This window comes from Canis lupus, chromosome 8, assembly GCF_048164855.1.
Source record: "Canis lupus baileyi chromosome 8, mCanLup2.hap1, whole genome shotgun sequence".
NCBI classification, from domain to species: Eukaryota; Metazoa; Chordata; class Mammalia; order Carnivora; family Canidae; genus Canis; species Canis lupus.
Window position 1 is genome coordinate 39,371,897 of NC_132845.1, and position 125,497 is coordinate 39,497,393.

The 125,497-nt window shown below is 57.6% G+C and overlaps 13 protein-coding genes, 2 long non-coding RNA genes and 1 pseudogene across 54 annotated transcripts; 9 read left to right on the forward strand and 7 right to left on the reverse strand.

Moving 5' to 3' along the window:
- The first annotated feature begins 2,051 nt into the window (after window positions 1–2,051).
- KREMEN2 (kringle containing transmembrane protein 2) lies at window positions 2,052–5,861 on the forward strand. 3 transcript variants are annotated; one of them, XM_072833973.1, is made up of 9 exons: window positions 2,052–2,515; window positions 2,716–2,890; window positions 3,633–3,724; window positions 3,824–3,948; window positions 4,154–4,307; window positions 4,386–4,718; window positions 4,798–4,938; window positions 5,003–5,084; window positions 5,290–5,861. In XM_072833973.1, exons 1-9 carry the CDS (start codon window positions 2,422–2,424, stop codon window positions 5,498–5,500), a joined length of 1,407 nt encoding a protein of 468 aa, XP_072690074.1. In that variant the 5' UTR covers window positions 2,052–2,421; the 3' UTR covers window positions 5,501–5,861. The 3 variants fall into 3 exon arrangements, with proteins under 3 accessions (XP_072690074.1, XP_072690075.1, XP_072690073.1); XM_072833974.1 differs by lacking the exon at window positions 5,003–5,084 and having other exon boundaries at window positions 4,798–4,920; XM_072833972.1 differs by lacking the exon at window positions 5,003–5,084 and having other exon boundaries at window positions 4,271–4,307; window positions 4,798–4,920.
- A 1,197-nt stretch (window positions 5,862–7,058) lies between these two features.
- Window positions 7,059–14,828, forward strand: PAQR4 (progestin and adipoQ receptor family member 4). Of its 2 annotated transcripts, none has more exons than XM_072835447.1 (3): window positions 7,059–7,304; window positions 8,610–8,831; window positions 8,972–14,828. In XM_072835447.1, the coding sequence occupies exons 1-3, from the start codon at window positions 7,139–7,141 to the stop codon at window positions 9,403–9,405; spliced, it is 822 nt and encodes a 273-aa protein (XP_072691548.1). In that variant the 5' UTR covers window positions 7,059–7,138; the 3' UTR covers window positions 9,406–14,828. The 2 variants fall into 2 exon arrangements, with proteins under 2 accessions (XP_072691548.1, XP_072691547.1); XM_072835446.1 differs by having other exon boundaries at window positions 9,343–14,828.
- Window positions 10,263–20,264, reverse strand: PKMYT1 (protein kinase, membrane associated tyrosine/threonine 1). 11 transcript variants are annotated; one of them, XM_072835441.1, is made up of 11 exons: window positions 20,109–20,264; window positions 19,689–19,795; window positions 18,002–18,043; window positions 15,170–15,234; window positions 13,999–14,503; window positions 12,694–13,187; window positions 11,979–12,085; window positions 11,681–11,853; window positions 11,438–11,595; window positions 10,590–10,787; window positions 10,263–10,505 (listed from the first exon to the last, which is right to left on the reverse strand). In XM_072835441.1, exons 5-11 carry the CDS (start codon window positions 14,347–14,349, stop codon window positions 10,394–10,396), a joined length of 1,593 nt encoding a protein of 530 aa, XP_072691542.1. In that variant the 5' UTR covers window positions 14,350–14,503; window positions 15,170–15,234; window positions 18,002–18,043; window positions 19,689–19,795; window positions 20,109–20,264; the 3' UTR covers window positions 10,263–10,393. The 11 variants fall into 11 exon arrangements, with proteins under 11 accessions (XP_072691542.1, XP_072691539.1, XP_072691545.1 ...); XM_072835438.1 differs by lacking the exon at window positions 15,170–15,234; XM_072835444.1 differs by lacking the exon at window positions 15,170–15,234 and having other exon boundaries at window positions 10,602–10,688; window positions 13,999–14,506.
- A 1,290-nt stretch (window positions 20,265–21,554) lies between these two features.
- LOC140638328 (uncharacterized) lies at window positions 21,555–33,888 on the reverse strand. 3 transcript variants are annotated; one of them, XR_012035424.1, is made up of 5 exons: window positions 33,602–33,888; window positions 32,875–33,042; window positions 26,340–26,709; window positions 25,434–25,507; window positions 21,555–25,107 (listed from the first exon to the last, which is right to left on the reverse strand). It is a non-coding gene; the product is annotated as an uncharacterized lncRNA (long non-coding RNA). The 3 variants fall into 3 exon arrangements; XR_012035423.1 differs by lacking the exon at window positions 25,434–25,507 and having other exon boundaries at window positions 32,861–33,042; window positions 33,602–33,886; XR_012035422.1 differs by lacking the exon at window positions 25,434–25,507 and having other exon boundaries at window positions 33,602–33,884.
- GREP1 (glycine rich extracellular protein 1) lies at window positions 25,912–37,572 on the forward strand. 18 transcript variants are annotated; one of them, XM_072835448.1, is made up of 32 exons: window positions 25,912–26,004; window positions 26,209–26,241; window positions 26,801–26,830; window positions 26,948–26,977; window positions 27,550–27,585; window positions 27,900–27,932; window positions 28,030–28,089; window positions 28,361–28,393; window positions 28,497–28,550; window positions 29,171–29,203; window positions 29,289–29,330; window positions 30,204–30,236; window positions 30,327–30,386; window positions 31,207–31,353; window positions 31,564–31,593; window positions 31,675–31,707; window positions 32,295–32,330; window positions 32,766–32,795; window positions 33,838–33,891; window positions 34,027–34,059; window positions 34,150–34,185; window positions 34,418–34,453; window positions 35,129–35,173; window positions 35,472–35,501; window positions 35,596–35,628; window positions 36,015–36,062; window positions 36,135–36,164; window positions 36,251–36,310; window positions 36,433–36,516; window positions 36,814–36,858; window positions 36,957–37,007; window positions 37,228–37,572. In XM_072835448.1, exons 1-32 carry the CDS (start codon window positions 25,938–25,940, stop codon window positions 37,233–37,235), a joined length of 1,413 nt encoding a protein of 470 aa, XP_072691549.1. In that variant the 5' UTR covers window positions 25,912–25,937; the 3' UTR covers window positions 37,236–37,572. The 18 variants fall into 18 exon arrangements, with proteins under 18 accessions (XP_072691549.1, XP_072691561.1, XP_072691550.1 ...); XM_072835460.1 differs by having other exon boundaries at window positions 31,207–31,239; XM_072835449.1 differs by lacking the exon at window positions 35,472–35,501.
- An 8,949-nt stretch (window positions 37,573–46,521) lies between these two features.
- Window positions 46,522–48,649, forward strand: CLDN9 (claudin 9). Its single transcript, XM_072835472.1, has one exon. The coding sequence runs from the start codon at window positions 47,481–47,483 to the stop codon at window positions 48,132–48,134; it is 654 nt and encodes a 217-aa protein (XP_072691573.1). The 5' UTR covers window positions 46,522–47,480; the 3' UTR covers window positions 48,135–48,649.
- Window positions 48,650–48,855: 206 nt separating this feature from the next.
- On the reverse strand, window positions 48,856–52,391 carry CLDN6 (claudin 6). Of its 4 annotated transcripts, none has more exons than XM_072835470.1 (2): window positions 52,075–52,391; window positions 48,856–50,099 (listed from the first exon to the last, which is right to left on the reverse strand). In XM_072835470.1, the coding sequence occupies exon 2, from the start codon at window positions 50,074–50,076 to the stop codon at window positions 49,411–49,413; it is 666 nt and encodes a 221-aa protein (XP_072691571.1). In that variant the 5' UTR covers window positions 50,077–50,099; window positions 52,075–52,391; the 3' UTR covers window positions 48,856–49,410. The 4 variants fall into 4 exon arrangements, with proteins under 4 accessions (XP_072691571.1, XP_072691570.1, XP_072691572.1 ...); XM_072835469.1 differs by having other exon boundaries at window positions 51,746–52,275; XM_072835471.1 differs by lacking the exon at window positions 52,075–52,391 and adding an exon at window positions 51,276–51,458.
- A 98-nt stretch (window positions 52,392–52,489) lies between these two features.
- On the forward strand, window positions 52,490–54,531 carry TNFRSF12A (TNF receptor superfamily member 12A). The gene is made up of 4 exons (XM_072835481.1): window positions 52,490–52,646; window positions 53,371–53,475; window positions 53,702–53,836; window positions 53,918–54,531. Exons 1-4 carry the CDS (start codon window positions 52,553–52,555, stop codon window positions 53,971–53,973), a joined length of 390 nt encoding a protein of 129 aa, XP_072691582.1. The 5' UTR covers window positions 52,490–52,552; the 3' UTR covers window positions 53,974–54,531.
- A 240-nt stretch (window positions 54,532–54,771) lies between these two features.
- HCFC1R1 (host cell factor C1 regulator 1) lies at window positions 54,772–56,505 on the reverse strand. Of its 2 annotated transcripts, XM_072835479.1 has the most exons (5): window positions 56,346–56,505; window positions 55,998–56,106; window positions 55,642–55,698; window positions 55,396–55,524; window positions 54,772–55,158 (listed from the first exon to the last, which is right to left on the reverse strand). In XM_072835479.1, exons 2-5 carry the CDS (start codon window positions 56,090–56,092, stop codon window positions 55,023–55,025), a joined length of 417 nt encoding a protein of 138 aa, XP_072691580.1. In that variant the 5' UTR covers window positions 56,093–56,106; window positions 56,346–56,505; the 3' UTR covers window positions 54,772–55,022. The 2 variants fall into 2 exon arrangements, with proteins under 2 accessions (XP_072691580.1, XP_072691581.1); XM_072835480.1 differs by lacking the exon at window positions 55,642–55,698.
- Window positions 56,206–59,189, forward strand: THOC6 (THO complex subunit 6). The gene is made up of 13 exons (XM_072835478.1): window positions 56,206–56,546; window positions 57,107–57,222; window positions 57,331–57,395; window positions 57,486–57,589; window positions 57,674–57,711; window positions 57,802–57,850; window positions 57,960–58,031; window positions 58,122–58,224; window positions 58,312–58,361; window positions 58,455–58,517; window positions 58,615–58,725; window positions 58,809–58,943; window positions 59,033–59,189. Exons 1-13 carry the CDS (start codon window positions 56,508–56,510, stop codon window positions 59,111–59,113), a joined length of 1,026 nt encoding a protein of 341 aa, XP_072691579.1. The 5' UTR covers window positions 56,206–56,507; the 3' UTR covers window positions 59,114–59,189.
- Window positions 59,153–66,467, reverse strand: BICDL2 (BICD family like cargo adaptor 2). The gene is made up of 10 exons (XM_072835477.1): window positions 66,351–66,467; window positions 64,932–65,227; window positions 62,306–62,521; window positions 62,057–62,173; window positions 61,834–61,980; window positions 60,823–61,014; window positions 60,573–60,722; window positions 60,060–60,190; window positions 59,796–59,916; window positions 59,153–59,698 (listed from the first exon to the last, which is right to left on the reverse strand). Exons 2-10 carry the CDS (start codon window positions 65,211–65,213, stop codon window positions 59,537–59,539), a joined length of 1,518 nt encoding a protein of 505 aa, XP_072691578.1. The 5' UTR covers window positions 65,214–65,227; window positions 66,351–66,467; the 3' UTR covers window positions 59,153–59,536.
- A 633-nt stretch (window positions 66,468–67,100) lies between these two features.
- On the reverse strand, window positions 67,101–68,615 carry LOC140637615 (uncharacterized). 2 transcript variants are annotated; one of them, XR_012034685.1, is made up of 4 exons: window positions 68,123–68,615; window positions 67,777–68,006; window positions 67,557–67,683; window positions 67,101–67,402 (listed from the first exon to the last, which is right to left on the reverse strand). It is a non-coding gene; the product is annotated as an uncharacterized lncRNA (long non-coding RNA). The 2 variants fall into 2 exon arrangements; XR_012034684.1 differs by having other exon boundaries at window positions 67,777–68,615.
- Window positions 68,616–80,860: 12,245 nt separating this feature from the next.
- Window positions 80,861–91,850, forward strand: MMP25 (matrix metallopeptidase 25). The gene is made up of 10 exons (XM_072835473.1): window positions 80,861–81,025; window positions 81,382–81,514; window positions 82,920–83,061; window positions 83,140–83,432; window positions 87,733–87,909; window positions 87,991–88,075; window positions 88,239–88,321; window positions 88,551–88,703; window positions 88,783–89,040; window positions 89,145–91,850. The coding sequence occupies exons 1-10, from the start codon at window positions 80,936–80,938 to the stop codon at window positions 89,414–89,416; spliced, it is 1,686 nt and encodes a 561-aa protein (XP_072691574.1). The 5' UTR covers window positions 80,861–80,935; the 3' UTR covers window positions 89,417–91,850.
- LOC140639181 (large ribosomal subunit protein eL21-like) lies at window positions 91,274–91,850 on the forward strand (annotated as a pseudogene).
- A 4,680-nt stretch (window positions 91,851–96,530) lies between these two features.
- On the forward strand, window positions 96,531–100,395 carry IL32 (interleukin 32). 2 transcript variants are annotated; one of them, XM_072835474.1, is made up of 7 exons: window positions 96,531–96,599; window positions 96,708–96,755; window positions 98,546–98,584; window positions 98,708–98,767; window positions 99,153–99,179; window positions 99,361–99,420; window positions 99,798–100,395. In XM_072835474.1, the coding sequence occupies exons 2-7, from the start codon at window positions 96,741–96,743 to the stop codon at window positions 100,116–100,118; spliced, it is 522 nt and encodes a 173-aa protein (XP_072691575.1). In that variant the 5' UTR covers window positions 96,531–96,599; window positions 96,708–96,740; the 3' UTR covers window positions 100,119–100,395. The 2 variants fall into 2 exon arrangements, with proteins under 2 accessions (XP_072691575.1, XP_072691576.1); XM_072835475.1 differs by lacking the exon at window positions 98,546–98,584 and having other exon boundaries at window positions 96,539–96,599.
- Window positions 100,396–103,297: 2,902 nt separating this feature from the next.
- ZSCAN10 (zinc finger and SCAN domain containing 10) lies at window positions 103,298–108,175 on the reverse strand. 2 transcript variants are annotated; one of them, XM_072833975.1, is made up of 5 exons: window positions 107,603–108,175; window positions 107,129–107,396; window positions 106,863–106,927; window positions 106,628–106,685; window positions 103,298–105,700 (listed from the first exon to the last, which is right to left on the reverse strand). In XM_072833975.1, the coding sequence occupies exons 1-5, from the start codon at window positions 107,996–107,998 to the stop codon at window positions 104,139–104,141; spliced, it is 2,349 nt and encodes a 782-aa protein (XP_072690076.1). In that variant the 5' UTR covers window positions 107,999–108,175; the 3' UTR covers window positions 103,298–104,138. The 2 variants fall into 2 exon arrangements, with proteins under 2 accessions (XP_072690076.1, XP_072690077.1); XM_072833976.1 differs by lacking the exon at window positions 107,129–107,396 and having other exon boundaries at window positions 107,603–107,980.
- Between the last annotated feature and the right edge of the window lie 17,322 nt (window positions 108,176–125,497).

The following is a 125,497-nucleotide window of genomic DNA, read 5'->3' on the forward strand; positions in this document are numbered from 1 at the left end:
GAACCTGCATTTCTAACAAGCTCCTCAGGGATGCCGCTGCTGGTGGGCGGCCCCCCTACTTCGAGTACCGAGGCATCACTCCTGCACACGCCCGGTTGGCCCGAACTCACCCCCATAGTCAGATGCAAGGGAGGCAGGAAAATGAAGTTCAGCTGTTTGCACAGGAGCAGGAGGAACCGGGGTCAGTAAACACAGGTAGAGGGCCGGAGCAGGTAGGAGGGACCCAGCCCTCCCCCCACGGCAGTCTGGGGGGACCAAGCGGAAGTCCTGGCTGAGACTGTGAGGCCCTTCAACTTTCCTGAACTCCCTGTAAGTGGCAGGGTGAGGGCCAAGGGCCTCTTTAGTTTGAGGTTCCGGGAGTCATCTGGCACTGGAGCCTGCAAGGAGCACACTACACTGCCCCTCACGTGGGTGCCCCAGTTCTGGAATGGAGCACCCTCCCCCAGTCCTCCAGCCTCCCCTTTGCAGGAGACGGAGGCCTCAGGAAGTACATTAGACTGCGCGACAGCCTGGCCCGCCAGGCGGGGGCAGTCCCTACTCTACTCTCCCTACTGACCCTTGTCCCTATCCCCCACCCAGCCCTTTCCTGGGTATTCGGTGACCCTGGTGGTGAGGCTCTGCACACAACTCGGTCACAGAGCCGCGGCCCGCAGACCCCAGCTCCCTGCTGGCCAGAAACTTGGGAGGGCACCTACGAGCCCTGGCAGCAACTGCCTCTTTCCCACCCGCAGCTAAGGCTGGCCTCCAGCTGTCCCCTGGCCCAGGGGGGCATTAGACAGGTGCTCTGCGCTGGGCTGGCCTGCGCAGGTGAGCCTCCCAGTCCAGTGCTCAGCAAGGCCAGGAGTCCGGGAGCTGAGCCCTGGGCATCCTGGCGGCCGAGGGGTACTCCCCAGGAGGCCACCCGCCTGGGCACCTACTTTCGGAAAGCCAAGCCCGGCTCCTCCGAAGGCTCACCCGGGCACCAACTGCGAGGTGTCCGACCCGCCGGCGCCGCCCACATCTTGGCCCTTCTAGAATCCTTCCTGCTCCCCCTCCCATCCTAATGGCCCCGACAGCTCTGTCAGGGCTGAACAGCTTGGCGAGGGCCTGGGCAGGGGGCGAGGCTGGACTGAGCGGCCAGAGCTGCGCGCGGAGCGGGGCCGCAGGGGAGGCGCTGCCGCGCGTCCCCGCCCCGGCGCCCGCCCCCGCCCTCCCACGCACCTGCGCTGGCCTCCCCCCAAGCCCTGGGGGCAGCCGGCGGGCGGCGCTGGGAGATCAGAGGATTCGGAGGAGTCGGCCCGGGGGGAGGGGGCGGGGAATTTCCCCCCACGCCTGCCCGGGCCTGCTCCCCTCCCCCTCCCCCGCCAGGGTGGGGGTGGGGGGGCTCCGCTGGGGGAATTCCACGGCGCTGCGAGGGCCCCGGCGAGCCTGGGCCGGGGGTCCTACGGAAAGAAGGGGGAAGAGAGGAGGGGGCGGGCCGGGACCAGGGGCGCAGCTGCCTCCGTCCCCAGACACCAGCTGGCCCTGCCTGTCCGGGACTGAGCGTCCACCGGTCCCGCTTGTCTCGGGGGCGCGGGGCGGGGGGGGGGGGGGGGGCGGGCAGGGAGTGGCACTTCCTTCGTCAAACCAGAGGCATTCGGTACTTGGGGAGAGGGGCGCGGGGATCCGAAGAGGGTGTGCTTTGGAGCTTGTGGCGCTGGGTGGGTGACCGGGAGTGCGAGCGAGGGCCGGATTCACGGGCGCCTCTGCGGTGTCCCGGCGGCGGGCGGCCTCGGGACAGGGTCTTGTATCAGCCCCATTAGGGCCCTTCTGTCCACCGACTGGCCTGGCCTGCTCCACGCAGCCCTAGAGCCCGCGGGGACCCTGGGAGCGAGCGGGGGGCGGGGGGAGGGGAGCCGCGGGCCGGGACACCGGGGTCCCCGGGCAGGGTGTTGGGGAGGGGGGTGTTGGCGTGGGAGGCGTCTGGACCTGCTGCCTCCGCTCCAGTCTCGGGCGGGGCTTCCCGGCCTCAGGGGGGGGATGGGGTGGGGAGGGAGGGATTCCAGGGGGAGGGACCCACAGAGGGACGCGAGGGGGGCAGGAGCCAGTGCGTTAGAGACCTGAGCGAGGGCGACTCAGAGAGCAAGGCGCCTCCCGAGGGGGTGGGCGTGGAAGCGGAGGCGAGACCTGGAGCCCCCAGAGGCAGTGACAGAGGGCGCTGCTGGCCAGAGGACCCCAGGGATACAGCCAGGGGGAACCAGGGGCAGAGAGGCGCCTTCAGGGGCGGGAACCGGGGAGGCAGATCCCCGTGGGAGGTAGTTCACCGGTCCAGACTGAGAGCGCGCCTGGAGAGCAGACTGTCAGAGGACAACGGCCCCCAGGTGGCCTGGAAGACCCCGGAGCGACCCTGGGGGCGGCCTGGACCCTGCTCCAGCCCAGGCAACCTCTCTCTGGTTGGGGACGATGGAGACGGGGACCCCACAGGTCCTCCTCCTCCTCCTCTTCCTCCCGCTGCTGCCGCCCCTCAGGGCCTCGGCGGGGAGCCTGCACAGCCCAGGTGAGTCTCGGCCCAACTCCTGTCCCTTGCCTCACCCAGGCGGAGGCAGAGGAGGGGGCGGAGCCGGTGGCTGGAGCAGCTGAGCAGCTCCAGGGCCCCATAGGCGCGGAGGTGCTGGCTGGCAAGCAGGGTGGCAGTTGGGGTCGCAGTGGTGGAGATGCGGGAAGGTCTGACCTCCGGCCCCTGCGGTTGTCCTGCAGTCCTGTCCGAGTGCTTCCAGGTGAATGGCGCCGACTACCGCGGCCACCAGAACCGCACAGGGCCCCGCGGGGCTGGCCGCCCGTGCCTCTTCTGGGACCAGACGCAGCAGCACAGCTACAGCAGCGCCAGCGACCCCCAGGGCCGCTGGGGACTGGGCCCGCACAACTTCTGCCGGTGAGGGGAGGGCCGGGGGCCCGACTGGGCTGTGCGGAGGTCTTGGCCCGTGGGACACAAAGTCCACCTGGAGGGGCTGGGCGCGCAGCTGCACGAGGGACCTGGCCTAGCCCCTCCTAGGGGCCAGGCGGGACGCGCTGAACATTTTCCAGTGGGGGACTGGCCTTCGGTGCCCAAACTCTGCAGTGTCAGGTCAGGCCTGGGCATCCCAGAAGCCCGTGCCAGCGGAACCCAGGCAGGGGTGAGCCCTGGAGCAAGGGGCTGGGCCCTTGCCATACAACTTACTTGAGAGGCTCTACTCGTGATGGAGGGATTGGGGGCTCAGAGCCCCCTCTGCTGTCTGGAGTGGAGTGGGAGGACACACAAAGCTCAGAGATCCCCACTTTTGCCTTAAAGTAGGGTTCCAAGGCAAGAGAATGGCTGAGGCCCAAGACAGGGTTGGGGAAACCCCTGGTGGCCTCAAAGTCCTTGTGTATAAGGTCATGTCCTAGCAACAGCTGCAGCTCAAAATATGTCCTCAGGGCCCCTTTAAGGACATCTCCCCCTTACCCCCCACCCAGTCGGAAGTTGACATCCAGAAGCACGTGGGACAAACCTGAACTTGTGGGACAACAGAGAGGAACGAACAAATAAGTTCTAACACACGTGGTGGTGGCCGTTTTGAGAACAGGTTGTGGGATGGGGCCTGGGATTTGCAGCCCTTGCGGTGGGGGGATCTGGACCACTTCTCCCCCAATGGCAGGAACCCAGACGGCGACGTGCAGCCATGGTGCTATGTAGCTGAGACAGAGGAAGGCATATACTGGCGCTATTGCGACATCCCCACGTGTCACAGTGAGTGGGCCTGGCTGGGCAAGGCTGGGAACGGCCGGCTGCCTGGGTAGAGTTGGCTCTTGGAGGGAAGGGACCAAGCCTGACTCTGCTGCTCCTCAGTGCCGGGGTACCTGGGCTGCTTCGTGGATTCGGGGGCCCCCCCGGCTCTCAGCGGCCCCAGCGGCACCTCGACAAAGCTCACGGTGCAGGTGTGCCTCCGCTTCTGCCGCATGAAGGGCTACCAGGTACTGACCCCCACCTCCGGCCCAGAACGGTGACCCCCTGAACTTGATCTCAGGACCCAAATCAACTCCCACCTCTGACGTCAAACCCTGACGTTGATTTTGGAAGCTCCAGGCCGGCTCCCACCTACGGCCCAGGCCCCAGCCTCCCTCTCCCCTGCCCCTGCCCCCGCCCCTGCCTCGGGGGTCACCCAGTCTGTGCTCCCAGCTGGCGGGCGTGGAGGCCGGCTACGCCTGCTTCTGTGGCTCCGAAAGCGACCTGGACCGGGGACGCCCGGCCCCAGCTACCGACTGCGACCAGATTTGCTTCGGCCACCCAGGCCAGCTGTGTGGCGGCGATGGGCGCCTGGGCATCTACGAAGGTGAGGAGTGAGCGGGCAGGGGGGCCTGGGGCGGGCGGGGAGCCCGGCCCGGGGTTCTGACGCCGGCTCCGCCCACAGTGTCCGTGGGCTCCTGCCAGGGCAACTGGACCGCGCCTCAGGGCGTCGTGTACTCCCCGGACTTCCCCGACGAGTACGGTCCGGACCGCAACTGCAGCTGGCTGCTGCGCCCGCCGGGCGCCGCACTGGAGCTCACCTTCCGCCTCTTCGAGCTGGCCGACCCGCGCGACCGGCTGGAGCTGCGCGACGCCGCCTCGGGCAGCCTGCTCCGCGCCTTCGACGGCTCCCGCCGGCCGCCGCCCGGGCCGCTGCGCCTGCGGGTCTCCGCGCTGCTGCTCACCTTCCGCAGCGACGCGCGCGGCCACGCGCAGGGCTTCGCGCTCACATTCCACGGTGAGAGCCCGGCCCGCGCCCCCGCCCCGCCCCCGGCCCCCGGCCCGACCCCCGGCCCGCCTCACCCCTCTCCCCGCAGGGCTGCAGGACGCCGCTGACAACCCGGCGCCCGAGGGCTGGGCCCAGACCCCCGCAGCGCCCCTCGACGGGGCCAACGCGAGCTGCAGCCCCCGGCCCGGGGCTCCGGAGGCCGCGATGGGGGGTGAGGCGGGCGTGCCAGGCGGGAGGGAGTTTGGGGAGCCGCCCCGCCCAGACCAGCTCCTCACAGCACCGTGTGCCCGCAGCCCGGGTCTTCCCGACGGTCGCGGCCGTCTCCGTGCTGCTGCTGCTGCTGCTGCTGTCGCTGCTGCGCCTGCTGCGCCGACGGTGCGCCCCCCGGGGCAGGGCCTGAGGGCGGACGCCTCGCTGCGCGGGAGGGGTGCTGGGAAGCTGGGAGCTCCAGGGGGGCCGGGCTGGGTTCTCGGGGGCGAGGCCTTGCGTCCACACAGGGAGTCGCGCGGGCGACCGCAGGCGAAGCAGGACGCTGGAGGCAAGATTGGTTGGGTTCGGCTGACGTCTGCTCCTTCTCTAGGAGCTGTCTGCTGGCTCCGGGAAAAGGGCCCCCGGCGTTGGGGCCTTCGCGGGGCCCCGGGAGAAGCTGGGCTGTGTGGTACCGCCGGCCTCGAGGGGTGGCCCTGCCCTGCCCCCCCGGGGACCCTCAGGCTGAGGGTCTAGCGGCGAGTTACCGGCCCCTGAGCGCCTCCAGCCAGAGTTCCCTGCGCTCGCTCATCTCTGCTCTCTGACTCCGGACCCTCTGCAAGCGGGATGGACACCCGAGACTCCATGCCGCACTCAGCGCTGACCTTCTGCCCCGTTAAGGGCAGCTGGGTCTCTGGTCATCCCGTGGAGGCCAGACGTTGGACCGGAAGCATCTGGTGCTGTTGAGAACTTGGTCTGACCCTCAGGGGCCAGATGGCAGAGGCCAAAGGGCAAGAGGATCCCAGCTCCCCTTCCTCATGAACTTTGATAGAGGGGTCTCTGATTTCAGTTGGCTTCCAGAGCCTCTTGGGGTGGTCCTGGACTGCTGCCCTAAGTGAAATGTGAGAGGTCAAGGAAAGCAGTCAAAAGACCAACCATAGACTTTGAATAAAGGACCTATTTTGATACAGGGCTCTGCAAGTTCCTGCGTGATGAAAGGGGTTATGTTAATGAGGGTATTGGAGCAGGGTTGGGTGTGTCCATGCAAATTAAGGTTGGTCGGAGCGTGGAGTGATTCGGGGCCGCCAGGAAGGCGGAGGACTGAGAAAGGCAGAGGCAGAAGAGTGGGTGGGGTCCGGGAGAAGGGGAGGAGGGGGAAGCCGGGGGTGAGCGGGGTTAAACCGGAGGAGGATGCATTCCTGGACCCGCTTTAGGATGAACCCGGGCAGGGACCGACTTTTTTCCCTTGGCCTCCTGCCTACTCTCTTCCCCTCCGATTCCTGTCTTTTCCGGGTGGAACTGAAGGTGCCCTCCATGGGCGATAACAGGGAGCGAGTCTGACCGCGCCCAAGTTCTCAGAAGACTGGTCCGAAGGGCAGGGCATCGCCCGAGGGTGCGGGGCGCGTCAGACACACCTGTAGAGGCCTGAGCATCTGAGCGTGGCCCTCTGCGCTCGGGCTGAGTCGACTGGAGAGATCACCCCTGGAGTGGGGGCGCGCCGGGTCTAGACCTTCCTGGGCCGAAGGGCCGGGGCCGGCAGCACCTTGGACAGAGCCCGGGTGAGGGGTGGGGATGGGCGGCGGGGAGGCTGAGTGCCCCAGGGTGCGTCGACCTGGGGGGTCGCGCGGAAAGCCGGGGCGCGCGAGGCAGACAAGGCTCCGGGGTCACTCCAGCAGAGCCACCGGGACCCAGAACCTCGGAGCCCTCGCCCACAGCTGCCCCATGCAAATGAGGCTGGGACCGCGTATATTATGCTAATTGAGCCAAAGTCTGGGCGTGGGCGGGGCCTCCCCGCCAGCCGCGCCCATTGGCCCTCGCAGGGTCGACGTCACTGGCACCGCGCGCGAAACGCTGGCGGGATGGCGGGGGCGAGCCGCTGGGGCGGAGTCTGGCGTCCCCACCAGTGTCCGGCCGCACCCGTCCTCCCGGCCGCGGAGAGACAGCCGGCCGTCGCCGCTGCCGCCGCCGCCGCCACCAGGCGCTGTCCCCGCGGCGCGCCCGCCCCTGCCAGGCCGGCCGCACTGCGCTCCGGCGCCCCGCGCGGCCCCAGCCTCCGCCCCGGCGTGGGGGCGCCCGGCCGCGCGTGCGCAGCGCGGGAGGGGGCGCGGGCCAGGACCCCCGGCGGCGCGTGCGCGGACGGAGCGCCGGGCGGCGGGCGGGCGCCGGGATGAGCCTCCGCGCGCCGCGGCAGCTGTGAGCAGCAGGCCGGGCCAGAGGAGCGCGGCGCCCGCCCGGCGCGGGCCATGGCGTTCCTGGCCGGGCCGCGCCTGCTGGACTGGGCCAGCTCCCCGCCGCACCTGCAGTTCAACAAGTTCGTGCTCACGGGCTACCGGCCGGCCAGCAGCGGCTCGGGCTGTCTGCGCAGCCTCTTCTACCTGCACAACGAGCTGGGCAACATCTACACGCACGGTGAGCCGCGCCCCGCATCCGCACCCGCGGCAGCCTTGCCCGAGCCGGCCCGGGGGCCCGGGGGCCGGCGAGGGCCCAGGGTTCAGGTCCCGGGCTGCCTGGGCCCTGGCACGGCCGGGCGCCCTGGTGACAAAGCTGCCATTGTCCCGGACGGAACTGTCCTTCCGCTCCCGGGCGGGGCCCCCGGGGCAGACGGGGGACGCAGAGTGGGGGACCGAGTCCGCTTAATCCCTCTGAGCCCCGGGGAGGAGCCTGGTGCCCGCCCCTTCATAATCCCAGCGTCCGGGGCACCCTCCCCCGCCTGCGCTCGTCCAGGACATGGGTGTTAACTTCGGCCTCGGGGCCCAGGAAAGAAGCCAGGCCCCAGCCCCTCCCGGGGTGGCGGTCTTGCCACCCTCCTCCGCCCGGCCGCGGGGCTCCGCCTGGCGGCGGCCCCTCCTCCCCACCTCCGCGGCCCTTATCTGCTGACACAGCCCTGCCACTCCTTGGGCTGTCCGGGCCAGGAGAGGGGCCTGAGCCCGCTGGGCCTAACCTTGGTACCTGGCTCGCCGGCCGACTGGGGCCTGGCCAGACCTTGCCCATGTGCAGCCAGCAGCCTAGTAGGCTGTGCCTGTCTTTGACCCCTGGGAGGGCAGTGCCGGAGTGCCCAGGGGAAAGGGTGGGAAGGGCCTGGCTGGGGCTGAGAGGAATGGAGGGCAGGAAAAGCTCCCTGGGGAAGTAGGAAACGAGCTCCTGCAGCCGGTCTCCCCTGCCTGAGTCTGCCCTTTCTGGAAGACAGAAAGACCCAAAGCCTCCCTGCGTCTGGTCACTTATAGAGAGGACACAGGGGTTGAGAGAAGCAAGCTAAGTGACCCGCAGATCTAGTATCATTGCCCACATATCCTATATAAAATTCAGCATGAGATCATGCGTCCTTCTGGCTTCTGCTGACACACCAAGTTTGGGGGATCGGGGCCACCTGTGTTCTGGGGAGGTAATATGCTGCAGGGAGGAGATAAGACTGCTGGGTTCTACTCTGCTTTCATTGCTGGGGTCACCTGGGGCACTGGCTTGGGTTCTTCAACTGAATGTGTGGACAACGGTCTCTACCTCCAGAAACTCTTGGGAGCTCTGCTAAGTCACTGAAGTTACTGAAGGCACAGGGCCTGCCCCTGCCGGGGGCCCAGCCACGAGCATGCTAAGAGCATCATCAAGACCCATCTTGCCTCCTCCCTCCTGTATCATTTCTAGACTGTGGGCTCCCTGAGGACATGGCTTGTCCTCGGCGCTCAAGCCGCGTGATGGATAATTGTCTCCCTCCTCCAGGGCTGGCCTTGCTAGGCTTCCTGGTGCTGCTGCCCATGACCATGCCGTGGGGCCAGCTGGGCCAGGACGGCTGGCTGGGCGGGACACACTGTGTGGCCTGCCTGGCCCCTCCCGCGGGCTCTGTGCTCTACCATCTCTTCATGTGCCACCAAGGGGGCAGCGCCGTGTACACCCGCCTCCTCGCCCTGGACATGTGTGGCGTCTGCCTTGTCAACACCCTTGGTGAGCCACGCGACGGGGTGGCCTGAAGGACGGGAGGTGGGTGGCCGCCAGGGAGGTGGAGGGAGGGTCACTCACACGAGCCCCCGAAGTAGAGGGCAGGCAGTTCCCCGGTGACGTGCCTCCCACCTCTCTCCATACAGGGGCGCTGCCCATCATCCACTGCACCCTGGCCTGTAGGCCCTGGCTGCGTCCAGCTGCCCTGGTGGGCTACACCGTGCTGTCCGGTGTGGCTGGCTGGCGGGCCCTCACTGCCCCCTCCACCAGTGCCCGGCTCCGTGCCTTTGGTTGGCAGGCTGCTGCCCGCCTCCTGGTGTTCGGGGCCCGGGGAGTAGGGCTGGGCTCCGGCGCCCCTGGCTCCCTGCACTGCTACCTGCGCATGGATGCGCTGGCACTGCTTGGGGGACTGGTGAACGTGGCCCGCCTGCCAGAGCGCTGGGGACCTGGCCGCTTCGACTACTGGGGCAACTCCCACCAGATCATGCACCTGCTCAGTGTGGGCTCCATCCTCCAGCTGCACGCCGGCGTCGTGCCAGATCTGCTCTGGGCCGCCCACCACACCTGCCCCCCAGACTGAGCCACCTCCTGCCTGCCACGTCACCCTCTCTGCAGTCACCTGGGACCGACGATCGCCCTTCGCTCCTGCTGGTCTGCGAGGGGCTGACTCCCTGGATGCTTCCAGCAAACTGGACTTCCCAGCTGGAAGCCGTCACCCGTTCGTCTGATCTTCCCTGTGGACTAGCCTCTTCTACGCACGTCTCAGAGCTCTGGCTTCCCTCCCTGCCTTCTTTCCGGGTACTGTCTGTGTGGGCTAGACGGAAACCTTCCTTCCTAGGCCTCCGTTTATCCTCCTCTGTGACCTGTGAGGGTGTGGCCAGAGGGACTCTGGGGTCACGTCTGGCTCTGACAGTTGGGATGCTATCAGCCCAGAGCCGTGAGCCCACCACCCTGCCCCACATGTAAGGTACCTCGTGGCTGCCTTGCCCAGCCTTCAGCCCATATTTCCTGACCTTTCTGCTCTGCATGCCAGCCCTCCCTGCAGCCTGAGGCTCACCCACCCCTTCTCCCTTCATCCAGAGACTGTGGAGTGAGGGGTTTGGGCAACAGGACTAGTCTCTTATCCCAGGACCAAGGGGTAGGAGGGCGGCTGCAGCTGCTTTTTCCAGGCAGCTAGCACAGAGACATGAAGCACTGAGTGGCCACTGGGCTGAGGGCCCTCCCTCCACCTCGAGTGCCATGCTCTGATGGCTCGACCTACACAGTGGGGACGTGCCTGCTCAGGAAATCTCTGCTCCACACAGCGCCTGGATCCTACCTCCAGTCAGCTGGCCTGGGGCCCTGTATCAGGGCTCAGCCTTGGGGTCACAAACCCCTGGCAACATCAATAAAGGGTAGGAAGCGCTGCGTTGCCACACAAGCAAGCTTGGGCGCTCCCAAGATTCAAATACATTTTATTAGACATGGGTAGGCAGGAGGCACCAGTGGAGTTCCCAGAGGGAACCCCACCTCCAGGAGGATTGGGGGGGTGGCTAAAAGGTTAAAAGCGCCAAGGCTGGCTTGTGGACTCAGCCTGGGCCCAGTGAGTCCTCAAACAGGCTGAGAAGGTTCCGAGGTTCGAAGGAGGGGAAGGAGCCCCGAGCGGGCTCGGAGTCAATGTCACTCAGGTCCAGGGCATCCCTGGGTGGGAGGGAAGAGAGACAGATGACACTCAGAGACTGAGAGCCACCACCTCCCACCCCCCTGGACTCAGGGCCTGCTCACCTCAGTGTGTACCTGTTCCGGGGGGCGGGGGAGCCACTGCGGGGGGTGGAGGTGTTCCCAGTAGCCCTGGCCAGGACAGCCTCTGCAGAGAGTGAGAGCCTGCACCGGGTAGCCAGACAAGTAAGGTGTCGAGGGGTGGGGAGTGCACCCGGAGGCCACCACAGCTGGGCGGGGCAGGGAGCCAGCCCCAGGCTCCTCCTGCCATGGACAGGAGCAGGACCACTGTCAGGACCAGCGGAAACGAGGTGCCCCTTGAGAAAAGCACTTTCACAACTTTGAAAGGCCACCTCTGTTCCGTTTTGGAACACATGGGTTTGGAGAGCTGGCTTTGAAGTGACCTTGTGGCAAATGAAGCTTAGCTGGTACTTCATGTCGATATAAAGTGTCCCCATGGCAAAGGGGTGACATTTCCTTAAAGAAGGGGTTAATGGTATGGTTCCTCCTGAGGGTGGTGCCCAAGCCTGTGGTTTTCTTTTGTAACAGTTCCTTAATGACAGCCTCTCCTCTGGCCACCAGGTACCTAGAACCGAGGAGTTTCCCAGGGCGCAGCTCCCCAGGCTGTGAGAGGACAGTACCTCATCTGTGAGCACCGGCAGCCCCTGCTGTCATGGGAGCTGTGGCCCCCACCCTGCTCCCTGCTCTGGGCTTGGAAGGGACAGCTGCATTCAAACAGGGCAGGCTGTACCCCCACTGGCCTCGATTCCCTTCCCAGGGCATGATGGGGGCCAGGTTTGTGGGAGGGGTCTCTCCCTGCTAATCCTCCTGGGTCTGGGACCTGGCGCTGTTGACCACCCCTATCCCCCGCCCCCAGCACCCTCAGCTCTCACCCACCCTCAGCTCTCACCCACCCTATGCTGTCATCATCCCAGCTGCTGGAGAGGCTGCTATCCAGGAGGAGGCTGCAGGGTGGGGAGCCAGGCGGGGTGGCTGGTGGGCTCGGCGGCTGCAGCCAGCTGGCGGGGTGAGCCAATCCGTGCCAGAGCCAGCACAGCAAGGAAAGCAGGGCCTGTGGGGACAGGGATGGTGGAGGCAGGTCAGACCCTGGCACTGGGGAGCAGGGTGGGGCATCCTGCCACCATCGCCTGACTTACCTGCCACAGGGCCCACCCTCGGCTGAGGGCATCGGCAGCCACGTACCACAGAATGCTCCATGGCCGAGGCCGCCTGAGCATGGGCAGAGCCAGCAGGGCCTCAGCGGTGGCCCGCAGCTTGGGGTCAGGTTCCAGCATCATGGTGAGGACAGAACGCAGCTCGGAAGATAGGCCTGTCCACAGGGCAGGGCCGTGTCAGGGGCGACTGGGCCTGGAGGCCAGTGGTCCCCACCGCCAGCCATGCCATCCCCCAGGACCCCCCTGGTGGGAGGTAGCACCATCCCCGACCTCCACTTACCAGCAGTGAACTCAGGGGGCAGGTAGCCCTGGCGAAGCTGCTGCCAGCCCTCCCCACCGTGGGGCAGCTCCATATTGCATGCCACTTCCAGGACGGTGAGACCCAGACTGGGAAGGACGGGGACAGGAACAGAAGAGGCAAGGTTGGCCTTGGGACCCGGATTCCAGAAGGGCTGCTGTCTTCCACCCCGATCCAGGGAAGTGGGGAGGGAGCAGTGAGGGGTCCTGAGAAGGCCCCAGGAGGTCCAATGGTGGGACCATGGTGTGGGGCATGGAGCCCACACACAGCACAGGCTGCCCACCAGCCGGTGAGCCATCCTGCACCGCTCACTGGACAGGCACTGGGTCTGCTCATGTTCCTGTCCCCACTCTGTTGATAAAGCTGGATATGGCTGCTAGAGGCCAAACAGCATTACTGGCAGGGACAAGGGAGCCCAGTGCCAGGTCCAGTCCCTGTAAATGCAGTAATCATCCCTCCTGTGGAGGTGCAGTGAGGAAGTGGATAGATTCATGTAAAGTGGCTCCAGAGGGTTTGCTGCTTAGACAGCCTGACTGCAGAACCCCCTCAGCCTCAGGGCAGGCCTCCACCCCTTTGGGGCAGGATGTTCAGCCCGAGGCCGGGGTTCCTGACTTTGGGCTAGGGTGGGGCTTCCCTCCCTCGGGCAACTGCAGCCCCCACCCCCGGCACCGCCCCCCGCCCCCCTCCCAGCCCTCACCTGAACACGTCGGCTGCTGTCCCGTAGGAGCCCTGCAGCAGCTCCGGGGCCATGTAACGGGGGTCTCCCTCCTGGGCCTCACCAGCTCCAGACGTACCCAGCTCAACCAGCAGCCCAAAGTCACCCAGCTTGCAACGGCCCCGGGGCCCCAGGAAGATGTTGGCAGGCTTGACGTCAAGGTGGACCAGACCTTGGCCGTGGAGGTGAGCCAGGGCCAGCAGGGTATCTCGCAGGTAGCCCCAGACCTGGGCCTCTGGCAGGCCGGTGCCCCAGGCCTCACAGTGCTGCTGCAGGCTGGGCCCGCACAGCTCGGTCTGCAAGTACAGGATGCCGCCCTCCTCCCAGGCTTGCTCCAGCCGCACACAGCGCGGGTGCTGCCCCACCTTCTCGTGGCCGCCAACCTCAGCCAGCTTGCGGGCCCGGTCCTTGGGGCCCCGGAACGGTGACATCGAGCGCTTTATTGCATAGAGCCGGCCATCTTCCTTGGAGCGCACCTGGAAGGGAGGCGGTGCCCACAGGTGGGACGGGAGGTGGCATGACCACTTAGAATGACTATCTGGCAGGTTCTATTAAGAATTTACAAGTGTGGAAGTTGCAGCATGGCATCTACCTTAGAGAGACCCGCGCGCACACAATTGCATAAATGGATAAACCACTATGAGCTCTAAGCATTGGGCTAAAAGCGTGTCCGTGGCACGCAGTTATGTGAAGAAAGCTGGCTACAGAACCATGTGGGCAGTATGATCCGCTGTGTTGAAGATGAGTTTGTCTCTATATGGTCAACTCTGGAGATGTACAGAGAAGGGTCTGGAAGGAGGGACACCCACCTGAGAAGCACAGTAGTTTCCTCTGGGAAGAACTGGTCTACAGACCTATGTTGTTTGTACTTTTTAACCACAAAATTATCTCCATGTAGTACTTGTGTAAGCAGAATCACCATTTTAAAGAAAATATAAATGACTAGAAATATATTTTAAGAAAAAAAAAAAGTGGCATGGAGGGGGTAGCCTGAGTGCCTGCCGGCCAAAGGGGTGGGGAAGCGTGTGCCCTACAGACAGGGCTGGCTCCAGGGCAGGAGAGAAAGCAGCCAGGAGCCTGTAAGGCGTGCCAGACTGTGGACAAGGGTGAGTGTGTATTGAGAGGCCTGTGGGAGGGGAAGGCGAAAGCAGTCGAATCAAGCACTGAGGAACGGAGCATGTCAACCTGTGAGAAGCAGGCTGCCCAGGACAGTCCCATCCAGGCAGGGGTGAGAGGTGGGGCAGGGGGCATCCCCCAGCAAGCCCAAGGAGTCGTCTCCCCACTCACCTTGAAAACCTCTCCATAAGAGCCATGGCCCAGGCGGCCAAGCCTCTGGAAGCTCTGTTGGAAAAAGGACTCTGGCCGGCTTGGGTCATATGAGGGGCTCTGTAGGGTCTCAGAGGCTTTGCCTCGAAATGACACCCTCCGGGGCTGGGGCTGGTGCCAGCCTGGCGTCCGGGGAGGAAAGAGACGGCTGATGGGGATGCTGCCTTTGGCAGGGGGCCGGGGCGGGAGGCTCCGACTGAGCCCCCCAGGCCTCTTGAGGGAGAAGCCAGGTTCTGCGTGACGGAAGTAGGCTGGCACTGGGACAGGGGTACCACTCAGGGGTGGAGGGGTGCCCTCTGTGGGCACAGGCATGACCAGCGCAGGAGGTCCTGAGGTGCACAGCACGGAGCAGTGTGTCCACTCAAACAGTGCCTGGTTCTGTGGCCCCAAAGAGGCCTTGGAAGACAGCCACGTCCACTCTGCTCACACGTTCTGCTTTACACATGGAGGCCACAGGGACGAGCACCTGCTGGGAGAAGGCAGGGGACAGATATACATAGGCCTGGACAGAGTTGTCTGTACCCTGGAGGTCGTAGAAGCATGAACTGAAAAACCCACGGCCATGTCCTAGAGACTTCCACAGTCCAGCAGAGGTTAAGCTGAGGCACGTTCTGGAGCTGGACCGCCTGAATGTGTATCCCTGCCACATCCAGGGCCACATAAGGGCAAACAAACCAGCTGTTTGGCTTTAAAATATGCACCTTCTTCCAAAAATGGAAAGTGGAAATATTAACACAGGCCCACCAGCCCTTATCTCTAATTCAAAAGTAAAAACAAAGGTCTGAAACCAAGTTTCTTTTCTGACTTTTTTCTCCCTGCTGCAGGGCTAAAACTCCTTTAGTGGGGCTCCACTTCCAGCTCCGTGTTACAGATGCTAAGGTCCAGGCAGGTGCAGCAGAGAGGCTGGGGGCTCCCTCTTCCATCAGTCCCCGTCACAGGGCAAAAGCTCTAGCTCAGAGCCAGAGGGCAGGGAACACTGAGGCCTGATCGCTCCAGCCCAGGCTCATTCACAGAAAGGAAGTTCCCCCATGGGAAGGGCGAGCAGAGAAGGCCAGAAGCTACCGTCCCCACCCTAATGCAGCAGTGTCACCCAGAGAGATGGGCACCACTGTCCCTGCCCTCAGCTCCAGACCTGTGGCCCAAAGATTCCGCCTACAGAGAAACAGGCAATGGAGAAAGAAAGTTCTGAAGCGCTCCCTGAAAACAAAAAACAAAAAACTTGATTTCAAACAATGTGTAGGAAGTTCAAGCCTAAAGGCACTCTCAAAGTCAGTGCAGGTTTCGGTGGTAAGCAAATAGCAGGAAGCTGGTATCTCATTAGTGCAACAAGGCACCCTATAGGCCAGCTGGTTTAGCAGAGAGAACTGGGGAAAGAAATAGCTAACAAGAGCTTTGTTGGGGTCAGAACAAACCTCAGACACTGAATTCAAAAGCTACCTTGTCTAAGGAGCCCCAAATTACTTAGCTCAGTCTACGGAGCAACTGATGCCCTAGGCATTGTCAAAAGCAATAGAACAATCAGTCCACAATTGGTGGAGCCTAACAGTTAAGTGTGGAAAAGGATAAAGAAAGCCCCTGTAAAACCACTGGCATTCCAAGGTGACCTCACACATGCCCAAGCCTGGGCCCTCTGAGGAGTAGCAGCAGAGGCTTCACACTGCAGGTAAAAGAGACATCACTCCAAAGGCCCAGCCTGTCCATCCAAAGCACATAAACAAGCAAACAACAGTCACAATCCCCAGAGGGGGGTGAGAAACCAGGAGCCACAGTTGCTATAACATTGTCTGAAATGCCCAGTTTTCGACAACAAAAAATTACTAGATATAGAGACATAGGAAAGTGTGACCCACACACAGGAACAAAGCAGATGACAAAAAACTACCTGTAAGAGGGACCAAATGCCAGGTTTCACAGATAAAGGCGTCAAAGTAGCTGCTATAAATATTTTCAAAGAACTAAAGGAAACCATGCTTACCAAAGAGAATCAGGATGATAACATCTCACCAAATAAAGAATATTAATAATGAGATAGAAATTATAAAAAGAACCAAGTGGATGGGATGCCTTTGTGGCTCAGCAGTTGAGCACCTGCCTTTGGCTTAAGGTGTGATCACCGGGTCCTGGGATCGAGTCCCACATTGGGCCCCCTACAGGGAGCTGCTTCTCCCCCTGCCTATGCCTCTGCCTCTCATGAATAAATAAATAAAATATTAAAAAAAAATAAAGAACCAAATGGAAATTATGAAAATGAAAGGTATAATGCTGAAATAAAAATACTCACTGGAGGGGCTCAACAGTAGATTTGAACTGCCAGGATGATTGGCAAACTTGAAGATAGATCAACAGAGATTATGCAGTCTGAAGAACAGAGGGAACAAAGAATGAAGAGAGGGAACAGATGCTTGGAGGATTGTAGGATACCAGTACATACACCAGCATGTACAGAATGGCACACTGAAGGAAAGAAGAGAAGCAGCAGGGAAAATATGCTAAGAAATAATAGAGGAAAGCTTCCCAAGTGTGATTCCCAGAAAAACCTCCCTGCCCCAAGAAAAATGAATTAACTTAGCCAATAAGCTCAGTAAACTTCAGGTAGGATAAGTGAAGAGATCCACACGCAGACACATCATATTAAAAATGCTCAAAAGAGGGGCCCCTCGGGGGCTCAGTCAGTTAAGCATCTGCGTTCAGCTCAGGTCATGATGCCAGGGTCCTGGGATCTAGCCCTGTGTTGGGCTCCCTGCTCAGCGGGGAGCCTGCTTCTCCCTCTCCCTCTGCAGTTCCCCCTGCTTGTGCTGTCTCTCTGTCAAATAAATATTTTTTTAAAATGCTGAAAACCAAAAAGAAGGACATAATCTTGAGAGTGTTAAGAGGAAAAGCACTGGGAGTCCCGGGTGGCTCAGCAGTTTAGGACCTGCCTTCGGCCCAGGGCGTGATCCTGGAGTCCTGGGATCAAGTCCTGCATTGGGCTCCCTGCATGGACCCTGCTTCTCCCTCTGCCTCCCTCTATCTCTCATGAATAAATAAATAGAAATCTTAAAAAAAAAAAAAAAAAAAAAAAAAGGAAAAGCACTAATCACTCACAAGCCTCCCCCACCCCAGGAGATTAACTGCTGACTTCTCACCAGAAACAGTGAAGGCCAGAAGGCAGTCGGGTTGCATATTCAAAGTGTTGGAGGGTGACCTTTGTCAACCAAGAATCCTATATCCAACAAAACTATCTTTCAAAAACCATAGGTAAAATAAAGACGTTCCCGGGTAAAAACAAAAACTTCATTGGTAATAGGCTCTAGTTTTTTACAAGAAAAAGTAAAAGGTAATTCTCCAGGCAAAAAGCAAGTGATCCCAAACAGTAATTGGTAAAAATACTTATGTGATACAAAAGACAATGTAAATACATATTTCTTCCCTTAGCTGATTTATTTTTTTAAAAAGATTTTTATTTATTTATTCATGACAGACATAGAGAGGGAGAGAGAGAGAGGCAGAGACACAGGCAGAGGGAGAAGCAGGCTCCATGCCGGGAGTCTAACGTGGGACTTGATCCCAGGACTCCAGGATCACGCCCTGGGCCAAAGGCAGGTGCTGAACCACTGAGCCACACAGGGATATCCCCCCTCACCCAGCTGATTTAAAAAGCAATTGGACTGGGCAGCCCGGGTGGCTCATGAATAAATAAATAAAATCTTAAAAAAAAAAAGGCAATTGGACAAAACAATACAATGTAATTATACACTGGCCATATAAGGTATAGAAATGTAACATACTTACAAATACCAGTCCAAAAGAGGTGGGGGGGGGGGAACAGAACTATACTGGACTAGAAGATGACACCAGAAGGTAACTTGAATCCACAGAAACAAATGAAGAGAACCAGAGCAATAAATAAGAAAAGTCAATATGAGAAACATTATACATATATACATATATACTTATACATATATACATATACATATATACTTACTTTCCATTCTTCCCTCAGCTTCTCAATGAAATTAAAGACGACCTAAATAAATGGAAAGATGTGACATGTTCATAGACCCAAAGACTTAATATTGATCAAATGGCAATACTCTCCAAGTTGATCTACAGATTCAGTAAAATCCAAATCAGAATCCCAGCTGGTTTCTTTGCAGAAACTGAGAAACTGATCCTAAAATTCATATGGAAATTCACAGGACCCAGAATAGTCAAAATAAAGTTGGAAGACTTGTACTTCCTGATTTCAAAGCTACAGGAATCAGGGTCGCTTGGGTGGCTCAGTGGCTGAGCATCTGCCTTTGGCTCAGGTTGTGATCCAGGGGTCCTAGGATGGAGTCCCACATTAGGCTCCCCTCGGGGAGTCTACCTCTGCCTGTGTCTCTGCCTCTGTCTGTACCTCTCATGAATAAATAAATAAAATCTTAAAAACAAAGCTACAGGAATCAGAACAGTGTGGTATTCACATAAGGACAGTCATATAGATCAACAGAATACAGCTGAGAGTTTAGAAATAAACCCTCACATTTATAGACAATTGACTTTGACAAGAGTGCCAAAACAATTCAGTTGGAAAGTCTCTATAAATAGTGCTGGAACAACTGGATTTCTACATCCAAAAATCAATTAGCAGAAAAATCTGACTTATTTTTCCATCTAAGTGTCAATATTCATATATTTCTTGACAGAAATATTAATGTGGGGGCACCTGGGTGGCTCAGTCAGTGAAGCGCCCGTCTTGTGCTCAGGTCATGATCCCAGGGTCCTGGGATCCAGCTCCAGCATCAGGCTCTCTGCTCAGTGGGGAGCCTCTTTCTCCCTCTCTCGGCCCTCTGCTCTATCTCTCTCTCAAACTGATAAATAAAATCTTAAAAAAAAAAAAAAAGAAAAAATATTTATGTGCCTGATTATGGGATGATGTCCTAGGCCCACAGGTGATGTTACATAGAAATGATATGTGTACTCTATTAACTTTCTAAAATCAGAGACATTTTGAATTGGGACAGGCATACACATCCTCCAATAAATGCTGTTACATAATAAGTAACATATAATAAACACTGTTCTGAGCAGTAATGAAAGAACAAAGTGCAGTGGTCCCAAGGGTGTTTGCTGGGAGAGAAAGGGCTGGTGTGTTGCTATAATGTTATAAGAGAAACAAAAACAAGAAAACCAAAGAGGAGGAGGGAGGGGTCCTCCAATTTTGAGAGGCAGCCACAGTGTATCAAAAGATGCCATACCCAGCCGGGAGTGAACCAGTAACAGAAGCCTAGGGAGCAGTCTGAAGTGTGCCCTCCCGTCGCTGGGACAGGGAGGGGCTGCGGGAGGGACCTCCATGGGGGCCGGCCTGTAAGACATCCTACATCCCGTGGGGACCCTTCCCCTGCCGGTATTCATGTCAGGATTCCCATCTCAGGGCGTCTTAAAGTGCACAGCCAGGGTGTGGGAACCCCCTAGGTCGCGGCAGAAGCACAGCCTGCAGGCCCAGTCCTAGCATATTTGGCACACCGGGCACCTGCATCTTGAACCAGCTCTGGGACCAGCCCAGTGTCACCTGCATTCGAATACCGCTGGCCCGGCCAACCAGCTCCTGCAGGGGACAGAGGAGGGCGGAGGAACAGGGGGTGCCCCGAGCAGGCCTGCGGGAGCTCTGGAGCTCTCAGGGGCCTCACCCTCTCGCTGCGCCGGACACATTGCTGACCACGGTCTACCGCGCTAGACTGTGAGCTCCTCCCGGGCAGGGCCACAGCTGGTTCAGCTCCGTGGACGCGGGGAAACCCTGGCGAACCATTGGAGAGGCCGGCTGTCACGGGGAGGGGCGGGGGGAGAGGGCGCAAGGGGAGAGGCGGGCGGGGCTCCGGGCGGGAGGGGCTGCGGGGGGCCGCCGCCGGGGAGGGGCGCTCCCGGCGGGCACTGGAAGCCCGGGAAGGACGGAGGCCCGGGTCGGCCCCGGAGCGGCGGAGGGGCGGTGGGCGGGGACCCCGCGGGACCCGGAGGGCTTGAGGCTGACCCCGGACCGGGCTGTCAGGGGGCAGAGGGCGGCCGGGAGGGACGTCCCGGCCCAAGACCCTCAGGCCCCGGCCTGGGCTCACCTGGACGGGTGGGCGGGGCGCGGCTCGGCCGGGGCCCCGACTCCGGGCGGGCAGAGGCCGCGGAAGCCGCTGGGGCGGTCAGGCGGGCGGGGGTCTGCGGCCGACGGCTCCTGACGCCGGGCGGGAGGACTCTCGGAGGGGGAACGGCCCGTGAACGCGCGCAGAACCGGCTCGCGCCAAAAATTCCAAACCGGCCTCGAGGCCCCGCCCAGGAACGCCTCTGGCCCCGCCCTCTCTCCAAAGCAGCCTATCAGAGGCGCCCAGAGCACCGCGGCCCCGCCCCCGCGGCCCTGCGTGCGCGTCGCCGCCGGCTCCTCAGGCCGTACCCTGTCACTGCGCAGGCGCGACGTCCCCTCTGCGCCCGCGCGGGCAGGGGCGGCTACGCTGTGCGGAGTCCCCGCGAAGGCGTGGCGCGGGCGGGGCTGGCGGCTGCGCCTCTCCCGCTCGGTTCCCGGGATACGGACAGACCTGTATCCAGACCCAGACCCCGCGCCCCGGCCCTCGCCCCGCAGCCGTAGTCCCCGAGACTATAAAGGGGCGTTCCGTGCGGGGGCCCCGAGGTGCCTGGGGGACGTGCCCGGGACCGGACGGGAAGTCCCCGCGGGGTGCAGGGTGGAGCGCCCCGGGCCCGCGGGCTCGGTCCTGCCGGCCGCGCACCGCCCCGGGACGCCACCTCTCCCCGCCCCCGCGAGGTCCTCCGGAGAAACCGCTGCCACCTTCGAGGCAGCCCCGGCCATTCTTTGCATTTGAGATTTGAGCTCATCTCAGCCCTGCCTCGGCCCCTTCCTGGGGCACGACCTTGGGAACGCTCTGGGCCTTGCTGAGCTTCGGATTAGTCGCTTCTGCAAAAACCGAGCTGCTGCAGCTTCCCATACGGAGCTGGAAGTTCAAACTGGATGATCCCCTTCGAGTTCTTAGCGGGGAGCCGGGGCGGAGCGAGCGCCGCTTCCTAACAATTGCGCGGCTGCAGCTTTTATCCGTTTGACCGGGTGGATGGGAGTCCGTCTTCCAGGCCACCGTCGCTAGAACACCGCCCATCTCACTGCATCTCGTTTCCTCCGCCTTATCTTCATATTACTTTTATCTCCATCTGAAACTCTGTTCTCTTTCTACGGGTCTATGTGTTGACCACCAGTCCCCCAAGTTACTGACAGGTTAGGGCTCCCAGCCCCCTGTGGTGCCTGCGCCTTGTGCGAACATTCCAGTACATGGGCCAGCACAGGAGGGCCTGGCACACCAGGTTAGGCCCACAGCCTAGACTAGAGCTTCTCTGGGGGCTGCATTCCCCCCCTCCCACCTCCGTGCACCCTTTCTTTGCATTTGCATCTCTGGCAGCCACAGCCCCTATGACTCAGGCTGGATCCTGTGAAAGCCCCCAAGCTCGTCCCCAGGAGGCCTGGGGAAGCAGGCGGGCTCCTCTCCAGCTGCCAGCCCCATCTCTCTCTCTTTTTTTTTTTTTTTAATAAATTAATTTTTTATTGGTATTCAATTTACCAACATACAGAATAACACCCAGTGCTCATCCGGTCAAGTGTCCCCCTCAGTGCCTGTCACCCACTCACCCCCACCCCCCGCCCTCCTCCCCTTCCACCACCCCTAGTTCGTTTCCCAGAGTTAGGAGTCTTTATGTTCTGTCTCCCTTTCTGATATTTCCCACACATTTCTTCTCCCTTCCCTTATATTCCCTTTCACTATTATTTATATTCCACAAATGAATGAGAACATACACTGTTTGTCTTTCTCAGATTGACTGACTTCACTCAGCATAATACCCTCCAGTTCCATCCACATTGAAGCAAATGGTGGGTATTTGTCGTTTCTAATGGCTGAGTAATATTCCATTGTATACATAGACCACATCTTCTTTATCCATTCATCTTTCGATGGACACCGAGGTTCCTTCCACAGTTTGGCTATTGTGGACATTCCTGCTATAAACATCGGGGTGCAGGTGTCCCGTGCCAGCCCCATCTCCAGGAGTCCTGGACCCAGGGCCTCTTCCAGCTGCCCAGTCTTGAAGGCCTAATTTGCAATGACTTAAATATGTTTTACGTTTGAAAATATACTTCCAATGGATGTTTCACTGTGTGGAAGGACTGTAATGTGAAGTTAAGTACAGATAGTAGGTAAGAGCATGGGCCGTAGAGTTAGGAAAATTAGGGCTCTTTGCTGCTTTGCCGCACACAGAAACTGTGCTAATCACGAGCAAGTTGTTTTATCTCTCTGGACCCATTTCCATGTTTGTAAAGTAGAAAGAATAGTTCCGGGATGCCTGGGTGGCTCAGTGGTTGGGTGTCTGCCTTCTGCTCCGGGCGTGATCCTGGGATCTGGGATAGAGTCCCATATTGGGCTCCTCGCAAGGAGCCTGCTTCTCCCTTTGCTTTCTCTCTGTGTCTCCCATGAATAAATAAATAAAATCTTTAAAAAAAAAAAAAGAATAGTTCCTACCTCCTTGTAGGGTAGAACTAAATAAGAAAAATGAATGGGAAGTGCTTAGCTCAAGGCTGAGCAGGCGCACAGTAAGAGTTTACTCACTGTTAAATAATAACAGTAACATTACCGCGTTTACATAGTGTTTTGCAGTTTTCAAAGCAGGTGCCTGGACCAAAAGGAAGTTCCTGGAGGAGAGGAACCGAGACCCCACACCGCCCCGGGACCACGGGGGCAGAGGCACTGGTCTGCACGTCCCGAGACCAAAGAACTGGCCTGGAGCTCTGTCCGGGAGGAAGGCCCCCCAACGCCCCGCCCAGACGTTGGGGTTCCGGGTCCTGCCTGCACTCAGGTGAGAGCCGGCCTGAGCCCCGGGCGCCCCCATGTGTCCCGCGGCCACAGCAGCACGGTGGCAGCACCCAGACTCTCCCAAGGAAGACAGTCACCGCTCACCTGGGAAGCCCTTGGGTTGCGGCCACAGAACAGGACTGATGTGACTTAAGAAAAGAAGGAAATGAGGGCCCCAAGCACACACATGGCCACCCTAACAGAGGAGGAGATTGTGATGGGTGCTTCTGGGGAGCTGGATATGTTCTATGTCCTGTTCCTCGATCTTGGTGCCAGCTACTGTAGGTGTTCATTTTGTGGGTATTTGTTCAATTGTACACTTCTGTCTTGTGCACGCTTCTGTACGTGCTCTACTTCACGTTGGGGTAGGTTTTAACCAACTGGTAGGTGAGTGGAGAGAGGGAGTTAATAGAGGTCAGCTTTGCACCGTGCAAGTGCCTGGGGGGTGCTGACAAAGGTGTCCCAGTGCAGGAATGGGGCAAAAGAGCTGTCAGATAGAGGGCCAGGAGGGTGACCTGAGGGGACTTCAGTGCACTTGCAGGTCCCAAAGGCTCCTGCCCTCCCCTTCAGCTGTCCTCCCTCAATTCCCACCCTGGCAGGTGCTGCTCTGAGCAGCTGGGTGGGGGTCTATTGATGGCTCTGGGCTCTGCCCTTGAGGCGACATACTTCCTGGGCCGCTGCCTTGCACTTTCAACACCCAGCTGTCGCCTTGCCCTGGGCTCTGTCCTCTCAAAGTTGCTCCTCTACTTGGAAGCTGGGCCACCATGTCCCCTCACCCCTAGGGGGAAGGGTACCCCAGGCCAGGGCTCCACCAGGGACTCTCCCAGCCCCCAAATGGTTCATATGCTCTTAGGCCAGCTTGGCCTGGGTACAGCTAGGGATGACCTGAAGGGATTGGATGTGCTGGGGTGGGGGTGGTGCCATTGCGTGGGCCTGGGGTGCCCAACTGGGCTTGGCCGAGCCCCTGAGCAGCATCAAGCTGGCCCAAGTCCCCAGGCTGGCAGGCATTTCCACAGGCCCTGCCAGCACCCAGGCAGCCTGGCAGTGGCAGTGGGCATCAGCATTCATTTTGGCAGTAGCCTAGCAGCAGTGTACCTCCTGCACGGCCCCTTGTAGTCTGTGCCCACATCCTGGGCCAAGCTTCCTGGCACCCTGTGGGGCAAGCCTTGTGTCTGGGTCTGTATAGGGGGCCATGGGCTCTCCAAAGTCTGAAGCAGACATCTCGGGCCCAGACTGACATAGGGCAGGCAGAGAGCAATGCAGTGTCTGGGGTGACTGGGCCTGCAGACCGCCTGGCTTCAAGTGCCAGGCCCACTGCTTAGGAGTTGTATCCTCTGAAGCATGTTCCTTCTCTCTGCCTGTTGCCCATCTGTTAAGTGGTGTGAGCAGCAGCTCCCCCAATAGTCCTGACACAGTAAAACTGTTAGTGTCATCATTTTACAGGAAAGAGAACAGGTTCAGGGAGATTGGGTTCCTGCTCCAGCATCCCAGGCAGATAGAGCGGGTGTTTGAACCCAATCTGAATCTGAATCCGGCACCCAGCCTTGTAACCGCACGACCACTCTGAAGACCTCAATGAGGCCAGGGAGTGGGTGCTTGCAGTCATACGGTGGAGCAGGTGGCCCGGCAGGAAAGCCCTTCCCAGGGAATCTGAATAGATTATTCCAGATGTTCTGGGCTCTCGTGGAGTGGCCCCTGGCCCCTCCCAGCAGCCAGTCAAAGGTCCAGTCCTCAGCACTCTGGGTCACGGCTCTATGCCAGGCAGGGAAAGTGGTGGGCTTATGGGGGGCTGCACTGGAGCGTTGGGCCAAGGGGACCCAGTGGGAACAGGGAACAGGGGACCTTGTGTGTGTGTGCTGGGGGGAGGGAGAGGACGATGGTGGACACCATGGGGATGGCCGGGTGTGTGCACATGAGTGTGGTTCTTGTGTGTGCAAACAGACTCCTGTGTTGCCCACTCCCCACTGTAGCGCCACCCTGTCAGCCAGCCTGACCTGGCAGGCTGCCCACCTTCGCCAGAGGTGCCAGGAGTGGCCCGCTGGGCAGGGGCCAGACCATCAGCAGACAGGGTGTGGAGCCTTCTGGACTAGCGCCTGGGGGGCCTGAGTCACTGCTGTCCCCAGCCAGCTCAGTGGGGTTCGCTCCTGGCACTTCTAGGCCTGCCTCTTCTGTCTTCCCGTACTTGGCTCCTGGCCCGGGCTGCAGGCTCATCTGCCACCACCTAGAAACAAAGTGCTCACTGTCCTCATCACACCTAAGCAGTGCCCCCGCCATTTCCCCCAGAGTTAGAGTCACTGCGGCTGCAGCGGAGCAGAAGCTGGAGGTGACACACGAGGGCCCTGCAGCAGGAGGGCCCCAGTGAGCCTTCAAGCAATGGCAGGGCTCCCTGGAGAGGCTCCCTGTGAATCACCACCTCTCAGGGGAGGGAGGCTGGGGCCCACGCTTCTACTCAGAGTCTCAGCTGGAAGCCCAGGGCACCTCCTGGTGTGGTCCTGGAGTCTCCAGGGTTAGATAAGCCAATAGCCTGGCTCTTCTTGGACAACTGACCTGTCAGACCTCATCTCCTTCGCTCTTGCTTCTCTACATGCCTCTGGAACTCGGTGACCTCTGCCCCCGGCTCTCTGTGTAACACAGTAAGTCATTCTGAGCCTCCCCTGTCAGCCACCCCCACATTTCTGGGCCTGGCTTTCCCTCCTGTCTCCAGTTGTATGTGGGCTGGGCCTGGGGTGCCTGCCTCCCCCTTGCCAGCTGCTGGGAGGGAATCTGAGCCCCCAAGGCCTGGCGCCAGGGCCCCAATCCTGACAGGGGTGGAGGAGTCTCAGGGGCCAGGTGGGGGCCTGTCCCGGCTGTCAGCACTCATGATAGATGAGGGGTGGGGCAGGAGAAGGCCAGGGTCTGGAGTCCTGCCACAGAGGGAGGTGGGGGGCCAGCCCCCTGGGTCTGCCAACAGAGCCTCTCCACTCACAGCTGGGGGGCCTGGGTGAGAGCCCCCACCCAGCAGGGGTGTTTAAAGGTCCAAAGGGTGTGTGCCCTCCCACTGCACTCGGCATCATGGGCACCTGGGCCTTCCCCACGGCCTTTTTCCTGCTCTGCTTGACTTCTGAGAGCCTTCAAGGCGGTGAGGGCGGGAGGTGGGCAGCTGAGGTGGGGGCTGGGAGGTCGAGGTATAGCATTGGGCCAGTGTCAGGGCTCTGGAGAGGGGGTTGGGCATGTGAGGTCTGGCCTGGGCAGGGTGTTGGGAGCTTAGGGATAGATGCCTAGGTCCTTCTCCCTCTCCATCTCTGGGGTCCCCACCCTGAGTCTGCACCTCCTTGCTCCCCAGGGCTACCTCCGTTGTCTCCAGGCCTAGGGAAAGGTAAGTGGTCCCTCCTGGCACTGAGGTCAAGGAAGAGGCCCTCGTCTGTCCCCTAGGGTCTGGGAGATCTCTGAGGGAGGGCCCCAGATGTTCGCTACCTGGTTCTGGGATCCAGATGTAGGGCCCAGGAGGGGTCAGGGTCCCTCGCTGACTTCATGGCAGACAGTCTTGTCCGTAGTCAGCTCAGGTGTGGGGAGTCTTTGGAACCGGGGTGAGATGTGCAGAACCCCAACTCCGGGCGGGAGAACACTGCAGAGGAGAGGCTTGGAAGTGGGTCTTCAAGGGGGCCAAGCTGTGACAGGGAGGGTAAGGACCCCCTGGCAGTGAGAAGGGGCAAAGGCCTGGAGGTGCGGCAGGAGGGAAGAAGACGGGCCAAGGGCTGGGGCTGGTGGGCGCAGAGTGGCACAGAAGGGTCTTCACGCTGGGATCTGTGGGGTCCAAGGGGCTCTCTCCCGAGACTTGATGCACCTGAGCAGCAGGAAAGAAAGATCAGGGGGTGAGGCACTGGGAGGGTGAGATTTCCGGGAAGGAAGTTAACCCCCTTCTCCACAACCCACAGGCTTAGGGAGCCCCAATGGCTACAGATCAGGTAAAGCTGGGGGAGGGTGGGCAGGCGGGAGCAGCTGTGTCCTCCGAACAGGGGGAGGCACCCCAGCTCTTGGTCCTTAGGGCTCAACTTCTTATCTCTTCCCCCCATCCCCGCCAGGCTATGGCCCCCTCGGTGGCCTGGGAGCAGGTGAGAGACGGGCAAATGGGATCTTGGGGTTAGGAGAAGCAGCCACCTCAACAATATGTGGGGACGCTGCTGACTCCACCCCACCCCCCTCAGAGCAGCGAACTGGTGCCCCCTTCCGCGTCTCCTTTCCCTCGTGCGCACACTGCCCTCCACCTAGGACACCAAGACTGTTCTGGCGCCATCTCACCCGTGTGCCACAACCCGGGCACCCCCAACCCCTCCCTGTCCCTGCTTGTTCTCCGTGCCACCCCGTGGGGCCCCGTGCGGAGGGGGGGGGCGCAAATCTGCTCGCTGCGCGCCCTCTGGGCCGGCTAGAAGTGGGCTCCAGGGCCCCTGCCCGGCACCAGCGGGGCCCTCCACCCCCTGGGGTGGACCTACCGGAGCCAGAATGGCTGTGGGGGATGTGTCCCGGGAGACCCCGCAGGAGGGAATCCTGGGACCCTCACCTACTCCCTGGGTACCCCCTGGCTGCAGAGGGGCTATTAAACCTCGGAAGCCAGGTGGGCACACCCCAGCTCTGCTCTGGCTCCCCACCTTTCTCTCACACCCCTTATCTCCATCTGTCCCCCCAGGATTTGGGAACGGGAATGGACTGGGAACACAGCCAGGTGAGATCGGTAGACTCTGGGGGTTGGTTCTCTCTGCCTTCCTCCCCGGCCTGAGGGGGGAGGATCAGGATTTTTTAATGATTGAGGGGCAGGTAGGGAGTTTTTCAGTTTGCTGTTTCTGGCTGGGTCCAAGGGTCCTGTACCCCCACTCCAGCTAGGACTCCAAATCACCCCATTCATCCCTCCCTCTCCCCGTGGGTCCTCCACCCACAGGAAGAGGTGGGCTCGGGGTGATTGGGAGCTGGGGTCAGGATGCCAGAGGTATTTGTGAAATGGGAGCTGAGACCCCCACTCGATCCCCATGTCCCTCTCAGGCATCAGAGCGGGTGTGAGAGCCCAGAAGCCAGGTGAGCCTCCCGCCCTGTCACCCCCCATCTCTGCTCTGCCGCCCTCCCGCATTATTCCCTTATTCCAGCCTGACAGCTTCCCGCTCTGTCTCCCCAGGGTTTGGGAACGGAAATGGGCTGGCAGCAGGGGCCTTCCCGGGTGCTGTCACCCAGCCAGGTGAGACGGGGGAAGGGGGGGTTGCTGAGGAGGCTGGGTCAGCATTGGGAGGTCTCCCAGGCTCCCCTAGGGCAGACCTGGGGACTCTTTGGAAATGGAAAAGAAAGGCCATAAAAGTTTTGGGGAGGGGGGGAAGGGCACCCCTGTTTCACCCCCACTTCAGCTGGGACCCCAGAAGCCCTCTGCCCTCCTCCTCAGCCCAGCATGGCTACGGAGCCGGAAAGAGGCTGGGTCCCTGGGACCCCCTCACCTACCACATCTCTGTCCCCAGGTTTTGGAGGTGGTGTGCAACCCCAGAAGCCAGGTGAGATGACCGCTGCATGCCGCCCCCCCCAGCCTGCCTTCTGTCAGGCTCCCTCTGACGCCCATCTCCCTCTTCTTTATTCCCTCTGGCTTTGTCTCCCCAGAATACGGAAATGGACTGGGAATGGGTGCCTTCCCAGGGCTGGGAGCCCAGCCAGGTGAGGACACCTGGAGCCTGAGCCCGGGGGTGGGGTTGGAAGGAGGGAAGGAGGGCTGCCTGGGTGGCTCAGCGGTTGAGTGTCTGCTTTTGGCTCAGGGCATGACCCTGGGATCCAGGATCCAGTCCTACTGGGGCTCCCCGCAGGGAGCCTGCTTCTCCCTCTGCCTGTGTCTCTGTCTCCCTCGTGAATAAATAAATAAACTCTTTAAAAAAAAAAAAAAGGAAGGAGGGAATGAATGGGGGAGAAAGTTGGGGGGCAGGGCAGGGGGTGGGGAAGCCTCTGCCTCTCCCCAGGCCTCCTCAAGCCAGGTGAGGGGAGAGGGGGCCCCGGCTTGGGGCAGGGACGCCCCTGTCACTCCTGCGGGGGAGCCATCTGGGGGAGGGACTTCCGAGCAGCTAAGGGACACGGGGTCCTATGAGGGCAGCACAGGAGAGGATGAGGGCTCCCCAGAGCAGCCACGTTTGTGCTGTTCCAGCCCTGCTCCCCTGGTTTCCCCAGGCCCCATGACTCAGAATGGCGGCCAGGGACCAGGTAGGGCGGGGGCCGGGGCATGTGCACGGGTGTGGGGGTTCAGGGGAGCTCCAGGCCCCCTCAGCTGGTCCCTGACCCTTTCTCAGGAGTTGGAGGGGGCGGGAAGCCTCAAAAGCCAGGTGAGCCGCGCGCCCCTCTGTCCCAACCTGCCGTCTTCCTCCCAGCCTCCGGCCTCCCCCTCACTCCCTCTTGCTGTCTTCCCAGCATTCGGCAATGGGAACAGAATGGGAGTCGGAGCCCAGCCAGGTGAGGACACCTGGGCCAAGCTGGGGTCTGGGGAGGAGCTAGGGAGGGCAGGGACTGGAGGGCAGAAGATTGATTTCTGGGGGGAGGGGAGATGTCTGGGGCATAGGATGGGATGACGCCCACATGTGGCTTGTCCCTCCGACTCTGTCCTCCATCCAAGCCTCTCCTCTCCAGGCCATGGAGCTGGCCATGCAGGGGGCCCATCGCTGGGGCAGCTGGGGCAGGCGGGGGGGGGGGGGGGACGGTGTCACGTGGATGGAGAGGTCAGGATCCCCGGCCTTGATTCCCAGCAGAGGGGCTCTTAGGGGCCCAGTCATTCCCCTAGCACCCCAGTAGCTGCCCTGGGCCACGCCCCGTCCTGGGGAATCCAACCCGGGACTTGGTAAGGGAGGATGGAGCCTGCCGCCTGAGGCTGGGGGGCTCTGACCTTGCAGTGGGCACACCCTTGGGGTTTTAAGCCGGGGTGAACCACCCTGGGCTCCAGGAAGCTGGACTTGGCTTCACAGTGGCAGGGAGACCAGGGGTTAGGCAGGGGCCAGGCGGATGGAGGGCAGCTGTGGGGACAGGTCTGGGGGGTGGGTCCCTCGCTGCCTCACCTCCTCAGCCCCTCTCCTGTCACAGGCCCCACGACCCCCTGCCCGACTCTGGTCGCCAGGCTGAGAGGACGGATGTGTGAGGGGAGGGCTGGGATCCAGACGGCAGAGTGGAGGAGGGTGGGGGCCTGTTTCAGCGGCACCCAGCTCTTCTGTGTCACCCCCTGGTCCCCTGGCCACTAAATCATGCAGCTTTGGGAGTGGGGGGTAGTGAGGGGGCGGGTTGAAGCTGGAAGCCAGGGCTGAGCTTCTGGGTCCCTCACCGGCTCCTCTCCCCCAGGCCTGGGAGCAGGTGTAAGTCCACAGAAGCCAGGTGAGCCCCCTAGTTGTCTCCCTGTCAGCTGTCTTCATCTGTGCTCCTGAGCCCCACACCCCCTTACTCCCTCTCGCTCTGTCTCCCCAGGATTCAGGAATGGGAATGGGCTAGGAGGCGGTGCCTTCCCAGAAGCAGGAGCCCAACCAGGTGAGGCTCTGGGGTTCCAGGTGCGTGGGGGGTCACTGAGGCGGCCCAGGCCTAGTTATGATTCGGGGCCTGCCCCCAGTTCCGAGGGAGGAAGAGGGGCCAGGTGGACACACAGCTGGCCTCCTGGCCCTCCCCATGCCTGGGAGAACTAAAGCCACAGAAGCCACGTGACACCCCCTTGCCACTGCCTCCTCTCCCACCTGCTGTGAGCTGCCCTAGCATAGCCGGGTGGGAGACCTGCAGGACCTGGGGTGCGCTGAGATGGGGGATGGGAAAGGAGCTTGAGGAAGGGGGCCGCGGTGCCCCCTGGGGGGAGCCAGGAGCATTTGGGGAGAGGAGGCTGGGGAAGACTGCTGGCTGGGGCCCACTGAAAAATCTGGGGGTCCTTGAGCTGGGGCCTCCGACAGAGGACAGAGGGCGCAGGCACTGGAACAGCTCAGAGGCCAGGTGGCAGGAGCTTGCACTAACCCTGTGCTCCGTGAGGCGAAGCCGTGGCACAGAGCCCGTCTCCCTGGCTGGCTGATGCCCGTGGTGGCCGTGACACCCCACCAGATGGGACCCAGGCGGCGGGGGTGGCATTCAGGCTCCCCAGGGAGCTGGGCTCCAGGTCAGGGATTCAACTGGGTGGGGGTGGCAGTGGATTTAGAGCCACAGGGTCCAGGTTCCAGGGGGAGCCTCAGAGACACTGGCCCAGAGCCCCTCTTACCTCCCATAAGGTCCTGTGACTCAAAATGGCTACGGACCAGGTAGGGGTTTCCCAGGGCTCTGGGGACACCCAGAGATGGGGACTGGGCCCTCATCTGCTCCCTGTCTCCACCAGGCTTTGGAGGGGGTATGAAGCCCCAGAAGCCAGGTGAGCCTCGCCCCTGCCTATCTCCACTCCCAAACCTAAGCTCCACCCCATTCATACAGCCCCCCAACTGCCCCCCAGGATTTGGGAATGGCAACGGGCTGGGAGCCCAGCCAGGTGAGAGACTGGGGGGCCTGGGGAGCCGCCTCTGGGCTCCTCTCCTGCCTCCCTCCAGGCCTTGTTGGGGTAGGATTGGTAAATAATTGAGGGAGTGCTGAGAGGAGGCCTCTGGGATTCCAGCTTTCTGGCTTGGCTCTGAAGGGGGCCCCTTCACATCTACCTCAGCTGGACCCCAAATACCCCAACCCACCCTTCCTCTTCCCACAGGCCTAGCAACCCAGAATGGATATGGAGCAGGTAGGAGCAAAGTGGGGAGGCCCTGGGGAGGCCTTGGGACAGGACTCCCAGGTGCCTCACCTGCTCCTGTGTCTTCTCCAGGCTTTGGGGTGGGCACGAAGCCTCAGAAGCCAGGTGGGTCCTGCCCCGGACTCATTTATATCCATGAACCCCCTGAAGCCAGAGCACCCCCTCCTCAGCCTCCCTGTCACTCCCTAGGGTCTGGGAACCGCTGCGGGGCATGGCCTTCCCAGGGCTGGGGCCCAGGCTTCTCCCGGGGCCAGAGGAAGGCAGAGGGCTGGCCTCCATGTGGTGCGGGGGGCAGAGCCTGGCCTGTGGCCGGGAGGGGCGGGAAGCCCCTGAAACCCGGGGAGGGAGGAGGCAGCCTTTCACCCACTGCCTCCTCCTGAACCCCTCAAACACTGTCTGTTCCTCCTCCCTGGATGTGGTAACGAAAATGGACCAGGAGCCCAGCCATGTGAGGATAGCTGGGTTTGGGTCCCAGGAGTTGGGAGAAAAGCAGGAACAGAGTGTGGGGGGTGCATAGGGGACCCTGAGGAGAGGTCAGGGCAGGGGCAACATCAGCCTCCACCTCCCCCGGCCAAGGCCAAGGTGGGGCAGTAAACCCCAAAGCCAGGTCAGCCTCACCCCTGCCTTTCTGCACCTCCCCCAAACCTGAGCTCCCCTGCCCCCACTACATCCCCTGTCCATCTGCCCCCCAGGATTCGGGAACGGCAACGGGCTGGGAGCCCAGCCAGGTGAGAGACTGGAGGGGCCTGGGGGGTACAAGTCTGGGCATCCTCACCCCCCTCCCTCCAGGCCTTGCAGGGGCAGGGCTGGTGAAGGCTTAGGAGCAGCTGACAGGGCCTCCAGGACCCCTGATTCTGCTAAACTCTGAGGGGGGACCACAGGCGGTTCCCCCACCCTAGCCCCCTGCTCATCCCCCACCCTACCCCCCATTCATCCAGCCTCCCCCCACCCCCCATCCATCCCTCCTCCCCCAGGGCCCCCCTGCTCCCCACAGCCCCAGGGCAGGTGCTGAGGGGAGAGGAGCGCTGCCATCAGGCGTCCTGCCCGACCAGGAAAGGGCAAGGGCGGGGCTGGTGACTGAGCAGAGGTGGCAGGAGGCTCAGGAGGCCCGGGTTCCTTGTCTGAGCCCTGGCCTTCCTACTGGGCCTCTCCTGTCCCCACAGGCCCTGTGGTTCCCATGGGCTACAGACCAGGTAGGGAGGCGGCAGACAGACGCCAGGGGTTCTGGGGAGGGGCCAAAATGGGGGCAGGCGCTCACCTTCGGGGGCTCACCTGCTGCATCTCTCCAGGCATCAGTGAGGGCGGGAAGCTGAAGCCAGGTGGAGTCTCTCCCTGTGATACCGTGACTTCTAGTAGGAAGTAACTGTGGGGTCTCTAGTTCCCGCAGAGCTCCTCAGTCTTGGACTCTCCTCAGTGAGGGGGTGCAGGTGTCTTTTGTGGCTAGTGAAGTGATTTGCAGAGCAACTAAGTCACCTAAGGGGGGAGCTAGTTGCCAGGGGAACCCACCTTGTGATCCGGGTTCACCCTTTGACTTCTAGGGAGGGGGCGGGCTGGAGATTGAAAGAGTCACCAGCGGGCCAGTGCAAGGAAGCCTCCCCAAACCCTGAGAAGGGCTGGGTTGGGAGAGCCACTGGGACGGTTGCCCCCTGGAGGTGCCCCCCGTGGAGGTGCCCCCTGGAGGTGCCCCCATGGAGCTGTCCTCCTATGGAGGTGCCCACCCCCGTGGAGCTGCCCCTGGAGGTGCCCCCCCCGGAGCTGCCCCTGGAGGTGCCCCCTGGAGGTGCCCCCTGGAGCCCTGGAGGTGCGGAGAGGCGGGGGGGGGGGGGGGGGGAGGGGGGGACCCAAGGGCAGGGCTGAGGCCCCTCAGGCCTTCCCCCAAGTCTGCCCTCTGCATGCCTCTCATCTGCCGGTCCTGAGCTCTTGGCCCTGTAAGAGGCCTATGTTCTAGTAGGTAACCTGTTTCCCTGAGTTCTGTGAGCTGCTGTAGCAAATCACTCACCCCCAGGGAGTGCGGTTCATAGCCAGCGGGTCAGAAGTGCCGGTGTCTGCAGGTGGCTGGTGCCAGGACTGAGTGACATAGTCAGACATCCAGCTGATGTCGGGAGAATTACTTGGTGCTGTGGGAAAACTTGGGAATTGGGGTCGGTGTCAGGATGGGGCCCTACTCTTCTCTACCCCAGGAAACTCTCCACCCACCCCTCCTTTCCCCCTCACAACCCACACCCTGTCTCCCAGTCTACAGGAACGGGCTGGGAGCAGGAACCTTCCCAGGAGAGGGGGCCCAGCCAGGTGAGAGAGGCAGGGGGGGCCCTGGGGTGCTGGGGAGAGGGGGCGGGGGGAGGAGGGGGCACAGGGCCTCCTGGGGCAGAGTGGGGTCCTGGGGAAGGCCCACTTGTCACTCAGCCTGTTTCTGTCTCTCCGCAGGCCTGGGAAGGGGCCTGAGCCCTCCAAAGCCAGGTGAGCCCCCCCCACCCCATGCCCCTCCTCTGCCCTGCCCTGCAGCTGCTGCCGCCCAGCCTCTGCCCTCATGCCTGCTCTTCCCCCCAGGATACTTGCCAGGGCCCCGGCTGCAGCTCCCAGCAGGTGAGTGCAGTGGGGGCTGGGGAGGACGGGGGACTGGGGGGGGGCTCTGCCGGGGCTTGAGGTCTGAAGTCCGAAGCCGCCTGTCTCCTGCAGCTCTGGGAGGGGGTGTGAAACTTCAAAAGCCAGGCAAGTGAGAACCCTCCCATTGTGGTCCTGCACCTCCTCCTGCCTCCCTCCAGGACCCACCCCTCCCCGTATAGCTCCCCCTCACGTCCCTGCTTTTTCTCTGCAGGATATGGCAACGGAAATGGGTTGAGGGCCCAGTCAGGTGAGGCTCCCAGGTGGGGCTGGGGGTGAAGGGAGGCACATCAGGAGAGGCCGGAGGGTGTTGTTGGAAGGCAGAGGAGCCGTGCTAGATGGCGGGGTCACCTTGTCCCCAAGCACCACGGGGCTGGGGCTTTGTGTGGCCTAGCCAGTGGCCCCCCTGGAAGCTGTCTGCCCTGGAGGTCGCTGCAGGCTGCTGGCTTGGCCAGGCTCAGGCCAGGAGAGCACCCGGGGAAGGTGCCGCCTGGGTTCACTGCCCTCCCGCTTCCTCCCCGATCTAGGTCCCTGCAATGGGAGGGTCCCTCCACTGCTTCTCCCCAAGTCTCCCACTTCGGGGGCCCCTTCTGATAAAGGGGGCAACTGGGGTCCCAAATCTCAGCCCTCTCCCCCAGTGCAGAATGGCAAGTTCCCAGGTCAGTGTGGGGGGTTGGGGGGCACCAGGAGTGGCACCAGGGATGCCTGGTCACAGGAGGGGCTGGGTCTAGCTGGGCTGCTCGGAAGCCCCCACAGCCACTCTAGCGGGACTGAGGTCACAGCGAGCTGAGGGGAAGCCTGACTCTGGCCCTGAGACCCTGGGTGACCCCCGTTGGCAGCGCCCCCGCCCCGGCCCCCAGGGCAGGCTGCAGCACAGCCTCCTCCTGGCCCTTGGCTCACTCCTGTCCCTTGGCCTTCCTCCTAGCACCGACTCCGGGCATCTCCTGGGGACTGAAGCCTCAGAAAGCAGGTGTGACTGCTCTCTGTCCCCACGTCCTAGGACACTGGGGCACTCCTGGGGTCACTCCTCCACTGTCCTTGGGCCCCTGTAGGCTTAGCTGCTCAGGCTCCTCAAGGCCAGGAAGTCCCTCCCCCAGTCTACCCGCAGGCTCTCTCGCTGAATGCGAAGTCTGTTTTTTCCTGTTCTATTCCCTGTCGGTAGGGGGTGTCCCTCTGTCCCCCACCCCCAACCCCTCAGGTTCCTACTTGCTCCCTGGTGAGTTAGGGAAAGTCTGGGTACTCTCAGCTGATCCCCATTCCCCTCACAGGGTCCCAGCTCCCGAATGGCTATGGAGTAGGTACAGAACTGGGTGAGGAGGCCTTTCCCCTGCCCCCTTCCCGCGCCCTTGCTCAGCTCTCTCCGACCCCGTCTCTGCCATTCCTCCCTCTCAGGCTTTGGTGGTGGCCTCAAGCCTCAGAAAGTCGGTGAGTCCCCTGGGCCCCTGGGCGCAAGCTGCTGTCTTCCCCATGGCCAGCCCTCCTGTGCTTGGCTCTCCTTACTGAGCCGGCACACGCCACTGGGCCAGCAGGTCAGCCAGGGACAGGTGTGGCATCTGGGGAGGGCACAGGGGCAGACTGACATACAGCCCTGGGCGAGAGGGAGGCTGCCCCCAGGGAGCCCAGGAGAGGCTTCCAGAAGGTAGGCCTTGCACAGGGTCAGCTGGTTGAGCGGTACAGTGTGTGAGGCCCTCTCCGGGTTGCCTCTGAGCCAGTCTGTCTGTCTGCCTGCCGCCTCCTGTCTTTCCAGTAACTGGTCACCTGAGCCCCCACCCCCGCCGCCCACCCAGCCCTCCTCTCCTTCTGTCTTGCAGGTTTTGTTTATGGGAATGGTCTGGGAGCCGGGGTCTTCCTGCAGCCAGGTGCCTGGGGGTGCTGGGGTGGGGTGGGGGCCCAGGGGCTACTCCTGTCTGACTTCCTCCTCCCTCCTCCAGAGTTCCCTGGGGCCAATGGCCTTAGGAACGGTGAGTGGGGGGCAGAGGGCAGAGGGCAGGGGATGAGGGAGAGGGATGTCCAGGGGCCAGGCCGGAATCTCTTGGATCTTTTACAGGCTACGGGGAGGAAGCACCTGCCTACCCCAAAGCAGCAGTTCCAGGCCCCGAAGGAAATGGTAGGAACGAGTGTTTAGGGGATGAACTGCGGCCTGGGACCTCTGAGGTCCCGGGAAGGTTGCGGCATCCTGGTTGTCCAGCTCCGGAGGGCCGGGGTGCTCATAGCAGCCCTCCTCTGCAGGTCAGGCCGGGGCCCTCCGCAGCTCTTCCTGGCCCTCTGTCCAGCCCTGGGGCCTCGCCCCAAAGCCTGGATATGGGGCTGGAGGTGCGTATCCAGGGGTCGGGAGCCAGCCAGGTAATGGGGTGCATGGAGGAGCATCATGGGCTTGTAGGGGTGCCTGTCGGGAGCAGGGGCTTGGGCTAGGCCCACCCAGTGCCCCGGAGAGCAGGAGTAGAACAGGGACAGGAGGGATTAGGTGGGAAGGGATGGGGTTTGAGGAGAGACAGGTAGAGCAGGGGACCCTGAGCAGGAGCCTGGACACGAGATCAGGATGGGGCGGTGAAGACCCTGGGTGAGGGCCACCGGGGACTCAGTGCTCCCACCTTTTGTCCCTCCCCCCAGCGACCTATGGACAGCTGAGGCCAGAGCTGGGCCCCGGACCCTTCGGTGAGTGGTGGTCTCCCAGGGCCTGGGGTGAAGCCGGGCAGGGCAGAAGGACTCTGACGTCCCTTATGACCCGGCGCCCCGGCTTGTCTGTGCCTTAGGCAGCCCTGATGCGAAGAGAGGCAGCAGCGGCCTGGGAAACGGCTATGGAGGTGAGACAGTCATGGTGGCCCTGCCCGCCCCCCCTCGCCCTCTGCTACCACTGTTGCCCCTCCAGGCTGGCTCCCCAGCCCTTGGAGGGACAGCGGGCTCTCAGGTCGCCTGTGGGTATCTGTTGAGTGACTTAGAGACCAGAGGAGGAAGAGGGACAGTTTGGGGGCCCTGGGAGACGAGGAGGGGTCCAGACCTCACCAGCGCCCTGCCTCTCCCCAGGCCCCTGACCTCTTGGGAGGCGCTGAGCCCTGAGGCCCTGCTGCTGACCCCTCCTGAGCACCCTGGACGCAGCCTGGGGTGTTGGGCAAGGGCGCCCAGACCCGGGTGCGTGCTTCTGGCCTGGGGTCTCCTGCAGGCTGAAAGTATTAATGAAGGCGACGTGCTTCCCTGTTTGGCTGCGTGCTGTGTGCTGCTGCGGGCCGTCACCTCATTCACCTGTTCCCTAACGGGGCAGCGCTTTGTCACCATCCAGAGGGGGAGCCACATCCCAGTTAGGGGACCTGTGCATTATTGATGTCCATGTTTATAATCAACCTATTAAAGCAAAAAATCTTTTTCTCTTAAGCCTTCCACGTGCTTCCCAGTGTTATTGTACTGATTAATTTTATAATTAGGATATAAAACTCACTTTCACATTCTCTGATTAATGCTCAGATTATGAGTTTGAAAAAAAAAAAAGATTATGAGTTTAACAGTTCTGACTTCCCCCTGAACATTCAGCGCACCTTACAAACCTGATTAACCCAATTTCCTTATACGCTTCAATTACACACGGAATCTCCTTGATCTACAAATCCAACCAGTTACTTCTTCCTAAGCACTTAAGGGGCTCTTGGAAATTAATAAATCAGTCATTTAATAGCTCAGATTGGGGGATCCCTGGGTGGTGCAGCAGTTTAGCGCCTGCCTTTGCCCCAGGGCGCGATCCTGGAGACCCGGGATCAAATCCCATGTCAGGCTCCCAGTGCATAGAGCCTGCTTCTCCCTCTGCCTGTGTCTCTGCCTCTCTCTCTCTCTGTGTGTGACTATCATAAAAAAAAAAAAAATAATAATAATAATAATAATAATAGCTCAGATTACTGAACGCTTTCAAACGTCTCAAAAAGCCAGTGACTAATCCAGTATCCATATTAGTGCTACTAGATGGCTGCTTTTTCTTATCCTGCTTTCCCAGAAATGCAGAAGCAAAATCCTCCCCGCCCTCCTCCAGAAAGGGGGGTGGGGAGCTCAGGGGTGGGGGTAGTTGCACAACTGGGGACTGACCTGCTATTCTGAACTACTCAGAGCCAGGCCAGGCCCAGAACCATCCCTCTCGGCCTCTGTTCTCTCCCTGTGCCCTCCCAAGCCCATACCTCTTGCCACCTGACAGAAGTACTTATGTGGACATTTCCAGTTTGATAGGATTGGGTAACTTATGAGGAACCCTCATTTTTTTACAGCCTGATTTACAAAGATGGGATTTAGGTGTAGACCAAAACCTCAGTGCAATAGGCACAAGGCTTAAGGTTGTCAGCTTGTAGGAGATTCTGTGCACATTGGAATTCCAGCCTGATTTTTCTTAGCCAACCTCATTTGATTTGCTCTGTTTGAGAATCCTGGATTTTTCCTTTTTCACAGAACTACTAATTGTTTTAAAATCTCTAAATAGGGTTGCCTGGGTGGCTCAGTGGGTAAAGCATCTGTCTTTGGCTCAGGTCAGACCTCAGGGTCCTGGGATGGAGCCCTGCGTGGGGCTCCCTGATCTGTGGGGAGTCTGCTGCTCCCTCTCCCATTCCTCTCACTTGTTCTGGCTGGCTCTCTCTAGCTCTCGTCAAATAAATAAGATATTAAAAAAATTTTTTAAAGTCCAAATAGGGGATCCCTGGGTGGCGCGGCGGTTTGGCGCCTGCCTTTGGCCCAGGGCGCGATCCTGGAGACCCTGGATCGAATCCCACGTTGGGCTCCCGGTGCATGGAGCCTGCTTCTCCCTCTGCCTGTGTCTCTGCCTCTCTGTGTGTGTGTGTGTGACTATCATAAATAAATAAAAATTAAAAAAAAAAAAGTCCAAATAGTCTCACCTTTCTCTGTCCCAAGATAATAGAATAAATTATGTCTTTTTACAGGTGTTAGAAAACCACAGGCCAAAAATGGAGCCACTTAGGCCAAGTCCCCAAATGAAAGGCTTAACACCCAAGTTAATCACAATTTCCACCTCCCCCAGAAAGTCTTAAGGTGTCAGTTAAGAATTTTCAGGTCAGCACCAATGAGTTGATGTCACATGGGCCTTCACTATCTGCCCTCCCCAAAGGAAGATGAGGTAATCCACCTAAGACCACCTAAGACGCCCCACACACATACCTCCTAAAGACAAGGTGACCTTGCCTGCAACAATCTTTTCTTTTGCTAATCACGTCCTTGCACCCTCCTCCTCCTCCCTATAAAAACCTTCCATGCTGCACAACTTGCAGTTCTCTTTACTTGGTGGATCAGGTGCTGCCCCATTCATGAATCCTTAAAGCCGATTAAACCTGCAAATTTACTCAGTTGAATTTTTGTTCTTTAACTCTGGAAAAGAGGATTAGAAATCAACCTCTGGGGACGCCTGAGTGGCTCAGTGATTGGGTGTCTGCCTTCAGCTCAGGGCGTGATCCCGGGGTCCTGGGATGGAGTTCTGTGTCAACCAGCACCCTGCTCATCAGGGAGCCTGCTTCTCCCTCTCCCTCTGCCCCTCCCCTTGCTGTGTGCGCTCGCACGCGCACTCTCTCTCTCTCTCTCTCTCCCCCACCCATCAGGTAAATAAATAAAATCTTAAAAGAAAAAAATCCAACCTCTGGACACAAGGGCCACCCAGCAGACTGTCTCAGTGAGGGCGATGGGTGATATCCTTCCTAACCCACCTAAAAATGTTCTAATATTATTCTTTTTCAAAAAGAGTTTATTTATTTATTCATGAGAGACAGAGACAGAGGCAGGGACACAGGCAGAGGGAGAAGCAGGCTCCCTGTGGGTCATCTCAGGCCCCTGAGGCGAAGGCAGACGCTCAACCACTGAGCCACCCAGGTGCCCCTCTAATATTCTAATAAAAGTTTCTATATTCCGATTTTATTTTTATTTTTTTAAGATTTTATTTATTTATTCATGAGAGCTAGAGAGGCAGGCTCCCTGCGAGGAGCCTGAACGTGAGACTCGATCCCAGGATGCCGGGAAGCCAAAGGCAGAAGACGCTCAACCACTGAGCCACCCAGGTGCCCCCTATATTCCGATTATAAAGAGATGGACCATTCTCTCCTTTTTTCTAATTGTCACCCATCTATCGTTTATATCCTCCGTTAACAATAGCGTAAATGCTCCATATCATCAAATTCTGGTTCCGAATTATTTTTTCTTTGAGATAACTGAACGAGAACCTGCACAGGTCTTGACCCAGGCCAGGCGCCTCATCCCGGAGTCACTAAGGTCAATCGTGGTTGGCCGCGGAGCGGCGGCTCAGCGGGCCCTGCAGCCAGGTGGGGGCGCCAACCGCGCGTGTGCAGCGCCTGGTCCCCGGGCCGGCGGGGGCGGGGCCTGCGCTCCGCGGGACGCCGTGATTGGTTGGGGACACGGGAGGGCGGGAGGAAGAGCTTGACAGAAGCGCTGCCGCCTCTGATTGGCCGCCAGGAGTAGCTCGTGCCGCCTGGCGGGACGGACGCGAAGGCGGCGGGCGCGTCGGCCCGTGATTGGCTGGGCCGGTCCCCGCGCCGCGCGTGGCCGCCGAGGGGAGGGACCGGGTAGCGGCTGGAGGCGGGCGCCGGGCCCCCGGGTGGCAGCGGCGGCCAAGCTGGCGGCGCGGCTTCCCCGCTCCCGCTCGAGCCCGCGCCTCGCCCGCGCCCACTCGCGGCTGGGCCAGGCCCGTGCGTCCCTGTCGCTGACCCCGCCGCCCGCCCCGTCGCTGCCGCACCCGCCGCTGCCCGGCCTCCCGCCCGGCCTGCCCCCCGCGCCGCCGCCGCCGCCCTCGGCGCTCGCCTTGGCGGAGTTGCCGCCTCTGCCGGCGCTGCCGCTGCGGCCCGAGCCGCTGGCGCCCTGGGGCCCCGGCGCCCACCTGGCGCTGCCCGAGCTGCCGCCGGAGGCCTGCGTGTCCGCGCCGCCCGCTGCCGCGCTCGCCCTGCAGGACCTGCCGCGCCTGCCCGCGCCCGCGCCGCCGCCCGCGCACCTGCCGCTGCCGCCGCTGCCCGCAGCCGCCGTCGCCGCCACGCCCGGGCCCGTGGGCGCGCGCGGCCGCCCGCCCCTGCTGGCCGATCCGCCCCCGCGGCCGCTGCCGCCGCTGCCCGCGCGGCCCTCGCCCTCCGGCCTGCTGGCTCCACCCGCGCCCCGCGCGCCCTGGTTGCTGCCCGCCTTCCCGCCGCCGCCGCCGCCGCACCTCTTCCTGTCGCCGCCCTGCTGACCGCCCGGCCCTTCCGAGGTCTGGACCCCGGCGGGCTGCGGGCGGCTGAGTAAGCAGCGCCTCCTGGGGCGCGGGGCCGGCCGATGCGCAAAGCGAGGGTCGGAGCCCGGGCTGGGGAGGCGGGAGCGGTGTCCGGGGAGCCGGCCAGCTTTGGTGGGGGGGGGGGGGAGCAAGTCTAAAAATAAGTTCATTTTAAGAATAGGGTCTTTATTCCACTTTGCTGCCCTACAGCAAGCCTCTTGCCTGGTTATTTGAGAATGTAACTCATCCCCTGTGCTGATAAGTGGGCCGCTTATCAGAGCCGCCGGGGCGGGCGGGGGTTGGGCGCACTTGGCTCCAGGAAATTAAAACAAGCGTTTAAAATGCTCTGTCTGGGCAGCCCCGGTGGCGCAGCAGTTTAGCGCTTGCCTTAGGCCCAGGGCGTGATCCTGGAGACCGAGTCCCACGTCGGGCTCCCTGCGTGGAGCCTGCTTCTGCCTCTCCTCTCTGTGTGTGTCTCTATGAATAAGTAAATAAGTAAAAATTCTAAAAATAAAATAAAATAAAATGCTCTGTCTGCGTTCGCAAAATGTCGCATTTTCCACTATAAAACGAAGAGTCTGGATGCATGACTAAGGTCCTGACCCACTATGTGTGGATGGCTTCTGCGAGACCCATACGCTGCCTTCCAAGTCTTGAGTCACACTGAACTGAAATAGAGCCCAGGGTTCTGCAGGCCTGGGTGCCCCGGAAAAGCCGCGGTGCTGATGGACGACCGATACTGGGCCCTGGAGCCACAGCATCACAGGCAAGGGCTAGGTCATCCCCCGCCGCTGGGAAAGCGCCCAAGGTGACTCATGAAAGGAAGCCCCTTTGCTCTCCCCACCTTTGCTTGGCCTCTCCTCCACCCCCACATTGCCAGATTCTCCCCAGCCTGTGCAAGTCAGAATAAACATTTCCTTTGTTATTCAGGTGGCTCCGGCTCAGGTAACCAGGCACAAGCCCTATCTCAGTGTGCTCTTCTGCAGCAGCTCAGGAGTGGTATCAGGAAGCCAGCATGACCTTGGGGGACCTCTGAGAGCTGAGAACCCATCAGCAAGAAAGGCAGTATATGAATTTCCTGTGACTGCTGTAGCAAATCGCCACAAATTGGGCAGCTTAAAGTAAAAAGGAATTTATCATCTCAGAAGTCCCAAATCAAGGCGCTGCAGGGCTGTGCTGTCCCATGGCTCTAGGGGAGGATCCCTCCTGGCCTCTCGGAGCTTCTGGTGGCCCCTGGCATCCAGCCTTGGCCTCTGTCTTCACCAGCCCTTACCCTGTGTCTCCAATCTTCCTATTTCCCTCTCAGACACCTGTCATTGGATGTGGAGTCCACCCTGAATCCAGAAGGATCTCATCTTGAGGTTTTAAATTTATCTTAATGTAATTACAACTGCAAAGACCCTGTTTTCAAATAAGGCCACACTCACAGATTCCAGGGTTTAAGCCCAGGCATACTGTTGGGGGCCACCATGCGATCCATACAGGCAGTGTCCTCTCCCCTGGGGCGCTGGCCCACCTCCAGACCGGTCTTCCCAGTGTCTCTTCCTACTGTGTCTGAAACCCTGTCTCTCACTGACCTGGAGCCTTGGGTGCCCAGCAGTCCTGGGCAGGAGCCAAAGGCACTAAGTACCTTACTAATGACTCCCCTTCCCCTTTCTTGAATCACAGCCCAGTTCCCACTCATGCTGGCTTGCTTCCTCCACCCCCTTTACATTCCGGAGCTCTCCTCTCCTCCCCTCCCCTCTCCTCTCCCTCTCCTCTCCCTCTCCTCTCCTCTCCCTGCAAAAAATCAGAGTAAACAGGAAGGACATCACTACAGTGAGGGGAAGGGCGACCCCACCCTCAGAACCCCGGACAGATAATAAAGCTAATTGCTTGCTACTCAATCCATGGAGTCTGATCAGGTTTACAGGTGAAACCACCACGATACTGTTAACAAAATACTCTCCTGCCAAGTCAATACCTATAGTCATCCCAAGGTGCGTGGGGTGCTCCCTGCCTGCACAAATTCTTAGAGTGACCCTGGAGGTGGGCGAGGCAGACTGCTTCCTTCATTTTCCAGCCAAGAGGCACCTGAGATGACTGCAATTGTCACTTGCCCAGGAAGGTCTAGCCCAGAGTCTCTTAGGCTGCCCAGAGCAGATGGTGAGCAATGATGGTGCAATCTGTGGGTCTGTGCCCGGGACACAGGGTGAAGGTGCAGCAGGTGGGGGGTGGCTCCTGGTGAAAGCAGATCCAGATGCAGTCCTGTGCGGGTGCCTGGTGTGGGATGGAGGGATCGCCGGCTGGGGAGGAATGGGGCAGGATTTGGGGGGTGGGGGGCGGTGGCTACTGGGCTGCCTTTGGGGAAAGAGGCACCAGGAGGCCCAGCTCATCCTGTGGCTCTGGGCTCTGGGCCTTGAAGTCAGGGTCTGGGGCTCTTTCAGGCTTGTCCTGTTTCTCACAAGTACCTGTGGCCAAGTTCCCATAGCTCTCTGAGCTTGTTTCCCTGTCTGTAAAATGTAGAATGGGTAGTAACCCAGTAAGAACTGTCAAGGGACCTTGAGGATTCATCTACACCTTTTGGTTCAGGGGCCCAGGGATCTGGCTTTTCTACCCACAAAGTCTGGGGCCTTGGGCACCTCTGCAAAGCAGAGGCTGGTTGTTCCCCAGTGCACCCCTGTACTCCTTGGCACCATGGTGGCTCTCCCGACCTTCAGTTCCCCTCCTTTATCTTTGGGCCACACTTTTCTCTAAAAGCATGGTAGAGGGGTGCTTGGGCAGCTCAGTCCGTTGAATGTCTGCCTTTGGCTCAGACCCTGATCTCCTGTGTCCTGGGATCCAGCCCCACATCGGGCTCCCACTGAGCAGGGAGCCTGCTTCTCCCTCCCCCTCTGCCGGTCCCCCTGCTTGTGCTCTCTGGCGTGCTCTCTCTAATAAATAAAATTTAAAAAAAATTTTTTTAAAATAAAAGCGTGGTGGACGTGAGGACTAGAGCTAACCCACAACTGCCCTTCCCCCATCTAAGCCCCATCCGGGTTTCCTCTGCCCCCATGGGTGCCCCCCCCACCCAGAGAACGAAGGTCACGTCCAGTTCGCCCCAACCAGAAGCAGTGAACAGGGCGCGGCCCTTCCCCCGTGCCTCAGTTTCCCTCCACAGCAGTGCAGCGGGACAGGTTCCCCTCCCCCACCTCTTTCCGGGCTGAGGTGTGGGGGTGGGGATTCCTGCGGACGGACGTGTTGAAGTGCCTTTGAGGCGGCGACCGCGCAGAGGGAGTCCCCACCTCTCCATATCAATGGCATTCCAGCCCCATTTACAGGCCCCGCCAGGCCCCAACTTTAACCCTTCGGCTCCCAGATCCAGCGGCGTCCAGGTGACCGAGACCCGGGAGGGCCGAGCAGGGCTGAGGGCGGGACGCGCGTCCTGCCGGCTGCCCGCGCCTCTTCCTCCGCGGCCGCCCCCTCCTGCCGGCCGTCCCTCCTTGTCCCCAACGGCCTGTCCCACTTTCAGCCGCCCTGGGGGCCTGGCGCGCGGTGCCTCCTCTTACAAACACGGAAAAGAATAGACTTAGGTGGGAAGCTGCAGCGGCCCCCAGAGGGCCGGCGGGGACAGGCGGGTGACAGGCCTGGTGACAGCCGCGTGTGGGCCCCCTAGCAGCGGCTCCAGGGGCGGCCATGTCGCGGAGCGCAGGGCCCAAGCGCAGAGCCCAAGACAACTGGGATCTCCAACCTCGACGGTCCCGGTGCCGCCCCCGGGCAGGACACTTCCTCCGGGCCGGGCACTGGGGGTTTACACCTGCCTGTGCGACTGGGGGCCGCTGCAGGCTGAGCGGCCGCCGGCACCTCGGGGCGCCGAGGCAGACCCGGCTGGAGGCCCCATGGGTGGCTCGCTGGGCCCCTCGCCCCCGGGGCGCCGCTGCCTCCTGACACCTGCTGGAACCTGTGTGTCTGGATTCCTCCAGGCCCCAGGCTTGCCTCTATTTGCCCTTCCTCTCAGCCGCCCCTCCCCTCCGAGAGATCTAGGCTCGGCCCCTTGCCAGTGGCGCCCCCACTCCCGGCCCTGGAGGAGGTAGTGTGTGCAGGAAGAGCCCGGGCCACCAGAGTTCACCTTGCAGTCCTACTCCGTGGTGCTGGCCTCCGTCTCCATTTTAGGGGGAGCGGCTCTCCGCTTCCTCTGGTCACTGACCCTTTTGCAAATCTAATGAGAGTAGAAGCCTCTCTTCCAAAAAGTGCTAAAACCCATTCCCAAAAGCAGGCAAGCACTGGAAGTGAAAATCTCTTATAGGCTAAGCCCCACTGAGCAGGTGAAGAGGCACCCGGTGTGCACGGCTCCCAGGGCCCTAGAGCAGTGCAGTGAATGAGGTGTGCCTGGGGAACCCCCGGGCCATCAGGGGCTGTCTCCTCATAGGGCAGATGGGCTGTGGGCCCTCCTGGGGGAGGCGTAGAGGCCAGAGGCTCTTCCAGATTAAGGGCCCAGCTCCTTGAAGAGTCTGTTAGCCACCCAGGAAAGTATATGAATGGAAGGAATTGTCATGAGTGTCCCCTACCCCTCATTCCTTTTCCTTCAGCTCCTAGCACCTAGGAAAGGGCTTGAGGGGGTTCATGACCCCCCAAATGAGGGGCCCATGTTTGTGGGTCCCATCAGGTTTCTCACAGAGGGTCTTTGACCTAAGGAGGTTAAGGACCTTGACCTTCCATAATCTGTCCCTTGTTGGAGGCAGGATTTGAACTGACGTCTATGAGTCTCAGGTTGCTCCCCACAAACGGAGTCACAGGCTCCGAGGGGGTCTTTCCTGAGGACTGTGAGGCAGGGTTCACCTGGGCTTCTCCCCCTTGCCCTCCTCTGTGGGGTCTCTTGCAGAGCGATCACTTACTCCCCGTGGAAAAGACTTGGGTCCTGGGGGCTTCACCCCCATCTGGGGCTCCTGTCTCCGCCACTCCTCCCTTCACCACAGACCCCTGCACGCCCCTCCCCTACTTCCACAGACGACTCTTTATGCCTCGGCCCCTGGAGACCTTCGGCGGCTCAGCCCTCAGTTTCATTATCTGGGGGGGTAGGAAGGGCACACCTGAGCTGCGGTTGAAGTTGGGGGGGGGTTTCTAGGCCGTTGCCTGGGCGATGCTACCTGAGCTGGGCGCCAGGCACCTGTTGCCAGGGGAACAGTGCGGGCGGGGCCGTCCCCTGAGAGCAACTGGGGCCACTGGGCTGAGACTGGAGACAGATCGGGTTCCTGGGGCAGGCAGGGGGACGGGAGCTGGGCTGGGGGTGTGGATACTGGGGGAGCTGGGTGTGTTTGCAACACAAAATGAAAAGCCCACAGGGAGGAGTTGCTGGGGGCGGAGGCGGTGGCTCAGGAGGCAGCTGAACCTCCACTTCCCTTCTCTTCTCGGCGCCGACTGGAGCCCTGCCCTCACCCTTGCCTACTCCCCAGCTGGTCCTCAGCCTCTCCTTTCTTTTGTTCCTGCATCCCCACAAGCACGGATGTCCTTTCGTCTGGTTCCCGGTGGCAGTACCCCTTCCCAGGCTCCCCATCCCATCCCCAGCCCCTCCTTCTCCCAGTAGCTCAGCCTCCGCCAGTCTCCGCTTCGCCGCCCCTCCCTCTGCCTCCACCTCAAAACCCCGCCTGCACCTGGGAGCCCGCTGAGTCCCCAGGTGACACCCACAGAGGGTGCGCTGCTCAGTGTGAAGCTGCACCTGCCAGCGGGACCTCAGCCTGAAGGTGGGTCTGGAGGGTCTTTGCAAGCTGGGCCAGGCGGGCGGCGGCCAGGACGTGACAGCAGGGTGGCAGGAGCAGCAGCCACTGGGCATCGGATAGGCAACGGGCCCCTGGAGGGGACACTGCGACTTGGCTGGAGCAGGACTGTGAGATTGACCTGTGCGTGTCGGGGTGAGAGAGACACCCGTGAGGGGCTTGGAGAGATGTGCTTTGCAAGAGGCCCACAGATGTGAGGACTGTCCGGCCGAGGACGCGGACTTCTCCTTGCGCTGGGCGCCAAGACGCCCACCCTGCAGGATCCGACCCACCCCTGAGTCAGCCAGGTTGTTCAAGGTTCAGAAGACCTGAGGGGACAGATGGCTTCAACAGCCCTTGAACTCCTGGGCATGACCCTGGCCGTGCTGGGCTGGCTGGGCACCCTGGTGTCCTGTGCCCTGCCCCTGTGGAAGGTGACGGCCTTCATCGGCAACAGCATCGTGGTGGCCCAGGTGGTGTGGGAGGGGCTGTGGATGTCCTGCGTGGTGCAGAGCACAGGCCAGATGCAGTGCAAGGTGTACGACTCCCTGCTGGCGCTGCCCCAGGACCTGCAGGCTGCCCGCGCCCTCTGCGTCGTCGCCCTCCTCTTGGCCCTGCTCGGGCTGCTCGTGGCCATCACAGGGGCCCAGTGCACCACCTGCGTGGAGGATGAAGGCGCCAAGGCCCGAATCGTGCTCACCGCAGGGGTCCTCCTGCTGCTCTCCGGCCTCCTGGTGCTCATCCCTGTCTGCTGGACCGCGCACGCCATCATCCAGGACTTCTACAACCCCCTGGTGGCCGAGGCCCTCAAGCGGGAGCTGGGGGCCTCCCTCTACCTGGGCTGGGCCGCTGCCGCCCTGCTCATGCTGGGTGGGGGCCTCCTCTGCTGCACGTGCCCTCCACCCCAGATGGACCGGCCCCGAGGCCCCAGGCTGGGTTACTCCATCCCCTCCCGTTCAGGGGCATCTGGGCTGGACAAGAGGGACTACGTGTGAGGTGGTGTCCCTGGAAGCCCGCTGTTCCAGCCCTGACCTCATGAGCCCTGGCCTCGTGCTGGATGCCCTGCTGTCACCCTGGCTCCATTCTGCCAACCTATTCCCCTGCGGGTGAAACCCATTTCCCTGAAGCTCCAGTCAGGCCTGACTACAGAGCTGAAACCTGACCCTCTCCAATGGGGTTCCCACAAGTCCTTCTCCTGCCTCCACCCAGGCAGAGCCAGAGCTGATGGGGTACACTGGCCTGCCCCTGCCTCCATCCCCAGACAGATTACTTTCTTCCATGGTCCACACTTGGGCTGGCCCTCCTCTTCCTCTGAGGTCACCTGGGCTTCACCCCAAGGGCAGCAGGTCTCTGGCTCCAAACCAAGGAGGGGATCCCTGCCCTGGGGTGGGTCCTCTCCAGCCTGGCCACCACCTGCATCCAGAGATCCAGGCCAGGAGTCCCAGCCAGTCACCTGCCCCACCTTCTCTGCTCACCTGCTAGTTGGAAATAAACAGAATTTTGTACCTTGGCTCTTCTGATCTGTGGTCAGGCAGGGAAGACCAGGTGGTCTTCCCTTGGGCTGTCAGTCCAAGGCCCGCTCCAGGACCTGTCCAGTGGGTGCCCTCCCTCCCTTGCCACGGGGGGTCCAAAGATAAGGTGGGTGAGTCATTTGTGCTTCCCTCCTCCCCCTGCCAGGCTGGCACTCAGCAGCCCCCCAGCAACACCCAAGGCAAGCAACAAAATAAGACAAGCTTTATTTAGCAAAACTGGTGCGTGTGTGTGGTGGGGGAAGCACGGCAGAAGTGTGCAGGGGCTGAAGGTGAGAGGGTCAGGGGTCTACAGCACAGCTGGGACAGGGCTCAAGATAGTGGAGTCAGAGGTCAGAAGACTTGAAGGCGGGCAGTTCTCTGGTGACTTATCATCTGCTCTTCTAAATGCTCAAGAGCCAGAGGCCTAACCAGTAAGGGACAGGCTGAAAGCACCTGAACAGCAGGCAGCCTTTATGTTGGACCACAGCTCCAGGCTGGCCTCCACGATGGGGATGTCCAGGGCGGAGAAATATCCAGAAACTCTGAAGCATCACCTCCTTGGTTCCCTCATCCAAAGGTGAGAAATACCAACAGCAGAGCCCATGAGAGACTTGGGTTTCTTGGTTATCAAATGAATTAAAAAAAAAAAAAAAAAAAGAAAAGAAAACCCTCTCCCAAAAAGCAAAAAAGATAAAAAACAAGCCCAAAGCTGTCTAAATCACCATCACGATTTCTCCAGCTCAGGGGGTTAGACTGAGAATTAGACATAATTCTTAGTGGGGTACTCGGGGGCACACGGAGAGGTGGCATGTGCGGCAGATGCTGAGTATCGGGCCATATAATGACTTGAGCTCCGGCCCCCCCCAGAGGGGCAGGTGCAGCACAGCAGCCCCCCACCCAACAACAAAAGGCCAGAGGCTGCCCAGCCCAAGTAGAGGGAGGCTCCCAGCTCCCGCTTTTGGGCGTCTGACACGAGGGGGTTGTAGAAATCCCGGATGATGGCGTGGGCCGTCCAGCAGACAGGGATCAGGGTCAGGACCCCTGAGATGACAAAGATGATCCCAGAGACTAGCACCAGACGGGCCTTGGAGTCCTTGTCTTCCACGCAGGTGGTGCACTTGGCTCCCGCGAGGTATACTAGCAGCCCGAGCAGGGCCAAGAGGAGGGCGACGACGCAGAGGGCGCGGGCAGCCTGCAGGTCCTGGGGCAGCGCCAGCAGGGAGTCGTACACCTTGCACTGCATCTGGCCTGTGCTCTGCACCACGCAGGACATCCACAGCCCCTCCCACACCACCTGGGCCACCACGATGCTGTTGCCGATGAAGGCCGTCACCTTCCACAGGGGCAGGGCACAGGACACCAGGGCATTCACCCAGCCAAGCAGCGTCAGGATGATCCCCAGGATTTGCAGGCCGGCAGAAGCCATGGCAAAGTGGAGGGGGACAGGAGCTGCATTGAGAGACGAAGGAAGCAGATTCATGAGAGAGAGGACAGGCTGGTCCAGACCCTTTGTTCCCAGTGAGTGCTAACTCTCATGCCACACGCCGTGGCCACCGCACAGGGCACCGAGAGAGTACAAACCCAGGGAGTAAGGACACCATGGGCAAGGCACACTCCTTGAGCCTCATTTTCTCATGGGCAAAACGAACACTTAATGTTTAGCGTGTAATTTTTACCTTGGTTATGCGATTGTCACCCAGTCCTGGCCGTTTTGAGGGCAAATGAGACACAAAGCCTTTACCCATGTTAGTCCATGGCCCCAGCCACTTTGCACTTTGCGTACATTTATCAGACAGCAAAGTAGCAAAAAAAGGATGAAACAACAGAGGGCAATTTCCAGATGGCCTCCTTGGGACTCAGACGGTGGGTTGGCTCTGGCCATGACTGTCAGGCTCCAAACCTGTCAGTTTCAACATCAAGATCAGAGATCCAGGCTTCCTTCCACTACCCAATAGCAGTGTCCAAACCCGTCACTGGTTCTGTATCCCCAGGCGGGTAGGGACATTTGTGTCTCAGGTGACCCTGCCTCCCTGGCCTTGCTGCAGTCAAACTCTAGAGAAGCAGGAGAAATAAAGCACCCCAAAGGGAAAAAACACCCCCCAAATCACTCCTTCCCCAAGGCTGTGTGCTCCCCCCCCCCCCCCCCCGCCCCCAGGGTCACAATGAGCATACCCTCCAAAGTTGGGAACATTTTCTTGTGCCTTCTCGCCCCAAATGCCATCGTCTCAGGACTCAATTCTGCTAAAAGGACCTAAACCCTTGGAGTGTGTCCAGTGAACCGGTCCCTCTGGGGCAGCCCCGGGCCCCCTCACATCCCACTTAGTGCCCTGGCTGGCTTCGGGGCGGTTCTGTTCAGGGTCCGGCTGTGGCTCTCCATTACCCAAAGTTCCCGCGCACGATTTGGACTTAACCTCGCGCGGGTCCCAGCAGCGTGGCCAGAGGCCGGAGCGGGCTCGCCTCCTGTGCATCCCGCCCAAACCCGCGGTAATGACCTCGGGGGAGATCGGACGGCAAGACCCCGCTCATCCCGACCCTGGGGTCGGCCCTCCGCGCCTCCGGCCGGGTTAGGCCCACCCAGGCGCCCCGCACGCGCCCCGCACCTGCCCCGCACCTCCAAGACCCTACCCCTTCCCTCGACCTCTTCTCTTTCCGCACACCGCGGGGTCGGCTTGCGCCGACGGCGCCCCCTCCTGCTCTCGAGCCCTATTTCCTTTGCGAGTCCGACCAGAGGAAGGGTCCGCGAGCCCCCAGCCCCGGAGCCGCGCTGCGGGACGGGCTTAATGGCCGCCTGATCAGCAGGGTCCGCTCCCGGAGGGGAGGGGGAGGGGAGCCCCGCCCCGGAGAGCAGCGCAGGTGGGGGAGGGGCGCCCGGGTTTCGGTGCCTTTGTCCGGGGGGGAGGGGCGTTTAACCCTTCCGTGGCTGCAGAAGGACCTGAGGAGCTCCGCAGCTCCAGGCAGACCCCGCCCGGGGGCTGTGCCCGGTGTCCGCCACCAGGTTAGTCTAGGTTCTCTGCACGCACCCCCACCCACGCCGCCACGCCCCCTGCACCCCACTCCTCGCGGAGTCCGCCTCTTCCCCTCACCCCCAGGCTCACCTGCGAAGAGGCCCACCGGGATTCGTAGGAGCCGCCGAGTGTGTGGCCCGGGCGGAGGCGGGGGTCTTAAAGAGGCAGTGACGTCACTGGACCACCGCCCCGGGGAGGGGCAGAGACCCCATTCCGGACCGCGGGCGCGCGAATCCCAACCTCTTCAGCTGGGGTCGCTGGAGCCCGGGCCCGCCCCGCCTGCCTGTGGCCCGGGCTCGGGGACCTCAGCAGGCTGAGGCCGGGCCCGCAGGAGCTCAGGGCCCAGGGCCCGGGGCTTGGAGCCAGACGGAGCTGGCTCCGGACTCTGCTACTTCCTAGTGGGGACCCCGGGAACTCACCTAACCCGCCCAAGCTTCAGCTTCATACTCGGCAAAATTGGAGACAGCAAGCCCACATTTTACTGTGTAGCTATGTCCTAAGGTAGAAATTAAAGACCTTATTATTATTATTGGTTATGTTGTTATCATATCCCGGGGCCCCTAAGAAAGCTGCAGTTATCGTTGAGGCGGGTGCTTCGTGTCTGATTCCCGAGCCCCCCCCCCCCCCCCGCAACTTCCCGGACTTCAGCATCCACAGGGCAGGGCAGGGCCTGCGGACCTGCGGGGTCCCAGCCGCTGGCGCACCGCGCTAGCGTTTGTTGAGCGAATGCCTGAACGCAGCGGGCCTGCCGGGCGGGGCGGGGCGTCCAGGAGCCGGGCGCCGGGCGGGCCGAGGGAGGGCGCCGCCCCGGAAGGCGGGGGCGGAGGCGGGGCGGCCGCTGTCCGTCCCGGCCCGCGCGCCGCGGGTTCAGACGGCCGCGGCCGCCGGACGCGCACCATGGTTCTGGGCCCGCTGCGTCCGCTACCGCGGCTCCTGGTGCTGGGGCTCGGGCTGGCCCTGCTGGGCGCGGCCGCCGGGGAGCGAGTGCCAGGTACGCGGGCCGCGGGGTGCGGACCGCGGGGCGCGGGGCGCGGGGCGCGGGGCCCGGGCCGGGCGGGAGGCCGCGGGGCCAGGGAGCCGGAGAACTGGACTGAACTGGGGCGAACTGGGCGGACATGCGGATCCGGGCTTGGGCGGTCTTCAGACACCGCCTCCCCGGCCAGGAGAGGCTCATCCTGCTCCGGACTTCATCCGCAGTCCTGGCCTCAGTTTCCCCCCTGTTCAGAGGTGGGTGGGGGCGGCTTCTGTCCTAAGTCCAGACTCGGAAGTAGCGGGAGAAAGTTTGAGGGCGGCACGTCTCGTTGGGTGAGAGAGCACGCCCCCAGCCTGTTCAGTGCCTGATCTGTGTAGCCCCAGGGGTCGAAGAGCACGGGGGTCTGTACCCCCTATACCATGTGGGGTGCCCCCTTCCATCCGGTGACTTCAGTGCCCAGCTATGCGGGGGGAGGGACCGGGGTCGGGCCCGGTGCCCAGGAGTGAGTCACCCGCCGGCTGCGGGGGGGTGTGTGCGGGGACCTGACCGCCCCCCCACAGCGTCTCGCGCTGGGCCCCCCTCTCCCCTGCGCTGCCGAGTCCCGGTCGGGCCGTGCGGTCACCTGTGAGGAATGCGCGGGGAGAGCGCCGGTGACTCACGTTATTCGAGCCGGCCGACCCTGACCTCAGCCCCCAGAATAGCCGTGCCCCGCCCCAGCTCTGACCCGCGGCCCCCTCCCCAGGCACCACCCCCTGCTCTCGCGGCAGCTCCTGGAGCGCGGACCTCGACAAGTGCATGGACTGCGCGTCGTGCCCGGCGCGACCGCACAGCGACTTCTGCCTGGGCTGTGAGTGGGGGCGGGTCCGGGGCAGGCGGGCCGCAGATGGGAGCGGAGGGTGGACGGGGAACAGTGGGCTTCAGATCTGGGGGGTTAATCGGGAAGGGGGGTGGGAGGCGGGGTGGGGTGGGGAGCGAATCCGGGCGGGAGCCGCGGCGGGGAAAGGCTTGGGGCTCAAGGGGGGGCGGGGCCGGTACCGATAGGGGCGAGGTCTAACTCGGAGCCCCGCCCCCAGGCGCTGCGGCCCCTCCAGCCTCCTTCCCTCTGCTGTGGCCCATCTTGGGGGGTGCTCTGAGCCTCGCCCTCGTGCTGGGACTGCTTTCTGGCTTCTTGGTCTGGAGACGGTGCCGCAGGAGAGAGAAGTTTACCAGTAAGTGTGCCAGCCCACCCCACCCCCCGTCATTCCTCAACATCGCCCCTGCTCTTGACCACCTCTCTTCTTATCTTGCAGCCCCCATCGAGGAGACCGGCGGTGAGGGCTGTCCTGGCGTCGCACTGATCCAGTGACAGTGAGAGCCCTTGCCAGCACCAGGCCCCACCCACTCATCATTCATTGATTAATTGATTCATTCATTCTGGAGCCAGCCCCCTCACCCCAGTAACAGAGCCAGACTCTTCCAACCACAGGGGTGTGGAGATGGGGGACTGGTGAATCACCTCTCTGAGGCCTCGGCCCAGGCTTCAGAGGAGGCTTCCAAGGTGTCTGACTGCCCTGTCTCTGGCTCTAGGACAGGAAAGGAGACCACCTGGTTCACCAGACAGCTGACACTAAGGAACTGCAGCATTTGCACAAAGGGTCCCTCTGCTCCCATGGCCTCAGGGCCAGGCTGACCTGAGGGCCAGACAACACCAGGCCCCACCCACTCAGATGTGCTGAAATTCCACCCTGGGGTCTCTGTCTGGGGGGTTAGGGACCTGTTGCTAACACTAGGGGGCTGGCCCTCTAGGGGGGCTGGCCCTAAGACACTGTCCCCCCCAACCCCCAAAGGGGGGGAAATATTTATTTTGGGGAGAGAGTTTGGAGGGGAGGGAGAATTTATTAATAAAAGAATCTTTAACTTTAAATGGTTCGGAGCGTGGCATGATCCCCAGCCCGACTTCCCAGAGCTGGAGGGAGGAGTGAGTCAGCCGCGGGGGCGGGGGTGAGGCTCTGACTCACACATTCTCAATGCCTGAGCCCAGCCTGCCAGGACCTGGCCAGGCCCTGACCGTTTTTTCCAGGGAAGATTTTGAGAAACCCCAACCATCAGCACTCCAGCTTTCCCACCTTCCTTCCCAAAGGCCCCAGGGTTCCAGACTGAAGCCTTTATTTGCTCAGCAATCTTTATTCAGTTTCTAGGGGGGGGGGGGGAGTGCTCCCCTTCTCATGCTCCTGTCCCTTCTGCCCCTCCCACCCCAGGGCTCTGTGGGATTCAGTGTCCTCCTCTGTTGAGGGTAGGTCCTGGGGCCCAGAGGCCTGGTCTGGAGAATATACGGAACAGCTGATCCCTTAGTGGGAATGCTGGTCTTCTCTGTTGTGGGGAGGGAGGGTGGGCAGTATTTCTGTCCACCAGCACTCAGAGCTCCATCATCTCCCCAGTTTGGGTTGCAGGGTAGTGAGGGGTAGGGGAGTCCCCTAGCCTCAGCAGCCGGAGGGCCTCAGGGATCAGGTTCCCAGGGTAGCGCCAGAGAAGCAGCTCAGAGCACGGGCTCCTGTTAAAGGAAGTAACAGCATGGGGCTGAGGCTGGCCTGGAAGAGCCACCTCCCACCAGGTCCAGGTCCCTAAGAGCTTTTGGGCTGCCAGCACCTTCCAAGGAGCCAAGAGGGGAAACAACAGAGGTTGGCTAGAAGCTAAAAATAGCAGGATGAGGCAGGGCCTAGACATTAGCTCCAAAGATCGGGTGTGATCCTCCAGAAGGCCCAGGCGGTGGTCAGTGGATGGTGCCTACCTGAGTGGGGGCAGAGATGGGGGGAATACCATGGGGGGGCTGCAGTAAGGGTGGTCATTGTGCAGGCTGAGTCGAGAGAAGTGGGTGGCCATGTTCTCTTCAGAAAGAAACTGTTTGCGCAAGGGCTCCCTGGGGAGAGACAGGAAGGAAGACAGGCAGGCTGGGATATTCACATGGGTGACAGTCTGATGGGGACCTAAGGTGACAGAGGTCTTGTTGGGAGTCCCTCCCTGCCCCCAAACTCACTGCTCCTCCTCCAGGCGCCGCTTGGTGCTCATGGGCACAGCTCCTCGGAGAGGGGAGCTGGGAAGAAAAGAAATCCAGGTGCACCCCACCCTCTTGGCCCCATCCCCAGGATCTGCTCTCCAGTGCCTGCAGTTCTAAGCCGAGAAGCCCCCAGGCCATTCGTCTCAGTTGACACCTAGTCACCTCCCTCTCCCAGGCCTGCCAGCAGCCTGCCTTGGAACTCTCAGCCCAGTCTCGGCTTATGCCCAAGCCTTGCCGACTTGCCCCACCGCCTGTCATCTCGCAGACCAGCCCTGAGCCCCCTGCCAAAGCTCCTGGGTCCCTGAGCCAGGCCCACCCGGTGCCCCTACACACACCTCACGTCCTGGGCTCGGGGCGTCCCCGACGCGGCCCGTGGGTCTCGCTGGGCCCGGCCCGGGGGGCCTCGTTCCAGGGGTTGCTGCAGAATCATTTGGGTTCGGGGTCCTGCGAACAGAGGGTGGGATCCGGGGGACAGGGCGGAGCCTCAGAGGGCGTGGTCCAGCGCGCGGGGCGTGGGTTTTGGCGCGCGCAACGGCGAGCTTCCGCGCAGGCGCGGAAGACGAGCGACGCGCGGCTGGAAGGCGGATCGGCTCGGCTCGGGTTGGTGGGTGGGGGAGGGGAATCTGGCGTAGCGGGGCTGTGGTGGGGCCCCACTTAGTGTTGGGAATTTTCGCGGCGGTCACCTGGGCTCCTGAGGCTCTGGGGAGTACTCGGCGGTTGCCTTCGCGCCGGACAGGCTGGCGGTGTTGGGGCCGTGTGGCGCCGAGAAGGGGAACCGCTCGCGGGCACGTTCGGACTCGTGAAGCTACGTCGCGCTGAGCACTCTGGGATTTGTAGTTCTCGAGATGGAGCGCGCTGTGCCACACGCGGTACCTCTGGGTCAGGTGAGGCGGGCGTGGTGAGCGGCGCCTTCTGGGTTTGTAGTCCATGCCCGGCTCGTTAGGGGCAGGCAGGGAGTTGTGCCCTGAGCCCTGTTTTGCGCGGGACTCGGACTCTGACCCGGGAGCGGGAGGGTAACCCAGTAGGATCTTAGGGACCTAATATGAAAGTGGGAGGGTAGGGATTAGAAGTCAGTATGTTTCTCTGTTCTGGGGAAACGGAGCCATGTGTTAAGCGCTTTGTATGAGACAGTTGTCTGCGAAGCTTTAGGTGCAGTAGCTCTGACACTTGTGACCAAGTCCCCTGGGAGCTCCATATGACCTTGAACCTTGGGGGCCAGCCTGGGCTCTTGCCAGGGTCCTGGTAGAAGTCTTGCCTCACCTGCCCACTTCCTCACCCTGTTCTTGGACCAACCCCTGGGCCATACGGGCAGGCACCCACTTGGTGGGGCACCTCAAAGGCCGGCTGTGAGATCTGGGCTGTGGGAGAGCCGAGCAGGCAGGAGGGAGTCAGAATCTCCAGTCCTAGATATCCCACGTGGCCCTCATCCAGTCTCTCCCCACAGATGGAAGTGTTTCAGGCTCTGCAGCGGCTCCACATGACCATTTTTTCCCAGAGTGTCTCCCCCTGCGGGAAGTTCCTGGCAGCTGGCAACAATTACGGGCAGATAGCCATCTTCAGGTACCCTCACCCCTGCTTCACCACACAGTAGTAGTTCTAGCACTTGTACTCTCTGGGACTGGCGCCCTCGGCTTCTGACTCTCAGGCTCCCCTCCCCTATTCCTTCAGCTTGTCTGCTGCTCTGAGTTCTGAGGCCAAAGAAGAAAGTAAGAAGCCAGTGGTGACATTCCAAGGTGGGTGCTGCCATTGTGTCTGGCTTAGAGAACCCCCAGGTAGGGGAGGGCAGCAGGACAGGGTCACTCAGGGTCTTCATTTCCATCTAGCCCATGATGGACCGGTCTACAGCATGGTCTCCACAGATCGACATCTGCTCAGTGCTGGGGATGGGGAAGTGAAGGCCTGGCTTTGGGCAGAGATCCTCAAGAAGGTAAGGAGTGTGGAATTGGGGGATGGGCTGGGGTGCCTGGTCCCAGAGAGCCTCTGACCTCATGTAGCATTTCCCTCCACCAAGGGTTGTAAGGAGCTGTGGCGGCGTCAGCCCCCATACAGGTGAGTGAGAGCCATGTGGGTAATGGGTAGAAGGTACTTGGGGGTGAAGGGACTGCCTCACCAGAGCTCACCTCGTTTTCTCTCTCCCAGGACCAGCCTAGAAGTGCCTGAGATCAATGCTTTGCTTCTCGTCCCCAAGGTCTGAGCCCTTTGTACCGGGGCTCTGCCCTGCCCAAACTTAAAGCCTTTTTCCTCTCCCTGTCCTGATTTGATGCTGACTTGCGATTCCACCCTTCCCTCTTCTGCAGGAGAATTCTCTCATCCTGGCAGGGGGAGACTGTCAGTTGCATACAATGGACCTTGAGACTGGGACCTTCACAGTGAGAAGGCCATGGAGCTGGGGTGGTCAGGGCTGGATGGTCGTAGGGTCATTCTTCCTGGATCTCCTGACACTGGGCTTCCTCTTGCAGCGGGCCCTCCGGGGCCACACAGACTATGTCCACTGCCTGGCGCTGCGGGAGCGGAGTCCCGAGGTGCTGTCAGGTGGAGAGGATGGAGCTGTGCGACTTTGGGGTAGGTTAGCGTAGTGTCCGGTTGGAGGGAAACATGGCAACGGAGACTGGGGCGAGCAGGATGCTTCTCATGGTTCTTCCCGCACAGACCTCCGCACAGCCAAGGAAGTCCAGACCATCGAGGTATATAAGCATGAGGTGAGGGCACGTACCAGGCCCCGTCCTCCCTTTCACCGCCCTGGGCATCCCCTGTGTCTTCATCTCCTCCTCTCTTCTCCTCCTCACCCCTAGGAGTGCTCGAGGCCACACAATGGGCGTTGGATCAGCTGTTTGGCAACTGACTCAGACTGGATGGTAAGCGGGGCAAGGTGCAGAATGGGTGACCACTCCGGGCCCTGCCAACTGAGGGACTATGCTCACAGTGGTTGGGGCCCCCCACCTTTCTGCCCAGGTCTGCGGAGGAGGCCCAGCGCTCACCCTCTGGCACCTCCGATCCTCCACACCCACGACTATTTTCCCCATACGGGTGCCACAGAAACATGTTACCTTCTACCAGGACCTGGTGAGGCCCTCTGTCTTGCTTCTGCCACCTTTGCCCAGTATCCCTCTCCAATCCTGACTCCCGACTCCCTCCCTGCCCTCCAGATTCTGTCAGCTGGCCAGGGCCGCTGTGTCAACCAGTGGCAGCTGAGTGGGGAGCTCAAGGCGCAGGTGCCTGGCTCCTCCCCAGGGCTGCTTAGCCTTAGTCTCAACCAGCAGCCAGCAGCACCCGAGTGCAAGGTGGGTCCTGCAAGGGGCTGTGGGGGGTCCATGGGGGGGGGTAGGGCACGTGTGTGTGGACATGCCAGCCACTGCCCTCCTGCTTCCAGGTCCTGACAGCCGCAGGTAACAGCTCCCGAGTGGATGTTTTCACCAATCTCGGCTACCGCGCCTTCTCCCTGTCCTTCTGACCTCTGGCAACACCCCTTCCATCATCCCAGGGATTTAGATTGCTTTTTTTTATTTTATTAAATAAGTAAATTTTTAGGCTATTGTTCCATGCATGTTCTTCTCAAGAATGGAGGCTGAGTTGGTGTCATGATTTTTATATATTACTCTGTTTGATCTTGATACATAAATACCCACCCTCATCCCTGCCCTGCAGCGCGCCAGGCCCTTAGAAAATATAGACCTATAGAGATTCAAAACTCAGCTCTGCCTCACCTGCCCCGCCACCTACCTGGGGCCCTTGGCCCCCAAAGCTGGTCCCTGCTCCCAACGAGCCTTTGCCCAGCTTCCCGGGGTGGGGAGGGCACCAGGCCCCTCTGGAAGACGCTCAGGACCATTAGAGGAAAGGAAGCCAGAAGGCACCGGCGGCCCCCATGGCCCGGCCTTCAGGTCCTTCGGAAGAGGTTGCTTAGGAAGCCGCCGGCGGGCCCAGGACCCAGGCGCAGCGAGAAGCGCGGGGCGGCGCGGCGCGGGACGGCTCCCGCCGCACTTAGCTCCTTCTGTCGTTGGGAGCGCAGCTGCTGGCCGATCACCACCTGCATGTCGTCCTGCGGGCGGGCGGCTCAGTCGGTCCGCGTGGCCACGTGTCGGCCGCGCCTCCCAGACGCCGGCCCCGGCCCCGCCCCCGCCGGCCCCGCCCCTCACCTGCCAGGCCTCCAGCTCTTGCGTCAGCGCCACCTTCTGGCGGATAGTGCGAAGCAGCTCCCGGGAGAGCGAGTCCCGCTCCAGAGAGACGCGGCCGAGCTCCAGGGACAGTTCCAGCGCCCTGCGGGCAAGAGGGGCAGAGAGTGGGCCCGGGGGTGGCGGGAGCTGCCGGACCCGGACGGGAGCGGTGCGGCTAACACCGAAAACAGGGTCGGAGGGCCGCTGGTGGGTGCGGAGGCCGGGGTGGACGGTGGAGAGGCTCACTTGTTCACAGCTTCGTCCCGGTCCGAGAGGGCGCCGCTGAGGGCCTCGTCGGGGTCGCCATGCGTCCGCAGCTCCTTCTGCCTTTGCAGCTCCTCCCGCAGAGACTGTAGCTCTGCCCGCTGCAGCGCGACCTGTGGGCAGGGAAAGGTGAGGAGGGGCAGCCAGGCCCTCCGCCAGCCCCACAGACCCTCCCCGCAGCCGCAGCCTGTGCTGGAGACCAAGCTGAGCCCCCGGGCTGGCGCAGGGTGAGGTGGGGCAGGGTCGGTTGGGTGGTGTAAGTCTGCAGAAAGGATGCTGGTGGAAGCACTAGGAGGTGGGACCAAGGAGGGGAATGTGGTCCAGGAAGTCTTCCTGGAAGAGGTGGCGTACGGCCAGCTCTTGAAGCATGACTACAGGTTTGTTGGGATGAAGATAGATCCAGGTAGAGGGGCGCAGGCTCAGAGGTGTAGATGGGCAAGAGAAACTGGCGTTGGAATGGGCTCCGCGTCCAGCGCTATGCTCCCACTCCCACACCTCATCCTGAAGCCCGGCCACTTCGGCCTCCTTCTCCTCTAGTATATCCCCTGGCCTCAGGGATGCTCGCTTCTTGGGAGGCTCCAAGCTCTCCTCTTGGGGCGAAGGCTGGTGGCTGAACGCTTCTTGGATCTCGGGGGACGGAGTGTTCTGTTGACCAAAGGGATGGGTCAGCGAGGTGTCGGACCTCCTGCGCGAAGGGGGCGCGGCGGAGTCTGCAGGGCACGGGGGCCGGGGGGCGCCAGCTCACCGGGGCAGCTCCGCGGGCGTCAGCCTTCGGGTCCTGGCCGCTGTCGAGGCTGTGAGCCAGCTCCGACTGCAGTGAGGCTCCCGACAAGTCGGCGTCCCGAAGGCGCGACTCCTCCTCCAGCTCCGAGACGCGCCTCTGCAGCCCCCGCAGCGCTCTCAACGCCTCCCCCGCCTCGCAGCGCGCGCGCTCCAGCTGCGGAGGGACAGACAGGCGGACAGGAGCATGCGCAGTCCGCCCCGTGCGCCCGGCGGCCTCATCCCGCCTCGACCTGCTGGGGGCGCCGGCGCGCCACCGAGAGCCGGGCAGCCCGCGCGCCGTGGCGCCCCAGCAGCTGGCTCCTCTCTGGACGGCCGACGGCCGGCGGCCTTGGGCGCGCAGTTGCCCCTGGCGGATACCAATTTCCTCATCTATAAAGTAGGGTGCGGACAGGTGCCCTCGCTTTAAATTTTCCCATCACCCTCCCTCCAGCCCCGCCCCATCAGGTCACCTGGCAGAGTCCCTCCCCTTCCCCCGACCTGTTGGCCCAAATCGTTAATGGGTCATCCAGCGCCCTACTCGTGTCTCACCCTCACCGCGGCGCTCTACCATTCCCATCCCATCTCGCAGACAAGGAAACTGAGGCTGGGCGTCCCACAATAGTAAGAAGGGGTGTTGGGATAAGAGCCCATATTATTTGACCACAAAGACCTCGAACATCGGCCCATGCTGCCTCTTGTCATTTCCTTTTGCTCATCTCCACTGCCCCAGACCTAGTCCAAGTCCCGGTCATCTCTGGCCCCAGCCTCCGCCCTGGCCTCCCAAGTGCCAGGCTCTGATGCCCTCTAAAAGCATACCACCCCTGCTCAATACCCTTCTGAGGCTCCCACTTGCCCTTTGGCTAATGCCCAGGCTCTCCTGGCCCAGCTTCTGGGGCTCCCAGTGATCCAGCTTGGCCTCATCTCCCAGGAAGCCCTGAGGCAGTGGTCAATGCCCTGGTCAGATGCACCCACCCCGCCCAGCCCCACTGGTCACCTCCAGGCTATGCTCTCGCTTCTCGCGCCTCAGCAGCAGCAGCTCTTCATGGGTTGCCTGTAGCCTGCCCTGGCCCTTCTCCACCTCCTCGCGCAGGTCCCGGATCTGGGCCTCCAGGTCCTGCCGGCGGCTCTGCAGCATCTGGTTCTGGGGAAAGACCTCAGGGCTGGAGGGGAAGTGCTGGGCCAGCCCCAGACGGCCCCCAGCCCCAGCTGGGACTCACCTCCCCTTGCAGACTCTCCAGCCGCATCCTCAGCTCTGCTCCTGCCAGGACCTGAGCCTGGCACTGCCCCCGAAGGCCATCCAGTTCCCTCTGAAGTTCCTGCTCAGTCTGGGAGGCCTGTAGAGGGGAAGGCGGGGGAGGCCTCGCTGGTCCAAGCCTTACCACCAAGCCCAGTGCACCCACCCCCACACGGGGACACAGCCATCTGCCCTGGTCCTGCCTGGGGATGTGGGGTCAGCATGCTCCCACCTGGGCGAGCTGCTGGCTGAGCCGGAGGTTCTGCTCGCTGAGTTCAGTGAGGGCCCGTGCCCGCTCACGCCCGCTGTCCTGCTGCTCTGAACGCTGCTCCCCGAGCTGGGCCCGCAGGGCCTCCACGTCCCCCTCCAGCTCCACCGCTCTGGCCTCCCACTCGGCTCCCCGGGCTGCCAGGCCCTGGCGGAGCTCATGGTTCTCCTGCTGCAGCCGCTGTGGGGCCGCAACACAGAGTCAGGGACAGGGAGGTGAGGCAGTAAGCACGCGGACCCAGAGGGCGTCCGAGCGGGCCGAGACACGCAGACACGCCATGCAGGGAAGCCAGCTGGAGGAGCAGGCAGGGAGCCTAAGGCAGAGTCTCGGGGAGGTGGGTTTCCAGGTCAGGAGGAGCTGACCGGGACCGGAGTGGAGCGGGGCTCCCCGATGCCCACTCACCTCTGGCTGCTGCCTGGGCTTCTGGAGCCGAGATCGCAGGCGCCGTTTTTGGCGTCTGAGTCTGGCAGAATGGAAGCCCCGGCCCATGGCCTCGCACACCGATGCTCCAGGGGCTCTGGAGGTTCAGCCTCTGCTCAGCCCCTCACCCCCAGCGCCTCTTGGCCAGCTCCCTCTAATTAACCCTGGCCAGCCCCGCCTGGGCTCCGTGCCTCTGCATGCCCTCTCCAAAACCTGTCCAACCAGCAGGGGGACGCTCTTGGCACACCCAGGTCCCCCGCTTGGGGAGGCGGCAAGTGGGGGGGCAGCTTCGGCCCCTGCCCCCATAAACTCTCAAAGCAGGAAGGTGGTACTGACCATATCGCTGCTGCAATTATTAGCAGGCGCTCCTGCTGGGCCAGTTGTTACTGTTTTCCTGGTATCATTTCATTTAATCAACCACAGTTAGAATCGTTAATGTGCTTATTTTATATATGAAGAGCCTGGGGCTCAGAGAGGTTGAAGGCCCTGCCCAAGGACACACAGTAAATTAGTGAGGCAGGGATTCCAACCCAGGTGGCCAAACTCTTAAGCAAATATCGGGGAGCAACACAGCTCTAGGATTGGACTCCCCAGGGTCAGGATCCAATTGTCCTGGACGGTACCCCGCTCTGCTGCTGCTTTGTGGTTAGACAACTCCCCTAATGTCTCCAGGTTCCAGCCATGTAGCCACCCGCCCAGTGTTTCCTGAGCTCCTCCTGTTGTGGGGTCTGGCTATCTGCAGTCAGTGAGACCACCAAGCTCCCTGCCTCCAGCAGCTGAGTCTAGAGAGTCACAGGCAAACGGACAGGGGTAGGTTGGGGTCCTTTAAAGAGAAGCAATGTTCGAATTCACACCTAAAGCACAGGAAAGAAGAGGACTACACCGAGGAATGGCAAGTGCAAAGATCCTGAGAAAACACGCAGGTTACTCAAGGCCCTGCAAAGAGGTCCTGTGGGAGGACAGTGGCGCAGCAGCCGAGGCCGCACTTGGGGACTGTCAGGCCTTGATGAAGAGTCTCAGTGTCATTGTAAATGTGATGGGGAGCTGCCGGGAGATTTTAGGCAAGGACCGAAGTGATCATATTTGCAATTTTTGGAGATCCTTCTGGCTGCCTTAGAATGGAGCACGGAGAATGGGCTCCAGGGGGCAGAGAGTGGAAGGGGGGGACAATTATGGAGGCGGCTGCGGGGCTGGGTCAATGTTGGCTGCGGCTAGCTTGGTAGCTGGAGAGACCATGAGAAGTGGGAGGATTAAGAATCTAGTTTAGGGGCAGCCCGGGTGGCTCAGGGGTTTAGTGCTGCCTTCAGCTCAGGGCGTGATCCTGGAGACCCGGGATCGAGTTGCACATCGGGCTCCCTGTGTGGAGTCTGCTTCTCCCTGTGTCTCTGCCTCCCACCCCGTGTCTCTCATGAATAAATAAATTAAAAAAAAAAAAAAGAATCTAGTTTAGAGGCAAGATCCACAGCGCTTGCACACGCGGGAGAAGCGAGGTCATGAGCTGCTCGGGCTCTGGTCCTGAGGTGGGAAGCCAGGATGAGGACCACACGTGATGGGGGCAGAGAATCAAGATTGCAGCTTATGTTGAGATGCCCATTAGGTGGCCTGGGGAGGGGGTGTGGGGCATAAGCTCCCCAGGCCCATCTCGGGACAGTGGTTGGGGCTACCTGGATGCTGGAATCAGTGGTGCCCGGGGTGTTTAGGGGGCCAGATGTGACCCCCCAGAATAACTTTGTGGCTGAGGACAGCCTGGGCAGAGGGGGGATTTCTTCCTACATCACAGGATTAGGTGAGAGGCGGTGGAGGTAATGCATGGAAAGGGCTTCACCCAGAGCCAGGCAGGGCGGGTGTTCAGTAACTGCTGGCTGGGGTTCTGCCATCCTGCTGAGGAGCCAGACCCAGGATTCACAGAAGGCCGGTGGCTTGCCCAGGGTCACACAGCCAGGCAGAGTCTGAACCCACATCTGGACTTGACCTCAGAGCCCATGTCCTACACCACGGAGAATACTCCCGGGAAGACAGTCCAGTCCTGAACGTGGTTGCAGGCATTCCCGGCCTGGCCGTCCTCCCCCTGCCTGGCTGTCCTCCCCCTGCCCACCGGCCAGGAGCCTCCTCCCTGTCCACAGCCTGCTCCCCGCACCCCCGCCCGGCCCTGCCCCTGCAGCCAGCTCACTTCCTCACGCTCAGCGTGCTGGGTGCTCAGTGTCTCCAGCTGCCGCTGTAGCTCCTCATTGCGCTCCAGAAGCATCTTGCCAAGCTCCGCGGCCAACAGCACATCCTTCTCCTTCTGCTGCAGCTGTAGGGCCAGGTCCTCAGGCTCCTCTGGCCCTGGGCCCCCTCCCAGGAAGGAGTCCCTCCTTTCCAGCACAAAGGGGAAGAAGCCCTCATTGCCACTGGGGGAGGCACCTCCTGAGAGCAGCCCCGACAGGAAGCTTGGTCCTTGGGGGGAGCTCATGGCACCTGCAGCGTCTGTGGGCACAGGTGGGTCAGTGGGGACAGGTAGCTACAGCACACTCTACTCTGCAGCCAGGGGGACCTGCCCCCTGCTGGTCAAGACCTGGCCCTCTCCGTCCTGCAGCCAGGGCTTCCCTGGGCCACGAAGGGTTAATGATCTGTATCTTGGCCACCCAGCTCCGTTAATGTCCCCGGGGTAAACTGAGGCAGGGAGCACAAGGAAACGAGCTGCCTTTGGCAGACATCCTCTGCCCCCAGGTAACTGTGCCCCGGTGCCCCAGGACCTCAGGTCACCGTGCTGAGAGTGCCCCCCCACTTCCCACGCCTCAGCTGTTCTGGCTCCCAGCTCCTTAGCAGCAGGGAAACTCTTCCTAGAAACCAAGTTCTCAGGGACTCAGGACTCAGATGAGCGCAGCCCCTTCCCCTCCCAAGAATACCGGCCTTGGGAACGCAGGTGGGCAGAACCGGTCCTCCCATTCTGGAGTGTTGGCCCCAGTTTTCCGGGGCCCAGGTGGCAGGCCCAGGGCAGGGCCAGGTAACAGGTTGTGCCAGCAGAGTGCTGCCCGGCCACTCCAGGTTTCTGTTTACTTCCCGGCCCGCCCCGGGGGACGGCAGCCTGGTGGCACTCTCCGGGGGCTGCTCAGGGCCCAGCGGTCCAGGGTCTCAGGGGGAGACCACACAGCAGACTTCCAGGGCAGGGCCCCCCTCCAGCCCTCTGGAAGCCCCCCACTCCCTACACACACGCACACACCTGTCCCTCCTCCTCTCGCCTCTCCAGGTGTCCGAGCCCAGCCCTACCCGCGGGACCCGTGGTCCGGGTAGTCCCAGCCCAGCGGGGACCCCGAGTCTCCCTGACGCGGCCCCTGTGGACCCCACCCGCTCCGGAGTCCCGGGGGCGACCCCTGTCCCCCGCCTCCGGCACCGAGCTGCCGGTGGGCACCCCGACCCAGGCATCTGGGCCTCCAGCTCCTCGACCCCTCAGCCCCCAGCCCCCAGCCCCCCCGCGCCTGAAGCGCAGCGACCACCGCCTTCCCGCCGCCGCCCCCGCTGGCGGGGCCCAGGAGTCAGGCCGGGCCTCCCCGTGCCCCGGCGCCCGCGCCCCGACCCTGCCAGCCCGGGGCGCCCCCCAGGCTCTCACCCGCCGCCGCCGCGCTCCCTCCAAGGTCCCCGCGGTCCCCAATCCCCTCTTCCGGAGGCGGTGCCAGGTGCCGGGCCGGCGCAGGTGAGGGGGCGGTGCCGCGGGCGGGACTGGGGCGCCCCCTGGCGGCCCGAATGGCCGGGCTGCGGCCTGCGGCCTCCCGCGGGCTCCCCCGCACCCACCGACCTGCTGCGGTCGGAAGCCACGCCCCGTGGACTGAGCGCCTGCAGGGTGCGAACCCCGCGCGGGGCACAGACTTCGCCCCCTCCCCCCCACTGCCCTGCGGAATCGGACAGCATGAGAACGACAGGGACGAATAGAACATATTAAGCACCCTGCTAAGGAAGCTCTTTTATAGACACAACTACTTTACTTTTACAACATCCTAATGAAGCAGGAACTATGATCCCCATTTTACAGGTGCGGAAGCCGAGGCTAGGGGGTGCCCTAACTTGCTGGGGCTCACTGGGCAGAACTTGAATGGGAACCACAGCAGTGTGACTTTGGGGTGCATGCTCTTATGCAGATTCCCTCGCTGAGGCCTTGGCCTGTGTGGTTCTGAACTGGACTCGAGGCTGGACTCCATGCTCCCGTCCAAGGACAGAGGACTGGAGGATTCAGGGCCGGCAGCCGGGACATGTGTGGGGCTGCCCCGGCCATGGCCTTGTGGCTGGTGGGGAGTCTCTAGACTCCCAGGGCTCCCTGGGGCTGGTACGGGGGGGGGGGGGGGGGGGGGGGGGGGGGGGGGGGGCCCTCCTGGCCTGGTGGGCGGGGCACACGGAAGGCTGGAAGGAACAGTGGTGTGCTGGTTTTTAATAGCAGGCTTTCAGGGGGAAAAAGAAAGCCCCGATTGTTGACTTGGCAATATCGAGGTATAGGACTCCCTGCATGGCTGACTTCAAGCTACGGACATGACCTTATGGAACATGAAGTTGGGCAGAGATGTGTACTATGGCTTTTGTCAGCTAGTACTTACTGGCTGGCTCCCATACACCCCTGGCTGGCACCAGGACTCCCGAGTCTGGGGGGCCTGGGGGCCTTGCTGCCTGGTCCTAGAGAAATAAGAAAGATGGGAGTTGGAACTCCCGACCTGGGGAAAAACGGTGCAAGGACTCATTGGACGTGTGGTTTAGGGGCTGGGACTTCTGGGTCCTGGGAGGGCTGGGACAAGGTTTCCTGCCAACATAGAGTAGGGGTGCCAGTTACCTTTGCAAAGAGGTCTGAGGGCTGCAGGGCCAAGGTAGGCCACCATGTTTTCCCATAGCACCTGCGACGACAGCCGGGTGGACTTTGGGGATGCCTCCATCTCCTCTTGGTACCACCATCTGACCCCCTGAAATGCAAGGATCACCGTGAGTCCCACCCACACCCATTCTTAGCACACATTCCCTGACCCCCCTTCTGCCAGGTAGGGGGCTGGACTCACCTGGTGATGAAGTGGTCAAGGCCTTACTCCCAGGTTCCAAAGCCACCCAGGAGCTGGGGTGGGGGTGGGGCATAGATCTATAAACCAGAAACAGACCGATAAAGCAGTACACACAGCAAAGGAGCTTGGCTCGTGCGCACTGGCATCACCTGGCTTTGGGCTGAATCCCAGTCTGGTCGCACACCTGTGTCAGTTAGCTGATTAACCTCTGCAGCCCTCACTTTACCAGTCTGTAAAATGGGGGTGATAATAATTGTTAGCTTATAGGGTTGTGGGGCTAAAGGAAGGTTCGAGTCCTGGTGGTGGCCCTCAGCAGGGCCAGAGCAGGCCCATGGAGGTGACTCACCACGTGTGCTCTGGTGTAGCTCCTCCTCACAGCCACCCTGTGAGGTCCGATGGTTCGCAGAGCAGACACCAGCTCATGGAGACCCAGAGATCTACCTGTGTCCACACCGGAGGCCCCAGCCCCGCTTGGCAGCCCCAGTCACTCTTTGGTCGTTTGGATCAGCGCCCTGCCTCCTCTGGACCCAGCTGCCCAGACTGGACCTGAGGCCTGGCCTCCCTGCCTGCTCCCTACCCCCTTTCCCCCAGCCTCCCTGCTCATTCCAGGAAGGAAATGTATAGAAGGGCCAGAGTGGCCCCAGGGAGGCCCTAGGAGGGCTGGGACACGTCCAGTGAGGGCAGGGGAGATAACCCAGCCTTACAGGTCTCCAGGCCCGCGCTCAAGCATCCAGCTTCCTGCAGCCTCTGGGCCCATGCCCACCCTAGCACCCTTCCCCCCAGCTGCTGGGCCACTGCCATGCCAAGCCTTGGCTCCAGCACCTCCGGCCTCGGGAGGCCCTCACAGACCTCACAGAGCTGGGGCAGCCAAGGCTGGCATCCAGGCCGGCAGAAGGACCCTGCCACGCAGGCAAGCCTGTGGGAATGGCCCAGGTCCAGACCCAGGCGCCTCCAGGCTTCTACACAGAGACAAGGTCCACCAACAATTAGTTGTATTGTTTGGAGTGTTTTAAGCCTCTATATAAAATGTTTCACACTGGATGCGTTGTTCCTCAGCTTACTTTTTCCACTTAACCTGATGTTTCCAAGTTTCTTCCCATCCAAAAAAAAAAAAAAATCACGAAAAACGCACAAAAAAAATTCAGCTTCATTCAAGTAGGTATTTTTTTCCTAAGGCTGCTGTGACAAAGTACTACAGACCGGGTGGCTGAAACAACAGCAATTTATTGTCTCAGCTCTGGAGGCCAAAAGTCCAAAATCAAAGTGGGGGCAGGGTTGGTTCCTTCTAGAGGCTCTGAGGATGAAATCTGTCCCATGCCTCTCCTAGCTTCCGGTGGCTGCCGGGGTCCTTGGTGTTCCTTGGCCAGGAAGAGCAGCACTCCAATCTCTGCCTGCCTCCTCACATGGCCTGGCCTCCCCCTCCGGGTCGTCTCTGTGTCTCTGTGTCTCAGATCTCTCTCTACTTTCTCTTATCACTACCCCTTGATGTAAAGCCCACGATTGTCTCATCTTGAGTTTTTGGTTTTTTTTTTTTTTTAAGATTTTATTTTGTTATTCATGAGAGATACACAGAGAGAGGCAGAGACACAGACAGAGAGAGAAGCAGGCTCCTCATGGAGCAGGGAGCCCGATGTGGGACTCGATCCTGGGACTCCAGGATCACCCCTGAGCCAAAGGCAGACACCCAACTGCTGAGCCACCCAGGGATCCCTCATCTTGAGATCTTTAACTTTCAACTGCAAAACCTCTATTTCCAAACAACGGCACATTCTCGGGGAGTGGAAATTAGGACTAGGACATCTGTGTTTGGAAACACAATTCAACCCACTACAAGGAATAAATTCTTTTTTTTTTTTTCAAGAGAACACAAATGTAAGTCCAGGAAGGAGGGACAGCAGGAGAGGGAGAGAAAATCCCAAATAGATTCCCTGCTGGGCAAGGAGCCCAACACAAGCTCAATCTCAGGACCCTAGGATCATGAATGACCTGAGCTGAAACCAAAAGTCAGACACTCAACCAGCTGAGCCACCCAGGCGGCCCAGGAGTAATTTTTATAGAATAAAATTCACCAAGTTTAGTGTCCTCATTTGATGAGTTAACAAATGTCTGTGATGGTATAACTCTTCCCACAATCATAGTAGGGAGCACTTTCTTCATCCCAGAGAGCCCCATGACCCTTTGCAGTCAACCTCTCTCCCATACCTAGCAACTGGCGACCACTGGTCGGCTTACTGTCCCTACCATTTTGTCTTTTCCAGAATGCTCTCTAAATGGAATCATGTATAGTACATGGTCTTTTGCACCTGGCTTCTTTGACTTAGCAGAACTCTTAGTTTCTGAGATTCATCCATGTTGTATGTATTAGTGAAATCAATAGTTTTGACAAATTTCGAATCTAAAGAAAAATTGCGGGAATTATATAAAGAATACCTCCACGTAGGCTCACAATTGTGAACATTTTGCCACATATGCTTTATCTCTCTCTTACATGGCACATACCCGCACACATTTTTCTAAACCAATTGGCTACTTCAACTGTCATCTCCTGAGGGCACAGATATTCTATGTAATCATGTACCATTATCACATGTGACAAACTGAACGGTGATAAAATACATACAATAATCTACCTAATATACAGCCCATGGTTTTTAAAAATTTTTTTTAAAGATTTTTATTTATTCATAGAAACACAGAGAGAGAATGAGAGGCAGAGACAGGCAGAGGGAGAAGCAGGCTCTATGCAGGGAGCCCAACATGGGACTTGATCCCGGGTCTCCAGGATCATGCCCTGGGCTGCAGGCGGCGCTAAACCGCTGCGCCACCGGGGCTGCCCACAGCCCATGTTCTAATGTTCCCAGTAATGCCCTTTTTTTTTTTTTTTAATGCCCTTTTTAGATGATGTTTTCATTGATCCAGGATGAAATCGAAGACCACATACTATATTTAGCTGTCATTTCTCTTCAGTCTTCTTTACTGTGAAATAGTCCATTGGGTGCCTGGGTAGCTCTATCAGTTAAGCGCCTGACTTGATTTCAGCTCAGGTCACAATCTCAGGATCATGAGATAGAGCTCCCGCCCCCACCTCCCCAACTGCAATCAGACTCCACACTCAATGGGGAGTCTGCTTCTCTCTTTCTCCTTCTGCCCGTCACTGTGCTTGCATTCTTGTTCTCTCTCCCTCTCTCTCTCTCTCAATAAATAGATAAACTTTTTAAAAAAGATTTTATTCATTTATTCATGAGAGACACAGAGAAAGAAGCAGAGACACAGGCAGAGGGAGAAGCAGGCTCCCTGTGGGGAACCCGATGTGGTACTCAATCCCAGGACCCTGGGATCATGACCTGAGCCAAAGGCAGACCCTCAATCACTGAGACACCCAGGTGTCCCATAAATACACAAACTTAAAACAAAAAAATAGTCCGCTTGTTGGGACGCCTGGCTTGCTCAGTTTATAGAGTGTGCAACTCTTGGTCTTATAGTCATGGGTTCGAGCCCCATGTTGGGTGTAAAGCCTCCTTAAAAAACAAAAGTAAAAAGAGTCTACTTGACCTTTTTTTTTTTTTTCTAAGCTTCTATTTATTTATTCATGAGAGACACACACAGAGAGAGGCAGAGACACAGGCAGAGGGAGAAGCAGGGTCCGTGCAGGGAGCCTGATGTGGAACTAGATCCTGGGACTCCAGGATCAGGCCCTGGGCCAAAGACAGGCGCTAAACTGCTGGGCCACCCAGGCGTCCCTCTACTTACTTTTTTATGTGTCTTTCAGGACATTGATTTTTCTTCTTTTCTTTTCTTTTCTTTTTTTTTAAGATTTTATTTATTTATTTGACAGAAAGAGAGCACAAGCAAGTGGAGTAGAAGGCAGAGGCAGAAGCAGAGGGAGAGCCTTATGTGGGGCTCAGTCTCAGGACGCTGGGATTACAACCTGAGCAGAAGGCAGATGTTTAACCGACTGAGCCACCTAGGCACCCCAAAATGATAGGATTGTTTTAAATAAGAAATTTCCCCAAAATAAAAATGGGTGGGTCCCTGGGTGGCTCAGCAGTTTAGCGCCTGCCTTTGGCCCAGGGCATGAGTCCCACATCGGGCTCCCTGAGTGGAGCCTGCTTCTCTCTCTACCTGTGTCTCCCTCTCTCTCTCTCTCTCTGTGTGTGTGTGTGTCTCATGAATAAATAAATAAAATCTTTTTTAAAATGCCCTGATTTTTCTTTTTTTAAAGACTCCACGGGACACCTGGCTGGCTCAGTCAATGGACTGTGTGACTCTTGATCTTGGGGTTGTGAGTCAAGTTGAGCCCCATGTTGGGTGTAGAGATTACTTAAGAATAAAAGCATCTAAAATAAAAAAAAAAACTCCAGGCAGCTGTTTTCCAGAATGTTTCTAAGATTTATCCCCAAAGATGCATTTGGATGTAGTTTGTTACTAACTGTATGGTTTTTTTCATCCAATGTTTATGCCCAATTTATTTCTCTACTTTTCTATCAGTGAAGGACTTAGTCTTTTGGCACTTTTTCAATGTTTAAACAACGTTCTAATGCACATCGTTGTACACAGACTTCCATGGAAACATGAATGGGATTCTTATGCTCTTACCCAACCAGAAGTGGAATCAGTAGAGGGGAGGTGTTCCATTGTTCCCCTGCTGTGTAACAACCATCCCATAACTTAGAAGGCTTAAAACAATTATTTGATTTTCTGTTTCACAGGTTTTAGGGCGGCCAGGGTTCTGCTGGGGATTCTTTCTGCTGGGCTCCTATGCAATTGTATGTAAATAGTGGCTGGGGCCAGGATAATCAGAAGTCTTCTTGGCTCCCACATCTGGCACCTGGGCTGGATGGTTGGGTCACTGGATCAACTAGAGCCAGTCAGCATTTCCCTCACCACATGGCCCCTGCCTGTGGCCTGCATGGATGTGCTCACAGTATGGCTATCCCAGACTTCTACATGGTAGCCGCTTCCCCAGCGTAAGGATCCAAGGGGCTTGGGAAGATGCTGCAATGCTTCTTAAGACTCGGCCTTGGAGGTTGAGAATCTCAACCTCAAGGAGCATCACTTCTGTGGCATTCTATTGATCAAGTCACTGGGGCCAATCCAGGCTGCAGGGGAGAGGGTTTGATTCCACCTCTCAATGGGAGGAGTAACAAAGAATTTGCAGCCGTCTTTTATCTACCACAGAGGTTATGCTCTTTAGCTTTATGAAATATGGCCAAACTGGTTTGCAAAGTGTAGGTATTAATTTACACTCTGTAATAAAGAATCTGACTCCATTCTTGATGTTTGGTGGTTGACAGCCTTAAAGCCACATGCCTCCCTCTTGCCTTGTGCTCCACATCTGGGCAAGCTGATAACAAGGCCCTGGTGCACGCTCTCTCTCTCTGGCACTAGAGGGAAATTTAAATCAAGGGACCCAGGATCCCTGGGTGGCACAGCGGTTTAGCGCCTGCCTTTGGCCCAGGGCGCGATCCTGGAGACCTGGGATCGAATCCCACGTCGGGCTCCCGGTGCATGGAGCCTGCTTCTCCCTCTGCCTATGTCTCTGCCTCTCTCTCTCTCTGTGACTATCATAAATAAATAAAAATAAAAAAAATAAATTAGGGGACCCCTGTCCAGTGTGGAGGGGCCCTCAGCCCAGCCTCACCCCTTTACCATAATGAAACCCCTCCTTACTCTCTCAAGCCACTTCTGACCTGCTTGGGGTCTGGCCCTGCTCCCCATAGAAATCCTCATTATGTGAGTAATCAATCTTGTCATAGTCTCTTGGTGTGGGCAGCCTCATCAGTCTTCACATCTGAATCAAATTTTAAGTGAAGATTTGACCCCATAGTGGGGCAACCACAAAACACACTCCTGACAGCAGCACATGAATTGCACCTGGCTCACACCTGGCTAAAACTTGGCATTATCAGACTTTAAACCTTCTGTCAGTCTTATGGCAAACATGCTGTGAAATTATAGAGAAAAAAAAACTATGTATATCTATATATCTATTACTGACCCCTGGTTGTTGACACAAAGCTCCTAAAACCCTTGTAAGTAGGGTATATAGGGGTGCCAGGGACACGTGGTTCTCCTTACAGTTGGTGTCAGGGAAATAGGATTTGCTAGAATGGACTTTACTGACAGAAACATGGTTTGGGAAGAGAAAGGGGGAAAAGGTGGGTGATGAGGAGCCTCTGAGTCCTAGTGGGTATGTGGTCCCCCATGTGGTAGGGAGCAGCAGCTTTTCTGCATCCAGTGACTCAAGGTAAAAGTTACCAAAGGAATGTAGAGATCCATCCAGCTCCCTGAGAGCTGGTTCACTGGATGCATAAGAAAATGCAAACTAGTAAGAAAAAGACAAAAGATTCAATCCCTTGGTTATTCGTAATGGTTAAATGCAATTAAAAGAGAAGGCTGGGACAACCCTTGGTGCTAGACAAGCTCGGACTTTGGTGAGTCTAAGCTTTGGCCCATTGCTTAAAAGCCACGCCCCCAGGGAGAAGTTACCCAGCGACAACAGAAAGTACCCCGAGACCACTGCTTGCCGAGGAGGTAGTCGATGTAGGGGAGGGCAGAACCGAGGAGCCACTGAAACCAGGGGTCAGCGCGAAGGGGTTGTTTCGTTTCATAGATCACTATCATCGGCTGGCTGAGGAGCCCTTACTGACACAACTGTGAGAATGATTCATGTGGGGGCCGTGCCTTTGGCTGTGGATGCTGCAGAGTGGAAGAGCACGCTGGGGTGAGTCAGGACCTACAGCTCTCTATTAAACAATCACAGATGGCTGCACATGATCCAGACACGCGGGAGGGAAGAGCCAGCCTGGCAGGTGGGATAAAAGCCACTGTAAGGTCCATTTGCCCCAAGGAGGGCTGTCCGCTTCCCCCTACAAACGCCAAGTGGAGCACCCCAGATGATGCAGCGGATGAGCTCTGTACATAAGCCACTCGGGACCGGCCTTAGCAGGGACATTCACCCACTGAATATGCTTTTTACCCAGACACGGTAAATGCTGTGTTTAAGGGATGCCCTTCACTTGATGGGATGAGCACTGGGTGTCTTACTATATTTTGGCAAATTGAATCTAAATTTAAAAACTGTAAAAAAAAAAATAAGGGATGCCCTTTTGGATAGGGCAGTTTGGGAAATCTTATTACATTTGCTGTCTCTACTTCCTCTCATGGGTAAAAGTAAAAATGTGGAGCACCCAGCTAGCTCAGTCAGTAGGGCATGAGACTGTTGATCTTGGGGTTGTGAGTTTAAGCCCCATATATAAGAGATTGCATGAAATTTAAAATTTTTTAAAAGATTTCATTTATTTATTCATGAGAAACACACAGAGAGAGGCAGAGACACAGGCAGAGGGAGGAGCAGGAAGCCTGATGCAGGACTTGATCCCCAAACCAGGATCACACCCTGAGCCAAAGGCAGATGCTCAACCACTGAGCCACCCAGGTGTCCCCATTGTCTGGCTACTTATGTTGGTTTTCCACATCAGTCTTTTTTTATCATTGAGGTGAAATACACACGCATGAGCCCTGCCATCTCGATCATTCTTCTGTGGTACTGATGCCATTCACATCTTGCGGCAGCCATCAGCCCCATCACCCCCGGATACCTCCTCAGCTTCCCACATGGAGACTGACCCCATTAAATACCGACTCCCCGCTCTCGTCCCTTGGCCCCTGGTACCCACCATCTACTCCCTGTCCCTGTGGTTTTCATGACACTAAATACCTCATTAAAGTAGAATCTTACAGTATTTGTCTGCCATTAGGTCTTTTCAGGTATAGTTTCTGTTGGTTTATTTTTTCTCCCTTTGAGTGGGCCACATTTTCCTGTTTCCTTGTATGCCTTTTTTGGGTAAAGATATGTTTCTTTTAGGTGGGGGAAGGGCAGAGGAAGAAGGAGTGTAGACTCCCTGCTGAGCATGGAGCCCAACACAGGGCTGGGTCTCATGACCCTGAGAGGGTGACCTGAGCCAAGTCAAGAGTGGATGCTTAACCGAGCCACCCTGGCGCCCCTGCTTTTTGTTTGTTTGTTTAAGATTTCATTTATTTGAGACACACACAGAGAGAGAGAGCGCGTGAGGACAAGTGTGGGAGGAAGGGCAGAGGGAGAAGCAGATGCCCCACCAAGCAGGGAGCCCAATGTGGGGCTCGATCCCAAGACCCTGGGCTCATGACCTGAGCGGAATCAGATTCTCAACCGACTGAGCCACCCAGGTGCCACCTCCACCCTTTTTATTTTTTATTTTTCTCTCCACCTTTTTTTTCCCTCCACCCCCCTTTTTTTTTCACACCCACCGCGGGGCTTGAAGTCATAACCCCAAGATCAAGACTCACCTGCTGGGGCGCCTAATCTCAGTGTGAGATCAAACCCCACCTGGCACTCGGCACACAGTCTGCTTGAGATTCTCTCTCCCTTTCCCTCTGCCGCTCCCCACTGCGTGCTCTAAAAACAAACAAATAAATACAATCTTAAAAAAAAAAAAACAGTCACCTGCTCCACCTACTGAGCCAGCCAGCCGGCATTGTGATTGTTTGGTGGCACACTAGACATTTGAGTCTAATAATGCCATAGATCTGGACACCAGAGTCTCCTTCCCCCTTTGTTATTGTGCTTGTTGAGTGGTTTTGTTTTTTGCTGGTGTCGCGGGCAGTCTCTGTGCCTGGGAGCAGCCTGCGGGGTACACTTGGGTCTTGTCTGAGCCCTTCCTTGGACAGGTGCAGTCGCTTTCTCACCAGCAAACCCCCCCCCAACACACACACACACACACAATTGTTTTGTGTCAGTGTGGTTTTTTGGGGGCGGGGGCGGGGTGTTTTTTTAGCTGACCTGTGTAAGTTGAAAGTGTGCAACGTGTGGATCTGACACATCAATACACAGCGACGGGGCTACCGCTGTGGCGCTAGCAGACACCTGCAACACACCACATCATGATCATTTTTTCAGGTGGTGAGAACACGTCAGATCTCGTCACCTGGCAGCTTTGCAGTTTGTAAGGCCGGACTGTTGACGCCTGTGCCTGTACTGGACATTAGCTCCCCAGGACTTACTAATCCACTAGTTGCAAGTTCGTGCCCTTACACAGCATCTCCCAGCCCCACTCCCCCACCTCCCGCCCCTGGTTACGGCCATGCTACTCTAGTCTCTGTCTCTATTATATGCAGTTGTTTTGAATGTTCTAGTTTTTAATATCTGGCTCCTGAAAGCAGGAAAGTGAACAATGAAGGGGGAATAAAGTCCCTGGCCTTTGGAATCCGCTGGAAGTCACCTCAGCGGGAGACAGGGGCCTGCCAGGGTTGGGGGAAGGCCCCAGCGGCTGCCCCCCTCCTTGCACTTCTGTGCTGAGATTCCTGGTCCCTGGAGGACAGCGGCCTTCTCCCCCACCTGAGTTCCCGCAAGCAGGGGGGGCTGTCTGCGGGTGGCGGCCAGAGGCTGCTACTGTGCTGAAAGCTGAAATTGGTGGCAGTTGGCCCTCCCTAGCCTCCCTGGAAGTTGTAAGCCGTCCAGGGGACTCTAGAGTTCCAAAAACAGTTTACTTTAGACAGATTCTATTTGTGCAGTATTTGTCCCGGTGGGGAGACAACTCCCAGGGCTTCTTCCTCTACCGTCTTCCCAGAATCTTCTCTGATCCAAGGCCTCTCGCAAGAGTGATTGGGGCAGAGGAGAGAAGCTCCCTGGACTCCTTGACATAGGAGCCCCGCGCACTGTGGCACCAAAATCCCCCTGGTGAAACCCTGCCTTGGGCTACAAGTACATAGGATGTAAAAATGTAAGCGCTGGTTAAGGCCATAAAAGTTGGAATGTTTGGGCAGGCGTGTTCTGCTCCATCTCCTTTACTTAATATTTTATGCAAATGGATATTAAGTCATACTAGGAAACACGCCCCCTACTTAGTATGGTAAAACCAAAACTCACGGATGAGGGGCGCCTGGATGGCTCAGTGGCTGAGCATCCGTCTTCAGCTCAGGTCATGATCCCGGGGTCCTGGGATCGAGTCCTGCGATGGGCTCCTCAACAGAGTGCCTGCTTCTCCTCTCCCTCTGCTGCTCCCCCTGCTTGTGCTCTCTCTCTGTCAAATAAATTAATAGATAAATATCTTTTTTAAAAAAACCTAACCCTGTAGATGAAGTCCTAAATGGAGGCTAACAGGAATGTAAGGGTGGGTGGAATTAAGGTAAAAGTATAGGAATTGGTATGTTGGAACAGGTGTTATGTGCGATGTTTGAATTTCTTAAACCAGATTCTGTTTTAGGGATGGGCATCGTGTCTGACCGGGACATTTCCTCTACCTACTACTGTAAATAAAGTAGGAGGCATCAAGCCCGGAAGCCGTGGAGGAGAGGCTGGAGCGCAGCGAGGGACCAGCTCCCTGCGCTCCGGCCCCTGCGGGGTGTAGACAGGCACCAGCCTGCGCACGCCCCCAGCAACGGTCACTAGGACTTTGGACTCAAGCATTTTCCATTCCAGGGGCATTTTCTACCTTGCTTGCCGACAGATACTGAGGCTACCCTGGGGAGGACTTCAAATGACCTTGGAGCTGTATGCGGGTGTTGTCTTAGTAATGTCAGAGAAACACTCTAATGGGGACGGCAGTGCCATGAGAAAGTGAAAATGGTTTCTATGGGACCATGCCGGGGTGCCTGGGTGGCTCAGTGGTTGAGGTTCTGCATTGGGCTCAGGTAGTGATCCCGGGGTCCCGGGATGGAGTCCCGCATCTGGCTCCTGGCAGGGAGCCTGCTTCTCCCTCTGCCTGTGTCTCTGCCTCTCTCTGTGTGTCTCTCATAAATAAATAAAACCTTAAAAAAAATAAGGAGCTGCTGGATGCTGTCGTCCCTTGGACGGTGCCCGTAACCTGCTCTCCGCTGACCGACAGAGAGCCGCTGGCTCTGCGGATGGCCGCTCGGAAGTGAACGGACACATCCTGTTTGGAAGGGGAAGGTACAAACAAGTCAGTTCGGTGGGCTGAACTGCGAGCTGTTTTTCCAGCTGTGAAGGAAGAACTGAACGGTGGTTAAAGCCCTTAGGTTTGGTGTCTACGGACTCAGGCGGGAGAACACTGGCAGCCCGGCCTAGTAAAGGGGCGCCCTGTGCTCAGGACCCTCCAGGACCTCATCTGATGTATCTCTTTATCTGTTTAGCTGCATCCTCTGCTGTATCCTTTACTGCATAATAGGCTGGTGCACCTGTTTCTCTGAATCCTATGACTTGTTCTAGCAAATAATTGAAGGGGGGGGGCAGGCTCAGGGGAACCTACAATTTGTAGCCAAATGCCAGAAGTTGTGGGTAACCAGGGGGCCTACTACTTGTGATTGGCATCTGAAGGGGGCACGGGGTGTCCAGAGGGACTGAGCCCTTACCCTGTGGGGTCTGTGTTAACTCCAGGGAGTGTCAGAATCCAACTGAGTTGCAGGACACTCAGCTGGTGTCCCAAATAATTTTTTGATATTGAAGAAAAACCGTACACATGTCTGGTGTGGGAGGCCTCTGAGTGTCCTAGTAGTCTGAGAGTGAAGGAGAAAGGGCAGGAGCAGTGCAGGCCTTTATTACACATGGGATTTACCGTGGAGTGCACTGTGTCCTCACCCCACACTCCCCAACTGCTGTGTTGAAGTCCTAACCCCCAGGGCCTCAGCCTGTGGCTGTTTTTAGAGGCAGGGCCTTTACAGAGGCCACGAAGGCCAAACGAGGCCGTGGGGGTGACCTGACCTTGTCCTGACAGTTTGAGGAGATGCGGGTGCCCAGAGGCAGCAGGGGAGCCGGGCACAGAGGAAAGACCACCATGAGAGAACGAGCCCTGGGAAGCACCCCCTTCAAGCCACCTGCACGCCCAGGAGAGGGACTGAAATGGCAGGAAAAACCACCCTTGCGGGCACCTGGATCTTGGACTTCCAGCCTCCAGAAATAAATTTCCGGCGCCCAGTGCGTGGTATTTTGTTAGCGCAGCTGGCGTCGACGAATACAGGATTTCAATGTTTTAGTTTGTATCTCCAGCTCGCTAATCCCGCTCGTTATTTATTTTGTCTAAAACACAGGGTGCCTCACCGCTGCCGGCTCCAGAGACCGAGCTATTGCGCTCGCACGCAGCTCGCCCCCCTCCCGGAAGCCTCCCCTCCCGGCCCCCTCCGGCCGCCTTCCAGCCCGGGGCTTCCCCGGCGGGGCGGGCCGTGGCTCCGCGGGTCCCCGAGGCTCCGCCGGGTGCAGCGCGTCACCCCTCCACCGTGCTGCGCTCCTGCCCGGGAGGCCGCTCCCGCCCCGCGCCGGTCCTGGGGGGCCGCAGCAGGCACCTGCGGGAGGCGGCGCGGTCTCGGGGCGGCCGGGACCCCCGCGACCCCGGGCTCGGGGGACGAGGGCGGGGAGCCCCGGGGCGCAGCACCGCGCACAGCCGGGCGCCGGCAGGGCGCGCGGGGAGGCGGCCCGGGACCCCGCGGGGGAGGCGAGCGCCCCAGCCTCCGGCCGGCCGCCGCGGGGGCTCAGGGCAGGGCGGCGGGGGCGCCCCGGAGCCTATCCTCCCCGGGGCCCGGCCGAGGCGTGCGGAGAAAGCAGAACAGAAAAAAAAAAAAAAAAGAAAGAAAGCAGGGATCCCTGGGTGGCGCAGTGGTTTGGCGCCTGCCTTTGGCCCAGGGCGCGATCCTGGAGACCCGGGATCGAATCCCACATCAGGCTCCCGGTGCATGGAGCCTGCTTCTCCCTCTGCCTATGTCTCTGCCTCTCTCTCTTTCTCTCTCTGTGACTATCATAAATAAATAAAAAAAATAAAAAAAAAAAAAAAAGAAAGCAGAACCGAGCCGGGCCGCGGGGAGTCCCAGCGGACCCGCTTCTGGGAAGAGAAACTCGCGGGCGCGGCGGGCGCACGGGGGGCGGGGGCGCCGGGCCGCGGTTCCTCTCGGGAGCGCCTCGACCGGGCTCTCGGGGTCCCGGGCCGCCGGCCGGCTCCCCCCGGCTCGCGGGGGTCCGAAGCCCGGGCCACTGCCGCGCCGCGCCCCGCCGCTCATCCGGTGCCGCAGCCCTGCCCCGCCCGGGAGGGAGGGGCCGCCCACGGCGCGCGGGGTCCGGCGGGGCCGGCCCGGGACCCAGAGGCCGCCGCGCACTCGGAGCTGCAGCTCCGCGCCCCCCGCGCCTCCTCAACCGTCCGCGGCCCCCAGAGCGGCGCCCCCGAGCCCCGCGGGCATGCTACGGCTCCTGGCGCTGCTGCTCTCGGTGCTGCCGCCGCCCGCGCGCGCCCGGGAGCCCTCGGCGCAGGACGTGAGCCTGGGAGTGGTGAGTACCGGGGTCTGCGGGCTCCCGGGTCTGCGGGGGGCGGGGGTACTGCTGATTGAAATGTCCAAGAGGGACTGGGGTTGCGGCCTGGGGACCCAGATTCTTGGACCCATCAGGCTGGGGCCGGGATTGGAAGATCTGTAGAGGCGCAGGGGCGGGGAGGTAGAGCACAGGACTGTTGGGTCGGGACAAAACCCAGGGCTGGAGAGGCCAGACTGAGAGGCAGCAGGCAGTCACCGGGGCAGGGCCCCCTGGGCTCCGGATGCCTGGGTGCCTGGCGAGAGGTGGGGCTTCCTGGATGGGGGTGGGAAGGGTCGCCCCACTCATCCCGCTTCCCCAATCCCTCTGTGGCCTAGGACTGGCTGACCCGCTATGGCTATCTGCCGTCACCCCACCCTGCCCAAGCCCAGCTGCAGAGCCCTACGAAGCTGCGGGATGCTATCAAAGTTATGCAGAGGTTTGCCGGGCTGCCTGAGACGGGTGTCCTGGGTAGGTAGACCCCCGCCCTCTCCCCAGCCCTGCTTCTGCTCCCAGCCTGACCATTAGCCGGAGGTTTCTAAACCTCAGCATCACCTGAATCACAGGGGCTAGGATATGCTAATCTTGGGGCCCACTGCAGCAGGTTCTCAAGCGTTCCTTTTTCAATAAATATTAACTAAGAATCTCTTACTTGTAAGGCCATTTCAGGCTCTGCTGGTGTAGTGATGAACAAAGCAGAAAAGGCCCCTGCTCTCGTGGACACACACACAGATCAAGAACAGAAATATGCAGGATAATTTCAGATAGTGATTCATGTTTTGAGGAAAATAAAATGCTAATCAGGGCAGATGTCTCTGAAAGGTGTCATGGGTTGAGAGGAGTTCAAAAAGGAGGAAGCCAGCCTTGGGAAGATGTAGGAAAAGAGTGTCCCAGGCAAATGCAAAGGCCCCGTGGTCAGCACAACTGGTGTTCCTGTATTGAGACGTGGATTGAAAAGCAAGAGCCTGATGGGGGATAGGGGAGTGATGCTTGAAAGGTGTTTGGTTTTGATTACAAGCATGAGAAGAAACCACCAGAGGGTTTGAAGGAGGAGGCAATTGGGTTGGATTTACAGTTGTAAGCTTCCTGTGGTTGCTGATGGAGAATGGAGGGTGGGAATGGAGACCAAGAAGGAGGCAGTTGAATCCAGGGTGCATATTTTGAAGGTAGATCTGAGAGGCTCATCTGTTGGGTTAATGAGGAAGAAGAGAGAGTTGGGGGGATGGTGGCCAGCTACAAGGGAGAAGGGACCTTTCTCTGTCCTGTCCACTGCCGAGTAGTGTCTGGCATCTGCATGTGCTCCAGTACTCTTTGTCACCTCAACCAACGAGGTGAGGTTTGACCTTCATTTGAAGATGAGGGGACAGCTGGGAATGGAGCTGAGCTAGGAAGGGGGATTCCAGGCCGACCTAACGTGGGAAACCAGAGACCCAGCCAGCCTGGGGACTTTGGACTTAGGATGTGGTGAGGATTAGGGCCCCATGGTGTGAGGTATGGGCAGGCAACCTCCCGGGGAGGCTCCAGCCTCAATGAGAGGAGTCTGCACTGCACCCCCGTGGCTCCTTTCTCCAGAGTCTAATCACCACGGCTCAGGGAAGCAGGACCCCCAGACCCCAGACCTGAGCACCACAGGGAAGCAGCCAGGTCATCCAGGGCCAGGTGAAGAGGGTAACGGTGCCCCGAAGAGCAGGGTCATGGTTTGGTATGAGCTCACAGAACTGGACAGCCTGTGTTCAAAGCCAAGCTGGGGGGCCCTTCCTGCACAAGTTTTTTTAACCTCACTGAGCCTGTTTGTCCGTGTAGGAAGCCAGCCGGCACCATGACTAGGGCAGGTTGGCCTACCACTGATCCCCTATCCCCACAACCTCTCCCACAGACTCAGCAACGATGGCCACCATGCAGAAGCCCCGCTGCTCCCTGCCTGATGTGCTGGGGGTGGCAGAGCTGGTCAGGCGCCGCCGCCGCCGCCGGTATGCTCTGAGCGGCAGCATGTGGAGGAAGCGAACCCTGACGTGGAGGTAGGTCCCAATGCCCACCCCCCCCACCCCCGCCTGCCTGCTGGACCCGCCTGGAAAGAATGCCTTCTGTCTCCCCAGGGTACGCTCTTTTCCCCAGAGCTCAGCACTGACCCAGGAGACCGTGCGGACCCTCATGCACCACGCCCTGACCACGTGGGGCGTTGAGTCAGGCCTCAAATTCCAGGAGCTGGTTTCTCAGGCCCCAACAGAGCCCGACATCCTCATAGACTTTGCCCGGGCATACCACCAGGACAGTTACCCCTTCGACGGGCAGGGAGGTACCCTAGCCCATGCCTTCTTCCCCGGGGAACACCCCATCTCTGGGGACACTCACTTCGATGATGAGGAGACCTGGACTTACGGGTCAAAAGGTACAGTCTCCTCTGTTTGGAGAGGTCTTCTCCCCTGGCCTGTCTGCCCTTATGAATTTGGTTTAAGTCACATGTATCGATGGAGGCTGTATCAATTGGGCTTCTCCAGGGAAACAGAACCAGTAGGATGTATGCAAGTGATTTATTTTGAGGAATTGGCTCACAGGGTTGTGGAGACTGGTAAACCCTAAATATATGGGACAGGCCTGCAGGCTGGAAATTCAAGGGAGAGTTGATGTTGCAGTCCTGAGTCTGACATCTTCAGGGCAAGCCGGCTGGCTGGAAACTCAGGCATTATTTCTGTGTTGCAGTCTTGAAGCAGAATTCCTTTTTCTCTGGGAAACCTTAGGTTTGGTTCTTAAGGCCTTCAACTGATTAGACAAGGCCCACCCACCATGGAACATGATCTGCTTTGCTTACAGTCAACTGATTGTAGATGTTAATCACATCTACAAAATAACCTACACAACAACATCTAGACTGGTGTTTGGCTAAACAACTGGACACCATAGTGTGGCTAAGTTGGCACAGAAAATTACCCATCCCTGAGGCTTCTCAGGCATCCAGCTCTGAGCTGAGCACTTTAAGAGGGGAAAACAGCTTCTTTTAGCAGCTGAGTCAGAAGAGTAACCAGCAGTTGCTACACACAGTGACACAACTGCGGAGAATCCTAGCAGAGGAAGTCCTTTGGTCTGTGGTACTCAGAGCAGAGGTGTACCCAAAGCCTTTGACTGATGGGGTTTTCTAAATGTGGTGGCTTTGCTTATCCCCCATATGTATACTGAGGGCCGAGTAATGCACGAGGTCTTGCTCTACTGGAGTACATGGAGCCACGGGGAGGACACAGAGAAAAGTACAAGCCAATGAGCTCACTGAGTCCAGAGTCATCAGGGGTAGGAGCACAGGGGGTATCTGGAGCTGGGAGGCTGAAATACAGTGTCAGGAGGAAGACTGAGGATGGACGGTGGGTCTCACAACACAGAGGGCCTTGCCAGCGCGGGGACAGACTGGGGCAGGGTGGGGGAAGGGAATGGGAGCCATGGAAGGTTCTGCATTGTGGAGATACCACTGGCCACAGCGGCGGGTGGGGGGTTGGGAGGGTGGGGGGTGGAGGGGGGGAAGATAGGGGGAAGGAGGCAGGAGGTTGATACAGGGTCCTGGAGAGAGATGATGTTGGGTGATGGGGGTCAGGGGGCACTTTAGTCAGGCTGGGCAAAGCTTGGGATCTGACTGGATCCTGGGGGCAGAGGGGATGGGGAGGAAGGTGTGATGGCTAGGTTTCTGACTTGGGGCCCCTGGAGGAGGAAGATCAGGCTCTGGGAAGGCAGAGGTGAGTTCAGTTTGGCTCTATGTCTGCTGCGCTTGCGGGCCGTTGAGTGTGGGCAGTGCATTAATGGTTGAGTGTCTTGCCCCAGAACTGGGACTTCTCTGACTTAGGTCATGTTCCCCATAAGTGGAGCTTGAGATGAAAATTCTTGTGCAAGCGGTTTCTCAGGGTATGTTCTCTGGGGAACGGGAAGCAAGAGCAGGCTGGGAAATGAAGCTAAGTCAGGATGCGGTCTCAGCTGAGAGGAGCCGGACCCAGCTCCAGTGGGGAGCGTAAACAGCGAGGGGTCCACTCTTCCAGCTACTCAGCCATCCTACTCAGCCATCTGCCTGCGGCTGCGGGGAGGCTGACCAGGGGGGAAGAGCTGTTTTCTGGGGAAGGGAGCAGCCAGGGGATGGCAGGCCGGCCCTGCAAGGCTGTGTGATGCAGCACTGAAGCGCCTCCTTGAAGCACTACTCAAGTCAGGGCTCCTCTGCTCGCTACCGGTTTAAGTTACTTGACCTCCATGCACTCAGTTTCCTCGTCTGGGAAATGGGAATTATAACAGTACCTGCAGGCAGGGTGGGCTCGCGGGTTAGAGAAGTAATTCACCCACAGCTGTTAGCACAGGGCCCCGCATGTGGTAGCACTCCGCTTTCCCCCGGCTGTTAGGAGCCGGACCTGGGGGCACACAGGGCGGTTGGCAAGGTTCTGGGAGGACAATGTAGGACGTGAAGGTCAGGTACGGAGCTGTGGAGAGCCCCACGGTTAAGGAGAGGGTAGAAGGAAAGGAGGAATCAAAGGAAATGGAGAAAGAACAGGCCCACAGGTGATCAAGAACAAGACTGAAGAGGCAAGCAGGGGGTGGTGGGCAGGGTGGCAAAACATTCCAGTATGTAACATAGGCCTGGACTGGGTCATCTGGGGACAAAGTGACTTTGGTGCCTACAGACTTGGCAGGTGGAGGAGGAGTCCCGACTGCAGCAAGATTAGGCATGAGAGGGACTGAGGAAGTGAAGACTGGGTTTAGACTGCTGACCACAGAACTCACTAGGGAAGGAGAGGGCTGTGGATGGGCGCAGATAGGTACTGGGGTGTCTTAGGTGAGGGAGAAGTGAGCCCTTGGTGATGCTGGGTGAGAACAGAAAGAAAGAGAATGGGGGATGGATGAATGGATTCATGCATGGATTGATGGATAGACAGAGGGATAGATGGATGATGGATGGATGGATGGATGGAGAGATGGACGGATGGGTGGATGGATGGGGCCTCCTTGTCCTTGAGGTAAGTGAAGCAGGGTCCTTGCACAGGGCAGGAAGGGGAGGAGGCAGGAGGTGAGCTTGGGGGAGGTGGCCCTATCTGCCCAGGCACACAGGAAGTTACAGATTGCATCGCATGGCCTGTCTTGATGAAATAGGAAATAGATTTGTCAGCATTTCTTATCTAAGAGTTGAGGGGCAGAGCTGGGGAGCAGCTTGAGCAGCTGTGGGCCTGAAATTGAGACCCGTAGAGAGGGCAAAGGAGCGGACAGGAGGTATCAAGGACCCCCGAAGACTGGCCCCCAGGGAAGCTCTCGTGGGCAGGGGCTGCAGCTGTGCTTTCCCAGCTGCAAAGCACAAGAAGGCTGCAAGGAACGGTGTGGCCAAAGGAGAGGCAAAGCAGGGAAGGAGGGTGAGAGATGAAAGAGACTTACCTGATGTAGACACTGAGCTTCCTCCAGCTTCTCAGAAAAAGCATTCAGGGCAATAAGGAACCCACAGTCCACGCAGAAATTCATCACTACAGTTGACCAAGATCATCTGAAGTTGCTGCTGAAAGGCAGGATGATCCAGCCAGAGTACCTGGCTAGCCTGTCATTTCACTTGATTTCCCTGTGCCTCAGTTTCCCACCTGTCAGATGAGGACAGACGGAAGAGGTTTTGAGAGGTGAATGAGGGCAAGAACTTGCTACCTTTCCTAAGACTCACTCACGCGCTCTCTTATACTCCCATCCAGCTGCCCTTAGGGCTGAGAGAAATTTGCATTTTGGATCACCAGGTCACTCCCAATAAACCCACTTTCCACACTGCTGGCTGAGTTAGAGATTTCCCTGCAGGAGATCTACATCTGTGGAAATGGTGCTTTCTTGGGCGGCCGCTGGCCCGTCTTGCTGCCTTGCTCTCTTGGCCTCTCAGCGGTGCGAGTGGGAGCTGGCAGGTGGATCGATGAGGAGCTGAGACTGGGCCAGCAACTGGGAGCGTGAAGAGGCTCACTCCTGGCGCCTAGGCTGGGTCCCCAAGGAAGAGGCTGTGGCCACAGAGGCTGGGAAGGAGGCTGGCCGCCAGGGCCAGCCGGCTGTGGTCTGAGAGTGCCTGCCTGAGGAGGTGGATGAAGCTGCAGAGGCAGGGAGGCATCAGAGGACCTCAGGGAGGCCAGGGAGGGGTGGAGGCGGTGGGAACGGGGGAGATGGGGGAGGGTCACAGAGGGCTGAGGGGACGGGGCACTGCAGAGGTGCCCATGGGAAGAGCAGGGGAGCACCATGAGGGTGGGAGCAAGGTCTTGGGAACTGAGGCCCAGGAGACTGGAGCCGGGAGGAGGGAGACTCCAAGGGCTGGGGCCTCCTCCAGAGAGATGCACGCACCCCTGGGTTCCTGCTTCCCCTAGAGGGTTTCTGTGTGCACAGGCTCCCCTGCCTGGCAGCCAGCGCCACATCAGGAGGTTGCCCCTTCCTCTGTCCTCCTCCTGCCCCCTCCCTGCCCCCTTCTGTGGGCCTCTTCAGACCTTATCCCAGTGTCCAGAACTGCCAAACAAAGCTACTCAAAAAAATCTACCCAATAAATGAACGAACACAGGAGGGACAAAATGGCTCATGGAAGGGTCTGGGTTTAGCTATCCCTGGAGGGTCTCCTGGTTGTTCGCTCTGCCAGCAGGCCCCATGTCAGACACTTCCTGGCTGCCTTCTTCCCTGGTGTCCGGGAAGGGCACAGCTCTAGCCCGATCTCCCTCCTTCCCCAGATGGTGAGGGGACTGACCTGTTTGCTGTGGCTGTTCATGAGTTTGGCCACGCCCTGGGCCTGGGCCACTCCTCAGCGCCCAATTCAATCATGAGGCCCTTTTACCAGGGCCCGGTGGGTGACCCGCACGAGTACCGCCTGTCCGACGACGACCGAGAAGGCCTGCAGCAGCTCTATGGTACGGGACTGGGGCGGGTGGTTTGCCCCGTGGCCTCTGCAGCAGGGTAGGGAACTCATGCCTCTCTGACTCTCTCCACAGGGAAAGTGCCCCAGACCCCATATGATAAGCCCACAAGGAAACCCCTGGCTCCTCCTCCCCCACCCCCCGCCCTGCCCCCGGACAGGTGAGTCCCTCTCCAGCTGTCTGACTCGGGGTGAAGTCCCTAACCTCAGTGTGCTCCTTGGTAGGATGGGGTGGTGAGAGTCCCTACCTCATAGGACTGTCCTAACGTTCAGCAAAAAGACTGGCAGCCCCGACCCGGCTCTCACCCGTCCTTTCCTTTGTAGTCCCTCTCTTCCCATCCCTGACCGGTGTGATGGCAATTTTGACGCTATCGCTAACATCCGTGGCGAAATCTTCTTCTTCAAAGGTGAGTCGCTTCAGATCTCCCTTGACCCCATAGAGCTGGCTTCCTACCCCCTTAGGATGACCCACCAAGCCTGCGGGGTTTCCCTGGACTTTCAGTGTTATTAAAAAAAAAAAAAAAAAAAAAGGCGGAGCCGCCGCACCCTTGGAACCCAGACGGACGTCCTCACCCGGGGGAGCGGGACGCGCTCTCGCCGCCGCCTGACGCGCCCGCCCGCCCCGTTCCCCCGCAGGGCCCTGGTTCTGGCGCCTGCAGCCCTCGGGGCAGCTGGTGTCCCCCCGGCCGGCGCGGCTGCACCGCTTCTGGGAGGGGCTGCCCGCGGCGGTGGACGTCGTGCAGGCCGCCTACGCCCGGCACCCCGACGGCCGCATCCTCTTGTTCAGCGGTGAGTGCGCGAGGGGCGCGGCCGGGGCCCGCGGGGGGGGGGGGGGGGGGCGCACCTGCTGACCTGCCCGGCCCCTCAGGCCCCCGGTTCTGGGTGTTCCGGGACCGGCAGCTGGAGGGCGCCCCGCGGCCGCTCACGGCGCTCGGGCTGCCGGCGGGGGAGCAGGTGGACGCCGTGTTCTCGTGGCCGCTGAACGGGAAGACCTACCTGATCCGGGGCCGGCGCTACTGGCGCTACGACGAGGCGGCGGCGCGCGCGGACCCCGGCTACCCCCGCGACCTGAGTCTTTGGGAAGGGGCGCCTCACGCCCCGGACGACGTCACCGTGAGCAACACGGGTGCGGCAGTGCGCGCGGAGGGCCCTGGCCCGGGGGCGCGGGTACGGGGGGTGGTCAGGGGAGACGGCCTGGACCGGCCCGACGTGCGCCTCCCTCCCCCGCAGGTGACACCTACTTCTTCAAGGGCGCCCACTACTGGCGCTTTCCCAAGGGCAGCGTCAAGGCCGAGCCCGACTCCCCGCAGCCCATGGGCCCCAAGTGGCTGGACTGCCCGGCCGCCAGCGCCGACCCACGCGCCCCCAGGCCCCCCAGGGGGACCCTGGCCCCCGGGACCTGCGATTGCCACTGCGAGATCAATCAGGCCTCAGGGCGGCCGTCGCTGTCCTTAGAGGTGTCCCTTCTGGCCCTGCTGCTGGGCGGCGTCGCCTCCGTTTGAGGGGGACCGGCTCCTCCGCGGGTCTGGGGCGCGGGGGGTCCTGAATGGCCGCGGAGGCGCATCCTCTGTTCCACCGGCGGGCGGGCAGCTGGGAGCTGAGCCCCGGGGACGGGGACGGGACAAACGGCTGGCCTGTAGCCTGGACCGGTCACCTGCTCCGCCCGGCCTCCCCCCGCCACACCCCCCACCCCCGCCCGCGCTTCTACCGCAGGACGCTCCCTTTCCCGGAAGAGCTGGTGCTTCTCGGAGCTCGAGGGACGTCCCTCAGCACTCGCCTGGCGACAGACCCTCGCAGGAGCGGTGGGGGCGCTTCGGCTCTCGAGGGATGGCCTGAAGGTCTCCACCCGCTGCTCCGGGGTTCCCAGGACGGCCCTACCCTGTGACACAGCCGCGACGTCCCCCAATGAGGCACGGATTGGGACCCCAGACCCAGCCCTGGAACTGCCCCTGAGCGCCCACCTCTTGGGTGACATCAGTGGCCACCGGGATGGCCCTCCACAACCTGAGCCTCAGGACCTCCTTTCTGGACCCAGAACTGTCCCCGTTTGACAGAACCCCCTCCCATCCCTCAGATCCTCTCAATACCATCACCCTGGAGTGTCGGCCACCTCCCTCAAGGACAGCTCCCAGACTCCTCAGCTCAGTGCGCTGGGAAGCCAGTGGACTCAATTCCCCTCAATCCAGGGCCACTGCTTCCTTAGCACCCTCACCCACCTCCCTCTCCACAGAATCCAGGATCTAAATCAGTGCCTCTGGAACAATACTTCTGGAATATTCCACATCAGAATCACCTAGGGAATTAAAAAATGCAGACCCGATGCCCTTACCCTGAATTCCTCTGATGGTGGGGCCAGGAGTCTGCATTTTAGTAAGCTTGGGGGCTGGGTGGCCTTGATGTGTAAAGGATCTGGGACAGCAGCTGTCATCCCAGTCTTGTGATTTCCCTGTGTCTCTGCCCAGTCTCCCTCCCAGGGGCCAACCTCTTCACATTCTTGGTAGGGTCAAGCTGATGGCCCTGGTTGAGCAGGGTGGAGCCACTTAGCAAGGACTTCTTGGGTTTCCATCCAGCCCACAGGGCTGCGTGGGGCAGGGGTTGCCTGCCATTGGTCACAAGAAGCTGAACAGTACCAGGGGTCTTCAACCGGTGCATCACCTGGGAATTGTAAGCGACCAGAAAACCAGAAATCTGGGCCTCTGTCGGGATCCTTTCAAAATATGTGGATGAGGAAACTTTTATTTTAAGCTTATGAACCCCACACAGGAGGACAATGAAAATAATTGGAGAGAAAGCCTTTCATTACTTCTGAGCACAGATGGACCTGGGTTGAGTCTGGCAGCAGGAACTTGACAGACCCGAATTGCTATGTCTTGTAGAGGAACTTGGGGTTCAGAGTTGATGGGCAATGGGGTGGCAGATGGAGAGAGAATGTGTGGCAGAAGGAAGCAGAGAGTAGGGTGCCTGCATGACTCAGTCAGTTGGGCATCTGCCTTCAGCTCACGTCATGATCCTGGGGTCCTGGGATCCAGCCCCACGTCGTAGGCCCCCTGCTCAGCAGGAGCCTGATTCTCCCTCTCCCTCTCCCATTCCCCTGCTTGTTCTTAGTCTCTCTCTCTTTCTCTCTCTCAAATAAATAAATAAGTAAAATCTTTTTTAAAAAGAAGAATGAAGCAGCGAGAGGAACCCAAAAGTTGGCTGGGAGAGCACAGACGAGGGGCATCCAATGTGAAATCTGTGTCCACTATCATTGCTCCATGCAATTTCTTCTCCAGCCTTTAAAAATATATTAAGTATACTACAGACAAATGCCATGTCAAACTGATTAATTTTATTTTTTAAGTGGTATGGTTCCATAATCAAAATGTAAAACATTTGTGCTTCAGTGGAACCGCCATCTTTCAGTAATTTGCCAAAATGACCAACACACAAAGGGAAAGAGGAGAGGTACCCGCTATATGTTCTCTAGGCCTTTTGGAAAAGATGGAGTTGTTCCTTTGGCCACATACATGCGAATCTATAAGAAAGGTGATATTGTGGACATCAAGGGAATGGGCACTGTTCAAAAAGGAATGCCCCACAAATATTACCATGGCAAAACTCAAGAGTCTACAATGTTACTCAGCATGCCGTTAGCATTGTTGTAAACAAACGAGTTAAGGGCAAGATTCTTGCCAAGAGAATTAATGTCCGCATTGAGCATATTAAACACTCAAAGAGCCGAGATAGCTTCCTGAAGCGTGTGAAGGAAAATGATCAGAAAAAGAAGGAAGCCAAAGAGGAAGGTACTTGGGTCCAACTGAAGTGCCAGCCTGCCCCACCCAGAGAAGCACATTTTGTGAGAACCAATGGAAAGGAGCCTAAACTGCTGGAACCCATTCCCTATGAATTCATGGCATGATAAATGTAAAGAAAATAAAAGACTTCAGGATTGTAAAAGTGTTTCTCTTAATTGAGTAGGAGTGTGGTTGGTGTCCTTTCACTTAAAAAAAATATTTAAAGCAAACTTTGTGTTCTAATTCATTGGGTGATGTTTTTATTCAAATTTAGTGGCTTTTTTCTTGCTGAAAGGTGTGAAGTGGTTTATTGTACAAGAGAGTATACCTATTTGGTTAGAAAACTGCCAGGTATTACTTTGAAAATATTTATAGTAGTTGGGAAATAATCCCTTTAAATCCCTAAGGGAAAGAAAAAATTTAAACACATGAAAGGTTACCTATCACATTCATTTCATTTAAGTTCAGGGAAGCTACGAGTGCTTGTAATTGTATCCTGTCTTAAATAGCTGTGTTTTGAGGATAAAGAAGTTGCCTTTGAAGTCAACTATTTAAAAATAGATTGTTTAAAGCACTTGGTCTGGTTCCTACCAAATTGTTTTCCCTGTCATTTCCTGTCACAATTTTCCTATACGGTGCTTTAGCCCTTAGGAAAACTTTGTTTTCTTGGAGGTGTTCTTTTTTTTTTTTTTTTTTTGGAGGTGTTCTTTCTTACCCCAATTTCTTTGCACTTTCCTTTGCCTGAAATACTTACACTTTAAGTTGCTGAATTCTTTTTTTTTTTTAAAAATCTGTTAGGTCTTTTATTTATTTATTTATTTATTTTATTTATGATAGTCATCAGAGAGAGAGAGAGGCAGAGACACAGGCAGAGGGAGAAGCAGGCTCCATGCACCGGGAGCCCGATGTGGGATTTGATCCCGGGTCTCCAGGATCGCGCCCTGGGCCAAAGGCAGGCGCTAAACCGCTGCGCCACCCAGGGATCCCCCATAAGTTGCTGAATTCCTGATTTTCATTTCATCTTGAGTGTCACAGGTGAAACTTCCCTGATAAGAGTATTTTAAGGAGAGGAATGAAAGTGCTCGGAATCAGGAGAAAAATTATTTCTGATTTGGGATAGTAGAATAAAGTCCTTATACCTGTTCCCACTTTAAAAAAATTGTGCTAAAAAAAAAAATTAAAAAAATTGTGCTTCAGAGAGCACCATAAAAAAAAAAAAAAAAAAAAAAAGACCACCCACAAAATGGGAGAATTTGTTTGCAAATGGCATATCTTGGATATTCTGGACAAGAGACTTGTATCCAGAATATATAAAATACGCTTACAATTTCATAGTAAGAAGATAAATAACCCAGTTTAAAAATTGGCAAAGGGGGCACCTGGGTGGCTCAGTTGGTTAAACGTCTGTCTTTTTTTTTTTTTTTTTTTTTTTTTAAGCGTCTGTCTTAGGCCAGGCCATGATCTCAGAGTCCTGGGATTGAGTCCTGCATCAGGCTCCCTGTACAGAGGAGAGTCTGCTTCTCCCTCAACCTCCCCCCCACCCCCGCTTGTGATCTCTCTCTCTCTCATACGCTCCCCCTCTCTAAAGTAAATAAATAAAATCTTTTAAAAAATAAAAATGAGCATAGCATCAGAACAGACATTTCTCCAAGGAGGATACACAAGTGGTCAATAAGCACATGGAAAGATGCTCCACCTGACTAGTCCTAAGGAGAATGCAAATCAAAACCACACTGGGGAAAAAAAAAAAAAAAAAACCACACTGGGATAGAATTTCACACCCAATAGGGTGGGTGGCTAGGCTCAAAGTGACACCAAGTGTTGATAAGGATGTGGAGAAATCGGAACCCTCGTACACTACTGCTGGGAAATTTGTGCTTTCTCAAAAGTTGAAACCATAGTTACCATATGAACCAGCCATTCCTCTCATCGGTGTCTCCACCCAAGGAAGGAAGAAGGAAGAATCAATTTCTACACAGAAACTAGTAGATAGGGACACCAGTGGCTCAGTGGTTGAGCGTCTGCCTTCGGCTCAGGGCATGGTCCTGGAGTCCCAGGATCGAGTCCCACATCGGGTTCCCCTCGAGAAGCCAGCTTCTCCCTCTGCCTGTGTCTCTGCCTCTCTCTCTCTGTCTCTCATGAATAAACAAATAAAATCTTTAAAAAAGAAAGAAAGAGGGATCCCTGGGTGGCACAGCGGTTTGGCGCCTGCCTTTGGCCCGGGGCGTGATCCTGGAGACCTGGGATCGAATCCCACGTCGGGCTCCCGGTGCATGGAGCCTGCTTCTCCCTCTGCCTGTGTCTCTGCCTCTCTGTCTCTCTCTGTGTGACTATCATGAATAAATAAATAAAATCTAAAAAAATAAATAAATAAAAATAAAAAAGAAAGAAAGAAACATGTACATACATGTTTACAGCAGCAAGACTGATAATAACTGAAAGGTAGAAACAACCCAAGCATCCCAGCAATAGGTGAAAGGATGCATAAGGTGGCATATCCATGCAGCACAAATTTCTCAGCCATCAAAAGGAATGAAGTTTCTTTTCTTTTTTAAAGATTTATTTAGGGGCAGCCCAGGTGGCTCAGCGGTTTGGTGCCTCCTTCGGCCCAGGGTGTGATCCTGGAGACCCGGGATCAAGTCCCACGTCAGGCTCCCTACATGGGGCCTGCTTCTCCCTCTGCCTGTGTCTCTGCCTGTCTCACTCACTCTCTCTCTGTGTCTCTCATGAATAAATAAATAAAATATTTTAAAAAATAAAGATTTATTTATTTATTCACGAGAGACAGAGAGAAGTAGAGACATAAACAGGATCCCAGCAGGGAGCCTGATGCAGGACTCATCCTGGATCCCAGGATCATGCCCTAAGCCAAAGGCAGATGCTCTACTGCTGGTGTTCCAGGAATGAAGTTCTGATTGATATCGCCACTCAGATGTATCAAAAATACTGTGCTAAGTGCAAGAAGCCAGATACAAAAGGTCACATGAGTGTGACCATTTCCATGTGATTCTATTTATATGAAATCTCTAGAACAGGAAAATCTGGAGACGGATAGTAGATGAGGGGCTACCTAGGACTAGTGGGGATGGGGTTTGGGGATTGGGAAGTTATGGCTAATGGGTAGAGGATATCTATTTGAGGTAATGAAAATCTTCCAAAATTGGTTGTGGTAAAGGTGGAACAGTTCTGTGCATCGAGTTATTTATTTATTTATTTATTTATTTATTTATTATTGAGGTTCAATTTGCCAAAAGTCATCCACTTTAATGGGTGAATTGTATGTGAATTATTTCTCACTGGAGCTGTAAAGAGAATGGTAGAGTCCTCAATGAAGCAAAAATACCTTCAGACAGTAGTCTTTGTGAGCCAGTTGTGGAGGGGCCAACTGTTCCATGGGATCAGGGAGCCAGGCTTTCCCAGTTGAAGCCCAGAAATATTACAGGTAGGTGAAGCAGGAGCAGCTGTCTTCTGTCTTCCCATCTGGAATTTATAGATGGCTCAGGGAAGGGTCTGGACTCCTAGGTGTGCTTGATGGGCTCCTAGGGGGTGGGGAGACACCAGCCGAGGTCTAGTTAATGCAAGTGAGACTTTCACTGAGGAAATGTGCAGTACAGTTCTGTCCTTCTGGTGGCTCCCTAGGAGCCCAAGTCCTCTTTGAGGGTATTAGGGGCTGAGTTGTGTCCCCCCAAACTCATATGTTGAAGTCCTTACCCCCAGCACCTCAGAATGCAACCTGATTTGAAGATAGGGTCTTTATAGAGGGAATCAAGGTAATGAGGCCATTGGATAGGCCCTAATCCAATACGACTGGTGTCCCTATAAAAACTGGAGATTAGAGGACAGGCATGCATACAAGGACAAGGACTTGGACATGGAGACGGTTGTATGCGGGTCTGGGAGACAGGCCCTTCCCCCAAGGCCCTCAGAAGGGATACCTTGATTTCTACTTCCAGCCTCCAGAGCTGGGAGAGAATACATTTCTGTATAGGAACCCAGAAGGAGGTACTTTGTTGTGCCAGCCCCGGGACACAATAGAGAGGGCAGACAGAGGCTGTGCTGAACTGGGAGGGGCTTTGGTCCCAGAGTGGGGTGAGGGAAGAGCAGAGGGTGAGCCTGGCTGTGTGAGAGGACCCCCGAGGGCCTGGCCAGGATCTGGAGGCCCCCTGCATGGGTGCCTGAGGGTTGCAGGACCATGACACCCCCCTACCTACCCCAGGCCTCAGGGGACCTCAGGACAGCCTGGTCAGCTGGGCCTAGGTCGACAGTAAGCCATCCTGAACCTCTCCTGGGGGCTTTACCCTGTCCCCTGGCAGATAGGCTCCCCTCTAGCCACCCCTGCAGGGACCCATGGGGCAGTCTGTTCAGGTACCTGGCCTGGTAGGCCCATGCTAGGTGGCTTGCAGCTCCTGCTATATCCTGGGCCAGTTGGTTCTTGGAACCTTCTCTGGACTTTGGAGCTGGGATACATTCCATTTCAAGTGACCTGGTCGGCATTCCCCAGACCCTTGGCCCCCAACTGGATTACTTCATTTCACAGAGCTCAGCAGGCATCAAAATCTGCTTTCCCAAGCCTAGACTTTCCCACCGCCCCTCCCCTGGCTCAGGCTGAGGATGAGGATGGGGAAGGCCTGTTCCCAGGCTCTGAGATCCCTGCCCTAGCTCAGAGAGTGGAGGGGCCACAGCAAGGGCCATGCCCACCCCCACCCAGGCCCCTCAGTGTTCCCGTCTGACCTTTGCTTCCATCTCTGTGTGTCACATAGACACACACACACACAAACACTCACATCCCCGTATCTTGCCTTTAGGACAGGCTCCACCCTCCCTAATCCCGCCCCCCTCCCTCCCACCTCCAACCTCTTAAAAGAGCGGCTCTCTCTAGAGCTCCAACCTCGGCTGGAGAAACTGCAAGAAGGTAACTGGCTCAGTGGAGGCCGGGGAGGGAGCTGCAGCCAAAGGGACTTTCTGTGGGGGTGGCAGTGGGGCTGCTTCTCTTTTCCTAACATGTGTTCCTCCCCTTCAGGTCATAGCCCCTGGAGCCCTGAAAGATCAAACCATGCACTTGGCCGAGGTGAGCTAGAGCGGCAGGCGGGGGTGGGGGGATGGGGGGGTGGGGGTGGTATGTCTGGGTGATGGTGGTGGTAGGAGTTGGGGGGAGGGGGCGGGAGGGGAAGGGGGTCGTGTGGGAACCACTTCCCTGCGGAGCATCCCTCCCTCCCACTGCGCTGGCCCCAGGCCTGCTGATCCCTCCACATGCACCTGGCTCTGTCCGGTTCTCTGGGGCCAGTGGGGGATCCCACTGGGGAGGCAGGAGTCTGAGGCTCTCAACAGGGCCCCAGTCTCATAATGACCCTGACCTTTGTTTGGTGGAATCTCTGCCCTCGCCATCTGGAAATTCTAAGTAATTGTTGACAAAAAACTCACAGTCTCATTCTGTTCTGAGTCATTCACTTTATACAGCAAGTCCTGATTGTGGGTGATTTTCTGTCTGGGGTGAGCTATGGGGGCAGCTCTGTGTGTGTGTCTTTGGCTGTGTGAGGGGCACTGAGAACAGCGCAAGCTATGGGACAAGCAGTTACTCTAGGAGTTAGACACCACATGTTTGTGGGGCAGCTGGAGGATGGAAGGTCCAGAGGGCCAGAAAAAGCACCAATCCTCAAAGACTCTATACCCTAGAAACCTGAGGGGTGGGGCAAGTTGGTTTTGGTTTCCTTTTAAGATTTTATTTATTTATTTATTCATGAGAGACACAGGGAGAGGCAGAGACACAGGCAGAGGGAGAAGCAGGCTCCATGCAGGGACCCCAATGCGGCACTCGATCCTGGGACCCCAGGATCACAACCTGAGCCCAAGGGAGACTGTCAATCACTGAGCCCCCCCAGGGACCCCATCCTGCAAAGTTTTCAAATTCCTCTCAGATGCCTGGACCTGCAGCCCAGGACCTGAATCAGCCTCTGTGTCTATTCCTTCCTTTCGGGGTGCCCTGTAGCCTCCCCTACACCCTACTGGTCTCCCGCTACCACAAGTTTGACCAGATGCTCCAGGCATCTCCTGGCCTTGTGGCAATGGGATTAGGGAATGACCCCAGGCTTGGTGGCCAGGCCAGTCTGGGAGGATGGGTTGGAGAGCAAATTGTTCCCACCGGCCCCGGCCCGTTGGGTCCTTCTTTTGTCCCATTTCGTGTGACAATGGGCTGACAGGATCACCGACTGAAAAAGCATGTGGACAGATGCCTGGGGACAGATGCCTGGGGAAAGGCGTTTGCCCGCGGCCTGCCCGTGGCACTGATTCCCCGGGGCTGCGGAAGCCAGCACCGCGGTTAGCCCTCAGGTAGAGCCTGGTGAAGGGGGTCTGGGGGACCTGGCACTGCCGGGGGTCAAGCCAGGAGTGTGGGCAGCCCAGAGAGGTCTTCAAAGTCAGCAGTCATGCGCAGCCTGGGTGGCTTAGCGGTTCAGCGCCTGCCTTTGGCCCAGGGTGTGATCTCGGGGTCCTGAGATCCAGTCCCCATCGGGCTCCCTGCATGGAGCCTGCTTCTCCCTCTGCCTGTGTCTCTGTCTCTCGTCTCTATCTGTGTCTCTCACGAATAAATAAATAAAATAAAAAAAAAAAAGTCAGCAGTCAGGAAGAGCTGCTGGCCACAGGCGTGTCTCTGTCACCGCCGCGGAGGACCGGATGCCACCACCTGTCCTCCCCTCCGCCAACCGAAAGGACAGAGAGGGTCAGGTATCGGGAGCCCCGGTCCACCCTGCACTCTCCACAGCAATGTTCCTACCTCTGCATGTGTGTACATGTGCTTGTGTACGACACACGGGGTGGGGGTGGCAAGGTCACGTGAGCCTGGATGTCACTGTTACCCCACAGAGACGCAGAACTCCCATGGAAAATCTACGTATCCAATTGGTAAGAAGCTCTTCCCGACGTGTGGTTGGGGGAGTGAGGGGCGTCGGGGCCCTGTGGGTGGACCTGGGACCCTGAGGGAGAAGGACCGGGTCTCTCCCATCTCTGCCTCTCCTCTCCGCACAGCACAGGGTGGTAGACGATTTCTGCGACCAAAATCGAGATCAACCAGAAGGACAAGAACAGGTGGGTCACCGTGCCCCCACTCCCGTGCTCCCTCTGATTTGGCATGGGTGGCTGGTTTCACGGTGATGGTAATGATGGGGAAGAGGACGTGCTGCCCCAGGCTTCCTCGTTCCTTCCGCCGCAGAGAAATACTCTCTCAGTTCACACCTGTGTGGCAGGTGTGTGTGCCCAGGTGAGGAATGCCGGGGCTCAGGGGGGCTTAGGAAGGCATCTGAGTCACTGGGCATGTTGATGACAGGCAGGGATGCCAGATACCTGGTCCCCAGAGCCCCAGGGCTGGAGCCAGTTACTGGGGACCAGGACACAGGGAACAGGCTGGGGCTTGGGGATCAAACGGTGTGGGAGAAGCTGGGAGGTTTTAACTGGTGTGGCTTCTCCCCAACAGGAGCAGTTAGTGCTGATGGAGCTGGAGGTGAGAGTTTTGGGCCTCGGCCCTCTACCAAAGCTTAGCCCCTGGGGTGGTGCTCAGCCATGTCATTGGGTCTGAGCTCCTAGCTCCCTGGGGACTCACCTGGACCCCTGGAGGCCCCAGAGGGACTGCAAGACCGCAGGGGCAGGAGCAGGGCTGCAGCTTCCCACCCGCCCCTCCCCAGATCAGCATCAATGAGGCCTTGATCAACACCGTGGATCTGCACTACCAGAGCAACAGTGAGGTGAGCGGGACGTGCCCACCACGGCCCTCCTTGCTTCCCCTCCCCGTCCCCACCTGTCCTGAGCGGGGGTGAACGGATGCCCCCAGGATGGGAGGTGGCAACCTCCCGGCCTGGCCTCAGTTCCACGTGTGAGCTAGGTGCGGACGCCGGGCAGCGACACACATGCATGAGCGCCGTGTTTTATGCCACGGAGAGGAATCCGGGCCTGAGTCTTCGCGCGTGTGGCGCTGTTGGCAGGAAAGCCACAGCCTCCATCGGCAGGCTTCCGTCTCCCAGAGTCTCACAAAGATTGAGAGTCCTCAGCCAGGGCCACAACCTGGACCTGGGGCTGCATCCCCCAGGGGGGACCCTGAACAGCCCCCACCCCACCCCTGCAGGAACCTGCCCTTCCTGAGATGCTGTGGATGGAATTGCGCTCCAGAGTCTGCAGATCCTCTGTCCCTGTTCTGGAAGGGGAGGGTCCAGAGGCCTGTGACCCCGAAAAGAGCTTTTGTGACAAAGCCCTGAGGTTCTTTCTAAGGCTGCTATGCTACCTGCACCAGAAGTGGCAGTTGGCACTGGCCTGGGTGCGGGAGGTGGCTGCTGGCGTGCAGACCTTTTGCAGGGCGGTGGAGGTCATCTGCAGTGTTCTGCAGGAGGTGTTGCAGGATTTCTACTATGGTGTGACCCAGGTCTTCAGGAGCACCATGCAGGCCTGATTAAGCCCCCTGCTCCCCACCCCTGGCCAGCCTCCTGCTCCAGGTCTGACCCATTGCTCTGGCTCTAGTGTCTTAATAAAAGCTGCTTGAATCATGAAGCACCTGGGTGGCTCAGTGGTTGAGCATCTGCCTTTGGCTCAGGTCAGAATCACAACCCCCCCTCCCCGGACTCCCACATCAGGCTCCCTCCCTGCAGGGAGCCTGCTTCTCCCTCTGCCTATGTCTCTGCCTCTCTCTTTGTCTCTCATGAATAAATAAATAAATCTTTCAAAAAAAACCAAGTTGGTTGAATCAAATCTCAAATCGGGTGCTTGTTGGGTTGGGACCAGGGGTCCCCAGTGGTTGGCGTGGGGCCGGGGCATGTGTCACATGAACCTGAGCTGGGGTCTCTTGACCTCTCTAATCTGATCTATACATGGGACACTGGTTACAGCTGGTCATGGACTTGTGCTGAGGACTGGAAGGTTATGGCCTTGCTTGCTGCATAGTAGAGACCCTGAATCTGTTTCTGGAGCAGCAGGGAGCTCAGGCCTGAGGAACTCTCAGTCCTCATCTCCTGCCCTGGGTCTTCATCCTTCCCCAGGCCACGGAAACTCCATTCACCTTCCAAGATCAGAGACTTTGGGTTGGGGGGCACAGAGAGGGAGGGAGGGGGAAGGAGGATGGACCCCTGGCTGGGCCCTGCAGAAAGGCACCCTAGGGCCTAGGGCAGGGCAAGAGGCCCCCAGGCCACTCAGGCCTGTGGCCTAGTGTGGGCCTACAAATGCTGTAACTGGGGAGAGGAGACCAGGGCTGGAGGGGTGCAGCCAACTCATCATTTCTTTTCCTTTTTTTTTTTTAAAGATTTATTTATTTATTAATGAGAGACACAAACTGAGAGAGAGAGGCAGAGACATAGGGAGAGGGAGAAGCAGGCTCCCCACAGGGACCCCGACGCGGGACTTGAACCCAGATCCTGGGATCACAACCTGAGTCAAAGGCAGGCGCCCAACCACTGAGCCACCTAGGCATCTCTCTTTTCTTTTCTTTTTTTTTAATATTTATTTATGAGAGAGGGAGATAGCACATACCCATGCCTGCAAGAGTGTGTGGGGAGGGGCAGAGAGAGTTTCTTTCTCATCTGCTGAGTTTGGAGCCCAAAGCAATTCTGGACTAGACTTCCTGAGATGATGACCTCCATCCGAAACTGACTGAGCCTCAACGAGCCCCACCTCCCTTTCCCCAAGCTTCTCCATCCCCCACTGAATTCCTGCCTCTGGCTCTGCACAAAGATTTTGCATTGAGACTGTCTGGCAGCAGCTGAGGTGCAGCTGGTGGGGGGTGGGGCTCCAGGGCCCTAAGAACAACGGGCCAGGTGGGAAGGGGCTTGGGAGCCAGGGGCCTCAAGGTCTGGGGGCATTTCTGTGACTCAGCATCCCAATTCCCTGGGTCCCAATTCTCTGTCCGCCAGCTTCTTCAGACCCTTTGGATCATAGGAATAAACTCTTGATTCTTAGAAAAATCACCTCCCTGGGGGCCACTTGTGAGTGCAACAGGAGGTAATGGCTAGACCATAACCTGATCATCTTCAAGGACCCTGCTTGCTCACAGACCCTGACCTGCAGGAAGAGGATGAGGGGTACTTATTGACCCTGGCCCTTTCTTTCCAAGTCAAAAGACACCCCAATATGTGGGTTCCTGTCAACAGAGGCCCGTGCAAGCCCACATCTTCTTTTACTTTCAGGAGAACCTTCTGACAGCCTTTTACACTGGAAGGCCCATCTCATGCTGGGGTCCCCAGCTCCAAGGGGTCACTCAGTGCCAGGGCCTGATCCAGCACTTACTTCCCCTTGACCATGTCCTCTCTTCCTACTTGCTGTCAGCATCCAGGTTCTAGATCCTTGCCCTGCATTTTCAAGTGACCCTGTGTCAAACTGCCACTTCATCTTATGACTTCACACTGAACTCCCTTGACAAAACCTTCCTCCTGTGCTGAAGCCATCAGAGGCTTTTATGACCCCATGGCCCCATCAAGCTTACCATCATCTGGAGCCTAGACAGCTTCTAGTCTTCTAATTGATTTCCCTGGTTTTAGCTCTTTCAAGCCAAATCTATCTAGCACCAGGGTCAAAGCAATTTCATTGCAAAGTGAAGTAACTCACTGTCTAAAACCCTCCCCTCTTCCCATCACAAATATACTCTGACCTTGGCCTATAAGGCCCCCGTTTGTGTCATCGGATTCCTACAGAGCTCCCCCATAGACAGTGTTCTTCAGCTGCCTGCTCAGTAGCTCAGGACCTTTGCACATGCTGTTCCCTCTGCTGGGGATGGCCTTCCCCCAGTTCTGTGGCTGCCTCTCCCTTCTATTTCAGGCCTGTTCTCCTCAATAGCCCAGCACATTCCCTAATACATAGTAGGTACTCAAGAAATAATAAAGCCTTCAAATGATCTGGGTCCTCCCAGTTCCTTACTCTCATTCTTTGTTGACTCAAAAAATTTCCTTCTGAGGTCTTCCATTAGTCTGATTTTCTCTACAACATCTGGTGACTCTCTCTACCCTATCTAACTTTCCTCCCAACCCCCAAAAGCATAGACCTTCCCCAGGCTCAGAGTTTCCCACTCAGTTGTGCCCAAGAACCATCTCTACTTTCCCAGATTTGGGGCCAGAGCTTCCCCAAGTCCTGTGAACCCCTGTTGACAAGTTCACTTTATATTCGAAGCAACTGCTAAACAGCAGCTATGTGTTAGGTGGAGGGACAAAGACAACCTAGAAATAGAGTATGGGTAAAAAGCCACAGACAGAAGCAGGAAGGGTGTGTGTGCATTCTGTAGTTGAGGGAGGTTGTTTTCTTTCCTGTAGCCTTTTTAAAAAAGATTTATTTGGATCCCAGGACCCAGGGATCATGCCCTGAGCCAAAGGTAGATGCTCAACCACTGAGCCACCCAGGCACCCCTCTTTCCTGTAGTCTTAGAAGTCACATGATTTTAGGGATACCTAAAAAGGCAGACACTCAACTGCTGAGCCACCCCGGTGTCCCGAATAAATAAAGTATTTTCTTTTAAGATTTTATTTATTTATTCATTCATGAAAGACAGAGAGGCAGAGACCTAGGCAGAGGGAGAAACAGGCTCCCTGAGGGGAGCCCGATGTGGGACTCAATCCCAGGACTCTGGGATCACGACCTGAGTCAAAGGCAGATGCTCAACCACTGGGCCACTCAGGCATCCCCAAATAAATAAAATCTTAAAAAAAAAAAAAAAAAAGTCACATGATTTTAAACCTGTCTACTAGTCTGGAAAAAAATCTATCCTCTAGAGTGGAGAACAGGCCAAGATTGTCCGGTGGGTAGAAGGAGGGGAAATTGGCCAAACCAGGTTTGGGTTTACAGGATTATGGGTTGTTAGGGGTCTCCAGCCCACGACCATACCTGGCCATCAGGCAGGTTTCATTTCATCTGCTAGCATCTTCACTTTGAACTGGTCGTACCTCCATTCCAAAAACAAGGTTTCCCGCAATAAGCCAGGATCTGGGATGTTAATTTTATTCCATTTTAATTAATTTAAATTGCCACATATGGCTAGAGGATACTGTATGGGACAGCACAGATTAGGGGCAGACTCCAGAGAAGGAAGAATTGTAGGGTAGCATTCCTTGGCCTTACTCACAGCTGGCTCTGACAGCTGGCACACCTGTCACCCCCCCCCCCCCCGACTCTGGGCCTTTCTGGGTGTAGGGGTAGTGGTGGACTCCCTCCGGGCCTACTTCTATCTACTATGATAGGTACTATGGTAGGTGCTAGGGGTAGGGAAGGAGAAAAGGCATCCCTGTCACAGTGGTGACGGTAACAGCGTTTGGATGGACCTCGAAAAAATAAGAGTCATTTTTCAAGTAGGCTGTGTTACTCTAGGCACTTTGAGATGCACCCCCGGGACCAGGGAGACATGCCTCCGGGGAAGAACCAGCCTACAGGGTTGGTGGAGCGGTGGCCCAGGACACCAGGGAGAGGCGCGCAGAGCATGCCTGGCGGAACCCAGGCGAGGCTAGTACAGCGTCTCTCGGGCGTGGGTTCTCAGGTGGCGCAGCAGGTGGGAGTTGCGGCTGAAGCTGCGGCCACACTGCGCGCACGAGTAGGGCCTGGCGCCGGTGTGCACCAGCATGTGGCGCAGCAGATTACAGCTGCGGCTGAAGCTCTTGCCGCACTCCCGGCACTCCTGGGGGGGCTCGGCTTGCCTGGACGCCGCCTCGGCGCCGGCGCCCCCGTGGGTGGCCAGGTGCCGCTGCAGGTGCGCGTTGCGCCGGAAGCTGCGGCCGCAAGTCGGGCAGCTGTAGGGCCGCTCGCCGGTGTGGCTGCGGCGGTGGCGGGCCAGGTTGGAGCTGTTTCGGAAGCGGTAGCCGCAGGTGTCGCAGGCGTGGGGCTTCTCCCCGGTGTGGATGCGCTGGTGGCGCGCCAGGTGGGCGCTCTGGCTGAAGCCCTCGCCGCACTCGCTGCAGCGGCAGGGCTTCTCGCCCGTGTGGCTGCGCCGGTGGCGGGCGAGGTCCTGCGTCTGGCTGAAGGTCTTGCCGCACTGGGTGCAATGGTGGGGCCTCGGGCCGCCGTGGGTCAGGAGGTGGCGCGCGAGACCCGCCCGCCGCACGAAGCGCTTCCCGCAGTGGGGGCAGCTGTAGGGCTTCTCGCCCGTGTGCACCCGCTGGTGGCAGACCAGCTGCGAGCTCTGGCTGAAGCTGCGGCCGCAGACCTGGCAGGCGAAGGGCCGCTCGCCCGTGTGCACGCGCCGGTGGGCCCCCAGGTGCTCGCTGCGCCGGAAAGCCTTGCCGCAGTCGCCGCACACATAGGGCCTGCGCTCGGGGCCAGGGCGCAGGCTGCCCGAGCACTCAGAGCACTGGTGGCCCTTGTCCTTGGCGTGGATCCGCAGGTGGCGCTTGAGGCTGGAGCGGCGCTGGAAGGTTTGGCCACAGTGAGAGCACAGGACGATGGCCGGCTCGCGCGCTTCGGGCTTGGGCTCGGGAACGCGCGGGGACTCGCGGTCCTGGGCGTGTGCCAGCAGGTGCTGCATGAGGTGGGCGCGGCGCTGGAAGCCCTGCCCGCACTCCGCACACAGGAAGGCGGGCTCCGAGGTGTGCGTCTGCAGGTGTTTGTTCAGGTGTGAACTCTGGCGGAAGCGGTGGCCGCAGAGGTGGCAGGCGTGCGGCCGCTCGTCCGTGTGCGTGCGCATGTGCAGCTTGAGGATGGAGCTGCGGCCGAAGCTCTTGCCGCAGCACTGGCACGGGAAGGAGCGAGCGCTGGGGTGAGACCGCAGCTGGTGCGCCTCCAGGCGGGCCAGCTGTCGGAAGCTCACGCCGCAGTCCGTGCAGATGAATTTCATCTCTGGTTCCGACCTGGAGGTGCTCCCCGCCACTTTGACTTCCAGAATGCCACTCTTGTCGGGAGGGGACCCTCCTTCACCGGTGCCACTCACTTCAGGGGCCGGCCCCAGCAGCTGACCGTGGGGCTCTTCTGCCGCCCCAGGAACATCTGCCCCGGCCTCTGTTGAGATGCCAATGGGCCAGGCAACCCCTTTGGGCTCTTCTTTAAACTCCTCATCTGGGGTTCTGTTTTCAAACCCTAGGAAAGAAGCAGAAAATGGAGATGGGCAAGCCTATTCCTAGATGCTCCCAGGAATCGCCTTGAACCTCAAGGTCTCAAAGCAGAAAGAAACCGGGGATCCTGCAAAGCTGGGAGGTGCGCAGAAGTTGAGGGTTTAACAAACAGACAACAAAAAGTTTACTATAGTAACCACTTTTTTTTTTTTTTTTTTTAAGTAGGTTCCCTGCTCAGTGTGGAGCCTAAATGGGGGCTTGAACTCACTAGCCTGAGATCAAGACCTGAGCTGAGGTCAGTTGGAAGTTTAACTCACTGAGCCACCCAGGTGCCCCAATGACTACCCGCTTTAAAAGCTCAAAGTTAGGGGCACCTGACTGGCTCAGTCACTTAAGTGTCTGCCTTCGGCTCATCTCCTGATCTCAGGGTCTTGGGATGAAGCCCCGGGTTGGGCTCTCTGCTCGGCGGGGAGCCTGCTTCTCCCTCTCCCTTTGCCTGCTTTTCCCCCTGCTTGTGTTCTCTCTCTCAAATAAATAAATAAATAAATACTCAAAGTTAACAGGGTTGATGATTAATTCAGACACAATAAGCCTCTAAAATAAATGAATAAATGACTAATGAAGGAAGAAATGAATGAATCCACATCGAAATGGCCCATTTTTATTTTTATATATTTTTAAAGATTTTATTTATTTATTTGAGAGAAAGAGCACAAGCGCATAAGTGCAGGAGGAAGGGGCAGAGGAAGAAGCAGACTCCCCCCTGAGCAGAGGCTCTGAGATCGTGACCTGAGCTGAAGGCAGCCGCCTAACTGACTGAGCCACTCAGGTGCCCCCAAAGAGCCCATTTTTAGGCAAAGAGGCCAAAAAGTCAGGTAGGACCTGAGCTTCATTGACCACTCCTGAAACAGAAAGAACGAGCAGTGGTTGGTAAGCCAGAAGGGCCTCTTACCCAGAGGGTGTGTGGGCCAGGCCTTCTTTGCTGGGACATCTTCAAAGGTCAGAGACTCCTGTAACAAAAGGATGGGCAGAGACCCTCGGTGACCGAGAATGGAGCTCTATGACCCAAGGGGGATGAAGAGCTGTTAAGGTTTAAATTAAGGAAGACATGAATTTGCTACAACGCAGAGGCTGAGGGCAACCGGGGCATGAGAACCATCTGGGGTGAGGGTAGCAGTCCAGCTCACCAGCACAGCTGCCAGCTCCTGATCTCGAGAGTTTTCTTCCAGCCATAGGACAGGGCCCTGGGGGACTGTCAGCACTGAGGAGAAAGAGCTGTTAGAAGCCAGACTTACGCTCCACGTGGCTACGGGGAGTGCACCTGCTGCCAGGGCCCCTAGGGGGACATTAGCTGCCTCCCATCCCTGTCAGAGAGGGAGGCTGCCTCTTTCTCACCCCACCCGCACATACTGGGCTTCCTAGCTCCCACCTTCCTAGGGTACCAGCTCCTCACCAGTCTCCTGCAGGACTTGGAATGTCATCTTGGGACCTGGGCTCAGGGGTTGCTTGGAACTAGGGGGGTGTCTCCAGGTCTCCAGCTCAGCAGGCTTGGAGGTCCCTGGCTGGGATGGTGGGGGTTCCTTTGGTGGCTCCAGGGCTGCAGTTCCTTCTGAGGGCACTTCCTTTTTGGGGCTGTGACTGGAGACCTGGGAAGAGCCTCCTTGTCCCTCCAGAGCAATGTCTGCACGGGGACAGTTCTTGCCAGTATTAAAACTAAAATCCTGTTCAAAATACATCTGTTAGACGACAGGCAGGCCAGGGGGATAATCCGCGTCCTTCTGACTCCCAAGGGAAATGTGACCAAGGAAGGGTGGGAGTCAGAGGAGTTAGGAGGTTAGAAAGGAATTAGCAGAGGGAGGGAAATGGGGTGCACTGAGGTCCCCGTCTCCCTACCTGCCGTCCGGCCCTCCTGACCCCCACCTCTTACCAGGGGCGCCACGGTGCCGGGCTCCCTCTGGATGCCCTCCAGCAGCAGCACCACCTCCTCGCCGTCCCGGAGTTGCTGGCCCTGGAGCCGAGCCAGGAGGTGCGGGGGCAGCACGCTCAGGAACTGCTCCAGTACCAGCAGCTCCAAGATCTGCTTCTTGGTATGCAGGGCCGGCCGCAGCCAGTGGTGGCACAGCTCGCGGAGCCGGCTCAGGGACGCCCTCGGGCCCATGTCCTCCTGATACTGGAAGCATCTGAAGAGCTGGTGAGCCACCTCGGGCCGGGGCCTGGCCTGGGCATGCTGGAGGTCCTCCTGCCCAGCGGTGTCCTCTTCTTCCAGTTTGACGGCTCCAAGCTGCTCTGGCTCCCGGGCGGCCGGGACGGGCTCCTCAGGCATCTTTCAGCTGGGGGAAGGCTCACGGCAGCTGGTCCCTCTCGGGTGGCACCTGTGGTATAAGAAATGCCTAACGGGGGATCCCTGGGTGGCGCAGCAGTTTGGCGCCTGCCTTTGGCCCAGGGCGCGATCCTGGAGACCCGGGATCGAATCCCACGTCGGGCTCCCGGTGCATGGAGCCTGCTTCTCTCTGCCTGTGTCTCTGCCTCTCTCTCTCTCTCTCTCTCTGTGACTATCATAAATAAATAAAAAAAAATTAAAAAAAAAAAAGAAAAAAGAAAAAGAAATGCCTAACGGTGTGACCTCCACGAGAATCCGTTCTCCCGTTGGTCAGAGGTAATGGCTCGGAGAGCAGGACGCTGACAGGCAGAGAACACTGTTCTGGCTCTACGTTCCCTCCTGCAGCACTTAGAACCCCACGTTCACTTCCCCCCAGGGATCAAAACTGGCATTCCCGAGACAGGACCGTTTAGTTTCCCTGCCTCTTGATGCTGGGCCACGGGGAGTATGCGGCACCACCAAACGTGGGCCCTTGCACCAACGGGCCATCGCCTGCGATCCAGCTCTACTTTCCCAGCTTCGCACTGCCAGGGACGGGGGCGTGGTGGGTGAGTGATGGAATTTCCGGTACAAACGTGTAACTAGGAGTAGTAATACAGAGATTTAATGCACAATATGATGAATATAGGCAATAGTGTGCTGTAATTATGTGGTGTGATAAGTAGCACTCCACCAGCAGTCATACTATTATACATGAGTGAATCAAAGTACCAGGCTGTGCATCTTTAAGGTACACAATGTTACACATCACATTTATTCAATTAAAAAAAAAAAGAGAATAGGGCTCCTGGATGGCCTAGTCCGTTGAGCTTGAGCACCTGACTCTTGGTTTCGACTCAGGCGATGATCTGGGGGGTGGGATGGAGGTTCTGCACTTGTCACAGAATTGGCTTGGGGTTCTCTTTCCCTTTCCCTCTGCCTCTCCCACTTGTGCTCTCTCTCGCTCGCTCGAATAAATACATAAATAATTAATTAAAAACAAACAAGTGGGGATCCCTGGATGGCGCAGCGGTTTGGCGCCTGCCTTCGGCCCAGGGCGCGATCCTGGAGACCCAGGATCGAATCCCACGTCGGGCTCCCGGTGCATGGAGCCTGCTTCTCCCTCTGCCTGTGTCTCTGCCTCTCTCTCTCTGTGTGACTATCACAAATAAATAAATAAATACCTTAAAAAAATTAAAAAAAAAACAAACAAACAAACAAGTGAAATGATCCGTTAAGGAAACAACGGAATAATTGTAAATACGGGACATTCCCGCAAAGGAACGGTTTCTTCCGTGTTGTTTTAAAAAAGCGCCTGTAGGGGGCGCATTGCTCCTGAGGAAACTAACAGCCACGCATCCAAATGAATGAACCTGGACTGGAGCCTGACGTCTTTATTTTATTTTTTAACTTAAAAAAAAAAAAAAAAAAAAAAGATTTTATTCAATTCTTTGAGAGAGAGAGAGAGAGCATGAGCAGGGGAAGGGGCAAAGGGAGAAACAGACTCCCCACTGAGCAGGGAGCCCACTTTGGGGTTTGATTCCACCTCCCTGAGATCATGACCTGAGCCAAAATTAAGGGTTGGCAGCTTATCTGACTGAGCCACCCAGGCGCCCCCGTTGTGTTGCTCTTTCAATGTCTCTGGAAGTTTGAAATTTTGAAGATAATAGGTGTGCGTGTGTGGGTGAGGGCGGGGGGGGGTTCATGCATCTCATTTCTCCTTGACCAGACATCCTGACTCTCACTTTATGGCTCTGGAAGTGGCGCTCAGCAGTCAAGGCCAAAGCTGCCAGGTGGTCAGTGCACAGCTGAACACCCACCCAGGGTTCCAATCTCCTTGCCAACTGGGGTCCCACCAGAGACAGAGGCCGGGATGAGCCAGAGAGCGGGGATGGGTGGGTGCGTCTCCACAAGAGAGACCAAGACGAAGGCTTACAACTTGCAGAGATCTGTGACTGCTCTGCTCCCGAGGCCGACCACAGCGGCTCTGCCCACTGGAGGCCTCTAGGGGGTTCACTCTTGGGAGCTGGGTGATGGGCAGTGGAGGCAATCATTTCTCTTTCTTTCCTAATTTTTTTTCTAAGATTTTGTTTATTTATTAGAGACACAGAGAGAAAGGCTGAGACACAGGCAGAGGGAGAAGCAGGCTCCATGCAGGGAGCCCAATGCAGGACTCGATCCCGGGTTTCCAGGATCATGGCCTGAACCAAAGGGAGATGCTCAGCCACTGAGCCACCCAGCTGTCCCTCTTCCCTAATTTTTTAAAAAAAGATTTTATTTATTGATTAGAGAGAGAGAGAGCACAAGCAGGGGGAGCAGCAGAGGGAGAGAGAGAAGCAGAATCCCCCGCAGTGTAGGGAGCCCCATTCAGGGATCTATCCTAGGACACGCAGATCATGACCTGAGCTGAAGGCAGATGCTTTAACCCACTGAGCCACCCAGGCGTCCCTAATTTTTTTTTTTTTTTAATTCTAGATTCTTCCTTGGTCTACCACTCTGGAAGGTGTGGGGCTACTGGTTCCTTGTGGGACTGCCCACATCTACCAACAGGGAGATGCCTCGAGTTCAGCCTCACCCAGAGGACTCAGTTCCCTCCTTCAGCACAATCCAGCGGGTTTATGTCGTCCTGAATAGGCCAGCACTTCTGCTCCAGAGTTTTGAGGCACTTTTATATTTTAATTTTGGGCAAAATTATTTTATAGAAACAAAAACCCAAGTTCCAACATCTGTCTGCCTTTCCCCGCCCCTTTGCCTCAGGGCTACAAATGAACTTCTTCCAAATCTGACCCCTGACCCCCACGCATGGACGGTCCAAGCAGGGGCAAGTTTGGAAAGCCTCTGGCATCACTCTCCACCACGTAAAGGGGGGAAGGAGAGCAGGGCCGGGCCCCTGGAGGGCAACACATGGTGGGTGTGCAGGAGTGCTAGCAATTGCTGTTCTCATTACTACTGAGCAAGAACACACATAGCCACAGCTAACACAGCTAGTTGGTCCCATCACTGACCCATTTTATATCTGAGGACACCAAGGCTCAGAGGTACAGGCAAATGCCTAAGGAGCTAACTCGGCCTTGGCAATGCAGCCAGGGAGAAGTCGGCCTGGCCAAGAGCTTTGTTGAGCCCCTTTGTGGCATTACTGCGGGGCTAAGGGTTCCCTGAAGCTCCTGTTCATGCGGGGGCAGTGAGGTGTGGCAGAAAAGAGGAAATCGTGTTTTTTAAACCTGGCCAAGCAGTTCCCACCCCAAAGGAGGAGGATGATAGGGATGCTAAAGACCCAGGCTTCCAGGCAGTGGTTAGCGCCGCCTTCAGCCCAGGATGTGATCCTGAAGACCCAGGATTGAGTCCTGCATCGGGCTCCCGGCCTGGAGCCTGCTTCTCCCTCTACCTGTGTCTCTGCCTCTATGTGTGTGTGTCTTTCATGAATAAATAAATAAAGTCTTAAAAAAACAAAACAAAACACCCAGGCTTCCATCCTGGCCACCTGACCAGGCCAGCCCTCGTCTCTCCAGCCTCCCTCCCCCTTCCTGCTTCTCCATTCTCCTACCTAGCCTCCGAGCCAACGTTCTTTCCCACATTTGGCATCTGGCCCCATACGGGGCACCTTCCACCCCTGGCACCTCTCTTCAGGGACTGCACGACACACCAGCAACCTGTCTCTTGCCGTCTACTGTCACTCTGTGCCACAATCATGGTTGGGTGTCTCTCTGCCCTTGGCAAGTAAGAACCGCTTCTCATTCAAAACTGTTCCCCTAGTACCTGGAGTGGCTTCAGTGTTTGTGAGTAGAAGTAATAAGACGAAAATGATAACGCCTACCTGGCAGGTGTAATGATTGAGGAAAGCATGCAAAAATGTCTGGTGCAGAGAAGCTCTCTGAGAAGTGTTCGAGTAAACGGGCTTTTTGTATCATTATGTTTTGGTGGCATGAGCAAAATAATAGAACCAATCATGGGTAATCAGTCACCTTATAATAACAGCTGGCAGGTAGGAGTGCAAGGATGTATGGGCTCTCTGCTCAGGGTTGCTTAATCCCACCCCAGCCCACATGGTAAATTATAACTTCTCCGTTTGACAAGGGCAAAGACCACGCTCCAGAAGGATGGGTGACTTGCTCAAGGTCACACCAAGTAGAATCAAGATTTTCTTTAAGGTAAGAACACTGATCTTGACCTCATGGAAAACCTCAGAGGCAGAAAAGGACCCAATTTCCTGCCTCACCTCTTGCCCCATGCAATTTGCGTAATTTTAGCCAGAAGATGACTGCACGAATCAGGAAAAAAATAAGATGCCAAATTCTAGCCCCCAGGCCTAGACACACACTCAAGGGTGCCCGGAACCTCCAGGTGAGGTCTTGCCAAAAGGTTTGAAAGAGACGGAATTTAGGGGAAGTTGGCCAGAGACTCTCTCCCTCCCCCCCTCAGTCTTCAAGACAAAAGCTCTGTTCATATGCACATCTGTGGGGGGTGGGAGGCTCTTCAGCCTCCCTCCAGCGTTCGACCAGCTTAATCTGGAGCTGAGAGGTGGGGAAGCAATGGCTGGGTCTGCCAAAGGTGGAGGTGCTGCCACCAGACCCACCCAGACAGCAGGAGAGCCCAGAGCCGGGATCCTGGGCCAGAAGCCTCCCTTTCTCCCTGGACACAGCCGGCAAGAGATAGATTGGCTTGTTTTTGTTGGCCAGGCTCCCTTCCCAGTGCCGGGGTGAGTCGATGAGACCGGCCGGTCCACCTGGGGGCACATGGAACCTGCCTTTCCCTCCCCAGTGGGTACAGCAAACCCATGTTTCAAGAAGTCCCGCCACCCTCCTTGACGACCTCACCCCGCAGCTTCAGGGCCGCAGAGCTGGCTGGCACGGTCAGCTGGCATAGACCACCCACATCCCCCCTGAGACTTTGTTTCCAGCTTCCTAATCCCCCATCCCATTGCTGAGGCCCAGGGTCCCCCTTTTTCCCTCCAAGCTGCTAAGAACTCCTTATGTCTCTCCTGGCAACCTGCACCCCAGGCTTCCCTGCAACTCACCACTCGTGGTCCCCACTCCAGAGGTGGAAGTGCTAGGGGTTCTTTGAGGGCCCTAGGGCCAAAGCCAGCCTCTGCCAGACAGGGAAAGGACTCCGGGAAAATTAAACAGGAAGTTCCCTGCTCTAGTCCCGTCCAGGTAATGAAGGGGCTTCCTACAGTTAACCCTTAACCTTCCAGTTTGGGAGGGGGGTGGGGAGAGGGCGGGGCCAGAGAAATGAGGACGGAGTGGCTAATCTGAAATCTAGCCTTGGACCCCGCGAGTCTGACTACCCCTCCAGGTTAAGAACTGCCCACCTCCTAATCAGGACTGGTCTTGTTCTCTTTGGGGGAGTCTGTCAGCCTGTGTTTTCTGGGGGACCAGAGCTGCCCTTTAAAAATGCCTATTATACGGGCAGCCCGGGTGCCTCAGTGGTTTAGCCCCGCCTTCAGCCCAGGGCATGATCCTGGAGTCCCTGGATCAAGTCCCACATCGGGCTCCCTGCTGGGAGCCTGCTTCTCCCTCTGCCCGTGTCTCTGCCTCTCTGTGTGTCTCTCATGAATAAATAAATAAAACCTAATAAATAAATAAAAATGCCTATTATGCGTTGGGACTCTTTGCTAGGCATTTCATTCATGGAACAAATCTTTGCTGAGGTTAACAGGGGGAGCAGGCCCTGACCTCAGCGCTAACATGCATGTGTGTAGGAGCAGTCCCGGGTAAGAAGAGGACAGGACCACCCGATGGGGAAGAAGCGCACCATCAGCGCCACCTGAGATCTTCCTAAGAATCTCGCCAGGTGGCTTTTGTCCGGACTTTCCCAAAGACAAAGCAGGGGCTTCCGGGAGGGGAAGTGACCTCACCACTGGCCTTGAGCCCAGCTCGACCTCCAAAGTCAAGCCTTTCCCTTGCCTCTAAGGGGTCATGCTCTTGGCCGCGGGGCCCGAGGGCACTTTCCTCCGGTTCGCGAGCACCACCTGTCCTGGGGACCCGGGCCACCTGCTCCGTGGCCCGGGGCTGGGCGTGGGCCGCCCCTCCGCGAGGCCCGTGGATCCGTCGGGGCCACACCCTGCGCGGGCTCTGGCTCCGCTGCCGGATCGTCGTCTTCCTGGGCTTATCTCGTCCCTTTATTGTCTAGCGTGGGCCTCACCGGAACACAAGCTGCTGCTCCGCTTCCTCCACACCTAGCGCAGGGCTGGCGTGTGTCAAGACGGACGAAATGGGCAATGGGCTGGGAGCAGGCTCGCGGGCCCCCGCGCTCGGAAGTGCGCAGCGGGCGCGCCCGGCACCCGGGGCTCCACCTCCCGGACTCTGCCCGCCGCAGTCCCCACCCCACTCCCACCCCCGGCAGTTGCTGCGAAACCCCACCTACGGCCCGGGCCTGGTAAGCCCATCCCAGGACGGAGCCGGGAGACCCCCATCTCCTGGAGGCCGCCGGGACACCCCCATCTCCTGGGCGCCGCTGGGACACCCCCATCTCCTGGAGGCCGCTGGGACACTCCCATCTCCTGGGCGCCGCCGGGACACCCCCATCTCCTGGGCGCCGCGGGAACACCCCATCTCCTGGAGGCCGCCGGGACACCCCATCTCCTGGAGGCCGCCGGGACACCCCATCTCCTGGACGCCCCGGGACACCCCCATCTCCTGGACGCCACAGGGACACCCCCATCTCCTGGACGCAGCCCGGAGACCCCCATCTCCTGGGCGCCGCCGGGACACCCCCATCTCCTGGGCGCCGCCGGGAAACCCGCATCTCCTGGAGGCCGCCGGGACACCCCATCTCCTGGACGCCCCGGGACACCCCCATCTCTTGGGCGCCGCCGGGAGACCCCCCATCTCCTGGACGCAGCCCGGAGACCCCACCCCTTGGGCGGAGGCGCCTTCAGCGCTCCCAGATCTGGACTCCTCCCCACGGTCCCTGCCTCCGCCTTCGCCCCCCAGACCGACCTGCGCGGGGCTGGCTGTGGCCTCGGTAGACATGGCCACGTGTGAGCCCTGGCAGCGGGGGCTGCGCTGCGGGGAAGGGGGCCTGGGCGGCTAGGATGGGGAGAACTGGGCTCTCCGGTGAGGACGGGAGTCCGCACCAAGGGCCCGGGGCAGCTGGCTCAGAGCTGGGCGGGGAGGCTCGGCCTTCGCGTTAACACGGATTTCCAGGCCTCTGACTCCGAAGTGATCCCCCTTTTCTGGAAATGTGTCAGAAAAGCAGAGACCAGCTGGAGCAAACCACCGGAAACAGCACCCGGGCAGAAGCGCCGGCGCCCGCACGGACGCCAGAGCAACACCAGCTTTGGGTCTCCGTCATCCCCAGCCGCTCCCTGGGCTCGGCTCGTCCCCGGCTCCCGGCCCACCGCCCGCCCGCGCCCTGCATTCCCTCGGGGAATGTTCGCTCCCCTCCCGAGCGCGGCCCGGCCCTGGCCCTGGGGACCTGGCGCGGAGCGGAGCGGACAGGTACTGCCCCCGTGAGGCTTACAGCTGGGCAGCGCGGGGCCACCAAGCTCGGATTCCTTTGGACTTCTATTGAGTAAAGTGACTTTGCTGAGAAAAGGGCTTAATGAACATTGAAGTCCTTCCATTCCTGCCTCCGCTCTCCCAGCGTTACCCACTAACAGATGAAAATTCTTGTGAAGTTGGATTGTTACTTATTTCCACCTAACAAGAAGATAAACCTCCAAAGGAGAGACTTGTAATAAAAAATCTATCTGTTTGGGGTATATATATTTCAATATCTCCTAAAATTATTTTGAAAATGCACACAAACTATTCTAATTGTTACCTACCTTAGAATTCTTTTTTTTTTTTTGAAGTAGCTGGTGTCTAAAACAAAAGCAAAAAAAAAAAAAACATTATTTTTGGTTTTGATATAGTAATTCTTATTTTTATTTTAGTAATTCTTTTTTTAATTAAGTTTTTAATTTTAATTCCGGCATGGCTAACACTCCGTGTTATGTTGGTTTCAAGCGTATAACAACTTTACTTATCAAATGTGAAGATGTCTAGTGTCAGCCAGTTAGAGCACCTGATGGGAATCTTCCTCTCTGACGGGAATCTTCCTCTCATCTCTTTCATCTTTTCAGAGATTGCAAACGAAAGACAAATTTTCCTGTATTTTCTGTTTCCGTAGAATTCCCCCATTTAGGATAATTGAGGGCAAAGGGACAAATCCTCCTCCAGCTCGGGGAAAGATTACTATACAGATCTCTATTATCTGTTGTTAAATAGCCTCTGGTTATTCCAGCGGCTTAAATGCCTGTCTCTGAACCGCGTGTTAAGTAACATCCTCACCTGGAGCTGTAACCACAGCATTTTCCTCTGGTGCTTGCAGTGAAGGATTGCAGGGTGTCGAGGGCACAGCCCTCACTGAGGACCAGCCCTGGGACGGAGGTGATAGGGATGTTGAGAGGGGGACACGAGGTGAGCCTTGTGTCAAGCCCCATTATTTCTTTGGCGTCTGTAAAGTTGCACCCCCCATGCCTCTCCTCTGGTCTGTCTCGCTGGCTCCAGAGGCCTGAGCAGTGGCAGCAGCGGCTTTGCCACTTGGCCCCATCCACGTGACTTCAACATCATTTAGTGGAATCCTTTTTCTGCTGCTCACGGCTCCCCCATGTGCGGTAGCCCTGTACCCAGACAGCTCACCCCTGCGCCCATCCACAATCACATCTGCCCTCTTCCTTTGCCTTTCTTTTTCTTTCTTTTTTTTTTTTTTTTGAGATTTTATTCATTTATGCATGAGAGACACACACAGAGAGAGAGGCAGAGATACAGGCAGAGGGAGGAGCAGGCTCCATGCAGGGGGCCCGATGTGGGACTGGATCCCCGGTCTCCAGGATCACGCCCTGGGCTGAAGGCCGCGCTAAACCGCTGAACCACCCAGGCTGCCCTCTATTTTTTTTTCTTTTAATTAAATTATTTATTTATTTGAGACACAGAGAAAGAGCACAAGCAGAAGGAGGGCAGAGGGAGAGGGAGAAGCAGACTCTCCAACAAGCAGGGAACCCAGAGCAGGGCTTGAACCCAGGACCCAGGGACCAAGACCTGAGCCAAAGGCAGACAGTTCACCCACTGAGCCACCCGGGGACTCCCCCCACCCCCACTTCATTCTTAATGCCAGTCTCTTTGTGGCAGCTGCTTCTTCCCCTCCTTGTGACAGCATCCCATCTGGGTGCACGCTTGTTCCCCTCTAGCACTTGCCATAATCTCTAATTCACTTGCTGCTTTTTTGTTTGGTTGGCTTTCGTCTGTCCCCCGTGTGGGACTGTCAGCCACAGAGCGTGTCTCCTTGGGTCACTGGTTCCCAGTGGACCTCTCAGGGTGTTTGATCGCCTGTCCTCCTTCTTTATTACTTATCTTCTCTTTCTCCTTTTCTCCTGTCATCCCTGCTTAGCCTTCCTCACCAGCTTCACCTTTGCCTGAGCAGTGAACACTGGTGCTCTGCAAGCTTCCAGCCTCCAGGCCTTCAGCAGCCCTCACGTCTCCTCCATCACATGCTTGTGTCGTCCACTCTCTTTCTGTGGAGCCTGGATTTAGTGATTCACTTCTTTTTTTTTTTTTTTTTAATTTATTTATGATAGTCTCAGAGAGAGAGAGAGAGAGAGGCAGAGACACAGGCAGAGGGAGAAGCAGGCTCCATGCACCGGGAGCTGACGTGGGAATCGATCCCGGGTCTCCAGGATCGCGCCCTGGGCCAAAGGCAGGTGCCAAACCGCTGCGCTACCCAGGGATCCCTTGATTCACTTCTAATAAACAGAATCGAGTACAAGCAAGAGGCCGTCACTTCCGAGATGGGGTTGAAAACAGACTGTGGCTTCCTCATTCGCTCTCTCTTCATCTCTTGCTGTTCACTCTGGGGCAGCCAGGTCAGGAGAGGCCCTCATGGGGAGGCACCAAGGTCAGTCGACTTGGGCCTTCTCCCAGAGTCAAGCAGAGGACTTGACCACAGCTATTGACCTTGACCTAGAGGCTGGACCTAGGGACATCCAGCTAAGCCCCATCGGGTACAGAAACCATGAGATCATAAGTATTTATGGTTTTTTTTCTAAGATTTTATTTATGTATTCATGAGAGACACAGAGAGAGAGGCAAAGACACAGGCAGAGGGAGAAGCAGGCTCCCTGCAGGGAGCCCGATGTGGGACTCGATCCCAGAACTCCAGGATCAGGCCTGAGCCAAAGGCAGATGCTCAACCGCTGAGCCACCCAGGCGTCCCCATAAGTATTTATGTTAAGTGGCAATGTTTGGGGATCATTTGTTACACAGTAATAAATATTTTTTTAAAAGATTTTATTTATTTATTCATGAGAGGGCGGGGGGGCGCAGAGACATACGCAGAGGGAGAAGCAGGCTCCATGCAGGGAGTCTGATGTGGGACTCGATCCTGGGACTCCAGGATCACACCCTGGGCTGAAGGCAGGCGTTAAACCGCTGAGCCACCTGGGGATCCCCAGTAATAAATAATTAATACACCTCCCTTGCTGGTTTCAAAGCAGCTGTGGCCTCCATAAGCATTCTCAGTGCCAATATCCCCATAATTTATATTTTGTGTCTCAATTCTGTCCATTTGATGTTGCTACCTGGATGTCTCCTAATTGCCCTGAAGTGTTCATGTTCAAGACCAAACAAATGCACCCACATAAATGCAAACTCCATGGCACCGTTTCTGTTGCCCTTTACCGCTTTGTCCCCAGTGCCCTGCACGTAGCAAATCCTCATTAAATGTAGGTCCAATGAACCTTCCACATGACATCTCTGTGTCTCTGGTAATTTGGTAAACATGGGACAATCTATTCAGTCACTCAAGCCAGAAATTGGAATTAATCCTGAATCACCTCGCTTTACCTCATTCTCACATCTCATCAGTCTCCAAGTTCTGTAGGGTTTACCTCAATATTTTTCAAATCTGCCTGTTTCTCTACTTCCACTGCTTGTCATCCAAGTCCAGGCCACCATTGTCACCCTCCTCGACCATAGCAATCGTCTGACTGGTTTCTCTTCATTTACTTTTTTAAAAAGAAAAGTTTTAGGTGTAACATACAGAAATGTACACAAACCAAAAATGAGGAGTGATGATTTTCCACCAAGCAAAGAAAGCGCTTGCCTTCCGGGCCTACTCGGGTGCCCCCTTCTGGCCACTTCCCTCCCCCGTAATTACCGACTTGACTTCCAACCATATAGCAAATACTTTTTGGTCTAGTTTTGAACTTCATGTAAACGAAGTCACACAGTAGGATTTTTTAAAAGATTTTATTTATTTACTTGACAGAGCACAAGCAGGCAGAGCAGCAGGCAGAGGGAGAGGGAGAAGCTGACGCTCCCCTGAGCCCGACACGGGGTTCGAGCCCACGACTCTGGGATCATGACCTGAGCTACCCAAGTGCCCGCAACAGGATTTTTTTAAAGATCTTATTTATTTTTATTTTAAGATTTTTTAACTTATTTGAGAGAGTGAGAGAGCGCATGAGCTGCAGGGAAGGAGCAGATGGAGAGGGAGAAGCAGACTCTCCACTAAGAAAGCCCGATGTGAGCCTGGATCCTGGACCCCTCGATCATGACCTGAGCTGAAGGCAGACGCTTAAGCGACTGAGCCATCCAGGCACCCCTAAGATTTTATTTTTACATAATCTCTAAACCCAAGGTGAGGCTCAAACACACAACCCCAAGATCAAGAGTCACACACTGTACCCCCTGAGCCAGTCAGGCTCCCCAAGGAATTCTTCATCTCACTTACTCCACAGTGGGAGACTCAATCCACGTGCTGCTTGTTTCCTGAATGGTATTGCCTGTTGCATATTTGTTCACCCCACCTACCTAGACAGTGGGTGGTTTTCCGTTTGGGGCTACATCTAGCAGTTCTTGTACGTCTGGTGAGCATGCATGTGAGTTACCACGGGGTTTCTAACCAGGAGTGAATCACTATGTCACAGGATGTACTGTGGGTGTGCAGCTTCAGAATATATGGCCCCACGCTTGTCTAGAGAGCTTGTGCTGTTTCCCCTCCCACCATCTACAGATTCGTTTGGTGTATGTCTTGCCCTGGTCCTAGGAGCAGCCATTTCTCCAAGGGCCTGATTCTTAATATTAGTGATTCCCACCACTACCACCACACACACACACACACACATACACACTATAAAAATATTCACAAAGGGGCATTATCAGTTAAGCAGCTGACTCTTGATCTCAGGGATATAAGTTCAAGCTCTGCGTTGGGCTCCACGCCCAGTGTGGAGACAACTCAAAAAATTTTTTTTCACAAAAATTGAACTTTTCCTTTTTTTTTTTTTTAAGATTTTATTTATTTATTCATGAGAGACACAGAGAGAGGTAGAGAAATAGGCAGAGGGAGAAGCAGGCTCCTCACAGGGAGCCTGATGTGGGACTTGCTCCCAGGACACTGGGATCATGGCCTGAGCCAAAGGTGGATGCTCAACCACTGAGCCACCCAGGCATCCCCAAAATTGAACTTTTCAAAGGATGAGATAAAGTAAAAACAAATGGAAACTCTATTTTTTTTTTCACATTCAGTGAAGTAAAAAGAATATAAAAGATTCTGTGCGACACCACATGACAAGTAGAGGAGGGAGTCTGAGGCTGGTGGGTGGGGGAAGGAGACTGCCGCAGGACGAGGGCTGTAAGCATCAGCCGAAAAGGCCCTCAAGTGTGGGTGCTGGGTGCCATCGCCGTTTGCTCCTGTGAGGGCCTCCGGTAAGGGTCCTCCGGCTGAACCAAGCAGAATGCCTTCTGAGTGCCTGTGTTACCACCGGCCACCTGCCACAGTGTCTTAGGCTTGCATCAGTGAGGGAATGTAACCTGCAACTTTACCCAAGACTGGGGGACACTTTAGGTATGAGACAGTAGGAGGTGGCAGCGGCAACAAAGGGCATTTTGGGATGAGGACACTGTCCCGGTTTCCTAAAAATGCACCAATCTCTAAAGAAAATTAACTTGATTTACTCTAATTTCCACACCAAAAGTCGGAGTGAGTCTTGAGCTCTGGAGCCTGGTTTCGCTAGAGTGACCCCTCCCTTCCTGTGCTGGGAGCTGACTTATGGTTCCAGGCAGAAACAGTGTTCTGGAAGTTGGGATGTAGGGGCTTGTGGAGCCCAGCAGTCAATTCTTCTAGATTTGGGGGGATCTCTGGCCTTGGAGTCCACAGCTTGCCTGGCCAGGGCTGAGGTTGCTAGCCCTGACAGAGCCGGAAGGAAGTGCTTGGTGTTGCTGCCTAGGAAGAAGCCTCATGCCCTTGTCTGGAGCTTGCCCAGGGCAGGAAAAGGCCATTTCTGCTGACTGTGATGGGCAGGCTACCCGGTGAGCTCCACAAGGCAATACGCCACAGCTTAAAAACAACAAGGCATCGCTTGAGTTTTACAGAACTCTCAGCACATAACTGCTCTGTCCAAACCAGCACTAAGAGACTGGACCAGACTCTAGAAAGGCCTCCAGCAGCAGGAGGCTAGGAGGACCCCAGCCCCCACTGAAATGCCTGCCCCATCAGGGAAGCTCAATGCTGCAGGAGAATTTAGGGTCTCTTCCAGCCAACACCTGACCTCCCTTTCTTAGAGCATTTACAGAAAAGGGTTTATTATTGTAAGCATGTGTCTTACAGCCCAGAAGCATCTGTGGGGGGCCTGGGAGCCATTCCTTTGGAATGTTCCCATCAGGAAGGACCCAGCCTCTGTCTCCCTTCTCCTGACTTCCATACCTGCAGGTGGACACACCTGGCCCAGTCCCACTCACGCTGACCAGCTCTTTGTGATCCTCACGATTCTGACTCTAGTGGGCCCTGCTCTCCCCCTCCCTCCTCCTCCCTGTAAAACCCCAGTCAGCTCTGCACAAACCCGAGCTCAGCTCTGTCCCCTGCTGTCAGCTGTTAGGGAATAAAGTCTGCTTTCACTGCTTCCAGGAACGTCTGGTTACTTGGTTTTTGACGCAGCATGTTTTTTTAATTCTCCGTATGTTTTTATATTGAACAAGGTATGTGTCACAGAGGGGGCAGGTCAGCAGCTATCCTTTCGTTGTGGATTTTTTTATACTTTGGTTTTTGAGACAAAATTCAGAACAGGTATATGATGAGATGAGCACTGGGTGTTATATTCCATATTGGCAAATTAAATAAAATATTAAAAAATTTTTTCAAAAGAAAAAAAATTTTCAGAACAGGTGAGTGTCAGGGAAGGAGGCCCAGCCCCGCGCGCTCTCCGGCAAAGGGCCCTGGCGCAGCCAGCCTCAGTTTCCCCGCGGGGTTCGCCGACTGGGGGGCTCGTGGCTATCCGCGCCGCGGTCTCCTCGCCCCGGCCGTCCTCGCGCACGATGCCCACGGGCGGGCGCCGCGAGAGAACCGGGAAACCGGAAGTTGAGATGGGGCAGCCGGACGGGAAACGTGGGCACACCGGCCGGGGGCAGGCGGCAGCAGGGCGACCCCCTCCTCGGCGGGGCGGTCCCTCGAGGGCGCGGGCGGGAGCGCGCAGGTAAGGGCCTCCGGGAGGAGCCCTGGATCGCCGGGTGGGCGGGGCCGTCGGGCGCCAGCCAATCACCGGCGTCTCCCGTGGGCGGGGCGGTGGCGTTGCCTGGGCGACGCGTTCCGCGTCGGTGTTCGGCGGGCGGGGGGCTGGAAGGCGCCGACTCCCCGGCGCGGGGCTCAGGGGCGTCCGGCGGCAGCGAACGCTGGCTTGTGCGGCCGCCTGACTTCAGGGCGGGAGGGCTCGGGTTCGCCGCTCAGCGGCCCTGGGAGTTCTTGTTATTTTCTTTAAAAAATTTGTATTCCTGGGGCTCCACCGGAATTCCCTTTTTTTCCGTAGTCTGCTCTACATCTGCTCTGCTGTTTATTCGATTATTCCTGTTTTTCTTGGCCTCTCTCGCATTCCTTTATCTACCTACCCCTCTTCTCTTCCTAAGGCTAGCTCTGCTTTACCGTCTCCAGCCTGGCTGAACAGCCTTAATTAGTGCAAGCTTTTTTTTTTTTTTTTCTTCTTTTTTAAACATTTTTTCCTTCTTCAGATGATTTTCTTTGTCTAGTTTTTCTTTTCTTTTTTTTTTTTTTTTTAAGATTGTATGTATTTATTCATGAGAGATGCAGAGAGGCGGACAGGACAAGCAGGCTGCATGCGGGGAGCCGGATATGAGACTCGATCCCCACTCTAGGATCACGCCCTGAGCTGAAGGCAGACGCTCAACCACTGAGCCACCCAGGCGTCCCTCTAGTTTTTCTTATTCCGAGTGGTTTTGTAAGACCTAAGTTAGTTCTCAAGTCAATGTCTTAGTTCTCAAGTCAATGTCTCAAGTCAATGTCTGAAAGTAGATCACGATTTTTTTTTTTTTAAAGATTTTATTTATTCTTCATGACACACAGAGAGAGGCAGAGGGAGAAGCAGGCTCCATGCCGGATCCGGGATCTCGCCCTGGGCCAAAGGCAGGTGCTAAACTGCTGAGCCAGCCAGGGATCCCAGATCATGATTTATTTACAGAATGTAACCTCTTCTTCTTCTTCTTTTAAAGATTATTTATTTATCCTTCTTTTTTAAGATTATTTATTTATTCTTTTTTTTTAATTTTTATTTATTTATGATAGTCACAGAGAGAGAGAGAGAGAGAGGCAGAGACACAGTCAGAGGGAGAGGCAGGCTCCATGCACCGGGAGCCCGATGTGGGATTCGATCCCGGGTCTCCAGGATCGCGCCCTGGGCCAAAGGCAGGCGCCAAACCGCTGCGCCACCCAGGGATCCCTATTTATTCTTTTTTAAAGATATTTATTTATTCTTTTTTTTTAAGATAGATTTATTTATTTATTTATTTATTTATTTATTTATTCACGAGAGACAGAGAGAGAGAGAGAGACAGAGAGAGGCAGAGACACAGGCAGAGGGAGAAGCAGGCTCCATGCAAGAAGCCCGACATGGGACTTGATTCCGGGTCTCCAGGATCACACCCCGGGCTGCAGGCAGCACTAAACCGCTGTGCCATCGGGGCTGCCCAAAGGTAATCTCTTCTTAAACTCAGCGAAGCCACCAGATGTGGGAGTTGGCATTCCTTGAGTGTTTGCTCTGTCTAAAGCTCAGGGGGATCCCTGGGTTTAGCGGTTTAGTGCCTGCCTTGCACCCACAGAGCGATCCTGGAGTCTCTGGATGGAGTCCTGCATCAGGCTCCCTCTGGCTGTGTCTCTGCTTCTCTCTCTGTGTGTGTCTCTCATGAATAAATAAATAAAATCTAAAAAAAAAAAATAAAGCTCAGACAGGCACTACCATACATGGTAGTTTTCCTTGTGACAGTCTCCTGAGGTGAGTACATCCCTAAACTGGTGCCCTATGAGCTAAACAGCAAGTGTTTTCTGCTGCAGTTCTATGGGGTTCTTAAATTTTGTATTTGAATCATCAACATTTAAAAGTCAGGATATTTCACATATAAACCTAATTCTTCTCCTCCTTCTACTTCTTTTTCTTCTGGTTTCTTTTGAAAAATCTTCAAGAATTGACAATACTGAACCCCCAACTGCCCCCTTTGAACAAAATATGATTTCTGGAAGTCCCTGAAGCTCCTCCACTAATACCATCTGGCACCCAAGCCACTGGTCATCTATGGTGCTGCCTGCTTGCTGGAGGCATTTTTGATCTATGCTTTCCCAGGGACCTTTCTGAAATCTTTTAGGGACTGCATTTCCCGCACAGTAAATGTGAAGACTCTTCCTCCTAGACCTGCTTGGTCCTAGAGCCAGCCCTGGAAGTATTTCCGCTCATCTCCAAGAAGAGGCTAAAGTCTGTCACATAGTAAGTGCTCAATATTTTCTGAGTAGTTAAATCAATGTTGAGACTCCATTTGGTCTAGTTTAGGTGACCCCGTGGTGGGATCTAAATTGCTGGGCTTCCCCAGTGTCCCTGAAAGTAGCCCCTTTTGTGTGGTAGAGAAACATTTGCCCAAGAATCAGGACACACACACTTTTTTGAGACTGAGATCCTCCTGCAACTGCTGTGGCTGAAATGGCCTATGTCAGGAATGAATTCCTTTACTCTGGACGTTGATCATGCTCCTTGTTGATGGAGAACCATTCGCAGACTGAGTAGTTGATCTTTTTCCACAGCCCCCTGGGACTTCTCAGTTTGTAGCTCTCTGGCTTGACAATAGTATTGACTTTTGCTACAACTTTGGACATACCTCTCACCTTGAGGATTAAAACGCCTGGAAATACTGACCAGAGACAAACTCCAAGGCTCTCATTTTTAAAAAGTATTTATTTAGTCAGGAGAGACATATAGAGAGGCAGAGACACAGGCAGAGGGAGAAGCAGGCTCTCTGTGGGGAGCCCGATATGGCACTTGATCCCAGGACCCTGGGCTCATGACCTGAGCTCAACCACTGAGCCACCCAGGTCTTCCCCCAGGCTCATATGTTTTGTTCCTCAAACTGACAGTAGAATAGATCAGAATCCTAAAAGATGTTTAACTCCAAAAGCAGAGTCACAAATTCAAAATGCTTCAGGGGTAAAGTG

Coding starts and splice junctions, on each gene's coding strand:
- KREMEN2 (XM_072833973.1), top strand. CDS start 2,422: ATGGAGACGGGGACCCCACAGGTCCTCCTCCTCCTCCTCTTCCTCCCG. Junction 2,891..3,632: donor GGCCCGCACAACTTCTGCCG/GTGAGGGGAGGG, acceptor CCCCAATGGCAG/GAACCCAGACGGCGACGTGC. Junction 5,085..5,289: donor CTGCGCCTGCTGCGCCGACG/GTGCGCCCCCCG, acceptor CTCCTTCTCTAG/GAGCTGTCTGCTGGCTCCGG.
- PAQR4 (XM_072835446.1), top strand. CDS start 7,139: ATGGCGTTCCTGGCCGGGCCGCGCCTGCTGGACTGGGCCAGCTCCCCG. Junction 7,305..8,609: donor GGGCAACATCTACACGCACG/GTGAGCCGCGCC, acceptor TCCCTCCTCCAG/GGCTGGCCTTGCTAGGCTTC. Junction 8,832..9,342: donor CTGCCTTGTCAACACCCTTG/GTGAGCCACGCG, acceptor TCCATCCTCCAG/CTGCACGCCGGCGTCGTGCC.
- PKMYT1 (XM_072835438.1), bottom strand. CDS start 14,349: ATGCCTGTGCCCACAGAGGGCACCCCTCCACCCCTGAGTGGTACCCCT. Junction 12,086..12,693: donor ACAGCAGCCGACGTGTTCAG/GTGAGGGCTGGG, acceptor CGTCCTTCCCAG/TCTGGGTCTCACCGTCCTGG. Junction 10,506..10,589: donor CGGAACAGGTACACACTGAG/GTGAGCAGGCCC, acceptor CCTCCCACCCAG/GGATGCCCTGGACCTGAGTG.
- GREP1 (XM_072835448.1), top strand. CDS start 25,938: ATGGGCACCTGGGCCTTCCCCACGGCCTTTTTCCTGCTCTGCTTGACT. Junction 26,005..26,208: donor TTCTGAGAGCCTTCAAGGCG/GTGAGGGCGGGA, acceptor CTTGCTCCCCAG/GGCTACCTCCGTTGTCTCCA. Junction 29,204..29,288: donor CGGGAAGCCTCAAAAGCCAG/GTGAGCCGCGCG, acceptor CTGTCTTCCCAG/CATTCGGCAATGGGAACAGA.
- CLDN9 (XM_072835472.1), top strand. CDS start 47,481: ATGGCTTCAACAGCCCTTGAACTCCTGGGCATGACCCTGGCCGTGCTG.
- CLDN6 (XM_072835467.1), bottom strand. CDS start 50,871: ATGGCATTTGGGGCGAGAAGGCACAAGAAAATGTTCCCAACTTTGGAG. Junction 50,100..50,822: donor AATGTTCCCAACTTTGGAGG/GTATGCTCATTG, acceptor CTCTCAATGCAG/CTCCTGTCCCCCTCCACTTT.
- TNFRSF12A (XM_072835481.1), top strand. CDS start 52,553: ATGGTTCTGGGCCCGCTGCGTCCGCTACCGCGGCTCCTGGTGCTGGGG. Junction 53,476..53,701: donor CAGCGACTTCTGCCTGGGCT/GTGAGTGGGGGC, acceptor CCCCGCCCCCAG/GCGCTGCGGCCCCTCCAGCC. Junction 53,837..53,917: donor CAGGAGAGAGAAGTTTACCA/GTAAGTGTGCCA, acceptor CTTATCTTGCAG/CCCCCATCGAGGAGACCGGC.
- HCFC1R1 (XM_072835479.1), bottom strand. CDS start 56,092: ATGATTCTGCAGCAACCCCTGGAACGAGGCCCCCCGGGCCGGGCCCAG. Junction 55,699..55,997: donor CCCCGAGCCCAGGACGTGAG/GTGTGTGTAGGG, acceptor TTTTCTTCCCAG/CTCCCCTCTCCGAGGAGCTG. Junction 55,159..55,395: donor CCATCTCTGCCCCCACTCAG/GTAGGCACCATC, acceptor TTCCTTTAACAG/GAGCCCGTGCTCTGAGCTGC.
- THOC6 (XM_072835478.1), top strand. CDS start 56,508: ATGGAGCGCGCTGTGCCACACGCGGTACCTCTGGGTCAG. Junction 56,547..57,106: donor ACGCGGTACCTCTGGGTCAG/GTGAGGCGGGCG, acceptor CTCTCCCCACAG/ATGGAAGTGTTTCAGGCTCT. Junction 58,362..58,454: donor TCGAGGTATATAAGCATGAG/GTGAGGGCACGT, acceptor CCTCACCCCTAG/GAGTGCTCGAGGCCACACAA.
- BICDL2 (XM_072835477.1), bottom strand. CDS start 65,213: ATGAGCTCCCCCCAAGGACCAAGCTTCCTGTCGGGGCTGCTCTCAGGA. Junction 62,522..64,931: donor AGCACGCTGAGCGTGAGGAA/GTGAGCTGGCTG, acceptor GCGGCCCCACAG/CGGCTGCAGCAGGAGAACCA. Junction 61,015..61,833: donor AGCGAGAGCATAGCCTGGAG/GTGACCAGTGGG, acceptor GTCCCTCCGCAG/CTGGAGCGCGCGCGCTGCGA.
- MMP25 (XM_072835473.1), top strand. CDS start 80,936: ATGCTACGGCTCCTGGCGCTGCTGCTCTCGGTGCTGCCGCCGCCCGCG. Junction 88,076..88,238: donor CCCGCCCTGCCCCCGGACAG/GTGAGTCCCTCT, acceptor TTTCCTTTGTAG/TCCCTCTCTTCCCATCCCTG. Junction 88,322..88,550: donor CGAAATCTTCTTCTTCAAAG/GTGAGTCGCTTC, acceptor GTTCCCCCGCAG/GGCCCTGGTTCTGGCGCCTG.
- IL32 (XM_072835474.1), top strand. Junction 98,585..98,707: donor AAAATCTACGTATCCAATTG/GTAAGAAGCTCT, acceptor CTCTCCGCACAG/CACAGGGTGGTAGACGATTT. Junction 99,180..99,360: donor TAGTGCTGATGGAGCTGGAG/GTGAGAGTTTTG, acceptor GCCCCTCCCCAG/ATCAGCATCAATGAGGCCTT.
- ZSCAN10 (XM_072833975.1), bottom strand. CDS start 107,998: ATGCCTGAGGAGCCCGTCCCGGCCGCCCGGGAGCCAGAGCAGCTTGGA. Junction 107,397..107,602: donor CCGGCACCGTGGCGCCCCTG/GTAAGAGGTGGG, acceptor TATTTTGAACAG/GATTTTAGTTTTAATACTGG. Junction 106,686..106,862: donor AGGAGCTGGCAGCTGTGCTG/GTGAGCTGGACT, acceptor CTTTTGTTACAG/GAGTCTCTGACCTTTGAAGA.